This window comes from Oncorhynchus tshawytscha, linkage group LG12, assembly GCF_018296145.1.
Source record: "Oncorhynchus tshawytscha isolate Ot180627B linkage group LG12, Otsh_v2.0, whole genome shotgun sequence".
Lineage (NCBI taxonomy): Eukaryota > Metazoa > Chordata > Actinopteri > Salmoniformes > Salmonidae > Oncorhynchus > Oncorhynchus tshawytscha.
Genome location: NC_056440.1, coordinates 54,784,535 through 54,928,713, shown reverse-complemented (window position 1 = coordinate 54,928,713; position 144,179 = coordinate 54,784,535). Strand labels below are relative to the sequence as shown.

The 144,179-nt window shown below is 44.0% G+C and overlaps 4 protein-coding genes across 18 annotated transcripts; 3 read left to right on the top strand and 1 right to left on the bottom strand.

Annotated features, from left to right (window-relative positions):
* The first annotated feature begins 41,261 nt into the window (after window positions 1-41,261).
* On the top strand, window positions 41,262-52,904 carry htatip2 (HIV-1 Tat interactive protein 2). 6 transcript variants are annotated; one of them, XM_024439753.2, is made up of 6 exons: window positions 41,262-41,472; window positions 42,183-42,372; window positions 48,282-48,389; window positions 50,996-51,133; window positions 51,270-51,331; window positions 51,597-52,904. In XM_024439753.2, exons 2-6 carry the CDS (start codon window positions 42,184-42,186, stop codon window positions 51,811-51,813), a joined length of 714 nt encoding a protein of 237 aa, XP_024295521.1. In that variant the 5' UTR covers window positions 41,262-41,472; window position 42,183; the 3' UTR covers window positions 51,814-52,904. The 6 variants fall into 6 exon arrangements, with proteins under 6 accessions (XP_024295521.1, XP_024295518.1, XP_024295517.1 ...); XM_024439750.2 differs by having other exon boundaries at window positions 41,262-41,538; XM_024439749.2 differs by having other exon boundaries at window positions 41,264-41,505.
* Window positions 52,905-62,068: 9,164 nt separating this feature from the next.
* LOC112232291 (transmembrane protein 208) lies at window positions 62,069-64,110 on the top strand. Of its 2 annotated transcripts, none has more exons than XM_024399219.1 (6): window positions 62,069-62,272; window positions 62,543-62,638; window positions 62,724-62,783; window positions 62,945-63,081; window positions 63,285-63,369; window positions 63,469-64,110. In XM_024399219.1, exons 1-6 carry the CDS (start codon window positions 62,246-62,248, stop codon window positions 63,607-63,609), a joined length of 546 nt encoding a protein of 181 aa, XP_024254987.1. In that variant the 5' UTR covers window positions 62,069-62,245; the 3' UTR covers window positions 63,610-64,110. The 2 variants fall into 2 exon arrangements, with proteins under 2 accessions (XP_024254987.1, XP_024254988.1); XM_024399220.2 differs by having other exon boundaries at window positions 62,070-62,251.
* Window positions 64,111-71,513: 7,403 nt separating this feature from the next.
* On the top strand, window positions 71,514-80,660 carry LOC112263472 (katanin p80 WD40 repeat-containing subunit B1). Its single transcript, XM_042330767.1, has 20 exons — window positions 71,514-72,393; window positions 72,501-72,631; window positions 72,770-72,887; window positions 73,024-73,124; window positions 74,500-74,541; window positions 74,850-74,933; window positions 75,569-75,684; window positions 75,867-75,938; window positions 76,079-76,229; window positions 76,685-76,869; window positions 77,236-77,378; window positions 77,470-77,471; window positions 77,527-77,585; window positions 77,912-77,963; window positions 78,058-78,303; window positions 78,830-78,979; window positions 79,210-79,286; window positions 79,412-79,486; window positions 79,558-79,674; window positions 79,951-80,660. Exons 1-20 carry the CDS (start codon window positions 72,354-72,356, stop codon window positions 80,084-80,086), a joined length of 2,097 nt encoding a protein of 698 aa, XP_042186701.1. The 5' UTR covers window positions 71,514-72,353; the 3' UTR covers window positions 80,087-80,660.
* A 1,001-nt stretch (window positions 80,661-81,661) lies between these two features.
* Window positions 81,662-143,484, bottom strand: LOC112263470 (kinesin-like protein KIFC3). Of its 9 annotated transcripts, none has more exons than XM_024439738.2 (22): window positions 143,244-143,484; window positions 105,006-105,126; window positions 103,382-103,533; window positions 100,831-100,866; window positions 98,766-98,931; window positions 98,297-98,466; window positions 97,480-97,623; window positions 97,008-97,289; window positions 96,596-96,769; window positions 96,163-96,249; window positions 94,892-95,039; window positions 94,396-94,638; window positions 94,023-94,198; window positions 92,194-92,298; window positions 91,898-92,028; window positions 87,176-87,299; window positions 86,541-86,670; window positions 86,160-86,389; window positions 85,863-86,009; window positions 84,254-84,380; window positions 83,912-83,958; window positions 81,662-83,382 (listed from the first exon to the last, which is right to left on the bottom strand). In XM_024439738.2, exons 2-22 carry the CDS (start codon window positions 105,085-105,087, stop codon window positions 83,374-83,376), a joined length of 2,910 nt encoding a protein of 969 aa, XP_024295506.1. In that variant the 5' UTR covers window positions 105,088-105,126; window positions 143,244-143,484; the 3' UTR covers window positions 81,662-83,373. The 9 variants fall into 9 exon arrangements, with proteins under 9 accessions (XP_024295506.1, XP_024295499.1, XP_024295504.1 ...); XM_024439731.2 differs by lacking the exon at window positions 143,244-143,484 and adding an exon at window positions 125,182-126,726; XM_024439736.2 differs by lacking the exon at window positions 143,244-143,484 and adding an exon at window positions 121,987-122,143.
* Between the last annotated feature and the right edge of the window lie 695 nt (window positions 143,485-144,179).

Here is a 144,179-nt window from a genome sequence, read left to right as displayed (position 1 = left end):
CATTCTCTTCCAGCAGGACACACTGGAAATGTTTGCTACCATTTGTTACTGACGCTGTGATTTGTCAAGAGAAAAGCCCACACACATCCCCTCCACATCATTGAACTCTCACCTCGAATATCTCAGATATGTTTTTTTGTTCTCCTCCATAATGTTCTGTGATAGGAATTAAGCACTTACGACGTCTTGCCTGTCTCAAAAAATGGTGTCCCTTGTAAAGGTGTGTGTGTGTGTGTGTGTGTGTTTCTTTCCCATGTGAATACACCCTTCATCCAGAGACATGGCGGTATCTGTTGTTATCTCTAATCCCAGAGATATGTTGTGTATCAGAACATTCTTTATGTGTTTTATGGTCTGCTCACTTGCTCGGACCACGTCGTTGAAAACCGTCAAATATAAAAACCTTATAAACCTATATGTCCAACAAAAGAGGAGAGAAGAGAAATGCTCAAGATTGAGAATTAGTTGCCAAATAAGAGGGCTTCATTCAATCCCTGTCAGACTGACCCCTTCATACACACACACAGCACGCAGTGACAAAGACAACCAGTTAATTAGCAAGAAGTAGCTTCTCGAGGGGAGCACTCTGGTGAAAACACTCATGCTTCCCTGGTCAGTTGTCAATTTTTTTCAAACGCAAAGGGAGGATGAGAGGAGGCCCGGATTAGCCCAGACAGACAGAGAAAGAGAGAAAAAGAAAGAGATAAAGAGGGAAACGAGAGCGAGAGCCTGCCTCGATTGATTTAATTAGGACTGTCTCTCCTTTATTTTGCAAAGCCATTGTATCTAATGGAGTCTCTCTATAGGCTGGCAAACAAGCAAAGGTCTTGGAGAGCACGTCAACGCTTCCACGTCTGTCTGCTGGAGAGGACAGAGGAGGAGAGAAGAGGAGAGAAGATGAGAAGGGACGGGGTGAAAAGAGGAGTGAAGAGGGGGATTTAAAGGGAGAATATGATGGAAACTCAATTTGAATTAAGGCACTTCTTCTCAAAGAAAATGAATTTGGCCTTAGTTCAAGACAAGTGTGCGAGATGATTGAAACAGAGGTGAGAGCGAGGGGTGTAAAGAGGGGGCACCGAAGTATTTTTAAGGATCTGTTGTTGAAAGCAGATTTGAAGTTCCTGAAAGCAGTAAAAGCAATGCGTATTAAAGCAAAACTAGGAACAATAGAATTTGGGGTGAAATATTATGTGTTATTTTTTAAAGGGTTTTATGTGTTGGTTTTTTTTATTGAGGAAGAACAGTTGAAATGAGAGGTGAAAAGGTCGGAGAGGTTTTGAGTCAGAAGGGGCATAGATCGGATTGGAAGCCATGATAACGCTGGTAGTCTAGGCCGTGTCCCCAGGTCCATGGTTCTAACTGCTAGACCACACAGGCCACTGGCTCTTCCTTTGCAGGAAAACGATGCTCCGTCGATTAATTTGATCATTTCATTCATATATGGCAGAGAAATGCCAATGCCTAATTAATCTAAATATGCACACAAAAGCTCTAACCATGAGCATGGACCCTTACACTTGGAGCAGAAGGTGCAACAGCTTGTGGCTCAAGCCCTCATACAGACAACCTGGTGGCTTTAAACACTTTTTTTTTGTTTCAACTGGTCCTAGATCTAGTCTAGCTAAGAGCTCTCTAAGGTCCAGGGACTGTCGGGATATAGAGAAAAGACTGCTGTTTAACTGCTCCAAGTTCAGGGAGAAAATGTATCAGAAAACAATGTTCCAACTTTGAGCATTTGTTTAGAGGCCATATATTTTCAGTTAGGGTAATAATATTACAATTATTATTAAACTCGCGAAAAGAACAGAGCTTTAACAGTACAGCTAACGTTGGCATCCTATCTGTATATCTGTGTGTGAGAGAGAGAGAGAGAGAGAGACAAGGCAAGAAGGGCATTCTATGCCATCAAAAGGAACATAGATTTCAACATACCAATTAGGATTTGGATAAAAATACTTGAATCAGTCATAGAGCCCATTGCTCTTTATGGTTGTGAGTTCTGGGGTCCGCTCACCAACCACGACTTCACAAAATGGGACAAACACTAAATTGAGACTGCACGCAGAATTCTGCAAAAATATCCTCCGTGTACAACGTAGAACACCAAATAATGCATGCAGAGCAGAATTAGGCCGATACCCACTAATTATCTAAATCCAGAAAAGAGCCGTTAAATTCTATAACCACCTAAAAGGAAGCGATTCCCAAACCTTCCACAACAAAGCCATCACCTACAGAGAGATGAACCTGGAGAAGAGTCCCCTAAGCAAGCTGGTCCTGGGGCTCTGTTCACAAACACAAACACACCCTACAGAGCCCCAGGACAGCAGCACAATTAGACCCAACCAAATCATGAGAAAACAAAAAGATAATTACTTGACACATTGGAAAGAATCAACAAAAAAAAGAGCAAACTAGAATGCTATTTGGCCCTACACAGAGAGTACACAGCGGCAGAATACCTGACCACTGTGACTGACCCAAAATTAAGGAAAGCTTTGACTATGTACAGATTCAGTGAGCATAGCCTTGCTATTGAGAAAGGCCGCCGTAGGCAGACATGGCTCTCAAGAGAAGACAGGCTATGTGCTCACTGCCCACAAAATTAGGTGGAAACTGAGCTGCACTTCCTATTCTCCTGCCCAATGTATGACCATATTAGAGACATATTTCCCTCAGATTACACAGATCCACAAAGAATTCGAAAACAAATCCAATTTTGAAAAACTCCCATATCTACTGGGTGAAATTCCACAGTGTGCCATCACAGCAGCAAGATTTGTGACCTGTTGCCACGACAAAAGGGCAACCAGTGAAGAACACACACCATTGTAAATACAACCCATATCTATGCTTATTTATTTTATCTTGTGTCCTTTACCATTTGTACATTGCTAAAACACTGTATATATATATAATATGACATTTGTAATGTCTTTATTGTTTTGAAACTTCTGTATGTGTGATGTTTACTGTTAATTTTTATTGTTTATTTCACTTTATATATTCACTTTATATATTATCTACCTCACTTGCTTTGGCAATGTTAACACATGTTTCCCATGCCAATAAAGCCCTTGAATTGAATTGAGAGAGACAGAGAGAGAGAGAGAGAGAGAGAGAGAGAGAGAGAGAGAGCTGATGTCAGTTCAGCACAATATCTGAGCTTCATGACTTCTCTGCTGACACAACAAGGCTAACTAGAGTCTTTATACAGGCAGGTTAATGGTTACCCGTGCTAAACTAAGACCAGCAACTAAGGCTTGGGTTTTGCATGTGAACAGAAGGGAAGGAAGAAAGGAAAGAGGGCAAAGAGCATGTATCAATCACATTCATTCATCTGTTGACTAATTTAATCTCCCTTTCATAAAAGGTTTGTCAATTTCTGTTTTTGTTTGACTGTCACTTCTAGTTGCATATATTTAAGCACAGTTTCTTCATTTACATTACATTTAGCAGATGCTCTTATCCAGAGCAACTTTACAGGAGCAATTAGGCTTTAAGTGCCTTGCTCAAGAGCACATTGACACATTTTTCACCTAGTTGGCTGAGGGATTCAAATCACTGACCTTTCAGTTACTGGATCAACGCTCTCATTAACCACTAGGCTGCACCCTTAATTTCCTCGTTTAGCCATTAGTCTCTGAAAGTCACTTTATGTGAGAGCCAATAAAGACGACGCGATGAACCATTCGTAAATTAAATTAAATTCTTGACACAGTTGCAGTCAGTCTTTGCATGTCTGAGTGTGTTTGTGAGGCTGTTTAGCTCCCTTCCACAAATGGACTGGTATCAAACACGTCAAACAAATCCACGTCATCCACGTTTGACTCCCTTCCATTCAATCCATTTCCAGCCATTACAATGAACCCGTGCTCCTATAGCTCCTCCCACCAGCCTCTTCTGGCGTGTGCATGTTCAAAGCCCCGTAGAAGTCAGAGTGAGGGAGATTGGAGGGAGGTGGTAGGGATAGGGGGTGGGGTGGGTATAGTGTATGGAGTGGGAAGAGTGAGAGTTTTCACCACCAGTGAGTGAGTGTCTATAGCGGGGCAATCAACCATAAGGCTAGAGGGCCTTTATCTCTAAAACAGCCCCCTGTCTTTCTCTGTCTCACACACACACACACACACACACACACACACACACACACACACACACACACACACACACACACACACACACACACACACACACACACACACACACACACACACACACACACACCCCTCCGGTACCTGTGACAGCCTGCTCATGTGTAGCTAAGGGTGCCATTGAGGTGGACAGGGAACAGAATAGCCCAAGTGGGACAAACAATCCTGAGGAGTCTATCATTCTGTTCTGTGTTGTTTTAGGATTTGAATAGAGCCTGAGTGACCCTCCCCATCTACCCCTCCTCTCCTCCTATACACCCCCATCTCCTCCTTCTCTACCCTTTAGCCCTCAAGCCTACCAACCTTTATGTGCCTCGTCATCAGCTTCACTCTCATTGTCTTTCTTATGTTTTCTGCCAACTTTTTTCTCTCTCTCTTCTTTCTTTGCTCTCTATCTTCCTCTCTCTATCACTGTCTTTTTTGACCTATTATCAGGGTCAAATCATAGAACAACAAAGATGGTAGCTTTCATTTGAAGGACACCAACAGCTAGGGCTAGGTCTGCCAGAATATTTGAGCATTGTTGGTCAGTACTGTCACACCCTGATCTGTTTCACCTGTCTTTGTGCTTGTCTCCACCCCTCTCCAGGTGTCGCTAATCTTCCCCAATATCCCCTGTGTATTTATACCTGTGTTGTCTGTTGCCAGTTCATTTTGTTTTGTAAAACCTACCCGTGTTTTCACCCTTGCGCCTGTCTGTTCTAGTTCCTGTTTCCTAGTTTTTGACCACTCTGCCTACCCTGAGTCTGCCTGCCGTTCTGTACCTTTTGAACCCTATTTGGATTACTGAACTCTGCCTACCCTTGACCTGTCATTTTGCCTGCCCCTGTACTAGTAATAAACTTTTGCTACTTCGACACTGCATCTGGGTCTTACCTGAAACGTGATAAGTACTAATGTTTTAGCTCTGCCTTTTCAAATATTGGTCATAAATTGCAAACTTTTGAACGCATCAAAAGTTGAAGACTCTTGTGGTCTTATAAAGGTCTGGGAATGGTCTTGAGTCATTGATGTGTTGCAATCTGGGACTGCTGGGTCCACCAGTGCTCTAACCACAACAGATAATGAATTTGGGCATGTCCACATGTGCAGAAATGTTCAGTTTTACCTTAAACAGTTGTCACTAGATTTCTATTAATTGTAAGTGGTCAGCAGGCTGGAGTTGGACTTTAAGGTTATGGTGACAGTGGTTACAATGGCATACGTGGTTAAGTGCCATATATCTGTCCTTTCTACCATGGCAGTATAGTGACATCGCCACTGATGCACAGGCTCCTACTGCAGGCAGCTCCTATTGCAGGCCAGTGTGGGAAAGGCAGACGGGACCATGACTCATCTGGCCATGTGATCTTTCGACTCACCGTGCCTGATCTCCCCGGCATCTGGTGCCATGTCAGGCTACCGAGTGTGCCACACAGACACTGTGACAAACGAGGGGGGGGGGGAGAAAGAAGTCATTACCCACCCAGGGCTATTCCTCTCTGGCCCATTAGCCAATGGTGACCGAGACCAATTGGGTTTTGTTGCTGTTTGCAGGGTCATCCACTGGTGGTCTGACTGTGGGCCTTTTAAAAAATTTTTTTTTTACAATAGCCGCATGCTCAGTCGTCCTCACAAAAAAAACTTTTATGGGGTAAGAAATATTCTCTCTGCCTCCCTCTATCTCTTATCTCTCTCTCTCACTCTCTCTCTCACTCCATCTCTGTCTCTGATGATTAAAAAAAAGACCCAGTCAGGCAAAAGAGTGAAAGGATAAAAAGAGAGAAAATAGATATTTAAGAAGCAAGGCCTGTAGGGAAGTGCTCATCTCATCATAGGTTATTTGTTACAGGTTAGAATGAGACTAAGATCAGAGCTCAAGGGGCAATTTCGACTACATCGATGAAGCTATCTCATTCTTCATGAAAGAGGAATGTAGACCTACCCCTACCTACCTCTCTCTCTCTGAACTGGCACATGGCTGTCAATCAAACAGACTGTTGGAAACCAAGGGGTCACAGTTGAAGTGGTCACACTTCTTTCTGATGTATCGGAGACCTCTCCATTTGTGCAGATGGACCAACTGGACAAATAGGCCATAGCAAATTCATTATGTGCAGCATCTGAATACACAACATTGAGAAGGCCAATAAGGATCAATATGGTGACGCATCCACTTTTCTAGTGGGTGTGTGTTCTCTGAATGTTTGCGGTGGCCCAACAGAGACAGACGGAGGATATCGTCACAGTGCAGTGACTATCATTGAATATAGCCTTAAATGGTCTAAGTTGAATGCATTCCAATTCCATCATAATTCATCATAAATATCCAGTGTGTGTGTGTGTGTGTGTGTGTGCACGTGTGGGTGTGCGCCTTCCTGCGTGCGTGTATGTGTATGCACGTGTGTCTGTGCAAGTATATGAATGTGCATTGTAAAGAACAAGAAGGCCCCCACACTCTTTAAGCTCCCAATTCACCACTTTGTTGACTACGCTTTGATCCGAAAATAGTTTACAACGTAATATATTGGACTGTTGCCTAGGTTTAACTTGAAACCATTTGTATGCTTATATTCCTTTATGACCATATGTTCCTCTGTGATTAATTAGGATTGATTATGCACAAAAGATAATTGAATTGTTTCCACACCCACCATGCATCATGTGCGTAATGATCATGTGAGTTGAAATGTAATAATAAGAATTGCTCTGGAGGGGATGGCTGCCCTTTTACAGGATCCTAACCAATTGTTCTATTTTGTGTGTTTTTTCGCATTGTTTGTGATTTATTTTGTACATAATGTTGCTGCTACCGTCTCTTATGACCATAAAGAGCTTCTGGATATCAGAACAGTGATTACTCACCTCAAACTGGAAGAAGATTGTATCTTTAATGAGTCTGATGTGAAGGATATACTATTTCTCCCTGGCCAGGCCCAAATCCCTGTCATTCGCATGAAGTAAAGACGGAGATACAGGGGGCGCAGATCCAGGTGCCTTGTGAGAATTTGTAGGCGAGTGGGTATTCCGCCTCTACCGTCCGTTCTATTGGCCAACGTGCAATTACTGGAGAATAAACTGGATGAGGTTTGTTCAAGACTATCTACCAATGGGACATTAAAAACGGTAATATCTTATGTTTCACCGAGTCGTGGCTGAACGACGACATGGATAATATACAGTTGGCTGGGTTTTCCGTGCATCGGCAGGACAGAACAGCTACGTCCATTAAGACGAGGGGTGGTGGTTTGTGACAATTTGTCATTAATAGCTGGTGCGCGATGACTGATATTAAGTAAGTCTCAAGGTTTTGCTCGCCTGAGGTAGAGTACCTCATGATAAGCTGTGGAACACATTATCTAACAAGAAAGTTTTCATTGATATTTTTCGTAGCTGTCTATTTACCACCACAAACGGATGCTGGCACTAAGACCGCACTCAACAAGCTGTATAAGGCCATAACCAAACAAGAAAATGCTCATCCAGAAGCGGCGCGCCTAGTGGCCGGGGACTTTAATGCAGGCAAACTTAAATCCGTTTTACCTCATTTCTACCAGCATGTCACATGTGCAACCAGAGGGAAAAAACACTAGACCACCTTTACTCCACACACAGAGACACATACAAAGCTCTCACTCACCCTCCATTTGTCAAATCTATTGCTAGCACAGACTGGAATATGTTTCGGGATTCATCCAATGGCATTGAGGAGTATACTACCTCAGTCATCAGATTCATCAATAAGTGCATCAACGATGTCGTCCCCACAGTGACCATATGTACATATCCCAACCAGAAGTCATGGATTACAGGCAACATACGCACCGAGCTTCGAGGCAAGCAACACTGAAGCATGCAAGAGAGCACCAGCTGTTCCGAACGACTGTGTGATCACGCTCTCCATAGCCACTCTCCGTAGCAAGACCTTTAAACAGGTCAACATTCACAAGGCCGCAGGGCCAGACGGATTACCAGGACGTGTACTCAGAGCATGCATGGACCAACTGAGAAGTGTCTTCACAGACATTTTCAAACTCTCCCTGACCGAGTCTGTAATACCTACATGTTTCAAGTAGACCACGATAGTCCCTGTGCCCAAGGAAGCGAAGGTAACCTGCCTAAATGTCTACCACCCCATAGCATTGATGTCGGTAGTCATGAAGTGCTTTGAAAGGCTGGTCATGGCTCACATCAACACCATCATCCCGGAAACCCTAGACCGACTCCATTTCGCATACCGGCCCAACAGATCCACAGATGACTTCATCTCAATTTTACTCCACACTGCCCTTTCCCACCTGGACAAAAGCAACACCTATATTAGAAATGCTGTTCATTGACTACAGCTCAGCATTCAACACCATATTGCCCACAAAGCTCATCACTAAGCTAAACACCTCCTTCTGCAATTGGGTCCTGGTCTCCCTGACAGGCCGCCTCCAGGTGGTAAGGGTAGGCAACAACACATCTACCACAGGTGCCCTTAGGGGTGTGTGCTTAGTCCCCTTCTATACTCCCTGTTCACCCATGACTGCATGGCCAAGCACGACTCCAACAACATCATTAAGTTTGCTGACAACACAACAGTGATCAAGACAAAGGAGCTGATTGTGGACTACGGGAAAGGTAGGGCCGAACACGCACCCATTCTCATCGAAGGGGCTGTAGTGGAGCGGGTTGAGAATTTCAAGTTCCTTGGTGTCCACATAACCAACAAACTATCATGGTCCAAACACACCAAGACAGTCATGAAGATGGCACAACAATGCCTTTTCCCCCTCAGGAGACTGAAAAGATTTGGCATGAGTCCCCAAATCTTCAAAAAGTTCTACAGCTGCACCATCGAGAGCATCCTGATCGGTTTCATCACTGCCTGGCAACTGCTCGGCATCCGACCGCAAGGCACTACAGAGGCTAGTGCGTATGGCCCAGCTTCCTGCCGTCCAGGACCTATATACTACTAGGCGTGTCAGAGGAAGGCCCAAAAATTGTCAAAGACTCCAGTCACCCAAGTCATAGACTGTTCTCTTTGCTAACGCACGTCAAGCAGTACCGAAGCACCAAGTCTAGGTCCAAAAGGCTCCTGAACAAGCCATAAGACTGCTGAACAATGAATTAAAGAGTCACCTGGGCTATTTGCATTGACACTGCTGCTACTCATTGTTTATTATCCATGCATCATCACTTTATCTCTACCTACAAGTGCAAATTACCTCGACTGACTAACCTGTACCCCCGCAGATTGACTCGGTACCGGTACCCCCTTTATATAGCCTCGTTATTGTTATTTTATTGTGTTACTTTTATCATTTTGAAGAAGATCCTCTTCGGATCGAAGCCTAGTCAATAAAGCGGTGAATTGGGAGCTTAAAGAGTGTGCAGGCCTTATTGTTCTTTATTAGTATTCTTTTATAGCCCAGCACCTATGACCACAAACTTTTCTATAGACATTGTAAAAATACAGATATTTGACTACATGTTCGTTTGCTCCTACATGTCCCTGTATAGCAGTTGTTTTGGTCCATATCCTACAAAATAAAAGACCAGCTAACCACCTAGCGGGCTGCTAATTCCCAATGTCAAATACAATGGCAGCAATTATATGGTAATCAGTGTTGGTGGCGCATACCTTTTTGTTTCTCTCTGTGTGTGTGTGTCTGGCCGAGCTGCTCCTCAGGGAGAGAGTTAGTCACGGCTTATTATTGACCCATTAGACAGCCGTCACACTGGCATAGAGGCACTGTTCAACACGCATGCACACATACACTCACTCACTGCATTTATTCGGATGAGGGTGGTGATAGCCACGATTATAATCTTAGGAAATATCAATGGAGTGATTTGTGATCATGAGTGGAGAGATATTGTATAGTCTTCTGTGAGCATTGCGATTGTTTATATTTGAATATTCTCCACCTTTCCTGTTGCTGTCTGGTTCCTTGTATTCGGACTATTTTGTTCATATGATTGGGAACAATTTGGAAGTTGAATTATCACATGAACGCAGTGTACGAACATACAAGCAACGCACAAACATATCAAATGTGTCTATCCCAACATGACTCCTCTCCATTGAACCATTGATAAATGTGTTGTTTTGATAGTAACCCCCCCCACCTGCACATCTTTAGTCCTGTCAAGCCCAAACAGCCCGCCACCCCCTCCTTACTCCTGCCCTCTAACCCCTTCACCCTCCCATCCACCTCTCTATCCTAACACACCCGTACTACCACCCTCCCTCCCCTCCCCCTGTCCCACCACAGCAAAGCTCTATCTTTGTTAACCTAATGCGCTTTTACCAGTTGCTTTCTGCCAGGGGGACATCTGCTGCATGCAACCAGTCAATATTGTGGGGGACAGTTCAAAGCGGACCAGTTCATTATCTGTGTCAGCTTAACAACCAGAAGGTAGCAGTCCGAGGGACTGAGAGGGAGTGACAATGTGGACCCACACAATGGACTCCTCATTAACTAGTGATTTATCATGATGGGATGCCCAGTCCAAGCCCACCCCCCCCTCTTACCTCCTCACAGTCTACCCCTGTCAGACTATTTGGGACACTCAAATTAGTGTGATATGTTACGTTTGGTGTGGTTTTATAAGACAGAAGGTTACTTAAGGCAAAAAAAACGAAAACAGTGTGGGTGGGTGGATGAATGGGCAGATAACGTGAACATCTAGCAACCCAAAAGTAGCGTCTTCCAATCTCATCACAAAGAACTTTTGTATTTTAGTTAATAATCAACTTTGCAACTACTTACTACTTTTCAGCTACTTTGCAACTACTTAGCATGTTAGCTAACCTTTCCCCTAACCTTTTAACCTAACTCCTAACCTAACCTTAACCCAAAACCTAGCCCCTTACTCTAGCTTTAGCTACCTGGCTAACATTAGCATTAGCCACCTAGCCACCTAGCTAACGTTAGCGACAACAAATTGGAATTCGTAATATCATAAGTTTAACATATTGCAAGAATTGCAATTCGTAAACTATTGTACGACTTGCAATTCATAACATGTCATAGGAATTGTAATCCGTAACATATCGTATGAAATGGATGATGGACATCCAGAAATGAATAAACATAGCATATCATACTAATTTGGTCTACCACTGAGTCTAGGTTGAGTTTAAAAGTCAGATTTTTTTTTAAAGAAGTGAAAAAGTAGAAACATCAGTATCAGGAGTGTGGCGAGAGTGGGGATAGTGGTGAGAGTGAGTATAGTATGGAGGGTGCCAGGCTAACTGAAACAGGTAAAAGAGAGGCCTACTAGTGGCTTTATATGCATTTACTTTTATATCCCTTTTCATGTGCACACTTTTGTTCTTTGATTGATCTTTTCCCACTTTGTATTCTTGGGGTTAACTTCAGTCTCTTTATGGCTTCAATGAGTTTTCTGTGTCTTGAATGTCTATGACACTTTGGTTCCTGACATTCCTCCTATTCTTATTCAGATCGTGAGTCAAATAGGGTCTCTTTCTCTTTGCCTTCATCTATTTATTTCTCATCCCTTGTTTCTTCTTGCAAATATCCCATCCAACCTGTAAAATTAGCCTCTCAGCGGTCCCACACCTCCCTTTCCATGACGAGCTTTATGAAAGTCAAATATTGCAGTCATGATGATATGACATGTCACAGGAGCCTGTTAGAGATCCATCATGCATGCATATGTAGCGAGATCATAGTCCGTCACCAGACATTCTGCCCTCATAGAGAGGGACTCCACATAATGGCAGCATAATGAGCATTTAATGTATGGCTGCTCTGAAATGGAGGAGAAAGGGAATATTCAGCGTGGCCCATGTGTGGTTTTGTAAAGCCGCTGCGCTAAGGGACACGCCTCTTCTCTCTCTTTCTCTCCACCCCCTCTTCCCCACCCTTTTCTCTGAATCCATTTGCCTAAATCAATCTGAGGAGGAGGCGGTCGTGGATAATGTACCAGCCGAGGTTTGTAAACCGTTTTGTTAACAATTGCATTGTGAAAAGAAAGAAAAAAAGAGGAGGAGAAGAGAGATAAAGAGAGAGAGGGAGAGAGGGGGACAGAAGGCAGAAGGTTTCATGAATGAGGAACAGTTGTGGTGGGTGTGGTGGGCAGAACCATTTGGGACAGGGTCTGGTTAGTGGTGGTGACACCCCTGTCCCATCTCTACCCCTCGCCCCCTATTGCTCCCCTCCCACCCGGCATCCTCCCCCATTCGGACCAGTCCTCACTTTAGTCACACCACCTGCCTCCACCACACACCCACCCATCCTTTGACAAGGCCAGCAGACAGAAATCCCCTCACTCACCTCCCTCCTCCTCGAACCTCCCCAGCCCGATCCAATTATTATTCCGTATTGTAGTGATCAATAATCAATAGTGTTTCAATCAGCTGGTGATCATTATACATTTTCTATAGGTCAACATAGTACTTTTATCGATAATGAAAGGCAGAGGGTGTGTGTAAGAGATGGTTCAAGTCAGGAAGACCTATTCATTTTTTCTCCCTATAGGCAGAGCCCAAATTATACCATGTCATTCGGGGGTCTCTATTTTTGTTCAGGGGACTTCCGATTTAATGGGCCTAATAGTAAAGACATGTATTATTACCTTTTAATGAACACAACCAGTCACGATGTTTTCATCTGACTGTCAAACAAATCACTTCAAAACCTAGACTACCTCAAACGTAGGCTACCTGCGCATGTTCATCCACTCCAAAATAATTCCAGTACCCAAAAAATGCACTGTGCACCCGCCATTTGATGGAGGGCAAGAGATGTTACAAAATGACAAAAAGTGTAATGACATTCCCGATTGTCATTAGGTCTACAATATTGTAGCCTGAATTGATTTATGCGTTTGCTGACAAGTGAAAAATATATAATAATCGGGACACGTGAAAAGGGGCTGAAATACAGGACACAAATACAGCTGTGTCTGTCCGGAGTTCGTTAGTGCGGGGAAACTGTGGGGGCCAAGTTAAAACAATGTTGCATGTTCGCTAGCGAGCTAGACCAAGTCGATGCAATGTTGCAAGTTTGCTAGCGAAAGCTCAAGACAGACAGAGAGAGGGAGACAGGCGGGGAGTAGAGAGATTTATGCGATTGAAAGAACCTGAACAAACTGTCACTGGTTTGAACCTAAGCACGAAACATGGAGATGCCTTTAAATTATGTAGGCAACACCACTCAAATTTACGTAAAATAATTCAAAATAGCCCCTTTAATATTCAGAATGTTGAATACACTTTAGTGGTGTTAGTCGGAATTTGAGACAAAATATCCACAGAATTTTTTTAAATTAACCCCACATTTTATGCATATACTGTAATATATAAAAAATTACTACACAAAATTAGCAACAACTTACATCCCTACATCAAACATGTCTAACAAAACAAAACGCAGGTATAAACAAGAAAATACTCTAATAATTGTACAATACCTACTATATATATATATATATATATATATATATATATATATATATATATATATACTATATCCTTCATGTCAAAAACATGGGTAGTGTTCAAAAAGGTAAATAAGTATTCTGCTAGGTTTTTCCAAAACTCTATCACAGATTTACATCCATAGAACAAGTGAGTCAGATTTTCACCTTCTTTTTTTGCAGAAAACACAGATATCATCAATATCAACAAATTTGAACAACATAGAATTACATGGATATATCTTATGTAGAATCTTAAAGTGCACTTCCTTAAATGTGTTTGGTGTACAATATCTGCAAGGCATCAACCAAGCTTTTTTCCCAGACATAGTAAGGAATAAGCATGTTCCAGAAAATGTTTCCTCTAAATTGGTTGGTAAGTTGGTAAGTCGGTTCCGTGAATGGAAAATGTGTATTTGTTACAACAAGATTTCTCGAGTAAGTCCACGCCTTCCAAACTGAGTTCTGGATAAGCTCTGTGATCATCACCAAAGCTAAGATTAATTTTCATTAGTGTAGTAAGACCACTGGGAATGGCTTTTTATCACAGAAATAAACTCTCATTCGGGGGTATTGGAAACTCATTCAATGTTATACATTTGAAAGAACATTACATCAAGAACAAAGTCAATATTCCTCTCATGCCAGCTAGGTTAGAACAATGACTTATTCCTTAAAGTTATGCCTGAATTATTCCACAAAAGAGCTTTATGTGGGGAAAAATTGTGCAGGAAACATATTTACCAGGACACTAAAGCTTGTTGGTGAAACCTACACTGAAAAAACTGGATAAGGTGGGCTGTCAGATTTATGTGTGATTTACTCAAACATGTTTTGTTTCTCCTCTCAACCCAATTTCATTGCTTGCAAGCAAAATCAGATCTACTAGTTTGAATCATATAGTTGGAGTGTGAACCAATAAATCTAATTAATGATGAGTAATGAGGAACAATTCAAATCCCGCGAGAGAAGAACCTTCCAGAAAGAATCCTGGCGCGTTAGCGGAGAAGACAATACCTAGAATCTTGGTCAGGGTAAGCATGGTGATTGATTTTATTCAACGTTTGTCTGTGTGGTTGTAGTCAGAATTGTAAGCAGCAACATTATTAGTGATTGATCCATATCCTAATTTTGTGCTTTTGAGTCTGAAACACATTGGCATGGCAGCTAAAGGTAAAAGACAATGCTGCTAGCTAGCTTCTATGAACAGTAAAACAGGAGTAGGTCAAGATGAACATTTCTGCAAGGAGGTAAAATTAGTTGGCGAAACACCATGATATTTACCTATTGGTCAAGAACTTTGAATTTACCAAGCCAAGGACTAATTAAGGTTTTCTGAGGAGTGCACACCGCTTGAGCTAGCTAACATGCTAGCTAACTTGCTAGCTAACGAATTCTTTGGTGCTTGTGCACGACATCGTCTGCAATCACTTCGCAGCAGCATTTAGTGCGGCAGTTTTTTTTTCTTGTGAGGTAAAAGTAAAAAATTGTCAGAGACAATGTATTTGCATCAACAACAAAAAAAATCCTGACATATTTAAGGTCCAATTTAACAGTTTAACAGTTTGCCCACGGCTGCCTTCATGTCATAAACATGGTGCAAAGGTGACATAGACTTTTTGAAATGGGATGTGGATGTAACGATTGCCTCTGATTGAGAACCATACCAGGCCAAACACAGAAATCCCAAAAGATAGAAAAAGGAACATAGACAATAAATTATGGACAAAGTTATACATAATTATGACTAACATCATCAATAAAAGAATGTTAATTATCAGGTTTACGGAACACAATCAAATCCATTTGATCAAATCCATTTGATCAAATCAAATCCATCCAGCTACACATTTAATTCAAATAAAATATACTTTACCAAATCATGTTAAATTGATTCTATTCCATTACAATGCATTTACTTGAACAAATTGTGTTTGCTTGACAAAAAGAAAAGAGGTCAACTGAAAAATAATAATTGTGTTTATCTAACATGTTTCATTCGTGTGGAACCAATGTACACATTTGAATTAAGTAAATTCAAAGCACTGTTTTTTTCAGTGTAGCCAATTTAGCGTGCAAATTTTCTATCACGTTTCAGGAGAAGATCCAGATGTTTTATTTTACCTTAATTTAACTAGGCAAGTCAGTTAAGAACAAATTCTCATTTTCAATGACGGCCTAGGAACAGTGGGTTAACTGCCTGTTCAGGGGCAGAACGACAAATTTGTACCTTGTCAGCTCGGGATTGGAACTTGCAACCTTCCGGTTACGAGTCCAACGCTCTAACCACTAGGCTACCCTGCCGCTCGAAGACGACTCTTCATCGCCTGGTCTCCAGTGATCTGCCACGGGTCCGGGAGACGTGCTGCACCATGAGCTGGGTTATTTCTTTGGCAGAAGGTAGCTTGGGGAGAGGAATGAAGTGGGTGACTTTGGAAAACCGGTCCACTACTGTCAGGACGGGGGGAGACCCATGACAAAGTCCAGGGATATGTGAGACCAGAGACAGAGGAACAGGCAGAGGTTGAAGGAGACCAGACGGAATCTTGTTCTACGCACAGATCGTGCATGCGGCGATGAACGCAGAGACGTCAGGAACCATGGTAGGCCACCAAAAGCGTTGTCGCACAAAGGCCAGAGTCCAACTGGAGCCCGGGTGGCAGGCAAGCCTGGAGGAGTGGGCCCACTCCAGGACCGAGGTCCGAAGAGCGGAAGGCATCAGGAACAAACATCCGGTTATTTGGTCCAATCCACCACCGCTCTCACCTTCTCGGGATCCATCTGTACACTCCCTGCAGCGATGATGTATCCCAGGAAGGGGATGTTGGAGCGATGGAATTCGCACTTCTCTGCTTTCACAAAAAGCTGGTTCTCCAGGAGGCGTTGGAGAACCTGTCGGATGTGGAGCGGGAGAAAACGAGGATGTCGTTGAGGTAGACGAAGACGAACCGGTTCAACAAGTCACGGAGAACATCATTCAGATAAGCCTAGAACACAGCAGGAGCATTGGTAAGGCCGAATGGCTTGAGCGGATAATCGTAGTGGCTCGAAGGCCGTGGAGATGAGTGGTAGCAGGTAGAGGAGAGTACAGTTGAGTACAGTTGTCCCTGGGCCGGAGTGGTGCCTGCGAGAAGGTAGATCCTGCAGTCATAGGGTCGGTGCCATGGAAGTGAAATTGCCTGGGCCTTACTGAACACCTTTCAGAGGTCCTGGTACTCAGTGGGAACGGTGGAGAGGTCCGTGGCAACTTCCGAGCCCCCAGGAAGACGTCCCGGGCAGGCTTCACTGACTTCAGGCAATGAACGTGGCAGAACGGGCTCCAGCCCATGATGGCACCAGCAGACCAGTCAATAATGGGACTGTGTCGCTGGAGCCAAGAGAATCCCAATCCCACAGAACCTGAGGAGACTTAATAAGCAGGGATTGGATTGTCTCGGTGTGGTTCCCTGACACACGTACGTTGATGGGGGTGGTATTGTGGTTGTCCCGGCCTATAGAGCACCCATCCAGCGCTCTAACGTCCATGGGAATGGAGAGGGGCTGAGTGGGGATGCCCAGCTCAGACGCCAGGGTTGCGTCCATAAAGCTCTGATCAACCCCAGAGTCGATGAGTACCCAGAGAGCTTTAAACTGGTTCCCCCACAGCAAGATGGCATGAAACGGGGTGCGAGAAAGGGGAGAAGAAAAGTTATCCGTATGAGTACTCCAGGGTACTCGCTCCTACCTCTGACACTGTCTAGTATATAGGTCCTGGATGGCAGGAAGCTTGGCCCCAGGGATGGACTGGGTCTTACGCACTAGCCTCTGTAGCGCCTTACGGTCAGATGCCATACCGGTCAGGATCCTCTCGATGGTGCAGCTGTAGAACTTTTTGATCTGGGGACCCATGCCAAATCTTTTCAGTCTCCTGGGGGGGAAAAGGTGTTGTTGTGCCCTCTTAACGACTGTCGTGGTGTGTTTGGACCATGATAGTTTGTTGGTGATGTGGACACCAAGGAACTTTAACCTCTAGCGTCAAGCAATCCCGTATCCGGGAGCGTAATTATAGCCTCAAGCTCATTACCATAATAGTAGTTAACTATTCATGAAAATTGCAAATGAAATGAAAGAAATATGTTCACTCACAAGCATAGCCTTTTGTTATTAACAACACTGTCATCTCAGATTTTCAAAATATGCTTTTCAACCATAGCTACACAAGCATTTGTGTAAGATTATTGATAGCTAGCATAGCATTAAGCCTAGCATTCAGCAGGCAACATTTTCACAAAAACAAGAAAAGCATTCAAATAAAATCATTTACCTTTGAAGAACTTCAGATGTTTTCAATGAGGAGACTCTCAGTTAGATAGCAAATGTTCAGTTTTTCCAAAAAGATTACTTGTGTAGGAGAAATCGCTCCGTTTTGTTCATCACGTTTGGCTAAGAAAAAAATCAGAAAATGCAGTCTCTACAACGCCGAAACTTTTACCAAATTAACTCCATAATATCGTCAGAAACATGGCAAACGTTGTTTAGAATAAATCCTCAAGGTGTTTTTCACATATCTATTCAATGATAAATCATTCGTGGCAGCTGTGTTTCTCCTCGCAGCAAACGAAAAATACACGCAGCTGGAGATTACGCAATAATTGCAACGGAGGACACCAAACGGCCACCTGGTAGATGTAGTCTCTCAAGGTCAATCTTCCATTGATTTGCCTACAAATACGTCACATGCTGTCGACACCTTGGGGAAATGACAGAAAGTCTAAGCTCATTCGTGACCCATACACAGCCATATAAGGAGACATTGGAACACAGCGCATTCAAAATCTGGGGCACTTCCTGTATGAAATTTCATCTTGGTTTTGCCTGTAGCATTAGTTCTGTGGCACTCACAGACAATATCTTTGCAGTTTTGGAAACGTCAGAGTGTTTTCTTTCCAAAGCTGTCAATTATATGCATAGTCGAGCATCTTTTCGTGACAAAATATCTTGTTTAAAACGGGAACGTTTTTTTTATCCATAAATTAAAAGAGCGCCCCCTATATCCAAGAAGTTAAACTCCTGACCCGCTCCACTACAGCCCCGTCGATGTTAATGGGTGCCTGTTCGGGCCCGCCTTTTCCTGTACTTCACGATCAGCTCCTTTGTCTTGCTCACATTGAGGGAGAGGTTGTTGTCCTGGCACCACACTGCCAGGTCTCTGACCTCCTCCCTATAGGCTGTCTCATCGTTGTCGATGAGTGTGCAAAGCTGTCATCAAGGCAAAGGGTGGCTACTTTGAAGAATCTCAAATATAAAATATATGTTGATTTGTTTGACACTTTCTTGCTTACTACATGATTCCAATATGTGTTAGGTTTGATGTCTTCACTATCATTCCACAATGCAGAAAATAGTAAAAATAAAGAAAAACCCTTGAATGAGTAGGTGTGTCCAAACTTTTGACTCGTAATCTATGTCAGTATAAAGGAGGAAATGTAGCTTACTTGTTGAGTAAAACCCAAGCTGTGATCCATCCTGATGTCTCTGCTTGCTGGTTCAGTAAGGCCCCCAGAGACAACTGCAGGTCTTGAAAGGTGGTCTTGCAGTCACCAACCATCTTCTGGCAGACAGATCGCTCACTCTGAACAAGCAGGTGATGCTACTCTTGCTTCTTCAGCTTGGCTGACTTAACGGCTTCTGGCAGATTGGCAGATCTGAAGACCTGATAGTTGTTCCTCTGGCACTGCCAGCACAGGTCTGTGCTGGGCTTAGTACTTGAGATGTGGGGCAGCAATTTTCTCCACAGATTCCTGAAGGAAGACAGACTGACTACACGTACCTCTTGAAAATACAGAAATAATGTGAGATTAATATAAGTAGTGCCAATCATGATGGAGGTAAAATAAATAATAAAAACGTGTTGCTTATGCTTTACATACCAAGTGTTGTCATCTCAGCCAATCATGGCAAGCAGGAAGGTTCCTGTCTTTTTCTGTGGCTAAACCAACTAGTCTCGTAATTTAACAAAAAAAAAGCATTTTCATAAAAAAATAAAAAGTACAAATTGAAACAAGTCACAAATTATCAATCTTCTTTGATGTTTCTTTAGTAGCCCGCTCTATGATGAACACGGCATGGCATCTTGTTTAGTATTTTATTTTATTTAACCTTTATTTAACCAGGCAAGCCAGTTAAGAACAAATTCTTATTTACAATGACTGCCTACATTGACCAAACCCGGACAACGTTGGGCCAATTGTGCACCGCCCTATGGGACTCCCAATCATGGCCTGGATTCAAACAAGGGTGTCTGTAGTGACACCTCTAGCACTGAGATACAATGCCTTAGACCTCTGCGCCACTTGGGAGCCAGGGTCTGGATTGCAGAGAACAGTTCAGACATTGAAATGTCCTATTTCACTTTTTTCTCCAGTGGATTTTTAATTGGGGTCGGAGGTAAAGAGGTTGCAAGGATCTCGTCCTGGTCTGTCTTTTTCTTCCTCTTGCTTGAGCTAGCGGCATCGTGTGTATCCATGCTGCTCTGGCTCTCGTTGTAGCTAGCTAGCTAGCATGCCTGCTGTCTTCCTGCGAAGCTTGGATATTCAGACTTATGTTGTCTTGCTGTCATGTTCTTCCAATTCAACTTGACAAAAACAAACTTGCCATATGTAGCTAAAACGTTTCTTGCTTCACCTAACCCTCAAAGTTGCTTGGATAAGCGAGAAAACACTCCCTCTCACAGCGATGCCATTTTGGCTCCTCGCATGTAACTAAAGTCTGTGCGTGTTTACATGGTTTGGTGCATGTACCAGGTGATAATCATTTCAACGGCAGTACCGGCGCTCTACAAAGTCAGGTAAACAACACTTTCCTGTGGATATTTAGTCTCAGATTTCGAGTTGCTGAAGGACCAACTGCACAGACAACCGGTAGTGTAAGTTCAAATGTAATTTTATTGGCTTGTTATTGGCTTGTAAAGGAAAACTTCAAAAATGTTACATTGCTATGTTTCAACACCATTTATCAAGTATAAATGTCTGGTTTATTAGGAAAGTTTAAACCATGACAGAGATTCATTTGGAATAAGTGTTTATTTTATTTTCTCCATTCAACCTGTCTTCTCCCCTTCATCCACACCGACTGAAGTGGATCCAACAGGCGACATCAACAAGGGACCATAGCCCCCACTGGGATTGACCCGGTCAGTCCATGTCATGGAAAGAGCAGGTGTTCTCAATGTCGAGTAGAACATTGCATTTTAAACAAATAGGAGAATGGTTAAATTAGAGACTCCTGCAAAGTTTGACTTTTATTGCAATTAGAGGGGGGGGGGGGCTGAACTTCCCACTGACCCCCCTGTAATCCGCACGCTGCCTACAGGGTGCTCCAACAGAGACAGGGAAATCTATAGGAAAACTAATTCTGACCCACATTGAAGACAAAGCAATAGAGAAACAGAGCTTGGCAGGTAGCCTAGCGGTTAAGAGCGTTGAGCCAATAACTGAAAGGTTGTTGGTTTGAATCCCCAAGCTGACTAAGTGAAAAATCTGTCAATGTGTCCTTGAGTGAAGCACTGAACTGCAATTGCTCCTATAAGGTTTAAAGTGTACCCCTTCTCTACCACAACAGAAATTGCAACTCAAACCTTTCTCTGAGTAGTTAACACATTACCACAAATCCCCTGCAATTGAACCCCAGAAACATTATCTGTTCATGTGAAACCCAAAGTCTCTATTGTACAATCTGTTCCCCATATGGGACTACTTTGCCTATCAAAGACACTTTGAGCCTGGTGACGCCTGTGCCAGTCTGACACCATATTCCCCTCTGGGCCCCTCCAGATCTCCACCCCAGCACCCATTACTGCATCCTATCTCCAGACCCAGCTCTCGCTGGACAGCTATCCCCAGAAGGGCCCTCCAGATCAGGGTTGATTTGCAGCATAAGCCCCCTAGTGATTACCCATTAGCCCTGGTCCCCATTGACTCTGGCTTCTAGCAGGGTAGCATGTGTACCCCTCTATACCCCTCCCTATCGCCACAGTGGCCCTCCCATTGCAGATCCCCCCTCCCCTCTCCTCCCTAATTGGCAGTAAGGGGTATCAGAGAGGGCTGGGAAACAGGGAATAGATGGTGACATCTGATCTGATGTCCACTTAAAATCAAAATAATGTTGAGCTGCTACTTTGTTGTATCACAAGGGGTAGTCTGTAGGGGCATGGTGTTTTAATTTGATGATTGACAGGTCATTATAGAAACAGAATCTCAGTTTAAGTGTGAAAGGAGAAGATGTTGTCTACAGGAAGAACACCTGACTGTGACAAAATATGTATTTGTTGCACGGAAAATGAAGCTAGACTTAGGGTTAGGGTTAGGATAGTGGTTGAGGCTAGGGTTGAACCGAAATCTGAACATGAGGCTAGGGTTAGGGTTGTGGTTAAGGCTAGGGTTAGGGTTGAACCAGGATGTGGACATGAAGTTAGGGTTAGGGTAATGGTTAGGGTTGAAGGTTCAACTGAAATGTGGACATGAAGCTAGGGTAAGGTTTAGGGTTAGGGTTGTGGTTGAGGGTTATGGTTGAACTGGGATGTGGACATGAAGCTATAGGGTTATGTTCAGGGATAGGGGTAGTTAAAACAACTGTTACAGTTTTTCTCAATCTCATACAAAACATTTTTGGGAACATTGCACACAAGACACAGTACCATGTGTCCTTTTGCAAAACATGAAATGCATTTTCAAAATGTATTTGTCTTCTCAAAACAGCACATTCCTCAAAACGATATGATACCGTAACAATTGCAAATACACGCAAGTTTACATACCGCTTGTATCAAGGTGACAAAACAGAAAGCTAATCTGTCTTTTAAAAATTCCCTTTGAATCAATGTTTTTTTCTTTGCAGTCATTGAAAGGTGCAGAATTTGGTGCAATGACTATTTTGTTTTGACGCACCCTTCGCCAAAACAATTTCATACACATCAAGTACTGTCAAACATTGTTCCCGATCAAAAGGAAAATGGAAAATAAGCACATTGTGCAGAATTCATTCATTAACACCATCACAATGCTGACAGGTTTGTGGACTTTCATCACCAGGTGGAAAAACAATTCCCAATAGAAATAAGGACAAGTGAATACAGAAAAGGAAGTGCTCATATGAACGGATAGGCCTCAAACGAAACCAAAGGAAAGCTATGTAACGGAGACAATGTTGGAGATGACGACTAACCCAAAGTTACTTGGAAGTAACCCAAATGTATTCTCTGCAATGTTGCGAAAAATCCTAAGAATATCACTCGGAATCCCCCTCCTACAGAATCGTGTTGATCTGCACATTTCTTCAAAGTGACTAGGCTGGATAACTATATCAAACTACATCAAACTGGCCGTCAGGCCACTGAATTCTCCAAATCTCTCCACTGTTGAACCACAGACATAGACAGTGAGTTGCAGGGTGTTCTTAGATGTCTTTGGTCTGTTTGGGTCTGACTGATGGTGGTCCTATGAGAACATCTCTCAATCAAAACTCCAGACCTCACCAGCTCTCTCTTCCTTTTACCAACTAAACCTTCATGCCGTTCCCTCTGTTTACACACCCTGATTAGTTTTGGAATCAATCTCCCAAGAACCCGTGATCTCTGAATCAACGTGCCCCTCTGTCCTACTCTTTATCTCTTCATCCCTCCGTCCACAAAAGAAACAGATTCTCCCAGAATCAGGGAGTGAAATTGGGGATCAGAGCGGGCCGACTCCTGAGCAAACAGACAGCTAATGGACCGGCTATCTTCTCCTCCCCTCACATTACCAGCAAAGCAGGGGAATGTAGCCAGGCCAGTCATAATACTAATGCTTAAGCTGGCTAATCCCTTACACACACAGGCCTCATACTCACTGACTCACACACTGACAGCAGACAGTCACTCCACCACCAAGGCAGTGGAAGAGAGTGTGCGAGAGAGTGAGAGTGATGGAATGGGACTCACAACGCACATGTACACTACCGTTCAAAAGTTTGGGGTCACTTAGAAATGTCCTTGTTTTTGAAAGAAAAGCTAGCCCAGCATCCCGGAGTCGCCTCTTCACTGTTGATGTTGAGACTGGTGTTTTGCGGGTACTATTTAATGAAGCTGCCAGTTGAGGACTTGTGAGGCGTCTGTTTCCCAAACTAGACACTCTAATGTACTTGTCCTCTTTTTCAGTTGTGCACCGGGGCCTCCCACTCCTCCTTCTTTTCTGGTTAGAGCCCGTTTGCGCTGTTCTGTGAAGGGAGTAGCACACAGCGTTGGTCGGGATCTTCAGTTTCTTGGCAATGTCTTGCATGGAATAGCCTTAATTTCTCAGAACAAGAACAGACTGACGAGTTTCAGAAGAAAGTTCTTTGTTTCTGGCCATTTTTAGCCTGTAATCGAACCCACAAATGCTGATGCTCCAGATACTCAACTAGTCTAAAGGAGGCCAGTTTTATTGCTTCTTTAATCAGAACAACAGTTTTCAGCTGTGCTAACATAATTGCAAAAGGGTTGTCTAATGATCAATTAGCCTTTTAAAATAATAAACTTGGATTAGCCTAAACAACTTGCCATTGGAATACAAGAGTGAATGTTGCTGATAATGTAGATATTCCATAAAAAATCTGCTGTTTCTAGCTACAATAGTCATTTACAACATTAACAATGTCTACACTGTATTTCTGATCAATTTAATGTTATTTTAATGGACAAAAAAATGTGCTTTTCTTTCAAAAACAAAGACATTTCTAAGTGACCCCAAACTTTTGAACGGTAGTGTATGTTCACATAAATTAATGTACACATGCATGGAAGCACTCACTCACTCACTCACTCACTCACTCACTCACTCACTCACTCACTCACTCACTCACTCACTCACACACATACACACACACACACACACACACACACACACACACACACACACACACACACACACACACACACACACACACACACACACACACACACACACACACACACACACACACTCACACACACACACACAACACCCCCCTCCACACACACACAAACACATCCCTCTCTCCGCTAGACCCCCCCAGCTGTGAAAACCTGTCTCTTCCAGGTTGGACTCGTAGCTAGCCAATGGAGAATATGCTAATGCTAGTTTGGAGGGAGGAGCACTGTTGGCTTATGGAGGGATTAGGGCTTGTTGGCCAGCCCTGGCCCAGGCTCCCCGCTGTGGTAGCGCACTAATACAGGTGTTAGTAAACTGGCGTTAGCCACCAGCTAATTAGCCCCCATTCAGAGAGCGATTGTCTGGCCGGCTCTGCCATTTGTAGCACTGTTTGCTCGTCAGCAGGGAGGTCTCTCTGTACTGTGGTGGGTCCACCATGATCCAACTAGACCCCCCCCCCTTCTCTCTTTCACTCTCTTCTTTCTGTAGTGTCCTGGACAGCAGGACTCATCCCAGAGACAGAAACATGCTCCGGCGGTCTAAAGAGAACCAGAGGCCAGGAGAGGACTGAGGAGAAGCAGGGATCACACAGATCGTCTGTTTTGACCCCTGATTCACTGCTACGTCTGGGTTTATCTGACTCAATTCTCCTGTGTTTCCCCTTTCAATGAGGACTACCATTTTTGCTTTTATAAGCGTTGTTATTAGAGGGACAAATCTGGCACCAATGATTACAAAGGTGCTTGTAGAATCTTCCATATTTTACGACCATGTAATGTATTCATAACAGGTGGTTTATGTGTTGAGAGGGAGACAGTGCATAAAATTGCGAGGTGACATTGAATATATAGTTGTGAGAAAATTGACTTGTGTATCTTCCAAGTGTAGAAAATGTGGGAAAGCAAATAAAGGTCAGTTGGGTGACCTAACATGCCTAAAGCGATTCTATCAGGGATGTCGGTGGTTCAAAGAAGTCATTAGTCTTCTCCAGCACTGTCACAAAGAGGAGATTTAAAACAGCAAACAGAAACAGATCTTGGAAAACTCAAAGCCAAACACATATATCCACTAAGAGGCTTTGGTGAATTATGCTGTTCTGTCCCCATACAAAACCACAAATTCAAATGTGTCTCCCTCTCGCTCTTTTTCTCCTAAGAAAGTCTTATCATGTCTCGTCCTGTGTTGTTTGTAAGGACTTTTGAGTTCAGCAGCCAATTCTTGTTCGGTGTGCTGTCCTTGAGACAGATTTTTGTCTCGTAGTAAGTAAGCAAAAAGTCTGAACTTTTTGTTGGAAATTACACTTACCACTCTGTAGAGTTTCTAAATAATGAGCAAATGAAGACATTTATTTAATTACAGTTGACACGAAACAACTTTGTATCTCAGCCATCGGCTGTAACTAGCTGCTGGTGGGAACTTAATATGCATGGATAAATAACATTTGTAGAGTACCTTCCAAAGAATGCAGAAAAAAACGATAATTTCAAATGTATTTCAAGGCCTTACAAGAACTATTGCCAGCTGGCAAATTTCTTCACGGACATTTTCAATCTCTCCTTGTCCCAGTCTGTAATCCCAACACGTTTCAAACTGACCACCATTGTCTCTGTTCCCAAGAACTCCAAGGTAACCTGCCTAAATGACAACCGCCCTGTAGCTCTCACATCTATAATTATGAAGTGCTTTGAAAGGCTATTCATGGCACACATCAACTCCATCATCCCGGACACCCTGGACCCACTCCAATTCCCATACCACCCCCAACAGATCCACCGATGATGCAATCTCAACTGCACTTCACACTGCCCTCTCTCACCTGGACAAGGGGGGAAATAACTATGTGAGAATGTCATTCATAGACTTCAACTCAGCATCCAACCCCATGGTGTTGAACGCTGAGCTGTAGTCAATGAAATTGTTCTTTATGCCCTTGGGCTGTGTATAATAATCGCCATGCTCCGAAGTCACATCTCATTCACATAGCTCTATCCGATATTTCAATTCTTATTAGCCAATGCCTGTCACGTGATCGCAACCATCTCAGACATCACAGCTCCAAAGTACAAGTGAAGACAGACACATCGGAATGCAATGGCGCACGTCCTTCTTATCAAATTCCGAGAACTGTGCACATTTACTTTCTCAGCCCACAAGATGAGAAATTAAAAGCAAAAGCACTAGCCTATGTTAATTGTCACGCCTGCTCCCGCTCTCCTTCCCTGGCACTCGAGGGCGCCAGGCTGCCCTGCATTACGCACTCCTATCACCATCATTACGCACACCCGCTTCCCTTGTCACGCGCGTCAGCGATCCATTGCACTCACCTGGACTCAATCACCTGTGTTATTTAATCCCCTATATCAGGTCTGTTCCCCTGCGCTTCAGCATTAATTGTCGTATGTTTTTGTATTACCCGGTTCTGACGCTGTTCCTGTCCTGTTCCATGTCTGTGTAAATTAAATATTCACTCTCCGTACCTGCTTCTCATCTCCAGCGTCGGTTCTTACAGAATGCTGAAGCCATCAAACAAAGTATTGGGGAGTGCTGGCGTTTCGGTTAGTGGTGACGTCGGGTCCGGGGCCGCCGCAGATGGAACCGGGGGTGCCTCAGCCGGCTCGTAGGCTTCCACGCCCTAGCTGGCTCGAGAAGTGTCCTTGCCCTGGTTGGCTTGCCCATCCCACGTCAGGCTGGATCATCAGGGTTTTAAGGCTCAGCCGGCTCGCCAGGTGTCTAAGCCTCAGCCGGCTCACCAGGCTCCCACGTCCCAGCGGGATCATCAGGCTGTCATGCCTCGACCGGATCATCAGGCTCCCGCACCTCAGCCAGTTTGTCAGGATCCTACGCCTCTGCCAGTTTGTCAGGCTTCTATGCCCCCAGCTGGCTGGTCCAGGGCCCATGCTTCGCCTCTAGTGGGGGGTACTGTCATGCCGGCCCCCGCTATCCCTCCCTGGTGCTCGAGGGCGCCAGGCTACCCTGCAATACGCACTCCTGCCACCATCATTACGCACACCTGCTTCCCTCATCACGCACATTGTCATGGCTTGCTGAAGGACTGGACCAAGGTGCAGCATGGTAAGCGTACATTTTCTTTTTATTAAAAATGACGCCGACAAAACAAAGAACAAAACCAAACCATGAAGCTTTGGGCTATGTGCCCTGAACAAAGTCAAAGTTAACTTCCCACAAAACAGGTGGGGAAAAGGGTACCTAAGTATGGTTCTCAATCAGAGACAACGATAGACAGCTGCCTCTGATTGAGAACCACACCCGGCCAAACATATAGAAATAGAAAATCAATAGATAGAAATAGAAAATGCCGCAAAACCTGAACCTATAGGGGAGAGTCTGGGTGGGCATTTCTCCGAGGTGGCGGCTCTGGTGAGGGACGTAGACCCCGCCCCACCTCTGGCTTGGCCTACTTAGGTGGCGCCTCTAGAGCGGGGACCCTCGCCGCCGACCCCGGACTGGGGACCCTTGTAGCGGGCCCCGGGCAGGAGGGAGACTCTGGCAGCTCCGGACAGGAGGGAGACTCTGGCAGCTCCGGACAGGAGGGAGACTCTGGCAGCTCCGGACAGGAGGCAGGCACAGGACTCACCGGGCTGGGGAGACATCCAGGAGGCCTCTTCCTTGGCCGAAGCACCGGATACACTGGGCCATGGAGGCGCACTGGTGGTCTCGAGCGCAGAGCTGGCCCCACCCGTTCTGGCTGGATGCCAGCTTCCACCCGGCAAATGCGGGACGCTGGCACCGAGCACACCGGCCTGTGAATGCTCCGCCTCAACACCGTGAGCATCACCCCATAGCACGGGGCCTGACCAGTCCCATGCTCTCTATGGTAAGCACGGGGAGTTGGCTCAGGTCTGCTTCCTGACTCGGCCACACTCCCCGTGTGCCCCCCAAAAAATTATTTTTGAGGCTTCCTCTCGGGCTTCCTTGCCAGCCGTGTTCCCACATACCGCTGGTTCCTTTCTCCGGCTGCCTCTGCTCTCCTAGCTGCCTCCACCTGTTCCCATGGAAGGCGATCCCTTCCTGCCAGGATCTCCTCCCATGTGTAGACTCCCTTGCCGTCCAGAACTTCCTCCCATGTCCAGGAGTCCACCTTACCATGCTGCTTGGTCCGTTGGTGGTGGGAAGTTTTGTCACGGCTGCCTGAAGGACTGGTCCAAGGTGCATGGTAAGCGTACATTTTCTTTTGATTAAAAATGACGTCGACAAAACATAGAACAAAACCAAACCGTGAAGCTTTGGGCTATGTGCCCTAAACAAAGTCAAAGTTAACTTCCCACAAAACAAATCACACCCTGACCAAACCAAAATAGAGACATAAAACGCCCCCAAAAAAATCTCCCGTCCATTCGGGACACGTGGCGAGGGTCCCCAGTCCGAGGTCGGCGGCGAGGGTCGCCGCTCTTAAGAGGCCACGGAGGCAAATAGAGAGGTGGAGAAGGACTATGGTGGAGTGGGGTCCACGCCCCGCGCCAGAGCCTCCACCGCGGACAGACACCCACCCAGACCCTCCCCTATAGGTTTAGGTTTTGCGACCGGAGTCCGCACCTTTGGAAGGGGGGGGTACTGTCACGTTCTGACCTTAGTTCTGTTATTATATCTTCGTTTTAGTATGGTCAGGACGTGAGTTGGGTGGGTTGTCTATGTTAGTTTTTCTATAATTTGGGATTTCTGTGTTCGGCCTAGTATGGTTCTCAATCAGAGGCAGCTGTCAATCGTTGTCCCTGATTGAGAATCATATTTAGGTAGCCTGGTTTTACTTTTTAGTTGTGGGTGTTTATTTTCCGTGTCAGTGTTTGTGCCACACGGGACTGTTTCGTTTGTGTCGTTTAGTCACGTTTATTGTTTTGTATTTCAGTGTTCATTTTTGATGAAACATTATGGACACTTACCACGCTGCGCATTGGTCCTCCGATCCTTCTCGCTACTCCTGCTCAGAAGAGGAGGACGAGATCCATTACACATATCAGCAACTCATTGCACTCACATGGACTCAATCACCTGTGTTATTTCCTTCCCGACGTATGTCTGTTCCCCGCTTCAGCATTAATCGATGTCTTTGTTTTACCTGGTTCTGACGCTGTTCCTTTCCAGTTCCTTGTCTGTGTAAATTAAATATTCACTCTCCGTACCTGCTTCTCATCTCCAGTGTCGGTTCTTACACCCATAGTACAAAGGTTTAGTTAGCCTACCTATTCAATTGGTCAGCTTGTCATTCTGTGCCAGAAACAAATATTCCAAACAGACTCCGGAACGGTTGTGGGACAGTAGATCCAAAAATCATACAACCACTGTACATCAAACAAACTGTTTGATGTTTATAACATTGAGGTTATAACCAATTATGTTTATGGTTAAAGCGTTTCAAGATGTTTGAATGCCTCCGCTCAGATTGCAAGGTGTGTGATACTGTGATGCGCATCAGACACTGGCCTTTCTCTCCCAGCGAACAGTGCCACCATTATGTGGACAGAATCAAGCCTTTAGATGTTAATATTAATTCATCTCCATTATACTTGCCAAACATGACTGGCGTTAAGCCTATATATATATATAGTTGAAGTCGAAAGTTTACATATACTTAGGTTGGAGTCATTAACTTGTTTTTCAACCACTCCACAAATTTCTTGTTAACAAACTATAGTTTTGGCAAGTCAGTTAGGACATCTACTTTGTGCATGACACAAGTACCTTTTCCAACAATTGTTTACAGACAGATTATTTAACTTATAATTCACTGTATCACAATTCCAGTGGGTCAGAAGTTTACATACACAAAGTTGACTGTGCCTTTAAACAGCTTGGAAAATTCCAGAAAATTATGTAATGGATTTACAAACTTCTGATATGCTAATTGACCTCATTTGAGTCAATTGGAGGTGTACCTGTGGATGTATTTCAAGGCCTACCTTCAAACTCAGTGCCTCTTTGCTTGACATCATGGGAAAATGAAAATTAATCAGCCAAGACCTCAGAAAAAAATTGTAGACCTCCACAAGTCTTGTTCATCCTTGGGAGCAATTTCCAAACACCTGAAGGTACCACGTTCATCTGTACAAACAGTAGTACGCAAGTATAAACATCATGGGACCACGCAGCCGTCATACCGCTCAGGAAGGAGACGCCTTCTGTCTCCTAGAGATGAACGTACTTTGGTACGAAAAGTGCAAATCAATCCCAGAACAGCAGCAGAGGAAACTGCTGGAGGAACAGGAACAAAAGTATCTATATCCACAGTAAAACGAGTCCTATATCGACATGACCTGAAAGGCCGCTCAGCAAGGAAGAAGCCACTGCTCCAAAACCGCCATAAAAAAAGCCAGTCCTACGGTTTGCAACTGCACATGAGGACAAAGATCGTACTTTTTGAAGAATTGTCCTCTGGTCTGATGAAACAAACATAGCACTGTTTGGCCATAATGACCATAATGACCAAAAAGGGGGAGGCTTGCAAGCCGAAGAACACCATCCCAACCGTGAAGCACGGGGGTGGCAGCATCATGTTGTGGGGGTGCTTTGCTGAGGGACTGGTGCACTTCACAAAATAGATGGCATCATGAGGGAGGAAAATGATGTGGACATATTGAAGTAATATCTCAAGACATCAGTCAGGAATTTAAAGCTTGGTCGCAAATGGATCTTTCAAATGGACAATGACCTCAAGCATACTTCCAAAGTTGTGGCAAAATGGCTTAAAGACAACAAAGTCAATGTATTGGAGTGGCCATCACAAAGCCCTGACCTCAATCCAATGCTACCAAATACTGATTGAGTGTATGTAAACTTCTGACCCACTGGAAATGTGATGAAAGAAATAAAAGCTGAAATAAATCATTCTCTATTATTCAGACATTTCACATTCTTAAAATAAAGTGGTGATCCTAACTAATTTGTACTAGGATTAAATGTCAGGAATTGTGAAAAACTGAGTTTAGATGTATTTGGCTGAGGTGTATGTAAACTTCCGACTTCAACTATATGTAATTAAAAGTCTCGTTAAAGTTTGGCTACATTTTCTGGTGCCTCCCTAATGTCAGCTTTGGTGTGGACATGTGAGGCTGTAGCCAATACGCATATATCACCTACACTTTGACAGGCAAGTTATTTATCTACATTCTTATCAGAATAGCTAGTGTTTTTCGGTTTTCTAATACATTTAGTTGGCTTTATTGTTTAATGGCCATGGTGCCCTAGAAGATGGCCTTTGTCCCCTGGTAGATTGGGCATCTCTTGAAGGCCAAATGGCCTTGGCCCTAAAATCTAGAAAGAGAGACTGACCAGGTGAATCCAGGTAACAGCTATGATCCTTTATTGATGTCACTTGATAAATCCACTTCAATCAGTGTAGATGAAGGGGAGGAGACAGGTTAAATAAGGATGTTTACGCCTTGAAAGACTGTGTATATGTGTGCCATTCAGAGGGTGAATGGGCAAGACAAAATATTTAAGTACCTTTGAACGGGGTATGGTTGTAGGTGCCAAGTGCACTGGTTTGTGTCAGGAACTGCAACACTGCTGGGTTTTTCAAGCTCAACAGTTTCCTGTGTGTATCAAGAATGACCATCCACCCAAAGGACATCCAGCCAATTTGACACAACTGTGGGAAGCATGGGAGTCAACATGGCCCAGCATCCCTGTGGAATGCTTTTTACACCTTGTAGAGTCCATGCCCACCATGAATTTAGGCTGTTCTGAGGGCAAAAGGGGGGGGGGGTTATACACACTCACTCACACACACAAAAAAAACCACACACATTCACATACACACACATACTGACACAACACAATCACACACTTTTATACTCATCATATGCTGCTGCTACTCTGTTATTTATTTTACTCTTATTATTATCTATCCTGATGCATGTCACTTTACTCTGCCTTCATGGACTGTACATATCTACCTCAAATACCTCATGCCATGCACATTGATCTGGTACTGGTACTCCTTATATATAATCTCATTCTTGTGTATTACATTTTTTACTATTTATCTTTTTATTATAATTGTTTAACTCTGCATTGTTAGGAAGAACTCGTAAGCAGGCATTTCAGGGTGAAGTGTACACCCGTTGTATTCAGCGCATGTGACAAATATAATTTGATTTGATTGAACCACATGCTCTTACCAACTGAGCCACACAGGTCCAGCACAACACCAGACAGCAATACACTATATCCAATCTCCATTTAATAGGCAATCCAGTGGGCCAATATGCATCCACTTACACTATGGGCTGGGAAGCTTGTCTTTGACATTCGTCCTACACAGAATAGGAGGGGATTTAACATCAGCAGGTCTGAATGACAAGAAACCCCTCGATCTCATCCTCCTATAGTGATACACTGTATAGCAGCAGGCAGGCCAGATGTGCCAGTGTTTCCCCTACTATTATCTCTACCTGCTGGGAGCTGGTATGAGACCTATTCTTCTCCAGACCCTTCCTGGATCCCCCTGTTGAAACCTGCTCTAATCTGTTTGCTCATTTAATGACCCTATTGTTTCCTAGGCCAGGAAAAGCAGCTCTCGGTGCTGCTTAGTCTAAGGCTCTATGGGCAGGAAAGCTGCATTGATGCTCTGCTTAGCTCTGGGAACAATATGCAGTCACTGTGCCTGATGTCTGAGTCTGTAAGAAAGGAGGAAAGTTCGGGAGTCTTTCTATTGAGATGCTGTTTTCGACCAATCAGAAGTGTTGCAGCTGGTTGCTTTGTGTGTTTGAAGTGATCTAGCTATGATGATTCATCATTTCATTGAATGGTTCAAAATAGAATGCTTCTCGCCGATATTCAGCTTCTGAGTGACATCAAAGATGATGTGTAAACTGAAAAACAGAGAAACATGGATTTAGGAAAACTATTAGGTTATTGACAGTTAAATCATGTGTTGTTCTGTGATCTTCAGCTTGCATGCATTCATGTGGCTACTTGGCCCGTTTCCTTTTGAGGAAAACATTCATTAAAAGGTGATGAAATTGAGATGAATTAGAATTGAAATTTATGACAATGAATGGATATCCCACCAGAAGGTCACTGATATAGAAAAGCACAGGGCATCATATGGACTATTGTTACCACCAGCTTAATCAGGAGCGACAGCAACAAATAAAGGCAACAACCAAGTCTAATGATGTACGTCTCACGACACACACACACACACACTGACTGCCACATGGACCAGTGAACCATTAGACCGTCAAACCCCTCTTCTCGACTTGACAGGCTCACTCTAATTGAGCTAATCCCTCTCCCATGGGGCATGGACACACACACACACACACACACACACACACACACACACACACACACACACAGAGAGAGAGAACACACATATCCTGAGAATAAGCCTCCAGTCTCATCTCTGGCCCATGTGGGCAGCAGAGCTACTGATTGGGAGACAATGGGCAGCAGATTGTGCTGTCAGGGTCCATTAATTGGCATCATTAGCATCACACTCTGGAGTCACGGGAGCTGTGTTCTTCCTAAACCCTAAGCTGAGTGTATGTGTGTGTGAGTGTGTGTCAGTGGGGCAGGACGGGGACAAAAAGTACAGTGGTTAACATCAAACCTTGTCTTATTGCATCATCCTACTACTCAGGGCTATAAATTCAAGAACCAATCAATTACTTGACCCCTGAGACATGTTACAGGCATAACTGTTGATTGACAGTCACAAACATTTTATTTGATTTAAATTCAAAATATCAACCTATGCATTAGCCATATGACTTACCCAATGGAAATAATCCACAAAGTCTTCTTAGGTAACCTAGTCGATGGTCAAAGTCACTGACCACTGGCATTGACCATCATGGGCACTTCCAGTTCCAATATCCAACCGCGGGTCTCTGAAAAGAAAATGGATCCCCGCTGCTGCCATACATCCACTGTGGCGTAAGCCGCTGCTTCCTCCATTCGACTTCCTGTCTGATCAATGCAGGGGACAATGTCTCAACAGGTGTGATAGTCATGGGCCCAGAGCCAGCCCTCCACACCCACCGCTAGCTCCAATTAGCACCCACTGCTAAAGAACAAAGAGAAGATATTTCACTTTCATTTCATTTCAGCAGAGTGCCAGTTAAAGGTCTCTTCTGCCAACCCCTCTCTTTCTCTTTCTGTCACGTTCTGTACTCTTTCTACTGGCATCTCTCAAAGATAATTTCTCACTTTGTGTTTTGTATGGTGTTGGTCAGTATGGAGTCGATGTCTTGTGTTTTAAATGGTAAGGGTGTTGAAATCATGGGTTGTTGATTAATTCATAGCATGTGACTCACTTGCTTTTTGTGTTTTAGTGGGGTTGAGTTCATGAAAACCCCTGGAGGTCTGAGGAAAGGAACATATTTCTCACAGAGGAAGTGACCACACTCAATTGCCATGTTTTCAGTACTTTCACATACCATATCTAAATATACAGTGTCTAACACATTCACATTTTGCAACACTTTGTAACATTATAACAGCATAGCTTAAAATGAGTAACTGTTTTCATACCATAACATATCGGGGTGATTGTTGCATTTCTGAGTGAATTCAAACTGTGCCTCTATATTGGTGGGTTAAATATGCAGCTGGTTTTACATGATGTCCAGTTCATACATTAAATTCCATTGCCATGGTCATTCAAGAGGGTGAGAATTATTTCATTATAATGTGATGGTATCACAAACAAATGTGGTTGATTTGAAAATAGCTAACATACAATCACCATGAAAGTGAAACAGAATGGAAGTCATCTCAATACAATTACATTTGAATCTGACCACATCGAAATTAAATGTATAGCAGCTACAGTAGAATGTTTGGTTGTCAGGCGACAACTCAGTTCTGTTGGCAACAATCCACAAGACAACAAGTGCGACTACAATCTGCTATCAAAGAGCGATTGAGTTCTCAAGAACGAGCTTCTGGCACCAAATCAAGTCAAATGTATTTATAAAGCCCTTTTACATCAGCTGATGTCACAAAGTGCTATACAGAAAACCAGCCTAAAACCTCAAACAGCAAGCAATGAAGATGCAGAAGCATGGTTTCTAGGAAAAACTCCCTAGAACGGAAGAAACCTAGAGTGGAACCAGGCTCTGAGGGGTGGCCAGTCCTCTTTTGGCTGTGCCGGGTAGAGAATCTAACAGGACATGGCCATTAAGGCCCGATTGTTCTTCAAGATGTTCAATGGTTCAAAGATGACCAGCAGGGTCAAATAATAATCACAGTGGTTTTAGAGGGTGCAACAGGTCAGTACCTCGGGAGTAAATGTCAGTTGGCTTTTCATAGCGAGCATTCAGAGGTCAAGACAGCAGGTGCGAGCGAGCGAGCGAGCGAGAGAGAGAGAGAGAGAGAGAGAGAGAGAGAGAGAGAGATGAAAACAGTAGGTCCTAGGACAAGTTAGCAAGTCTGGTGAACAGGTCAGGTTTCCATAGTCGCAGGCAGAACAGTTGAAACTGGAGCAGCAGCAAGACCAGGTGGACTGGGGACAGCCAGGAGTCATCAGGCCAGGTAGTCCTGAGACATGGTCCTAGGGCTTAGGTCCTACGGGAGGGGAGGCTGAAAGGGAGAGAAAGAGAATTATAGGGAGCATACTTAAATTCACACAGGATTCCAGATAAGACTGGAGAATTACACCAGACCCTAGCCCCCCGGGACATAGACTATTGCAGCATGGATGGCTGAGAGGGGGGGGGACGGACGGACGGACGGACGGACGTCACACACACACACACACACACACACTGTGGCCCCATCCGATGATACACCCCGGACCGGGCCAACTAGGCAGGATATAACCCCACCACTTTGCCAAAGCACAGCCTCCGCCCCCGCACCACTAGAGGGATAGCAACAGACCACCAACTTACTACCCTGAGACCAGGCTGAGTATAGCCCACGAAGATCTCCTCCACTGCACGAGACCGAGAAAAAACGGACAGGTAGATCCCGTAAGAGACTCAACCCACTTAAGTGACGCACCCCCCTAGCCAGTGACTCAGCCCCCGTAATAGGGTGAGAGGTGAGGAATCCCAGTGGAGAGAGGGAAGCCAGCCAGGCAAGGACACTGGAGCGGTTCGTCGCTCCAGTGCCTTGCTGTTCAACTTTGCACCCCTGGGCCAGACTACACTCAATCATAGGACCCACTGGTTGAGTCTTGAGTAAAGACTTAAAGGTTGAGACCGAGTCTGCTTCTCTCACATGAATAGGCAGACCATTCCATAAAAATGGAGCCCTATAGAAGAAAGCCCTGCCTCCTGCTGTTCGCTTAGAAATTCCAAGGACAATAAGGAGGCCTGCGTCTTGTGATCATAGCGTACGTGTAGGGATGTACAGCAGGACCAAATCGGAGAGATAGGTAGGAGCAAGCCCATGTAATGCTTTGTAGCAGTAAAAAAAAAATGATGCTAGTATAGAGAGGCTAGCACTGGAGTAATATAATCACATTATTTTGGTTCTAGTCAAGATTCTAGCAGCCATGTTTAGCACTAACTGAAGTTTATTTAGAGAATTGCAGTAGTCTAATCTAGACGTGACAAAAGCATGGATTAGCTTATCTGCATACTTTTTGGACAAAAAGTGTCTGTTTTCTGCGATGTTACAAAGATCGAATAATGCTGTCCTTGAAATATTCTTTATGTTCATCAAAAGAGAGATCAGTGGGCCTCCCGAGTGGCGCAGCGGTATAAGGCACTGAATTGCAGTGCTTGGGGCATCACTACAGACCCGGGTTCGATCTCAGGCTGTGTCGCAGCCGACCGGGAGACCCATAAGGCGGCGCACAATTGGCCCAGCATCATCTGGGTTAGGGGAGGGTTTGGCCGGCCAGGATGTCCTTGTCCCATCGTGCTCTTGTGACTCCTTGTGGCGGACCGGGCGCATGCACTTTGACTTCGGTCGCCAGCTGTACGGTGTTTCCTCTGACACATTTGTGTGGCTGGCTTCCGTGTTAAGCGAGCAGTTTATCAAGAAGCAGTGCGGCTTGGCAGGGTCGTGTTTTCGGAGGACGCGTGGCTCTCGACCTTCACCTCTCCCGAGTCCGTACGGGAGTTGCAGCGATGGTACAAGACTGTAACTACCGATTGGATACCATAAAAAAGAGATCAGGGTCCAGAGTAATGCCAAGGTCCTTCACAGTTTTATGTGAGACCACTGTACAACCATCAGACTAATTGTCAGATGCAACAGCAGATCTCTTTGTTTCTTGGGACCTAGGACCAGCATCTTTGTTTTGTCCGCGTTTAAAAGTAAAACAATTGCTGCCATCCACTTTCTTATGCCTAAAACCAGGCTTCCAGCCTAGGCAATTTTGGGGCTTCAACATGTTTCATCGAGATGTACAGCTGTGTGTCATCCGCAACCTAGCAGTGAAAGTTGACATTGTGTTTCTGAATGACATCCCTAAGCGGTAGAATATATAGTGAAAACAATAGATGGTGCTAAAGCAGAACCTTGAGGAATACAGAAACTTACAATTGATTTGTCAGAGGACAAACCATGAACAGAGACATATTGATATCTATCCGACAGATCAGATCTAAACCAGGCCAGAACTTGTCTGTGTAGACCAATTAAGGTTTCCAATCTCTCCAAAAGAATGTGGTGATCGATGGTGTCAAAAGCAGCAATAAGGTCTAAGAGCACGAGGAAAGATGCAGAACATTGGTCTGATGCCATTAAAAGGTCATTTACCAACTTCACGGGTGCAGTCTCAGTGCTATGATGGGGGTCCAAAATCAGACTGAAGCGCTTTGTATACATTATTTGTCAATACTGTTAATTACTGCCACTTTTAGTGAGTTTAGAACACATCAAGAGGATAGGGAGTAATTTATTATGTTCAACATAGGAGGGCCAAGCAGAGGAAGTAGCTCTTTCAGTAGTTTCGTTAGAATAGGGTCCAGTATAAAGCTTGAAGGTTTGGAGGCCATTACTATTTTCATGAATAATTCATACAGGATTTTAAAAAACGTGAGTGTCTCCATTGATCCTAGGTCCTGGAGGTTCTGTGCAGATTCAGGACAACCGAGCTTAGGAGAAATATGCAGATTCAAAGAAGAGTCTGTAATTGGCTTTCTAATGATCATGATCTTTTCGTCGAAGAAGTTCATGAATTCATCACTGCTGAAGTGAAAGCCATCCTCTCTTGGGGAATGCTGCATTTCAGTTAGTTTTGCGACAGTATACAATTTTTTGGAATGTTCATATTTTCCTATATTAGGTTGGAAAAATAGGATGATCGAGCAGCAGGGAGGGCTCTTCGATATTGCACGGTACTGTCTTTCCAAGCTAGTTGGAAGACTTCCAGTTTGGAAGCTTGTTTCAGCGCTCTGGTATTTTCTGTATACCAGAGAGCTCATTCCTTGTGACAAATGTTTTTTTGGTTTTAGGGGCTGTGACTGTGTCTAGGGTATTACGCAAGGTTAAACTTAGATCCTCAGCTAGGTGGTTAAATTATTTTTGTACTTCGACATCCTTGGTTTGGTAAAGGGAGTCTGGAAAGGAATCTTTGGGTTATCCAAGAATTTATAGCACGGATTTTGATGATCCTTGGTTGGGATCTGAGCAGATTAGTTGTTGCGATTGCAAACATAATAACATGGTGGTCTGATAGTCCAGGATTATGAGGAAAAACACAATATTTATTCCATGGGACAAAACTAGATTAGGGGTATGACTGTGGCAATGAGTAGGTCCGGAGACATGTTGGACAAAACCCACTGAGTCGATGATGGCTCCGAAAGCCTTTTGGAGTGGGTCTGTGGACTTTTCCATGTGAAAAATGAAGTCACCAAAATGTTGAATATTATCTGCTATGACTACAAGTTCCAATAGGAATACGGGAGAACTCAGTGAGGAATGCTGTTTATGGCCTAGGGCCTAGGAGGCCTGTAAACAGTAGCTATAAAAAAAGTGATTGAGTAAGCTGCATAGATTTCATGACTAGAAGGTCAAAAGATGAATACGCAGTCATTTTATTAAAAAATAAATAAAACAATTGTGTGGGGGGGATTAACCTGTCTGTACCATGGATGACAGAGGAACATCAGTATCTTCCTGGGTACACTCCTCACACAGTAAGTACCTCTACCTACCATACGATCTACACTGGTTTTCTTTTTAAATTAATACATTTTATTTCAAATGTACTCATCATTACTTTATTTACAGTTTACTCCCACCCCAGCCTGTGCAGCCAGACAGCCCGAGTTTCTGGAGCTCAAGAAGTACTGAAGGTACGAGCTCAGAAACAAAGCCATGATCGTCTGCCACGGCCAGCACCTGCCTGAGCTGGAGCAACTCTGCCTGACCGACTGGCACATGGAGGTGGAGCGCAGGGTTCACTTTTACGCTGTGGGAGTGAGAGAGACCCTGGGCAGACTGATCAGAGAGGTCAGAAAGTGAGCAGGAGCAGAGGAGAAAGGCTTGGGCGTGGGAGGACTGCACCTGATGAGTTGAAAATATTTATTTATTTATTTTTGTAGTAGTAGTATAAGTATGATAAGATAATGTGAGATAAGATAGGCATAAGATAAGATATTTTTGTTATTGATAAATAAATGATAATTTAACCCTAACAATTGTGTATTTTTTTGTTGTAATATTACTCCATGGGAAATAGATGAAAATGGAAAAGAGCCAGAAGGGATGGCTGCCGTTTTATGGTCTCCTAACCAATTGTGTTTTTTTTACACTTCAGTTTACTGAGTAAATATTTTCGGAACTCTTATTTTCTTAAAACTGCATTGTTGGTTAAGGGCTTGTAAAGTAAGCATTTCACGGTAAGGTGTACGTACACCTTTTGTATTCGGCGCATGTGACAAATAACATTTGATTTGATATTGATCAAACAAACTTGATTACAGGTTGAAAGGACCATTCTGTTTGTGTTTGTGTGTGCGTGTGTACGTGTACGTGTGTGTGTGGCAATGGTTTATGTGACTATATTAGCTCTTTCCTTTTTAATCCTTTAATCAGTGCAGGCCACTCTAATTTGTCATTGAAGTCTATATAGTGTGAAAGCTATGTTACCAAAAACTATTATACAAATGACGAGGGACAAATTCAACCCCAAACTGCAATTGACAAAACTGCAAATTAAACTAAAATAGTCAACATATTGAGCTTTATGACAAAACTATGAGCGTGTGAGCCTGTGTGTTTGTGGCTCCATAGAGGGGTGAAATTAAAATTACTTGGTTGGTCTGCCATCAAACTTACCAACAGTGGCTTGATGTCATCAATGACACATGTTCTCTTGTGACCAGGAGGAGTCTGAACAGTTGGTCTGAACCACTGGCTGGAAATTAACTATAAAAGGATGGTAACAAATGAACAGACATAAGACAACGCATGTACATAGATACAGAAGCTACAGCTTCCTATGTTTTTATTTCATTACTGAATGTGAACAGGTGATTGGGAATACATGGTTTATACAGTGATAAAACCGTGTTTGATGTAATTTGATATCCCTTGTAAATGTATTTTGACAATTAAAGACACTGACCACAACATGACAAAGACTGACAGCAATATAGTGTTACCAAATGCTCTTTGGTACCTCCTGACAAGTAGCCACTGTGACCGTGTGCATCAATGCCTGGAACTTTACTGCCCTCTGCCAAGCCTATCGATAAGTGGAAAGTAATCATGACGATGACAATGATGATAATGAAACCGTCAAAGCTAGGCTTCTTATTTAATTACATGCATCAGATGTATTTGTGTCCCAATAAAACAAGAACTATTCAAAACATTGTTCAGAATGTATTATCATATTCACGGAATATGTTTGACAGTGTGTTAGGCAGGGGTTGTCGATTCTACTGCGAATTCCTATCACCAACGACGGTAGGAACCGGATGCGTGTTTCCATGGGCACATTCATTTGTTTCGCTATCTCGCTGATCTGTTACGAAACCACTGGAAAGCAGCTGGGGTACAGCGATTGGCTTTTCACTGTCATTTGCAGCCGTTTTACACCATCTAGAAAACTGCGAACGGACGATATAAACCAAGTGAGCGTCAGAAGCTAACGTACTCGAACTAACGTGAGTTGACTGTGTCACTCAGTCTGCAATCAGGTTTGGGAATTATTAGCATGTACCGTAACTAGCTACTGAGACTAGCTAGTAGCCTACTGGTCTGTTTTTACAGCTAGTTGTAATGCTGAGTGATTGGTTTCGAGGGAGGCTTGCAAGAAAAGGTTCATTGCCTTATTTATCTGGCTAGTTAGTTAGCAGTCAAGAGGCCGTTGTAAAGGCGTGACACGCACCTGGTGGGTATAATGTGTGGAACGTTCCAACAGGAATATGAACCAACAACTTCGTAAATGACACGGTTGCCAACAAACAACGCATGCAAAGTTGTATAGCGAGACCGAGTGGGCTATTTCATTACATTTTCACTCGCCACGTTTATTCTGAAAAATGTCTCTGGGAGCCTATGGACAAACGTTAAGAATAATAAGCTACGTGGTGAGTTGACGCCTATTCGGCAGCTAGTTCGTTAGGTGACTTGGTCATGCTACTTTGTATGCGTTGTTCGTTGGCAACCTTGTACTTTACGACGTTTTTGGAACGTTGGGACGTTCCACAAATTATACCCACCCCACACACCTGTGTTGCAATAAAAAAAAATGCGGTATCATGCTGCTTTTGTGTACAACAACGATCAAACCATTAGGTCTCTCCTCAGTGGTGAAGCATTGTCTTGTTTTGTCCTTCAGGATGGCACACGACCTGAAACCACTGGCAGAGGACTTCAGACAGAAGAATAAAAGTTGTTTTATCCTTGGTGTCTCTGGAGAGACAGGCAAAGAGTTACTCAAAGAGATTGTGGAGAGGAAGCTCTTCTCGAGGATCACTGTCATCGGAAGGCGGCAGCTCACATTTGAAGGCGAAGCGTATGAGAACCTGGTAGGTGTGCGACTTGTCTTTATTGTCAGTGTATTGTTGTCTTTTCAAGCAGGGTCTGTATGGTTCTAAGATTAATTTAGCAAAGCTGGTCCTGACCACCCTGGGGCCCTAAGCAAAATTCTGCTAAGGGGCCCTCCTACCTGACCCGTGAGCCATGTAAACCATTTGCCATTGCCACAGTCACACCTGACACCCCAGTGCTCCCACTACAATCCTCCCTCCTTTAAAACAGTTTGCTCCATCTGACGGTCTAAGAATAAGTATACCTATACAGAACAGAATGAGGTATAAACAAACAAACAATATTTATTGAATAGAATATTTTATATAGAATCTTAAGACAAGTGAATATTAACATGAATAAGAAATTGTATAAAATAATCAAATATAACAATGAGCTTTGCCTCTGCTGCCTGGTAATTAGTCCAGTCCTCACAATATTAGCTTTGCCTAAACAATGTAAACATAAGCCTATAGTCTATGGCTCAAAGTCAAATAAAACCTATACAGCTGTGTGATTAACTTTGGTTTCCTCAACAGCCTGGGCATTTTCAGCATCAGGATGGGCACCAGTCTATCTGGACTGTCTGGAAGAAATTGAGAGAGTATGTCACATTGTTAGTTAAGCAGCCATTGACACAAATGCACTTCTGCTTTACAATCTTAAATGTTACTAAGTGTGTAAAACATTTGAATGTTTGAATTAAAATCGTACCATCAAAATATCTCTTCTGCACTTTCTTGAGGCAAAATCATCATAGGACATGTGTTCCCCCACGTCATGATTTATGCTCATGATGGCCAGACCACTCAAACGTTCCTGTGACATGGAAGACCTCCGGTAGCTTTTGATGAGGGTTCATTTCGAAAAGCTCCTCTCTGCCGATGTTACTGGTAGGGTGACTGCAATTCTTAGGTCTATCCAAAAGGTTAGGATAGAGTTCCTCCAGGTTTTTCCTCCGAGAAAGGAAAGCAGCTCAAAAGGCAGTCATCTTATCTGATGGCAGATCAGTGAAATTCTGAATCTCATGTGCCAGATCCATTCCACTGATGTCACAGTCATCTCTGAAGGGTCAACTTCCATGCAGTGAGCCTTTAAAGAGTCACTGGACATCTGAGAGGCAGTGCTGAAGTTCAGCAGCGCTCCATATTTGGTTTTCACCTGGTTGAGTGTTTCAAATCTCTCATCCATGGATGTCACAGCAGAGTCGACCACAATGTTGAAGTAGTTGACTGCCAAGGTTTTTCAGTGCATCAAGTCACTGGTTCATCAGGAGCCTCGTAGCTGAAATGCCTCTTGCTGTTTCTCAGTCTCTTCTCTTTCAGAACAGCCTCCACATTCATTTCTTCACAAATGCTTTTTGCTGTTGTCTGAGCCTCAGAGAATCCAGTTTCCCGGTATGTAGTGAGGGAGGACTTTGCATTTGAGATCAAATTTGCTGCGATATCCAACTGCATTGAGGCGGATTGAAGGAGCTTGTTCACCTGGTTTGTCATTGTCAGCATCTCCCACCATATGACACAGCAAATCAAGAAGCGGTAGGACGCAACTTCCTTTGGAAGTGCTTGTGCCTCCACTTTGGCCACAGGATCGTTGATTGTCTGTCTCGCTTCCAGTAATGCCTCCTGAACCTCGAAGCCTGTTACCTGTTGCATGAACGCTTTGGAGCCTACTCTCATCTTGTCACTCCATGACTTCACGGCTATGTCCACGTGTTTCTTCAAAACACTCCCATCTTTGTTTGCCCTCTGAAAAGGCGTAGAGGTTTTGCACATGCCAACAAAAAAAAACGGCATATTTTTGGACATTTGGCAGCATCTGCAATGACAAGGTTCAGAGTATGTGCTCCACATGGGACCAACATGGCTCTAGGATTTTTCTTTTTTTTGTAGTCTGGCTTGTAGTCCTTGGTGCTTGCCCTTCATGTTGGCCCCATTATCATAAGCTTGCCCTCTGCAATTTTCAAATGGAATCTTCAGCTCGTTCAGCTTATCTAAGATGACAGTGGACAGATTTCAAGCCTGTTGTAACCTCAACATTCACAAAGCCAAGGAAGTGCTCCTTGATCTCTGGCTTTCCCTTTAAAGCCACGCGTCTCAGAATAATGGACATTTGATCCCGGTGACTAATGTCAGCTGTACAGTCCAAGATAATGGAGAAGTACTTTGAGTCTCTTACTTGAGTCACTATTGCTTCCAGAATCTTGTCACTCAGTCTGTATCAGTTCATTCTGTGTGTGCTTCCCAAGGTAATAAGCATGTCTCTCCACATTTAATTTTGCTGAGATTTTCCATAACCGGGTAAAATATTGGCAGTAATTCAACCTCTTTTAGGAAGTTTCCATTATCTGTTTGTAGGAATTTGTCTGATGAACCCCTGAATGCTAGGTTTATTTCAGCCAGAGACTGGGTGATACTTACTAAACGTGTAAAGACATCCCGCCATCTCTTTCTTTCTGCCTCCAACATTGTCATTTGTATCTGGTCAAGAGTCCGACTTAGGAGCAGATCAAGTTGTCTCCACTTAATCATATTGTCTGTGTGTTCAGGACTACCCTCATGGTGTTGATATTTGACCAGTGATTCACGCCTTCCTTTATTATTTTGTAGTCTTTTTTTTTTTTGTAGAAAAGAGCTTACAGCAAAAACGATACACAGTGTTGTTTTAGATTATGAAAGCCAGCTCCTGGTAATCTTTTCCCCATTTGACAGCTGTCTCTGTAATAATCCTGAATGGAAACCTCTTCTAGATTTGTCTTTAGGGTAAGATCAATCCAGTCCTGGTTTGAATGGACCTCTGCGCACTCAGTCCTCATAAAGTCTCTTAAGACTGGGGGCCGGTCTGCTGGGTCATTTGGTGGAGCAGAAACTGTTCTATTAGGGTCTGAGCTGCTTGTGTATTGATGCTGGTTGTACATCTCTGGTTGTGCTAGTACTGGTTAAGGCTGCCTTTACTTCACCTGGGTCTGTGTTAGTACTTGCTGAAGATGGCTGTACTGGGTCTGTGTTAGGAAGATGGCTGTACTGGGTCTGTGTTAGTACTTGCTGAAGATGGCTGTACTGGGTCTGTGTTAGGAAGATGGCTGTACTGGGTCTGTGTTAGTACTAGCTGAAGATGGCTGTACTGGGTCTGTGTTAGTACTTGCTGAAGATGGCTGTACTGGGTCTGTGTTAGTACTTGCTGAAGCCGGCTGTACTGGGTCTGTGTTAGTGCTGGCTGTGGATCAACTGAGTCTGTGCTTGAACTGGCTGATGATCCAGCCTCTGCTCTACTGACAAACTTAAGCATAGCACCTGCAATTTATAGATAACAATACTATTTATTTTATCTGCTGCATCAGGCCCATTCAAACTGGTTCCCACAGATTTCCTTTTATACATTTTCAAATATAAAATACTATTTATACTATGGCTTGGCTGAATGCTTGATGGTTATTATTTACTGAGAGATGTGCATCCATATTGCCCAGTATGCCCAGCTAATCAACATTTTTAAATTCAATATATAAATCAATGTCAATCCATTGCTTTCCATCTTGCATTAGTCCAGAGTTGTAACTAAACCTTGAATGGGAGCCTAGATAATCATTTGTCTTGTTTTAAAATTGTGTGCCTATGAGGAGTGCCATCAGACAATATATGGGTGTGGACTGGTCCCCACAGAGGTTGCTGCTGGAAAGCGCGAGTTTAATTTCGTGCACGCACATATGAACGCATTTTCACGCGCAACGCGGTTATCTTTTCCGAACTGCAGTTTATAAACACCGTTGACAGCGTCTTATCAAACGTAATAAGTAGTTGTATTTCACTCTCACTTTTGTCAGGCACAAAGTCACAGAACACAGCCTTGGAAGTAGCTGGCTAGCAAGGAAGACACAGACCGACCAAGAGATGCACTGCCCAGCTAGGTTAGCAAGACAGACTAGAGAGAGATGCACTGCAAGCTACAACACATCAACTTAACGTTACAGTTATTTGCTGACATCAAACTTGGAGAGGAGACAACACGAGTTTCTGATTGCTGTTCCCGCAATTCACTCATGGTGTTTTTCTTCTTCTCCTTTTGTAACCAGAAGGATAGTTCTGCTTCATCCTCTCATCGAAGTTGTAAACATTGACACCGGCTTTGACACGAGGGGGTGGCGGGGTCCCTTGCGTAATTTGCGGGGCCCTACGCAACATGCGTAGTGAGCATATAGGGCCGCCCGGCTCTGTTTTCAAGGCTGATGTAGCCCAATATTGGACTAAAAGAGCCTAACGTTACTCCTTAGTCCAAGGACCGTACATGTTCTTTTTAAAGTGTGAATTGGCTCTGCAAGCCAAAATAACCCAATACTCCATCTAAATGTGAGTCGATACTCAATTGTGGTTCAGTTCTAGAAATATAAATCCCTCTACTTTCATATCACATCAACATAATTTCCTAAATGCAAAATACACACTTACTCTACACGGTTTTAACCGGTTTTAAGTTCCAGCCTACAGTATTTGTCAGTGACAACACGTTTGTGTCGTTGGTCTTCCGTTTACACACGGTTCAGAGACGCAGATGTCTAATTAGCACTGTTTTCCATAAACAAGCTCTATAACGTGGAAATATGACCATATGGGAACCCTAACCCTATAAAAGGCATGTATCAATTGAACCTTTATTTATTTAGTATAATTTCTCACCGATATGAAATATAAGGTCCTTGTGCTTCCAAAACTGTACCACGAGCGATGCGTGTTAATGTTCAGACTGAGCGTTGCGGCTTTTAACAAAACTACACCCTAAAAGAGATGCATTCATCCAATGACTCATATCTAATGTAATGGTACCGAGTCATGGTCAAGGGCTAAGGCTGATGTAGAACAGAGATTATAAAAAAAAGTAAATATTCTTCAAATAAAATGCTACACATTTTGACAGTAATTTAAGCCCAATTTAAGTTATCATGAACAAATATTCATGCTTTACGCAAATCTAAGAGTGTAACAATGTATGAAATTAGAATACTACTTTATGCAAATTAAATACTTGACACACACACAGCCTAATGCAGGCACACACTTCTCAGCATCCTCGTACAATCACATAGCACCCCCACCAACACACACAGCCTAACATAGATGCAGACTTCTCAGCATCCTCGTACAATCACACAGCACCCCCACCAACACACACAGCCTAACATAGATAGCACACTTCTCACTAAGTCTGAACTGTAACACAGAAGGCTACTAGTCTAAGGTAGGCCTGAACCTGAGTTGGGTTACATTGTAATGTTATGAGTTACTCTGGTGATGGGAGGATAAACTGCAGTAAATAATTAGCCTAGGCACAGAAGAGACAAGGTGCTAGTCCCTGACAACCCATACATCAAAACGTGGCTACGAAGCTCTACTTTGTGCTGCAGCCTGCTATATTTTTTTAGTGTCTCTGAAAACATCTGTCGAAAGACGCAAAGGAAACTTTTTCCCTTATATTTCAGTCAAAAGACATCGCATGAACGTGACACACCCTCAGGACTTACCCATACTTCTAGGCAATACAGTGTCACATCGATCTTTCTCTGGTAGGTTGAGGAATACCCATCGCAAAGAGCAAATATGAACACACCGATTTCGCAGATTTGACAAAAAGGGCTGTCCCACAGATTTCAACATTCTTTGCACGGCACTTGCTTTTCGGATTTTTCGACATGGGTAACAACTGTCACATTTGTTTTCAAATGATTCATTATTTTTGTAGAATTCTCGTATAGCGTCCATTGTTTGTCGCGTCACCTAACACCCTACCATGAGCTTTGAATAAAGTTAAACATTCAATACCATTTAAATGTGTGTGCAGACTACAACAAAGCACACAAGAAGCCTACATCTATTATTCCATTATAAAGATTGGCCTGTTCTCTGTCCTCTTTCAGGTGCAGGAGGTGGTGGACTTTGAGAAACTGAATGACTATGCTGCAGCATTCCAAGGGCATGATGTTGGCTACTGCTGCCTGGGAACGACCAAAGCCAAAGCAGGGGCTGTGAGTTCATGGCCAATGATAGAGAGACCCCTGTAAACATGTACCACCAGGGTCAAAAGAGAGAGGATTTCGACACCCACCATCTCAGATTTTTCTGAAATAATTTTTGTTTTTTGAAACATAAGATTAGCATTCGGGCAACATTATTTTATTTAAAAAATAATTTGGTCTCAGCTAATTGATTGCATCCAAATGAGCCATTTTTAATTTCTAGGATTCATATATTTTAACAATGATTTATCCAATGATCAAAAGCCACCTACAGACACCCCACGCCAAGTATATACACTGCTCAAAAAAATAAAGGGAACACTAAAATAACACATCCTAGATCTGAATGAATGAAATATTCTTATTGAATACTTTTTTTCTTTACATAGTTGAATGTGCTGACAACAAAATCACACAAAAATGATCAATGGAAATCAAATTTATCAACCCATGGAGGTCTGGATTTGGAGTCACACAAAATTTAAAGTGGAAAACCACACTACAGGCTGATCCAACTTTGATGTAATGTCCTTAAAACAAGTCAAAATGAGGCTCAGTAGTGTGTGTGTCTGGCCTCCACGTGCCTGTATGACCTCCCTACAACGCCTGGGCATGCTCCTGATGAGGTGGCGGATGGTCTCCTGAGGGATCTCCTCCCAGACCTGGACTAAAGCATCCGCCAACTCCTGGACAGTCTGTGGTGCATGGAGCGAGACATGATGTCCCAGATGTGCTCAATTGGATTCAGGTCTGGGGAACGGGCGGGTCAATCCATAGCATCAATGCCTTCCTCTTGCAGGAACTGCTGACACTCCAGCCACATGAGGTCTTGCATTAGGAGGAACCCAGGGCCAACCGCACCAGCATATGGTCTCACAAGGGGTCTGAGGATCTCATCTCGGTACCTAATGGCAGTCAGGCTACCTCTGGCGAGCACATGGAGAGCTGTGCGGCCCCCCAAAGAAATGCCACCCCACACCATGACTGACCCACCGCCAAACCGGTCATGCTGGAGGATGTTGCCGGCAGCAGAACGTTCTCCACGGCATCTCCAGACTCTGTCACGTTTGTCACGTGCTCAGTGTGAACCTGCTTTCATCTGTGAAGAGCACAGGGCACCAGTGGCGAATTTTCCAATCTTGGTGTTCTCTGGCAAATGCCAAACGTCCTGCACGGGGTTGGGCTGCAAGCACAACCCCCACCTGTGGACGTCGGGCCCTCATACCACCCCCATGGAGTCTGTTTCTGACCGTTTGAGCAGACACATGCACATTTGTGGCCTGCTGGAGGTAATTTTGCAGGGCTCTGGCAGTGCTCCTCCTTGCACAAAGGCGGAGGTAGCGGTCCTGCTGCCGGGTTGTTTCCCTCCTACGGCCTCCTCCAAGTCTCCTGATGTACTGGCCTGTCTCCTGGTAGCGCCTCCATGCTCTGGACACTACGCTGACAGACACAGCAAAGTGAAAGCACCGCCAGCATTCAAAAATGACCAAAACATCAGCTAGGAAGCATAGGAACTTAGAAGTGGTCTGTGGTCACCCCCTGCAGAACCACTCCTTTATTGGGGGTGTCTTGCTAATTGCCTATAATTTCCACCTGTTGTCTATTCCATTTGCACAACAGCATGTGAAATGTATTGTCAATCAGTGTTGCTTCCTAAGTGGACAATTTGATTTCACAGAAGTGTGATTGACTTGGAGTTACATTGTGTTGTTTAAGTGTTCCCTTTATTTTTTTGAGCAGTGTAGTATCAGTTTTCTGTGTCTGACAAGTAGTATGTTAGTTTCTTCATACTATGTCATGTATTCCCAGTGAATTTGGTGTTTCCCCCAGTTCAGATAAATTAATTAAAGTTATGTTTAGTCCCTGTCCTACATCCTGATATTATCAGGTTCTGACCACAAGATGGTGCTGTTCTTGCTATTATGCGACAAAGTTAAGTAATTTGGGTAAACTATCCCTTTAATATTGAGGGGGGTTGTATTATTTATTTATTTTATCCCCTAATAGCAGAAATGGCACCATCCAGTGGTCAGAACCTGGTAATATCTGGATGTAGGATGGGACATAAACCCAACAATTTCAAAGACTAAATTATCTGAACAGAAAAAAAAATCACTACCAAATTCACTGAGAATACATGACATAGAATGAAGAAACAGCTCAATACTACTTCTCTGACGTAGAGAACTGATACTATATAGTTGTTGTTGGGTTGGGATTGGCGTGGGGTGTTAGGGTTCCGTTGATGTCTTTTGACTATTATTTTAGATTCCTCATGTCTTACTCATTGTTAGAAACAAGTTTGTTCCAAATCGGATGTTAGATGCTATATTTATTGAATATTATATGAATCCTATAAATTAAAAAGGGCCAATTGGGTGCAGTCAATCATCTTAATTTCTCAGCGATCAAAATATATTTCAACAAAATAATGATGCAGAAATACTTATCTTATGTTTCTAACTACAGAAACGATTCCAGAACAATCGGAGATGGTGGGTGTCATGGCTTGCTGAAAGGACATTGAACGACCCACCATACACAACCTGCTTGGATCATGTGGTCAAATGCAGATTAATGTACACATAGTTTCACTTATCTTTCTGTCATTGTAGGATGGATTCATCCGTGTTGACCATGACTACGTCCTGAAGTCAGCGGAGCTCGCCAAGGCAGGGGGCTGCTCACACTTCAACCTAGAGTCTTCTAAAGGGGCTGACAAAACCAGTGGTTTTCTCTATCTCAAAGTGAAGGTAATACACAAAATGTTCACCTGAGTAAAGACACCTAATTTATAGCCTTTCATAAGGCCTCTTTCAGCCTCTCTCGTAAAGCTACTTGATGAAGTGCTGCATATTGTTTGGTTAATGCAGATGTTTGCTTCTCCAGGGACAAGTGGAGGCAGACATTGAGCTGTTGGGCTTCGAGAGGTACTCCATCTATCGCCCTGCGTAAGTCTCATTTGCATTAGTCACGTGTAAAAAAATGTTCCTTTGCAGAAATGACTCACTTGTTCATTACCTTATCAGTCATGGCAAAAGAAATGGTGACCATAGGTGAATGTCTCGCACCAATGTCATGATTAACAATATACACATTTCTCCAGTGATCACATGATGTAAACACAGTGTGTTCACTCTGAGATATTTTGATGCTGTAAGTTATTTCACTTGTAACAACTCAACTGAATTATTTTTCTCTTGTTTTTCCTCCCAGGGTGCTGATGGTCGACAGGCAGGAGAGCCGGCCTGCTGAATGGTTTGCCAGGAAGGTCCTGGGCCCTTTTTCCTCCATGTTTCCCACAGCGATGTCCATCCCCATCCAATCAGTGACCAGGGCCATGGTGGCCAACACACTGATCCCTGCAGGGGAGAAAGTGGAGATCCTGGAGAATAAAGCCATCTATGACTTGGGGAAGGCCCCAGAGAAATGAGGGACAGGGAAGAGGGAAGGTGTGTCTCAATAGCTTCATTTCCTCATCCCCTTTCCTCCATAAACCACTGATGTGGTTATACCGCCACTGGTCTGCCTGGGCATGACATGTGCGAGCAATGTCAAGGGAACCCCTATCCAGGCCTTTCACCCATCAGTGCTAATGAAGGAAAGGTCTTGAGGAAATGTGAGTATTGGGAGCACAGCCAGAGACTGACGGTGAAGTGTGTTGTGCTACTGCCATTTCATGTGATGGTGCTTCTACTTCATGACAATATATTTTCTGCTAACAACTTCCTTTTGAAAGCATGGAGGAGGGTTGACGACAAGTATAAAGTTGAATTTCTAGAGCAATGCAGATGCTCTCAGAGCGCATGGTTAAGCGTTCAAAGCTCCGTTGGCTTCAACTTGAGGTTCCTTTCAACCATGATAGTCAACACGGTAGCTAGCTCGAGCTCTGTTTCTCTGGGAATGGGTCCAAAGGGGAATGTTTCCTTATGAAAAGTGCAATTTTTAAAGCTCTTCATGGGTAATGCAAATAAGATATGATTGGGAAATGGTGATGTAATTATGAATACTGAAATATGCCTTGTTGTCGTTGTATCCCGAGTGCAGACTATTTTTGTGGTCAACAAAGGAGTTCGCTGAAGAGGAAACAGACTGGCACAGAGGCTAGAATCGGTTTAATATACTAGGTGGAGAGGGAAATGTATTGGACTGGTTCTTCTGGGTCCAAAACGGTAACTCCTCAAAACGGTTTAGTTAGTAGAAGCTCTTCCATCCAGCCTACAGCGTTCATGCTATTTTATGTAAGACCACGTTCTTAACCACTTTGGAAAAATGACGCACTTACTTGAAGCAAGAGTTTATTTTCCACAAGACAACCATTGGAGGGGGATTTTAAGGCAATATGTCTGACATGTCTTTGATCACTTTTGTTTTCTGAGCAATGCTAAGCATGTAATTGAATAAGGGGTTATGTTGTTCATACTCATATTGACTTGGATTTTTATACAGGCGTTATGTAAATGCTATGTATTTAAGTGGTCTATGCTTCTGTGTTACATTAAACAATGATGTAGTGGGCAGTAATACTTTGTATATACAGTATATAGCTCACATTCGACTTAAGACTGTAATTAGCCCATTAACTTACTCCATAAGATAAATAGCAATATGCAAGGACACTATAGCTGAGTTACAGTAATAGGCAATGAACAAATGTCTGAGAATGGAATTCTAAATACAAGTGTATTTAATTACTTTGTAAACTGAATGATAACATAGAAGGCATACGCTTAAGTTACAAAGCAGTACAAGGCATTACTCTTAAGCATGGTCAGAGAGAAAGAAATGGCAGGTATCTCACCAGCGCAGGTCAGAAACGTAAGAGACAATGAATCTATGACCCTTTTATAAGCATCTGAGCTGTTAGAATTCAGAATCTGAGTTGTTGACCAATAGTATTACTGTAATTCAGCCCTATGTGATGTAATCACAACAGAACTGCTTCTCAGAGGTGAGACACTGGGGGTTGGCAAGATCAAAGAGACTGTTTAAATCAAATTTTATGCATCACATGCGCCAAATACAACAGGTATTTGGTATTTCACCTTACAGTGAAATGCTTACTTACAAGCCCTTAACCAACAATGCAGTTTAAAATAAATTACAATGAAATAAAACAATTAAAGAGCAGCAGTAAAATAACAATAGCGAGGCTAAATACAGGGGGTACCAGTACAGAGTCTGTGGTGGCACCAGTTAGTCAAGGTAATATGTACATGTAGAGTTATTAAAGTGACAATGCATAGATAAGAGTGTAGCAGCAGTGTAAAAAGGAGGGGGAATGCAAATAGTCTGGGTAGCCATTTGATTACATGTTCAGGAGTCTTATTGCTTGAGGGTAGAAGTTGCTTAGAAGCCTCTTGGACCTAGACTTGGTGCTATGGTACCGCTTACCATGTGGTAGCAGAGAAAACAGTGTGGCTGGAGTCTTTGACAATTTTTGGGGGGCCTTCCTCTGACAGAGGTCCTGGATGGCAGGAAGCTTGGCCCCAGCGATGTACTGGGCTGTACGCACTACCCTCTGTAGTGTCTTGCGGTCTGAGGCCGAGCAGTTGCCATACGAGGAAGTGATGCAACCAGTCAGGATGCTCTTGATGGTGCAGCTGTAGAACCTTTTGTGGATCTGAGGACCCATGCCAAATCTTTTCAGTCTCCTGAAGGGGAATAGTCGTGCCCTCTTCACGACTCTTGGTGTGTTTGGACCTTGTTAGTTTGTTGATGTGGATACCAAGGAACTTGAACCTGCAGCCCTGTCAATGAGAATGAGGGCATGATTGGTCCTCCTTTTCCTGTAGTCCACAATCATTTCCTTTGTCTTGATCACTTTGAGGGAGAGGTGGTTGGCTGTGTGGTTCCAGGCCAAATTTCTGATCTCCCCATAGGCTATCTCGTCATTGTCGGAGATCAGGCAATGTTGTGTCATCAGTAGTCTTAATGATGGTGTTGGAGTCGTGCCTGGCCGTGCAGTCATTAGTGAACAGAGAGTACATGAGGGGACTAAGCACACCCCTGAGGGGCCCCCATGTTGAGGATCCGTGTGGCAGATGTGTTGTTACCTACCCTTACCACCTGGGGGTGGCCCGTCAGGAAGTCCAGGATCCAGTTGCGGAGGGAGGTGTTTAGTCCCAGCGTCCTTAGCTTAGTGCCCTCAAAGATCATCACTATGGTGTTGAATGCTGAGCTGTAGTCAATGAATAGCATTCTCACTAACACCAGAGTAAATTATTGTATTCAGTTGATAACGCACTTCGGTGGCTGCCCTACAAAATCGTCTTGAACACATTGATTCTGCATCAGAACTGTTCAAAACTGGACAGCCAGCACTGTAGCAGTTCATGGTCCTAGCAGCATCACTTCAGCAGTGTCCTTTTGGTGGGTAGCATTGTCTTCTTTAGACATGCAAATGTCCGTAGTTAGCACCTTTCCTGCAAGCTAGAAAGGAGTGCTCCATTCTTTTGTAAAATAATAAACATGTTTTTCCGATTGTTCAATAGCAACTTCTGTGGTTTTATCAGTAATGAATATAAAAGATACAGTATTTAAAAAAAATAAAACCTACTCCTCCCCTGAGAAAATAAATTTGCCTTGGAAATAGCAATTTTGTAATTGTAAAACTCTGGAATTTTAAACTGAAAATATAAATAACATTTTAGGTGTTTATGGCTAGCAATTTGAAAATTCAATGTAATTAGCATCTCAGTTTACAGCAACCAATATTAGCATACCAATAGTGAAAGTTCAAAGGCCATGTTGTGACATGACTACATTTGGCCTTAACCAGATGCACTACACAGGGAAACAAACTATTCTTTGTGTTAACAGGAGCCATTACACTTTGTTTAGCACTATGGATATGTCAAAGAAAGCCCATTTACAAAAGTAACCTACAGCCATCACGAATGGATATACAAATTGAGTTGCAAAGGAAGAAATGACTATCACATCATTGTCAAATAATCAACATCCTAAATTTTAGGAGAAAGCTCAAAATCTGCCTTATTGTAACGACGATGCTGGGAGACGGGAAGCCAGTACAGGTAGTGAGTTAAATAAACGTAACAGAACAAAGCAAGGCAAGTGTAGCGTACGTCATGGAACATTATTACTGCCTGGGGAATAGACTTAAGGGAGTGCCAGATATAAGGGATATAGGCAGATATAATGAGAAGAGAAATGGAGTCCAGGTGAGCCATGAGGAGCAGGTGTGTGTAAGGATGTTGCCAGGACCGGTCGTTAGTAAACCTGAGACGCTGGAGGGGAGACATGACAGGAACCACCGGCCTGAGAAGGGAGACATAAAAGGTCAGATGCGGTAGTCTCTGGGGAGCTCTAACCTATAAGTCACCTCATTGACCCTCCGGAGAATCTAAAACTGTCCCACAAACCGGGGGCTCAGCTTCTTGCAGGGCAGGCGAAGTGGTAGGTTCCTGGTAAAGAGCCAAACATGATCACCAAGATGGAACACGGGAGTCGGTCTTCTTCTGATGGTGGACGGCGCACTGGAGTCTCACGTGAGCGTCGCTCCACACTTCTGCACGCCTAAACCACTCATCTGCCGCTGAAGCTTCGGTCTGGCCTGGGGTCCACGGAGCCAGGGCCGGCAAATAGGGAGTCAGCCCGGTGGAGGAGTGATGTAACGAATCCTGGGCATACTCCGCCCATGGAAGGAATTGGGCCCCCTCCCCCTGCCAGTCCTGTCAGTGTCTCCTGAACCTCCCCAGCGCCTGGTTCATCTTCTCCACCTGCCTGTTTGACTGAGGCCTATACCCAGAAGTGAGGCTGACTGTGACCCTGAGCTTCTCCGAAAAGGCTAGATGTGAATTGGGGGCCACGGTTGGAGATGATGTCCTCCGGAAGGCCATAATGCCGGAAGACCTGCTGAAACAGTGCCTCATTAACCTGGAGAGTGGTAGGGAGGCTAGAGGGATTAAACAAAATTCTGTCCCCAACCACCAGAATGGTGGTGAAACCGTCAGAGGGGAGATCGGTAACAAAGGTCAATGGACAGATGAGACCAGGGACGCTGAGGCACAGGAAGGGGGAGGAGTTTCCATGCTGGAGCGTGCCGGGAGACTGGGCACACAGAACAGGAGTTGATGTAGAGTGTAGAGTGTAACGTCCTGCGGCAAGGTGGGACACCAATATTTTTCGGAGAGCGATTGTATAGTACGGGTGATCCCAGGATGTCCAGTGACACAGCTGTGTGTGCCCAGGTCAATAGTTTCTCCCTTATCCCAGTGGCAACGTAGATGCGCTCAGGTAGTGGGAGTAGGTTTCCTTCTCCAGAGCCTGGCGAAAGTCCACATCTACGTCCCAGAGCACAGGAACTATGACAAGAGGAACACAGGTCCTCTGGCATTCGGGTGACCAGTCTGATTCTCATCCTCAACCATGAGGGTGGGGTTATGGCGTTGGAGCCATGGGAGGCCAAGGATGATCTTGTGAGCTGGTGCACTAGTAATGAGGGGGATGTTTTCCTGATGAATGGACTCCACGGTGAGTGGTGTGTGATGAGAGCGGGTATGAGGGGGATGTTCAGAGAGGCGGCAAGGGTCTAGTCAAGTTTCCCATGGCACCGGAATCCACTGTCGCTGTAGAAACAGTACGTGAGGGACAGCCAGCTTGTGTGAGCGACACTGAAAAGGGTTTAGCAGAAACTGATGAAGATGGGAAACTCACACCTGCCCCAGGATGTGGAAAATCACGTGACCATCCCCTCATGGATTCCGGGTTGGGATGTACCAGGCACTGCTGAAGCTGGTGCCCCCCATTGACCACAATCGAGATGGAGCCTCAGCTGTCTCTGCGTCACTCCGCTTGGAGGCGTGTGACCCCTACCTCCAAAGGTTCAGGCTCTGCTACAGAGTGTTCACTGAGGGAGAGAAGCGATGTGGGTACCAACGCACCCGAAGTAGGTTATCCAACCGGATGGCCATCGATGAGCCAAGGAGAGGTTGTCGTCAGGACATGCCAGTTCCGTTTGGACCTCCTCGCGCAGTCCTCTTATGAATGGCGTATGGAGTGCTCCCTCATTCCATCGACTGGATGCTGTGACAGTCCAGAAGGTGAGCGCATACTCGGCAGCGGTCTGGTCATTCTGCCCTAGTTGGAGTAGGCACTCACCCCTCTCTCTGTCCTCCAGTGGATGATAAAAAAACAGCTCTGAACAGAGCCATGAACCCCTCTTACGAAGCCAGCACCTCCTCGCCCAGACGGCCGTAACCCACTCCAACGCCCGCCCAGTCAGCAGAGAAATAACCGTGGCAACCTTTTGACTTCTCTGTGGTTGAGGCTCCCATCTGATCCGCAGAATAGAGGGAGCACTGGAGAAGGAAGCCACGGCATTTAAATGGGGTTACATCGTATTTATCCAGAAGGGACAAACGGGCATCGCTGACCTGGGCAGACAGCTGAATAGACTGATGTGCTGGCTCGCTGGGTCGACTGGTGGCAGAGTATCCTCCGCCAGTGGAAGGCAACACCTTGCAGGCATGTTCAAGATGTTGACGACTGCAAAGAACCTCATCCATAGCCATCCCCAGTTGCGTCAGCTGGTCGTGGTGCTTACGAAGTAGGTTTCCCTGTTCGTCGACCGTCTGGGAGAGGTCCTCATTTCCTGCTGCTTCCATTTGAGGCTGTGTTCTGTAACAATGACACTGGGAGACGGGAAGCAAGTGCAGGTAGTGAGTTTAATAATAACCGTAACAGAGCGCATTACAGGACACAAGTGTAGCGTACGGACATGGAACAACATTAATACCGCCTGGGGAATAGACCTAAGACAGTGCCAGATGTATCGTACAAATTCTAATTCATAACATATCATATGACATTGTTGATGGACATCTACAAATTAATACATATGCTACGTTTCGTAGGGTATCATACTAAATGGAGTGTCTCGGATTTACAAAAAGAATAATACGAAATGCTCTGAGACCAGGTTGTTGCTTTGTTCAGTGCTAGTTACCTGTGCAAATTGTCGATGCTCAACAGGGTAAGAATGCTCCAAGTTTACTACAGGCTTTCAACAGGTATGCAGCTAGTTGACCAGTCCAACAGAAATACACAGGTATGCGTCTCCCTGCCCAAAGATGGCACCAATTAATATTGACTTGAGCAATGAGACCAGAGGGTATGCCCAGGTTAGCCTCCTCAAGCCTGGGGTAGACAGATCCTCTCCGAGGGGTTTAATCATAGGATGAGTGACTCCAGTGGTTTCAATTCAAGGGAAACTGCCACTAGACATCTGGTTGCTATGGATTCACCCAGGATGAAGGAACATTTTGTAACTACAAGCCAAGCTTTCAGGCAGAGAAACACTATCATTTGGAAGTGGTGGTTCAGCCCTTAGAGCAGGGATCATCTACTAGATTAATCCGCGGGCTGTTTTTTCTTGAGCGGATGGTCCGGCGGGCCAGAACATAATTAAGAAATAAGGCCTTAGGGTGTGTGGTACAGTGCATTGGGAAAGTATTCAGACCCCTTCCCGTTTTCCCCATTTATTAAAATATCACATTTCCGTAAGTATTTAGACTCAGTACTTTGTTGAAGCACCTTTGGCAGCGATTACAGCCTCGAGTTTTCTTGGGTATGACGCTACAAGTGTGGCACACCTGTATTTGGGGACTTTCTGACATTCTTCTCTGCAGATCTTCTCAAGCTCTGTCAGGTTGTATGGGGAGTGTTTCTGCACAGCTTTTTTCAGGTCTCTCCAGAGATGTTAGATCGGGTTCAAGTCCGGGGTCTGGCTGGGCCACTCAAGGACATTCCGAGACTTATCCCGAAGCCACTCCTGTATTGTCTTGGCTGTGTGCTTAGGGTCGTTGTCCTGTTGGAAGGTGACGCTTGGCATTCAGCCCAAAGAGTTTAATAATGGTTTCATCAGACCAAAGAATCTTGTTTCTCATGGTCTGAGAGTCTTTTAGGTGCCTTTTGGCAAACTCCAAGGGGGCTGTCATGTGCTTCTTACTGAGGAGTGGCTTCCGTCTGGCCACTCTACCATAAAGGCCTGATTGGTGCAATTTCTGGAAGGTTTTCCAATCCCCACAGAGGAACTCTGGATCTCTGTCAGAGTGACCATCAGGTTCTTGGTCACCTCCCTGACTAGGACCTTGTCCCCGGATTGCTCAGTTTGGCCGGTCGGCCAGCTCTAGGAAGAGTCTTGGGGGTTTAAAATTTCTTCCATTTAAGAATGATGGAGGCCACTATGTTCTTTTGGACCTTTAATGCTACAGAAAGGTTTTGGTACCCGTCCCCAAATTTGTGCCTTGACACAATCCTGTCTCGGAGCTCTACAGACAATTCTTTCGACTTCATGGCTTGGTTTTTGCTCTGACATGCACTGTCAACTGTGGGACCTTATATAGACCGGTGTGTGCCTTTCCAAGTCATGTCCAATCAATTAAATTGACCACAGGTGGTCAATGGAAACATGATGCACCTGAGCTCAATTTTGAGTCTCATAGCAAAGGGTCTGAATACTTATGTAAATAAGGTATTTATGATTTTATTTGAATGAATTTGCAAAAATTTCAAAACTGTTTTTCGGTTTGTCATTATGGGGTATTGTGTGTAGAGGACAAACATGTATTTAATCAATTTTAGATTAAGCCTGTAATGTTACAAAATGTTTAAAAAGTGAAGAGGTCTGAATACTTTCCAAATGCACTGTAAATGGCCAAGATACAATGGCTAAGGGCTGTTCTTATGCACGATGCAACGGTGGAGTGCCTGGATACAGCCCTTAGACAGGGTATATTGGCCATATACCACAACCCCAGAGGTGCTTTATTGCTATTATAAACTGGTTATCAATGTAATTAGAGCAGTAAAAATACATGTTTTGTCATACCTGTGGTATACCACGGCTGTCAGCCAATCAGCATTCAGGGCTCGAACCACCCAGTTTATAATTCCAAATAATTTGTAGACTGCAAATTGACTGCAAATAAGCCCAAACAGATATGTTTGACAAACAGAATAATTTCAAACCTTGCTTATATTTTATATTATCACGTGTCTATCTATTAGGCTTAGGAATACTTAGGAACAGATTTCTTAAATTAAAATCACTTGGAGCTCATTTCCCGGTGTTTTTACACTTTTATGTCCAACAATAAAAAAACGTTTCAACCAATGTGTCCAGAAGCATTAATCCCTCAACCAATGTGTCCAGAAGCATTAATCCCTCAACCAATGTGTCCAGAAGCATTAATCCCCCAACAACCACATATCCACCCAGTGGTAACACTTCTCAGAGTACAACTGCCTGCACCAGCATTACATTTTAATCACTTATCCTGAGCGACTTACAGTTAGTGCATTAATTTTAAGATAGCTAGGTGGGATCACCACACATCACAAGCATAGTAAGCACACGTACCTTCAATGAAGTAGCTATCAGCAAAGTCAGAGCTAAGGGGGGGTGGGGGGGTAATGTATCTCAGATTGATTTAGCCTCTGCTGTCCTAGCTTCAGGGGAAAGCTAGTTCCACCATTGGGGTGCCAGGACAGAGAAGAGCTTGGACTGGGCTGAGTGTTAGCTGCCCTCTCTCCAGCCTCTCCCCAGACAGAGGTTACCCCAGCTGCGGGTACCTGTACCATGGGCACCAATGAACCCTGACAAAGGTCACACTGGAAGTCATGATGAGGGTGCTGCTATACCACACCCAGAGCAATCAGACCTGACCCTGGTAACTCCTGCTGGGACTGACCTGGAAGGGAATCCTGAAGAAAATTATGAAAACAGTGATGAATAAATAGTATGTTGTGATGACCGTGAGCCCATTGAAGCCAGACGTGACCCATCATCTAAGGATTTGTCCACAGCAGATACTACTGAAGACCCTGGCAAGAGGTACACTAATGGTTTACTCGCACTGCATTTATGGTTTTAATGTGTTTGCAGGCAATCAAAACTGATCCTCTATCAGTCCAAGTTATGCAGGTAATGGTGGTGATAAAATACCAGTGGTGAAATTAAGGTGGTAAATTCCTAATGTTAGTGAAGGTTATACTTTATTGCTCATTATGCATTGTTTTCCATGTTTCAACTGCTCCTGATATGGCTGGCTTCATCCCTGCATCCTGCAATGGTCTGACTTGGTTAAATCCTGAGCCCTTGGGAAATCTTTGGTTTCAGGGATTAAAAATGCAAAAAAAGTAAGTGATGTGGTCAACATTTATACACACAAAATTCTATTTATTTCACTACAGTGGTCAGGGCTTCATCAAAATGTGATCATTCAAAGATTGTCTTATGAGTTGTTGACCTCAAGTGGTGAATGTATGGAAATACACTTTCGAATCAGTCAGACATAACCCAACAGGACAGGGTGCAGTAGTACTGAACTCTGCAGGCCAGGTGCCCAGTGAAGCTGTTCTTCCACTGCACACTGCTAGTATGGAGTGGAGCTGATCTCATGATCACCATCTACCTGGCACCATGTTTGATGCAGGTATATATGGTTGATTTGCTTATGTTTTATTTTGCATCTATATAGTTATTAGGCATGGCTGTCAAAATGGTTCTGGTTGAGTTGGCCTATTGTTATATTTGTAAATTACAAAAATTGTACAATAACTACAACCAGTTGAATGCATTCACGTTCACGACGCCAGGTGGCAACAAAGTCATTTTGAATAGAAAGTAATTTGAATTAGTGACGTCTTACCTGCGCCGGAAGTGTCATTCTTCAACGCTGACGCGTTACCTTTATCGTGAGCTCGTCACAGTTGAACGTCAAGCTTGTGCTATAACTGTCCATCTAAATTGCTCGAATACTGTACAAGTCGATGTCAAAAAAGTACCTACTACGCGTACGTGAAAGGAGCAGCAGCAGCAGCACAGGGTTGAGGAACTAATGGCGGTAGGAGAATCTCTGATCTGCGTATGTTTCAGGTTGGGCAGAGAGCATAGGATAACGAGTCTACTATGCTTTATAACACCATAGCAACTAAATCACCCTCGGTTATAAGTACCTATTGACTAATTAAATAGAATGATAAACTGTGTATCAAAGCCAATTAATTAGCTTGAGCCAACGCTCGTTAACAAACCCTACACAACCTGTCTCCATATTGATGCTAGTAAGCTATCTTACTTCCGAGGTCCATGCAATGTTGACCACACTAACAGCCTGCCTTTCTAATGCACACAGCCCAAAGGTAAGGTCGGCACTAAAGGCAAGAAGCAAATCTACGAGGAGAATGGGGCGACACTCAAGTTCTACACCAGAGTAATTTTGGGAGCCAACGTAAGACACCATCTTCCTTGTCAATGTTACCTTTTTGAATGGAAATTGTGACTAGTATAGCACCTGACACTTGTTTCTCTCCCAGGCGATATACACTGCGTTAAACCTCTTGGTCTTCTATAGCTCTTCAACGTTTTGGACATGGGTGAGCGAGTTCATTCTGTGTATGTTATTGACATTGATGGCTCCTCTACTGTTGGGCAGTAAAACTGGGACGGTTGCGGATTACTAAATGTATTCTCTCCTCCTCCCCCACTGTCTCATTCCCCCTGTCTCTCTTCCTTCCTCCATCTCCCACCCCTGTAGTTTGCCCTGGTGTTTGCACTAGCAGTGTATGTGGGCAGTTACCGCTCCATGACTGCCATGGCCAAAGCAGTGTTTGGTGAGGATGGGAGTTTGCTGGACGGAGGAATAGATCTGAACATGGAGCAGGGGATGGCAGAGTGAGTGCTCACACTGCAGGAGTGTCTGTTTCCGTGAACATGAGTGTGCAAACATACAGTGCGTGTGTGACAGAGAATTGCTGAGTATTACAGCCTGTTCAACATGCATGTAACATTGGTACCCTTATCTCCATTCAAGGGTACATCTCTCAAAGAGGTGATGGCAATTGAGGTGCATTATGATGGATTCTTTGTCCTTATAGGCATCTGAAGGATGTTATCCTGCTAACTGCCATATTACAAGTGCTCAGCACCATCTCCTCCTGGTTCTGGTATCTTTGGCTGCTGGTGAGCGTTTACCCCATACTTGCTGTACTCTCTCTTTGGTTGTTTATTTTCCCTTTCTTATGGACCTCGTTGATCTCTTAATCAATCTGTGTGCGTCAGGCCCCGGCCCGTGCAATGTTCCTGCTGTGGGTGAACTTCCTAGGCCCCTGGTTTTCGGCCGAGACCCCTGGTGCCGCCCCAGAGGAGGTGAATGAGAAGAAGCAGAGACGACAGGAGCGCAGACAGATGAAGAGGTTCTAGCTTGGCCGACTGCCGCGGTATTTCTATACACAGAATGAGTCTAAATACAGACAGCCAGGAACTCTACGGTTAAGTTATTCAGGAGGAACTTTTGACGTGTGCCCAAAGACATCCAGGTATGGATAAAGAACTGAACCGGACCCTGTGGGTTATCTGGTTTCCCTTTTTCGCCCCATCCCTCATCCTTCCCTTTCTTCCTCTCCCCTCTAGCCCTATCCCTTTTTCTTTACATCTGGAGAGGAAATCGTCCTTGTTGGGCTGATGACATCATCATCACCACCAATACGTGCTGTCATATACCTTGACCTGTCATTTGTTTACATTCAATTGTTCATAATCTAGGTCTATGTATCGCATCAATTTCATCTGAACTAGTGAAAAGGATGTGGTGATCTTACCCTATGGCAGACATTTTTATTTTAGACACTGCTCATCAGCTCACACACTCATGCCCAATTCCAAATAGACAACTAGCAACAACCACCTAGGTGTTAATCTAGACCAAGGGGGAACTATTACTTTGCTTTTGCAGCTATTTATTTCAGATCTACATGACGTGCGTAGGGTTCGGTGCTAGGTGTTGATTTGGAATTGGGAAGGTTGAAATGAAATCCGGTTGTGCATTGTCCGCAGTGCACCGCTTAAAGTCACTGTTCTCGCGGAGACTCTATTCACTGTTACTGCTGTATATGTCGGCTCATTCGGAAAGGACTTTTACACTGAACAAAAATATCAACGCAACATGTAAAGTGTTGGTTTCATGAGCTGAAATAAAAGAGCCCAGATATTTTCCATATGCACAAAAAGCTTATTTCTCTCAAATGTTGTGAACAAATTTGTTGACATCCCCTGTTAGTGAACATTTCTCCTTTGCCAATATAATCCATCCAGCTGACAGGTGTGCCATAGCAGAAGCTGGTTAAACAGCAGGATCATTACCCGGTGCACCTTGGGCTGAGGACAATGAAATAGGCGACTCTAAAATGTGTAGTTTTGTCAAACCGATATCTCATGTTTTGAGGGAGTATGCAATTGGCATGCTGACTGCAGAAAGGTCCACCAGAGCTGCTGCTAGAGAATGGAATGTTAATTTCTACCAGAAGACGCCTCCAACGTCATTTTAGAGAATTTGGCAGTCTGTCCAACCGGACTCACAACCGCAGTGAACGTGTATGGCTTCGTGTTTGATGATGTCAACATTGTGAACAGAGTGCTCCGGAGTGGCGGTGGGGTTATGGTATGGGGCAAGCATAAGCTACGGACAACGTACACAATTGGATTATATCGATGGCAAATGGAACGCTTAGAGATACCGTGACGAGATCTTGAGGCCCATTGTCATGCCATTCATCCACTGCCATCACCTCATGTTTCAGCACTTTACACAATTTCTGGAAGCTGAAAATTGCCCAGTTCTTCCATGGCCTGCATACTCAGATGTCACCCATTCAGCATGTTTGGGATGCTCTGGATCGATATGTACGATGCCGTGTTCCAGTTTCGGCCAATATACAGCAACTTCGCACAGCCATTGCATTCCACAGGCCACAATAAACAGCCTGATCAACTTTATGCGAAGGAGATGTCGCGCTGCGCTGTGGTCACACCAGATACTGACTGTTTTTCTGATCCACTCCCCTGCCTTTCATTTTAATTGAAAAAAAAAAAAAAAGTTATCTGTGACCAACCGATGCATGTATGTATTATTCCCAGTCATGTGAAATCCAAAGATTAGGGCCTAATGAATTTATTTCAGTTGACGGATTTCCTTATATGAATTGTAACTCAGTAAAATCGTTACATGTTGCATTTATATTTTTGTTCAGTTATTAATGGCGCATTGTCTAAACCTGCGATTGGATTGTATCTCGGCCCTGATCATCGTTGTCGCTCCCATCCTTCACAATGCTGAACAAATGATTTGATTACAACCAATAATAGTTGTGTATATGCATTAACATTTTCAAGTGCATTTCTTCACAGCATATATAAGCAAGAGGAAATATACAGTGCCTTTAGGAAGTATTCAGACCCCTTGGACTTTTTCCATGTTTTTGTTGATACCGCCTGAATTAAAACATTTATTAAATTGAGATTTTGTCACAGGTGATATCGCATAATGTCAAAGTGGGACAAATGAATTAAAAATTAAAAGCTGAAATGTCTTGAGTTAATTATTCAACCCCCCTTTGTTATGGCAAGCCTAAATAATTTTATGAGTAAAGATATGTTCAATAACAAGTCACATAAGTTGCATAGACTCATTCATTCTCATTCTGTAGGCAATAATAGTGTTTAACATGATTTTAGAATGAGTACCTTGCATCTCTGTACCCCACACATACAATAATCTGTAAGGTCCCTCAGTCGAGCAGTGAATTTCAAACACAGATTCAACCACAAAGACCAGGGAGGTTTTCCAATGCCTCGTAAAGAAGGGCGGCTATTGGAAAATGGCCAAATGTTTACAACATTGTAGTTATTCCAGAATACTAACCAAATTGACAGTGAAAAGAACAAAGCCTGAACAGCATAAACATATTCCAAAACATGTTTGCAAAAAGGCACTAAAGTAATAATGCAAAAAATGTGGCAGAGCAATTAACTTTTTGTCCTAAATAAATGTAATGTGTTAAGCTTGGAAATGGAATGTTGCTAAGCACAGGCAGAATCCTAGAGGCAAAACTGGTTTCCACTGCTTTCCACCAAACACTGGGAGGTGATTTCACCTTTCAGCAGGATAATAATCTAAAACACAAGGCCAAATATACACTGGAGTTGCTTACCAAGAAGACTGTGAATGTCCCTGAGTGGCCAAGTTAGTTTTGACTTAAATCTATGGCAGTACCTGAAAATGGTTGTTGAATGTATAGCGACTAACTCAATTTGACAGAGCTTGAGTAATTTTTGAAGAATAATCTGCAAATGTTGCTCAATCCAGGTGTGTAAAAGTTCTTAGACATACCCAGAAATACTCACAGCTGTAATCGCTGCCAAAGGTGCTTCTACAAAGTATTGACCCAGGGGTATGAATACTTATGTAAATGAGATTTCTGTATTTCATGTTCAAAACATTTATAGAAATGTGTAAAAACATGTTTTCACTTTGTCAGTATGGGGTATTGTGTGTAGATGGATGAGGGGGAACAAATCTATTTAATCCATCTTGAATTCCTTCTAACACAACAAAATGTGGAATAAGTCAAGGGGTATGAATGCATTATAAAGACGCTTTAGTAGTATACCTTTTTGTGATGTGTAGCCATCTTGGTGTGAAATCAGTATTTTGTTCTGTTTCTTTCTCCATATCTCCCAACATAATGACCCAGGCTGTGTCATCACTCCCTTTTGCAGATGTGATAGAACTGTCGTCTCAGATCCGCAAAAGGGGAGTGATGGAGGGTAGATCGTAGAAAACAGCTTCCTGTATCTAATGCATCCCCAGTGAGTGAGTTATTGCCTGAGCCATTGACAAGCATAGACAAGGTGCTAGGAATGGGGCTATGACCTATGACTGCTGTTCTGGCTTTACCAAAATCATATTTGAATAATACACAAATGAAATGGAAGTATATATTGATGCACTGGTAGTTGGCAGCAACTTGTGTAATCAATATGCCTATACATTGTAAGCATGTCAATGCAGGGGTAACGTGGTGGTTGAAATCTTCAGAATTGTCTGCCTTTTTTTACGATCAGCCAACAACTATGTAAGCCTAGATATTGTTGCTACAAAGTCTTAATGTACATATGATTAAATTGATTTCAGTATAAAAACAAACTGTCTGAGGACTCATTTAGTCTTTTTTCATAACGATTTAACATTTACTAGCTTTTGATCTGTTATTTCAATGTAGAGAGCAAACATCTGTGCCCAAAAGTCTACAGTATTGTTTGTGTTTTCAATAAATGTATATTAAATGAACCTTTTCACGATTTTAAAATCAGAAAAACGTTCAAGTAACGTTCAAGTAAAAATAATTTGGGGGGACTTTTATTTTGAAAATTATCCGTATGGTCATGTGACCTTAAAGGCTGTTGCTACATCCATTTTAAAATTAAAGTAATGATATGTACACTTCATATAACTTAGAAATGCTTCATGAGCTTGGTTCAACTGCCGTGCTACATTCAAACCCAAAATATAAGCTTGTTTTATGCCCATGTTTGTAAACACTATAGAGCCTCAAAACATGGTTAAAACTATAACGTTGATATGGATGGTCAGTCCTTGCATGCATAGCTCGTGTCTGTGAATTTGCCTGTATATTTCTCCAGCCCATCCTTCAGCTTTTTACCAAAACGGGTGGGTTGCCCTCTTATTGTTTCAATGGCAGATTGCCGCTTTAATGGAGCTTGCTTCACAATGTATCCAATTCAAAAAGAGATTGTAAACATTTTTGCACAATCCCTGTATTTCTATGGACCTCCTCTGTTCATAGTCTGAACATGAACTTCAGGGAAACACTTAGCGCCACTTCAATACCGAAGTTGCATTTCCGTAGCAGGTTAGGAGACTGAACAGGGTTAAGGTTTGTGAAAATGTTCTCCGAACCTGCAACGAAAATGTATTGGTCATGGGCTGCAGGTTTTTGGGCTACTTCTAAATTGCATCACGGCCGTCATGACATTTTTCTTTAAAAATATATATTTCACTGTGACTTGCCGCTGACTATCAGGTAGTGAAGTAGCCTGTTGCTGAGTCAACTGTGAGTGAGTGCATGAGTGGTGGGGAGGGCCGGAGGGGGTAGTTGAATGTTGAGACTGAGTGCTCCAGCTGAGTCACATGAGTGAGAGGAGACAGTCATGACAACTTTGACCAGTTGTAGGTAGGCTATTTAGATTGTTATTATGGAAATGTATTTCCAACCCTCTTTCCATAAAACATTAACGTGCTAGAACTGATGCGCATCAAGAAATAAGGTGACAATGCACAGGAAAACAACTAGGTGCTCTAGAGTGTGAATCTTCAGTTCTTGGGTCTGGAGTGCTGTGTGTGTGTGGAAATGTTCAATGGAAGTTATGAAACTCCCTCGTGTGCTTCTGATATGGCCACAATGAAACTGATATTGAATGTGGAGAGCGATACATCCAGGGGCGCAACTTTCGCTGGGGGAATAGGACACAAAACGCAGGAATGGTGGGCTTTAGGGCCAAGCGGACGACAACGAGCGGTCGGGTTGGCTGTTTGAAGTGTAGATAATGTGTCCTCCCCACTTCTAAAACTAAAGTTGTGCCACTAGATATGTTGGCCATTAAGTAGCCTATCATTTTCTATGTAGGCTACTATATCCTACCATTTGATGCAATAAATATGTTGAAATGATATCACTGGAGTCATTGCAAATACATTTTTGCCACTTGTGTAGCCTACCTGGGGCTGGCAAATGGATTTAATAAATTGCCTATAACTTGCAGTTTGTTGTTGTAGCCATTAATAATTGCATAATAACAAGGCTATGTTTAGTTTGTGAAATTGGACGTTATCCATTGTGAATATTGTCACAGTTCTATCGCAATTGCTTCAGATGTTAGAATGCATTATATAGAAGGTAACAGTCAGTCATATTAGGCCACAGGTTAAATTTTTATTTATTTTTTAAATGTAAAACCCATTGTTGTTGACAAGCATAGGCCTATTCAGGTAATATCCATAATTAATATATGATTTAAATTAAATTATTAGTGATTTAAATTACAACCCCATCCTCAGGAGACTATTCCAGCAGGCTAATGGGCAACAGAAGCAGTTCTTACCTTGAAATCGCCTCGCTATTCATGTTAAATAAATTAGTCTGTCAATTTGAATTTAGCAAGCTGCTAAATCGTTCATTTTACATCATGCCTAGGCTACCTGCATATACAGTGGCAAGAAAATGTTTGTGAACCCTTTGGAATTACCTGAATTTCTGCATAAATTGTGGTCATACAATTTGATCTGAACTTCATCTAAGTCATAACAATAGACAAACACAGTCTGCTTAAACTAATAACACACAAACAATTATGTTTTCATGTCTTTATTGAAAACACTGTGAACCCTTGGATTTAATAACTGGTTGACCCTCCTTTGGCAGCAATAACCTCAACCAAACGTTTTCTGTAGTTGCGGATCAGACCTGCATTTGGGTTGAGGTCAGGACTGGGCCACTCCAGAAGGTGTATTTTCTTCTGTTGAAGCCATTCTGTTGTTGATTTACTTCTGTATTTTGGGTCATTGTCCTGTTGTATCACCCAACTTCTGGGTGATGTCCTGTTGAGCTTCAATTGGAGGACAGATAGCCTTACATTCTCCTGCAAAATGTTTTGATAAACTTGGGCAATCTGTCAATGATTGCAAGCTGTCCAGGCCCTGAGGCAGCGAGGCAGCTCCAAACAATGATGCTCCCTCCACCATACTTTACAGTTGGGATGAGGTGTTGATGTTGGTGTACTGTGCCTTTTTTTCTCCACACATAGTACCTTCCAAACAACTCAAATTAATTTAATCTGTCCGCAGAATATTTTGCCAGTAGCGCTGTGGAACATCCAGGTGCTCTTTTGCAAACTTCAGACATGCAGCAATGGGGTTTTTTGGACAGCGGTGGCTTCTTATGTGGTGTCCTCACACGAACTCTATTCTTGTTAAGTGTTTTACATATCGTAGACTAGTCAACAGAGATGTTAGCATGTTCCAAAGATTTCTGTAAGTCTTTAGCTGACACTCTAGGATTCTTCTTAACCCCATTGAGCATTCTGCGCTGAACAGTGCTGAACTTTCTCAATTTTTGACAATTTGTCTTACCATGGACTGATGTATCTCTACAAGCCTTGATGTTCCTTTGTAACCCTTTTCAGCTTTATGCAAGTCAACCATTCTTAATCTTAGCTCTTCTGAGATCTCTTTTGGTTCGCATCAAGTAATGCTTCTTGTGAATAGCAAACTCACATTTTGTGAGTGTTTTTGATAGGACAGGACAGCTCCAACATCTCCAATTTCGTCTCATTGATTGGACTCCAGGTTTTAGCTGACTCCTGACTCCAATTAGCTTGTGGAGAAGTTATTAACCTCGGGGTTCACATACTTTTTCCAACCTACACTGTGAATGTTTAAATTATGTATTCAATATAGACAAGAAAAATACAATCATTTGTGTGTTATTAGTTTAAGCAGACTGTGTTTGTCTATTGTTGTGACTTAGATAAAGATCATATAAAATGTTATGACCAATTTATACAGAAATGTGGATAATTCCAAAGGGTTCACATACTTTTTCTTGCCACCAAACCATGGCAAAGTTTAATTACATCCATAAACCCCGATTTTAGTAGGCCCAGCCTTTATGCCTATTGAAATGACAAGTTAATCTTGCAAATTGGCCATTTCTAATAGCCTAACATTCTTTTGAAGGTTAGCCAAGTGATTCTTGTACAGAGATTGAGATCCTTTGACCAACTTTCTTCCCTCAAACTCTCCTGTCGGATTTATCTATAGTTATGCACATAAGGGTTTTATTTACAATTAAAAACTAGTTATTTATTCTTATCTTTATTTAACTAGGAAAGTCAGTTAAGAACAAATTCTTACTTACAATCACGGCCTACCATGGACAAACCCTAACGGCGCTGGGCCAATTGCCGTATGGGACTCGCAAAACACCGCCTGTTGTGATACAGCGAATTATCTTTTCTCTTGCGACATATTCAAATTCATTTATTAGTCACGATAGCTGCCAATAATTATAATTTTTGATGGAAAAACTTTTTTTCTTCTAATTTCGTCGTTACGTTACGTCGATATTCATAAGTTCCTCTACAACGTTATGGGAAAATTGTTTTTTTTTTGCTGCTGAAAAAAAATGGGCAAGTTTTCAGGCTTTGTGTATGGGTTTTGAGTAGTCATGTGTCCCCTGAACTTCAGACATCCGGAAGTAAATAAGTGATCTCATCGCAAGCCCGGTTGCTAAGCTGCAAGTCTAGACTGGGGTCGCAAGCAGCCACACAAACATGAAATCAACAAGGACTGAAGGAGCCAGACAGAAAGCAGATTAGTAGTTGGCATCAACTAGCTAGCTACTGATTTCGGTCTTAACCATTCTCTTTTCACCAATCATAGCTAGAGATATTCTGGTGGCAATTAGCTTAAAATGCAGGTATGTTCTGTATTATATTTTGCCCTGCCCAGGACGAGCAATCTAAGTAGCTAGCTAATTGAGCTGTTAACGTTAGCACGTTATGCTAATTTAGCTAGCTAATAAAGTTCAACCAAACTGTTTAACCATCGAAATGGCGTTTACTAGCTGCCTTAGCTAGCTAACAAGTATTTGCGTGACTGTGACATGTGCCTAAATTGCAGCCCGAAATAAAGCGTTACTTTGTGTCGTTTAAGCAAGTTAACAGTACATAGCCAGCTAACGTTGGCTAGCTAAGTTAACAGCCTGCTAGCGAACCAGTTTGCTAACGCCAATAGCGTAGATTCCACTATCTATCGTGTAATAATTAGCTGGTTACAGTTTATATTTTGTTTGCATCCTCCCTCAGCTTCAAGAGAAGCCAACAAGGGACATGAAGCAGAGAAGTTGACATTTTATATGTCTCTTCTGCCACCATCAACAATTTGTGATACAAAATATTTTCCCTTTGCCTCTTGTTCTTTCATTGGAGAGAAGCTAAAGGTCTCATCATACAGTCTACACACCTGATGCAGTTAGCTCTGTGTGAATAATAACAACACTCCTTTAAGTGTTGGACGCCTAAGAATCACCATGGCTGTGGCCAACACCACCAAAACATCATGGAGATTACGTGAGTAGTCTCCATTTCACTCACCCTGTCCAGACCACAATCTTATTGGTTTCATGGACCCAGAGGTTAATCCTGGTGAGTTCTGGATGTTTTTTTTTTTGTTCCAGAGGAGATTGTAGCCCACTCCAGTAATGTGGCGTGTCTGGCCCTGGGGAAGAACTCCGGCCGTCTGCTAGCCACTGGGGGAGAGGACTGCCGAGTCAACATCTGGGCAGTCAGCAAACCCAACTGCATCATGGTACAGACTAGTCAGACCTTTAGGGAAGAAGTGTGTATGCACAGTTTGATCTCTGCTTATTTCTGCTGCCTGTAACACCTCTCTCCCACCTCGTCCCCTCTCCCTTTCTCTTTCCCTCTTTCCCTGTCTCTTTCTCAGAGTTTGACAGGCCATAATAACCCAGTAGAGTGTGTGAAGTTTAATAACTCTGAGGAGCAGGTGGTGGCTGGCTCACAGTCCGGATCACTGCGTGTATGGGACCTGGAGGCTGCAAAGAGTGAGACTGAATTTCTCCTATATTGTGTGGGGAGGTTAGGCGTGTGGGATGTGGAGATGTGTTTCTACTAGAGTCAACTAGACCTAGGCTACCAGTTCTGAGAATGCCATAACAATGTTTTGCTATTTTATCCCAGTCCTAAGAACTCTAATGGGACACAAGGCCAATATCTGTAGCTTGGACTTCCACCCGTTTGGGGAATACCTGGCATCTGGTTCCATGGACACCAACATCAAGGTGTGTATGTGTGCTGCATGATTGAGTGTTGTTAAGAACTCTACTATGTACAGTACCAGTCAAACGTTTGGACACACCTACTCATTCCAGGGTTTGTCTTTATTTTTTACTATTTTCTACATTGCAGAATAATAGTGAAGACATCAACACTATGAAATAACACATATGGAACCATGTAGTAAACAAAAAAAGTGGTAAACACATCAAAATATATTTGAGATAAAAAAAATATTTAAAAAATCCTTGATGACAGCTTTGCACACTTTTGGCATTCTCTCAACCAGCGTTCATGAGGTAGTCACCTGGAATGCATTTCAATTAACAGGTGTGCCTTGTTTAAAGTTAATTTGTGGAATTTCTTTCCTTCTTAATACATTGGAGCCAATCAGTTGTGTTGTGACAAGGTACAGAAGATAACCCTATTTTGTAAAAGTCCATATTTTGGCAAGAACAGCTCAAATAAGCAAAGGGAGACAACAGTTGTTCAGAGGAGACTGCGTGAATCAGGCCTTCATGGTTGAATTGCTTCAATGAAACCACTACAAAGGACACCAGTAAAAAGAAGAGACTTGCAAGAAACACGAGCAATGGAAATTAGACCGGTGGAAATATGTCCTTTAGTCTGATGAGTTCAAATTTGAGATTTTTGGTTCCAACTGCCATGTCTTTGTGAGACGAAGAGTAGGTGAACGGACGATCTCCGCATATGTAGTTCCCACTGTGAAGCATGGAGGAGGAGGTGTGATGGTGCTTTGGTGGTGACACTGTCTGTGATTTATTTACAATTCAAGGCACACTTAACCACCATGACTACCACATCATTCTGCAGCGATATGCCATCCTATCTGGTTTGTGCTTAGTGGGACTATCATTTGTTTTTCAACAGGACAATGACCCAAAACACACCTCCAGGCTGTGTAAGGGCTATTTGACCAAGAAGGAGAGTGATGGTGCTGCATCAGATGACTTGGCCTCCACAATCACATGACCTCAACCCAATTGAGATGGTTTGGGATGAGTTGGACTGCAGAGTGAAGGAAAAGCAGCCAACAAGTGCTCAGCATATGCAGGAACTCCTTCAAGACTGTTCGAAAAGCTTTCCAGGTGAAGCTGGTTAAAGCTGTCATCAAGGCAAAGGGTGGCTACTTTGAATAACCTAAAATATATTTAGATTTGTTTAACAATTTTTTTGGTTACTACATGATTCCATATGTGTTATTTCATAGTTTTGATGTCTTCACTATTATTCTACAATGTAGAAAATGATCATAATAAAGAAAAACCCTTGAATGCGTAGGTGTGTCCAAACTTTTGACTGGTACTGTATGTGGATTGGTATGTGTGATTGTGCTTAAACAGAGTTTTTCTCTTTCAGCTGTGGGATGTACGGAGAAAGGGCTGTGTGTTCAGGTACAAGGTAAGACTTGCGCCCGTGTGTAATTTATACCCAACTGAAGAGCACCAAGGTTAATCATCGGATAAAGCCCCCCCACCCACTGTCTGTGAGCGGCCTGCTGGCTGATTATGTTGGGAATGGGTCTGCTAATCAGCAGTAATTGCTGTGTGTCTTATGTCTAGCACCAAGACTAAGCCAGGGATTACAGTGAGACGGTAAACACGATTTTATCTGGCCTGGGGAGGAGGGGCTGGGGACTGACCGTCTGGACAGAAGTAGGGGGCCCGTGGTTATCTATCAATTTAATTTGGCATAATGTGCTTGTGCAGGGTCACACTCAGGCAGTGAAGTGCCTGGCCTTCAGTCCAGATGGGAAATGGTTGGCCTCTGCTAGTGATGACAGCACCATCAAGGTATGAACCCACCTACACATTGTCAGAAGCTTGCTTTCACATGTTTTTCATCTCACATGACTGTGGTCCGTTTGTAAACCAGGGCTTTCCAACCCAGTTCCTGGAGAGCTGCCGTCCTGTAGGTTTTCGTTCCAATCCTAATCTAGCCCAACTGATTCTAATAATTAGCTGGTTGATAAGCTGAGTCAGGTTAGTTACAACTGTGTCTTGAGCGAAAGCCTACAGGAGGGTAGCTCTCCAGGAACAGGTTTGCAGAGCCCTATTGTATACTCTCAACCTTATGTTCAGAGGGGTTTTCTACAAAGCAGGATTAATGAGTTAGCCAGCTAACTTGGCTAAGTATTCTGACACAACTTTTTTGGAAAATAAGCTTGAAATGGGCATGGCCTAATTGACTCAACAACCAAAAACACATATCTAAATTGAGATGTTCTGGTTCATTAAGAAAGTTCTAGTTATTTCTGGTTGTTTATCAAAGTCAGCTGGCTAACTCATTGATCCCACTTTGTAGTATACCCCTCTGCATAGAAGTTCTCCGTCTATAGGCACAGATCTGGGATCAGCTTACGTGATTCATAATATTCCTAGCTGTGCCAGTCAGGAACTCATATTGCCCTTTGACCTGTGTGTCCTAGCTGTGGGACCTGACTGCAGGGAAGATGATCACAGAGTTCACAGCACACACAGGAGCCATCAACATCATCCAGTTCCACCCCAACGAGTATCTGCTAGCGTCAGGCAGCTCTGACAGGTGTTGTATCCACACACTCTGGGGTGAAAAATAGTAAATAAATACGTATGAGGCAACTGAACATTTGTGTTCCCGATGGCTTCAACTCCATGACTAAAGTGGAATGCCTTTATAAGGATGGCTGTGTTTTCCACTGGCTTCATCACAGCTCTTATCTGTGTGTGTATGTCTGCCCCCTACAGGACCATCAAACTGTGGGATCTGGAAAAGTTCAAGATGATTGGCTCTTCAGGGGGAGAGATGGGACCCGTCAGGTGAGGGCTTCCTTCGAACGCTAACAAGTCTGGTTGGTCGGGACACCACGATATTAGAAGTTCAGATGCAACTAACACTCTATACCGTGTATCTAAACTATCCCTGCATCCTCCCCCATTTCTCTCTCTCTTCTCTCCAGGTGTCTGGCCTTTAACCTGGATGGCTGCTGTCTGTACAGTGGAGCTGTGGACTCTCTCCGTGTGTATGGCTGGGAGCCCGACCGCTGCTTTGATGTGGTGCCAGTGGGCTGGGGCAAGGTGGCAGACCTGGCTATCTGCAACCACCAGCTGGTGTGTGAGCATGACATTACTTTATTTTAACATGTTTTACATTTGCGTCGTTTAGCAGACACTTATCCAGAACGGCTTACAGTTAGCGGCGTTCGTCTTAAGATGGCCAGGTGAGACAACCACGTTTCAGTCATTGTGAAGTACGTTTTTCCTCAAAATAGTCATCAGCAAAGTCAGTGCTAGTAGGAAAAGTGCATGTTTTTGTTGTTGTTGATTTGGGGGTTACTCTTTTTAATGTTACTATTACTATGTAACTACTGTGTTACTGCAACCTTGTGTGAGAGCCATCGGGATCTTATTAAATGACTATTAGGGATTCTTTGTGGTTCTGTGGCGTCAGCATGACAATTTTACATTCATTACTGCCACTGGACCTGTTGCTATTAATATTACCAATAGCCAAGTCCCTGTGTTTTTCTGTTTCTCCTCCCCCCTCTCATCTCTCTCTCTCCAAGATTGGAGTGTCGTACAATTTGGCTAATGTTTCGTCCTACGTGGTGGATCTGACGCGGGTGAAGAAGTCTGGCTCTGTGATCCAAGGCGTAATCCAGGACGACCAGCCGCTCACAGAGCCCTCCCCGAAAGGATCCACGCTGCGACGCAACTACGAGCGACCCCTGACCACCTGCAGCACACAGAGGTACTGCCCACTTCCAAACGCCGCTATTCCTACTTCCTATGGAGAGAATCCTAACCCTAATGTGAGCTGGGAGAGCGCTTAACTCAGATTTAGTATTTGGCCTTATATGCTACAGAATCTGTTTCAACAAAATCCCCTATGAGTTGATTCAAATCGTAGCGGTTCAAATCATGCGGTCCACTGTAGCAGAGTTGGTTGAGGATGCCGCTTGCAATGCCAGGCGGTTTCCATTCCCGGGACCACCCATATATGACATGTATCCGCGCTGATAAATGGCATATGTTATATAGCGAATACGGCATCAAAACCGCGTCCGTTAGAATCCGTTGCATCGCTAAGCAGGCTATTTGGGCTGTGTTCTTCCAGGGTAAAGCAGAGTTCTGAGTCAGAGCGGCGCAGTCCCGAGGGGGAGATGAGGAGCCCCAGCAGCGAGGACGAGAAGGAGTCCTCCGCCGAGATCCGTAACCCTGAGGACTACAAAGAGATCTTCCAGCCAAAGAGCGCCATCTGTAGGCTGATATTACACCTTATATATTTTTTGCCTTCTATTCAGTGTTCACACTAACAGCGGAATGCATGCATTACTACATCAACATCTAGCAGTGTCTTAATCATTCTTGAACTTCATACTAAATGTCTCCTCGTCCCCCCTTCCAGCTCGCACCCCCAAAGAATGAGCCCTTCCCTGCCCCCTTAGAAGATGGTGAGTCCCTTCTGTCAAGCCGTTAGTGTGAACAGTATTACATTGGTGTTTGTGATAAAGCTATCACATTGATCTGTTGTGTGTGTGTGTGTATAAGATGTGTTTCATATTACAAGTTATTTTTGTTGTATTTTATTATTTATTTATTATATAGAAGAACAGAATGGGAGACATGTAATGGAGATGGATAAAGAAAGGAAGGGCACAGACAGTTGGTCGAGCTGGGGCTCGAACCCCCGTTGTCAAGGGGCATGTTGGGTCCGCTTCACCGGACTCCGGACTCCGGGCACTCGTATTCAAGTTCTCTCTCTCTTTTCTCTCAGAGAGTTTTGTGGTGAGGGCTAACCAAGGGCTGGTGGAGGTCATGACTCCTATGACTGACAGACAGCAGGTTTGTACCTACTAGCTGCACTGTTGTATGTGTGACTGATTTGTGTTTTTGTAATGCTTGAGTGGGAATGTCTCGGTGTGTGTCGTCACTGCAGCCCGGCCTGTTGAAGAACCTTCCAGTGGGATCGTCCACTCCGATCCTGAGGGTGGAGCCTACCGTGGTCGCCACGGCGCCCTGTCCCATCCCAGTGGTAACCACACGGGCGCCGACTAACCACCCCCCTGCACCCCACCCAGCCCCCCCGCCGGTCGTTGCTATGGCAAAGGCCAAACCCCAGCCCAGCGTTATCCTCTCCTCCAGGAATGAACCAATAGGACTCAAAGTGGGAGATTTCCTTCCTGTGAGTGTGTGTATATACATGCATAACACACACAATCTTGTTTGTTTCATTTCCCATGGAGAAATTTCACTCAAAAGACATCACAATTTGTATGGTTAAATTCAAGTGTATTAATAATTAAACTGTACTGCCGGCGCCTGTAGATCAGTACTGGTATCCTATTATTAGCCTCTGACATCATTTTGTCTTTAACTTTGGACTTTCTTCTCTACCACAAGCCCCATAAGATAAACTGGGTATAGAATGAAATGGAACACAGTCATTTAATGCATATCAACATGTAAAATCAGCTCAACATTGAACCTACAGTAGCAGTACAGTTTTAAATTCACTCAAATGATCGTCACCTAGTTAAATTGTGCTACGCATCAAAAATGACAAAAACAAGATGGTCAGCTTTTTAAATAGGTTTTAACACATGCGCACAGAAATGCAATTGGCACCTAACTTTATGTAGGTTTAGGTATGATTTGAACAGGTGTGTGTATTTACCAGGTTATATACGTTTTAACTGTCTCTGTCCTAGCCTGCTCGTAACAACCGGCCCAGTGTGCTGGGTGATGACGAGGCTCTGGCCCAGATCAGAAAGGGTCATGACACCATGTGTGTGATGCTCACCAGCCGACACAAGAACCTGGACACCATCAGAGCCGTGTGGGGCAGCGGGGACGTCAAGGTATGGCACTTAGCAGACAACGCTAACACACCGATAACATTGTCTGAATCTTGAGCATGGGGTAGTGAGCAATGTTCATGCAGTGTTAACATCACTTGACTTTCAATGTTAAACACGGACAATCCGTTTTGATTGGTTAGCTGTTTGTGGCGTCAAAGTATGGAGAGATGTTACTGGCTGCCTCCAAGGTGTTTTGTTGTTGTTGTGATTGGTTGCTGCTCTGTCTTCAGACCTCCTTGGACTCTGCGGTCTCGATGAAGGATCTCTCGATCGTCGTGGACATCCTCAACATCGTTAACCTCAAACCGTGAGTGGATGTTGAAACGCGTGCAGATCTTATTTGGCTGGGGAGGCCACACGTATACTCTCACTGAGAGTACCATGAATGCCCCTTCTTAACAGTGACATTAAGTCATTTGACCTGTCCCCCAGGTCGCTATGGAAACTGGACCTGTGTACCTCTATCCTGCCCCAGATTGAAGAGCTGCTGCAAAGCAAGTATGAGAGGTGAGACAGCAGAGACGAGTGATAAGTGTGTGTGTGTGTGTGTATTAACCCATCTCTCCCCGTGTGGTCAGTTACATGCAGACGGGTTGCACGTCTCTGAAGCTGATCCTGAAGCGTTTCTGGCCTCTCATCTCAGACACGCTGACAGCGCCCCCCTCTGTTGGAGTGGATATAACACGGGAGGAACGGTGAGTTTCAGCTCCATTTAAGTCCTAAACATGCTTGTGCTTTTAACCATACTTACTGTACGTTAAAGCAATGATCACTAATCCTGGTCCTGGAGAGGTACACCATGTAACCCATCACTAAAGAACCATTTTTTTTCAAAGGGTTCTAGCTCCGTATTCATCCAATATTGCTTGAAGGAAAAACTGATACATTTTGGATAGAGGTCAGACTCTGCCACAGTGAGGCAGGCCATTTCCATTGCATACTGTGAATGAATGGTTTGTGTTTGAGCCCAGCCACCAGAAGTGCAAGGCATGCTACAAGCTGCTGAAGAACCTCAGCGACTTGGTGAAGAACAAGGCCGACCAGGTGGGTCGCCACGGCAGCGCCTTCAAAGAGCTGCAGCTGCTCATGGCGCCACTGGACTACTGACAGTCGACTATGCAACTGGAGACACGCACAGATTCCTCAACGGCTGACCACTGTGCTGTGAGGACTCAAGTCTGACTGACGGCTGCATTCTGTCATCCACCTGAGTGGTAAATCAGGGGACAATCCCAGATTCACACTGCGTGTGGATGGACTGAAGCAGTGGACTCAGAGACCGGGCGGGATAGAAGCCCATCTTTAGAACTCACTGTGTAGCTGTGTTCTCAGGGCGCGGGACTCTGCTCTCCTATTTAAACACTGGGCACTTATCATTCCTAATCTGTATGTGAGAGAAATGATGTCCTCTGTAACCTTAACTTGCCCACCACAGATGAGCACACAAAACACCTATGACACAGACCTGACTAGGGCCAGGTTTCAATCCGATCGTGGGTTATAGGCGTTGCGGCTTTAAAAAAAGCAATGTTCACACGGAGATCGCCTTTAAAAGCCGCAATACCTGTGTGCACGGTGTTGATTTCTACTTAAATATTCTGTACCTGAGATGTTAACGCTAAAAGAACATGTTTTTCAAATAAAGTCTAGTTTTAGGCATGTTTCTGGAATTGATAAGGAACGACTCTTGTTAAGATGTGTGTAATTCCACTCCCAACAGAGAGCAGCACTGTTCTAGCTAGTTGGGAAGGTACTGTTTGAAAGGCGCAAGCCCATCCACCACTCCAGTGTGAAGGCCTCAATGTAAATGGATACTCTGGAAGGCAGTCGGGACCATTCTAGCCAATGAGAGGGCAGATACATTTGAACAGGCACCACGGTTAAAATGGGCTAATTCATGGGAGATGTTAAAAATAACATTGAGAGAGATTGTAGAAATAGGCAGGGTTTATTTATTTAAAGTGTTTCGCCGGGATGTCACGTGTCCTACTAATCGATCAAATAAGACACATTTTTTTTGTTAACCAAATTGTACTCCATGCAGGAGAAGAAACCGCCACCTTCAAGAACTGTCAAGAGTAATAGTAGAATGCACAAGGTGCAATTTTAAAATTAGGTAGTGCATTATCAGTTCCTCTGTTCATGTTAGCCATTGCATACATTCACCCAGAGCAACTTACAGCTCGGGGATTTGAACCAGCGACCTTAAGCTATGTGGCAGGTAGCCCAGCGGTTAAAGCACTCTTTAACTTATCAGAAATGTCCAGCTCAACTAGCCCATGTCAGCTAAAGTTGAATTTTTTTTCGTCACATATCACACTAGACATGGCAAAATGTATAGAATTGCAAGACAATTAGCTTTAAAACTGCAACATTTTCTTTGCACCCCATGACAAAATGTGTAGAATTGCAGGAAATAAGCTTTAAACCTCAAAACCAACGAGGTGTGAACAGTGCTTGTCCCCAAATAGACGAGGTGACTGCGCTTGCGGGGGGCCTAGTGAAAAAGTTTGGGAACTCCTGCTCTATACAACTCAATGGCTGCAACCATCCTGAACCAGTTGGTCAAAGAGCATTGTCCCGGGTAGATGTAATACAACCTACCATTTAATAAACGGTGACGAAAGATATAACCACTAGAAGGCAGGATATTTCAACAAACATCTGTTAGGGACAGCCAAGTTTAATTTCGTATTGAGTGTTTATTAAAAAAGGGTGTACAAAATCAAGACTGCCGCAGAAGGTTTCCACAACAACAAAGACAAAAGCAAGTAGAGATATCCATCAACAACCAACACGATGCAGCGTGTCCTCAATGTTCCTCGGACATCCTGGTATTGGAGGGAACATTGGTTTAACATTGAAGACACACGGTCAATTAGCTGATATGTATTGATCAGCTGATCAAATGTACAAAGCATTCCTATTTACACAATGCATTTTCAAATACAGTTCACAAGCTTGATCACTCCCTCAGGGGCAGCAGTGTCTGTTCCGTGAGGCGATCTGTTGTCATTGGTTGCTTGTGGTCAGCCATAGGGAGTAGGATTTAAGCTGTCTTGGATGCAGATCTAGGGTCAGTTTTGTGTTGTGTCCCTATTGGATAACTTTAGAATTTGGGTAGAAGAAACTAATCCTAGATCTGTGCCTCTGGGCAACTTCAACAGGCAGCATCCAATAACAGGAATGGCATTTCCTGTCTGGCAGGGAGTTTGAATCGTCTAGCTTTATTCACTCGGTACAAGAAACACGACAACATGAACGTTTCCATGCAGTGGCTGCTCTGTATTGCCCTGGAGAAATCTAATCTAAAACACAAACGGCTACACAGGAAGTTAAACGCTCTCTGCACTCACGTCTCTTATTGCTTGCGTCCTACAGGGCAAAAGAAGCCCAGCTCCATATCTGTAGAGTACCCTGATTGGATGAGGGGGAGAAAGTGTGGAAGGAGACCAGGAGACCTTGTAACCCCCCCCCCAAAAAAAACCCACAATGGAGTCTAAAGGGATAAAAAAAAAAAATCTCAAACACAGATATATACTGTATATGCATATTATCATAATCCGTAACTGGAGCATTGTTCTAAAACACATCAAGAAGGTATCAGCCTTGTTTAAAGTGCATTTTTACCCAGAAATACTGTGATTGAAAGGGCTATACTGTTAGTGGATCATGGGACGAAGGGATTGGTTAGCACTAAGGGTGTGGGTGTGGCATTATTGTGAGGGGCCGACAATACATTGGCCAATGGGAGAATAGATCACAGGCCCAGTTGAAGGGTCAAAGGTGAAGGTGTGGTGGAGTTGTTCTGGGCTGTGAGGAGTATAGTTTTTTTTTAATGAGAGTTGTTTTTAGGACAGGGGCCTGTGTTACTCTCAGGTGCTCCTCCACTTTGGCCCCTAGTCAGGTGTGGAAGACAGACAGGTGTGTCTTGCAGTCTGGGGTGTTGTGTTCCTTGAGGGGTATAAACGAGGACACGTAGTTAAGATATGGGGGGCTGTACAACAGTCCTGGCTAAAATTAACACCTATCCATTCCTGTCAGCTATCAGTGGTAATGAAGAAAAGGAGACTTGGAGGCCATTTTAGAGCATCGGGACAGAGTCTTGGTATGGGCCTTCCACGAGGGTCAAAGTTCGTATCCCCCTCTTCATCCCTCTGCTGTTCAAACAGCTCAATAAATGAAATGTCACCATCCTCTCAATCTGATAATTTGTCTAGTCCAGTTTCTCTCACCCATTGGCTGAGTGAGATCAGCAGAAGGAGATAGAAACTCTCTGCTTTGGGAACAACCTATTGGTGGGTCACGGTGCTGGTTAACACCCTCCTGTTCAGAAGGCCCAATGGCTGACTGGGTCAGGGTCCGGATCCATTGGAGCCTTCAGACAGACAGTTTCAATCGTCCTGTAGGGAAGAGTAATAGGTTTAGGAAACTGAATAGTGGGGAGTGGTGTCCCTGTGTTAATAACGTCTCACTACAACCCAGCCAGAGAGCAGCACAGATGGGGGAGAGGAAGAGGTGATATATCCACAGATTCCACACACCCACAACAAATCCATATACACAAAACACCCTCACATCATACAATATACAGATCACACAGATAAGAACTGCATTCAGACCGTCAGTCAGACAAAATCACAGACTGCCAGACAGCCACAGACATGTATGGACACCTTCACCCACACACACATGAATCTGCAGATGGACAAACAAAGCTTGGAGTCTCTCACACACACACACACACAGAGAGACAAGGGTCAAGACCCACACAAAAAGTTTACAGTCGCACACACTACTTCCTGGGGTTAGAGGCGGGGCGTGTTAGATAGGTGGGCATTGACCAGGTGACACGGGTGGGCACAGGGCACCATGCCATGCTGAGCATTTACTTTCCATGCCAAGCGACCAATCAGCATAAACCCCACCTACCTGCCCACCGTCCCCCACCAATGGGCTGGCTCTGCCTAACAGCCTGTCTGCAAACCAACCAATCAGACCAGAGGATCAGGACACAGGAGTGAATGGATTCACCCTGACCATTCAGACCTCACTTGAGTTCACTTTCTTTATTTTTTATATTGTGTATATATTTTTCATCATCCCAATAATGGTGGCATAAGGTGGTGTGTGTGTGTGTGTATGGGGGGTGTGCACATTATCGTTGTTGCATATTGATGGATGCCAGGGTTCTTGGTGACAGAGAGGCATGTGTACCTGTTGAGACATGGGACTAAGGGGTGTGTGTGTGTGTGTGTGTGTATATACATTTACCTGCAGAGAGCTGGGACTGAGACCTCCGTCGTGTGGTGGGGGTTTTGGAGGAGGCGGAGAGGGTGGAGCCGGCACTGCTGGCCCGGGAGATAGGGAGGGGCGCGGGAGTCACCGGGGGAGAGTCCAGCTGCAGAAAGGTCAAAGTTCAATGACAGAAATATCAATATCAAAGTTCCAAGTTCCTTATTCAACCCCATTCCGCTAAGGATCCTGTCTAACTAGATTACGATTGTTTCTCCATTTCGCGCTCATCTACTGCAGTCGGGGGTTAAAGCAAAATCCCATGACTGAAACTTAAATCGATCTCAGATCGATTGTCTGGGGCCAAGTTAATCTCTCATCTCATGTAAGAAAGTCATGACCATCATGCTTTTAGGGAAAGAGGATAACTTACATGCGAATTTGACTGGTTCCAGTCCGCCTGCTTAGTGGGTTCGGGGTGTTCCCCGAGATAATTTGTATGTAGAAGTTCTGGTGACTTTTTAAAAAGGACATTCTACTCCAAAATGAATGAAAATAAAATGCTGACACCTGACATTACCATGTTCTGACCACTAGATGGTGCCAGAACAATCTGAGATGGTGGGTGTCATGGCTTGCTGAAATGAAACGGAACGACCCTGCTGCAAAGCTCGCAAGTTCCACTTTCTATCCAGGTGTAAACACTTCTCAAACCCAGACTGGATGCATCTATTATGCATTTGAGTGCAGGCTCTGTCTGGCATTACCTCGGCAGTTTTCATCTGATGAAAGCAGTGCTGCGCCTGTTGAAATGATCTCCTAAGTGAACAAAGTGCATAGCTATTCATAACTAAGTGGTCACCAGGAATGGTCCATAATAAAGACCATTTTCATCACCTTTCCTGAACGTGTAAAATCTATGCACCATTTAGTGGTCAGAACGGGGTAATATGAAGATGTAGAATGGGACATAACTTCAATCACTAATTTATCTGAACGGGTTTATCCACCAACTTCACTGAGAATATATTACATAGGATGAATAAACAATATGCCGAGCCGCAGCTCAATACTATTTGTCAAACAGAGAATTGATACTGTATACTCGTTGTTGGGTTTGGGCGTTGGGGGGGGTCTAAATCGGATGTTAGGTACTATATTTATTGAATATTATATGAATCCTAAAAATGTATATGGCCAATTTGGGTGAGATCAATTACCTTAATTTTTCAGTTATCAAATTATATTTCAACAAAAATAACGTTGCCAAAATGCTACTCTTATCCGTTTCTAACAGAAACTATTTCAGAATAATCTGAGACGGTGGCTGTCACGTCGTGCTAAAATGAAATGACACGACCCAGAGGCTTTTGGAGAGAACCTTTTCAAACATCCTAAGTCAACTACATCTTCTTTACTAGAAAGTGATTTTCATAAAACAACTGCTTTGTGTTCAGCTCCGCCTAACCTCATCCCGACTTGGATCATTAAGGGCAGAGGGACAGAATGAAACCTGATGCCCCAGATTAGGCTCAGTGACCTGGGGAAGGATTGATGTAAGGCCTGGGCTGACCTAGCACACGTGTGAGATTTCATTTGTGAGTGCGTCCCTCACTCTCTCCAGGGTGTGTGTGTGTGTGCAGGTTACCTCCACGCTGTCGTGGGTGGGCGAGGAGGTGGTGGAGGAGTTCTCCCACTGTCTCCTGGTGGCGTTGCCCAGCTCGATGGTCCGAACCCGCTGGGCAAACTTCAGAGAGCACACCGACTCACTCATGTTACAGACCAGGGGAGACACCTAGAGCAAATACCTTCTGATATTAGCCTGAAGGGTAGCATTGATGGTTTTATTATAGGCTAATATACACATTTCATTTGTAACCCCTTACACCCCCACCCCTCTCTCCCCAATCCCTCTCTCTCCCTCCTGTACCCCTCCCCCTCTCACCTGCACCATCATCAGGGTCTTGCTGTCCCCGCTCAGTGAGTCAGACAGCAGGTAGGTGAGCCGGGAGTTCCTGAAGGGCACGTGGGAGTGTCGGCTCCGCAGCGCATTGATGACGTCACCCAGGGCCGACAGGGACTTATTGATGCACTGGGCCTCTCGCAGGCGGCTGCCCTCTGCCCCGGACTTAGCAATCCGCTCTGAGCCAGCCAGGTCAACCAGGTTCAGTTTACCTAGTAGAGGGTGTACAGAGATAAAATCCTGAATGACTGTCTGTCTGTCTGTCTGTCTGTCTGTCTGTGTGTGTGTGTGTGTGTGTGTGTGCGTGCGATGTCCGGTACAGGAATTGTGTGTGTGTGTGTGTGTGTGTGTGTGTGTGTACACCTTGAGTGCGGTGCCCGGTGGAGAAGTTGACGCCTGCTACGGTGATGATGAGGAGGGCGTGAGAGCGGGAGCTGTGTTCGTTCAGATTGGTGCAGGCTGTGGCCCTGTTCATGTGACCCAGCTCAAACACCTACACAGAGAGCACAGGTCAGGGGTCATAGGAAGTGAATAACTACTCTGTCAACTGCACATTCACGCATATGGCAGAACACACACACAGGAGCAGATTTGAATCATTAACACAAACTAATCTGTAGACTAGAGGCAAACCCAGGCTCGGGCACATTCTACTGGTTCAGGGAACACAAGAGCTCTGACAGATATTTCAGGATGAGAACTCAGCCTCAGGCCTAAAGAACCGTGGGAGCCATCTTATTAACTGACGCATGATTGTAAACAACGCCCAAAAAACAGCTTTCTCTACACTTGAATTTATTTGGAAAACACTACTAAGGAAAAGTATTGCTTTGCGGTTTAGGCCAGGAATACCATTTGGCACTTTGTGACTGGTAAGTAACACCATATGAACAAAATGTGATTCATTGATTGCAGATCAGAGCACACTAACTACCCCACTAACCCAATGTCCTGTGGCAGGCATAGTATAAGTGGCAGTGGTAGAATGGTGGTCTCACCCTGTTGATGTCCTCAGGGCTCTGGACAGTGAACTCCGTGAGGCCCGGCACATAGAGCTGACCGCTACCATCTGGATTCATCTTAATGTCCAGCTTCTCCCCCTGGTTGTCCCCCAAAAGGTTCCTACAGGAAACGGCAACGCACAGTCGCAAAGATTGTCCCACTCAAATAAAAAAATCTTAATATGATATGCATACGGCACTACTTTGGGTGTATGGTGCCATAATATGATATTTGTCCTATGATATCCCCCAACATTTGGCAGATAGAAAGATAGACGGGTGACTAGATAGCTCAAATTAACAAAGTGGGGCCAAAAATCGCTTCTTTCATGCGTTATGACATTCCACCCCTCCAATTATCTTTCTGCGGTGAGTCCTGCCATCCCGCTTTGGCAGAAAGGACACACAGATGTTCAGAGATTATGCAACAGAGGGAGGGAGGGAGGAGAAGAGCTCGTGGAAAACAGATGAACCAAGGACATGAAATATAATCCACTTTTATTTTACTGCTGGCCCATGCGCTCGAATTGCTTACACACACGCACACAGGAACTGTGTCAAACGACAGCTTAGGTCTAAATGACAATGAAATAACGCGTCGGCCGTGATCTTAAAAAGCCTTCTCATAAAGGTAAGTACTGTAACTACGTGACCCCTTGCTTCCAGTGATGACAATTGAACAATTTTGTTGCTAGATTTAGCAACTTTTCAGACTACCCTGGCAACTTTTTCTTTTTCCAAAAAGCACTTAGCAACAAATTGAGCTATTTTTAAAAATGTATTTGGAACTTTTAGCAACTTTGAAAAGTGACTCAAACGCTAAGATGCACGCATTTTCCCTCTAAAATGACAGAGAAAGTAGTTGTTGTTTTTTTGCCTGTCAGCTCGTGCACAGGCAGCTGCAGGCCAGCAGCAATTTCAGCAAATTGCAAATCATTGTTGGCTGACTGCAGCAGCAGGACTATGCGGTCGACAAGACAAACCCAACGAATGTAGTTGGTCACGAATGTTTGACCTTGAACAGAACTTACAACATCAATCAACATGTCTCAATCAAAACTGTACAGCCAGACGTACAGAAAAGAATGGGAGTCTGTACCTGAATTTAAAGGGTGGCTGAAGCCAGTAATTGGGGATGATTGTCGGGCATAATGTGCATACTGCAAATATGCTTTGCAAAAAGGTATGACATTTGCAACAGCAAAGCATATAAATTAATCAAAACCGTACAACCCTGCAACACAGTCTACATTACCACAGTTGGTTAAGAAAGTGGATAACTGCAAAAGTGCAGAAGCTACTATGGCCATTGGCCATTGCAGAGCATTGTTCGCTGCTAGCATGCCACCATTTAGGTATGGCTTGCAAAGCTGCCTTTTCAGATTCTGTGGCAGCAACAAACTTCCAAATACACCGCACCAAGTGCACAGAAATGATTAGGCGAGTACTGGCTCCATATTTTCTCAAAAGGGTAACATCAGATGTGGGGAATGAGAAGTTCAGTCTCCTTTTGAGTCCACTGATGTCAGTGTCTCTAAATACCTGGGTGTGGCGATTCGGTATTTCAGTGCTAAAAAAGGAACCGTTGTGTCCACATTGCTCGGGCTGGTTGAATTGGAGGGGGGGGCGATGCCAGATCAATAGCAAAGGCGGTTGTTGAGTTTCTTGAGAAGTGTAACCTTAAAAAAAAGAGAATCTTCAGGGTATTGTCCGTGATGACTGGGGTGCACAACGGGGGTGCACAAGATTTTAAAGGAAGAATGTGCATTGCCCAATTTGGTACTCACCCGCTGTGTGTGCCAGTCTTTACAATTGGCTGTCAGTGCAGCAAAGAAACCATCCCTAGGAGTGTTGAGTACTTAAAAATCAGGGAAACCTACAATTGGTTTTCCATTTCCCCCAAAACGGGGAAACAAATCGTACAAAGCAGTGTATGCCACCATTAATTGTGGCCAGAAAACCCAGCAGATCACCGATTGAGCCTGCGGTAACTCGTATATTGAGCCAGTGCGAAGAACTGAAACTCCACTTTGAGCTGACCAATGTCAGTGAGAGTTGCAAAATGGCGGATGTGCTCCACGCCATGTACATGGACAAGACCAACTATGTGTACCTGACATTCTTGAAATCAATCCTGTCCGACTTACAAGTCGCAGTGAAGTCAGTTGAGGGAGAGCAAACAGATCCTGTCAAGCTTTTGGACAATCTGGTACACCTCTTAACATCAATTTGCAGCTGAGTAGTCAACCCTATGGCAAAGATGGATGTCCTGAAGGATGCCATTGATAGACATCTCAGTCCATCACCAAATCAAATCAAATTTTATTTGTCACATACACATGGTTAGCAGATGTTAATGCGAGTGTAGCGAAATGCTTGTGCTTCTAGTTCCGACAATGCAGTAATAACCAACGAGTAATCTAACCTAACAATTCCAAAACTACTACCTTATACACACAAGTGTAAAGGGATAAAGAATATGTACATAAAGATATATGAATGAGTGATGGTAAAGATGGGCATAGGCAAGATGCAGTAGATGGTATCGAGTACAGTATATACATATGAGATGAGTAATGTAGGGTATGTAAACATTATATTAAGTAGCATTGTTTTAAGTGGCTAGTGGTATATTTTTACATCAATTTCCATCATTAAAGTGGCTGGATTTGAGTCAGTGTGTTGGCAGCAGCCACTCAATGTTAGTGGTGGCTGTTTAACGGTCTGATGGCCTTGAGATAGAAGCTGTTTTTCAGTCTCTCGGTCCCTGCTTTGATGCACCTGTACTGACCTCGCCTTCTGGATGATAGCAGGGTGAACAGGCAGTGGCTCGGGTGGTTGTTGTCCTTGATGATCTTTATGGCCTTCCTGTGACATCGGGTGGTGTAGGTGTCCTGGAGGGCAGGTAGTTTGACCCCGGTGATGCGTTGGGCAGACCTCACTACCCTCTGGAGAGCCTTACGGTTGTGGGCGGAGCAGTTGCCGTACCAGGCGGTGATACAGCACGACAGGATCCTCTTGATTGTGCATCTGTAGAAGTTTGTGAGTACTTTTGGTGACAATCCAAATTTCTTCAGCCTCCTGAGGTTGAAGAGGCGCTGCTGCTCCTTCTTCACAATGCTGTCTGTGTGGGTGGACCAATTCAGTTTTTCCGTGATGTGTATGCCAAGGAACTTAAAAGTTACTACCCTCTCCACTACGCTCCCGTCGATGTGGATAGGGGGTGCTCCCTCTGCTGTTTCCTGAAGTCCACAATCATCTCCTTTGTTTTGTTGACGTTGAGTTTGAGGTCATTTTCCTGACACCACACTCCGAGGGCCCTCACCTCCTCCCTGTAGGCCGTCTCGTCGTTGTTGGTAATCAAGCCTACCACTGTAGTGTCATCCGCAAACTTGATAATTGAGTTGGAGGCGTGCATGGCCACGTAGTCGTGGGTGAACAGGGAGTACAGGAGAGGGCTCAGAACGCACCCTTGTGGGGCCCCAGTGTTGAGGATCAGTGGGGTGGAGATGTTACCTACCCTCACCACCTGGGGGCAGTCCATCAGGAAGTCCAGTACCCAGTTGCACAGGGCGGGGTCAAGACGAAAAGGTCATTCGGAGACCGTGCATCATCAACTACATTGTTGCTTTCAGCAAGGAGCTGCAAGCAAAGCTCCCAGACAACGTAGACGCCTTGCAAAACATGGCCTTGTTCAGTGTTAAGGAAACGCTAAAGCACAATAAAGGCACCACTGAAATTATTAGAGTAGCTGAGCTACTGGGGTACCAGCCACAAACAAATGATAGAATTGTTTCCCAATGGAGAAACATCCATCTGTTTAGGTGGGACTCAACTGAAAACACAGTCGAGTTTTGGAGTGAAGTGAATATCTACACGGACTCTTCCCGGGTCAAATCCTTATGAAGAACTGTGCAAAGCTGCACACGCTGCCCTCTCATTGCAACATTCAAATGCAGAGGTTGAACAGCTGTTCAGCCAAATGAGAGTGGTCAAGTCAAAGTTAAGAAATAGAATGTCATTGCACGCTCTCAACTCCATACTCCCGGTGCGGTCTGAAGCTGGCTGGAGATACCTGTTATACCTGCATAAACTACCAAGTGAAGTTCTGCAACAGTTTGGCACCACAGCAGCGTACAGCTTTAAGGCCACTCCCATCCTCTTCTGCTGGTTCCAGCTGCGTCTTAATGCATTTGGACAGTGAAGATGAAGAGGATTTCCTTGCCAATCTATGATTCATCATATTTACAGTACGTAAGCAAGGAGTGGACTTTCTGGAACTGGCGGAGACACAGAGCTGATGGTGGCAGTGTGCACTGCAGTGTGAGCGAGAACAGTGGCAATATATCTGGAGGAAACCATTGAGCAGCTACGGCACAACAACCTGGAGAGAGCTGGATAAACAAGCTCTAAATTTGTTTATTAGCAAATCTAAATCTAAACGAATCATATTTTTCGCCGACATGGCCAGTCAATTTGAGTAACGTTATTGTGTATTATTCGTAATGACGCAGTGTTACGTTATTACATAATGACATCACAACGCCATTTAGCAACAAATCGACCTGCAACTTCCCTTGAAAATTCACTGGCAACACTGCTTGCTTCAACTCTGTCATTACGTGACCTGAGGCAAGGCCGCACCTGCGCTCAAATCCAAACCCACTCACCCTGTCCGACCTTATACCGATTTGTGTGTGTGTGTGTGTGTCCTCTCACCGTAGGGTTTCGTTGTAGATCTCCACCATGCTAACAGTGATCTTGAAGTCCCAGTCGGGCGCTTTCTCAGTCACCTCAGAGAACAGCAGTCTGAGAGCCCTCTGGTTAATACCTGGGTCCTTGGCCACACCCTAAAGAAAAAAAGGACAGACAAAACATTTGCTATTAACAACCACTACAACACATCTCTTAATTTCTCTTTCATCCTTAATTTATCTCCTGTAGCCATGAGAGAGACGGAGTGAGAGCGAAAGTAAGTGTATGTGTGTGTGTGTGTGTGTATTAGCAGCAAATACCTCCATGGTGTAGGTCTTTCCTGAGCCTGTCTGTCCGTAGGCGAAGATGCATACGTTAAAGCCATCAATACAGGATGTCACCAGGGACTGGACCTCCTGGAACACCTGGTTAGCCAATCAGAGAGGGACAGTTAGGATGACAGCTGCTGTGATTGGTGACAGTAAACCATTAGAATATAGAGAGATCGCAACATCCTTGTGGTGTATCTCGATAATCTAAAGGGGATTCCTCTCATGTTATTACCTTCATATTTGCACACTGCCCTTTCCCACCTGGACAAAAGGAAAACCTATGTGAGAACGCTGTTCATTGACTACAGCTCAGCGTTCAACACCATAGTGCCCACGAAGGGCATCATTAAGCTAAGGACCCTGGGGCTAAACACCTCCATCTGCAACTGGATCTGTAGTCAACATAAGCCACGCTGATCCTCAACACTGGGGCCCCTCAGGGGTGTGTACTTAGTCCCCTCCTGTACTACCTGCTCACCCACGACTGCGTGGCCAAACAACTCCAAAACCATCATTAAGTTTGCTGACGACGCAACAGGGGTAGGCCTGATCACTGACAATGATGAGACAGCCTATAGGGAGGAGATCAGAGACCTAGCAGTGTGGTGCCAGGACAACAACCTCTCCCTCAATGTGAGCAAGACAAAGGAGCTGATCTTGGACTACAGGAAAAGGACCCATTGATATCGACGGGGATGTAGGGGAGCGGGTTGAGAGTTTCAAGCTCCTTTGTGTCCACGTCACCAACGAACTATCATGGTACAAACACACCAAGACAGTCGTGAAGAGGGCACGACAACACCTTTTCCCCCTCAGGAGACTGAAAAGATTTGGCATGGGTCACCAGATCCTCAAAAAGTTCTACAGCTGCACCGTCGAGAGCATCCTGACCGGTTGCATCGCCGCCTGGCATGGCAATTGCTCTGCATCTGACCGTAACGTGCTACAGAGGGTAGCGCGTACCGCCCAGAACATCACTGGGGCCAAGCTTCTTGCCATCCAGGACCTATATATAGGCGGTGTCAGAGGAAAGCCCCAAAAATTGTCTGAGACTCCAGTCATTGACTGTTTTCTATGCTACCGCACGGCTAGTGGTACTGGAGCGCCAAGTCTCGGCCCAGGAGACTCCTTAACTTCACTAGGGTTGGGGGCATCATTCCAAATTTTGGATGAAAAGCATGCCCAAATTAAACTGCCTGTTACTCAGGCCCAGAAGCTAGGATATGCATATAGTTAGTAGATTTGGATAGAAAACACAGTTTCTAAAACTGTTAAAATAATGTCTGTGTATAACAGAACTGATATGGCAGGCGAAATTATGGGATTTCTGTTTTGAATTTGGCGCCCTGCAATTTCACTTGCTGTTGTCGAGGTGGAACGCTAACGTCCCACTGGTACCAGAGAGGTTAACAGCTTCTACCCCAAAGCCCGTTGACTGCTGAACAATTAATCAAATGGACACCGGACTATTTACATTGAGCCCCCCCCGCTCCATTTGTTTTGTACACTGCTTCTACTTGCCGTACTAACTAACCTGTACCCCCGCACATTGACTCGGTACCCCCTGTATATAGCCTCGTTATTGTTATTTTATTGTGTTACTTTTTATTATTTTTTACTTCAGTTTATTTGGTCAATATTTTCTTACGCTTCTTCACGGTAAGATCTACACTTGTATTCGGCGCATGTGACGGTTATAGTTTGAGTTGAAACACATGTTGCTTTTACCTGTTGTGCATTTTCTGATCGGCAAAGATGAAGGCAAGGAAGACACTGAGACTATTGAGATGTACTCCAAGTCATGACGTTCTACTGACCCCTTCCTGCGTGGCCTGAGGGTGGAACACCTTGTCCAGTTCAAATGTCATCAGTTTGCCCTTGTTGGAGAGGTAGAGAAGGGCATCGTCATCTGGGTCAAAGCTGACCATGTTTTCGGCAGAATCATGCTCCCCCCGGCACACCGGCCGCACCCGACAGAACACCCTGATGTTACCTGGGAAGTGAAGGCAAGAGGAGACAAATTACAATACTGTTTTGGGACAACAAATGCAAAGATCCACTGCTTTTGAACAGAATTGAATCTGTTATGTACACAGATGCACCTGTGGAATGTACACACTATACACTAGCTAGTACGAACAGACACACACATACACACACCTCTCAGAATGCACGGTCAAGGGGTCGTACCTTTGAGGCGCACCAACTCGTTGTGGCATTTCTTCCTCAGGTTCATCTCTCTCTTGTACTTCCTCAGCAGCTCTTGGTTGGCACTGCTCACCTCACCTATCACCTGGCAGATCTCCTGCTTGGCCTCGGTCATGGCCTTGTCCAGCATGAAGGGGAAGTCCTGAACCTGCCTCTTCAGACAGTTGTAGTCACAGGTGAGAGTACGCAGGGCTGGCTGAAGCGTCAAAAGGTTCATACGCACACCTGGGGACAGGGAGGGACACACATTTTGTTACAACAGTGAATAAAACAAGAGCACACAAACACTCCTGGGTCATATTCATTAGGAAGGACAACAAAATCAAATAAAACCTGAAGTTGTCCAGTAAGGAACACATGTACTTTTTTTGATGGAGAATGTTTCGCTACGGTGTGCCCTAATGAATACCGTCCGGAACTGCAATGTGCATACTCACAAATACAAAAAAACATGCATAGTCCTAAATGTACGGCTTACCTGCCAGGTTCTCATGCACGGCCTTCATCTCACTTTCAGCCCTGATGAAGGCCTCTTCGATCACCCTGTTCTTCTCTTCCTCCAGGTTCTGCATTTCAGCCTCCAACTGGCCCTGGGCCCGCTCCATCTCCCCCTCGTACACCAGGATCTACAGGTGACAGAGAGAGGTTAGAGTAGATCTTGGGACAGTACCAACACACCACACTGGTCTGGGTGGGGACTGGAGCGTGTTTGGTGGTCTACCTGTAGCTAAAAGCTAGCATAAAAGCTAACAGCACGGGAACTCAGATCTAATAGCTACCAGGGCATTTGAACTAAGGGCTTCAAATGCCCCTTAACATCTTTGCTAAAATCTGAAGCCTATAACTAATAACTAATTAAAAGTTAGCTCCCAGCAAAACCATGGGTTTGCTTCTTCTCAGCTACAGGACACATTAATCAAATCAAATTGTATTTGTCACATGCGCCGAGTACAACAGGTGCAGACCTTTCAGGGAAATGCTTAAAAGCCCTTAACCAACAATGCTTTAAGAAGTTAAGAAAAAAGTGTTAAGTAAAAAAAATTGAAAATAATAGTAACAAATAATTAAACAGCAGCAGCAAAATAATAATAGCGAGGCTATATACAAGGGGTACCGGTACAGAGTCAATGTGCGGAGGCATCGGTTAGTCGAGGTAATATGTACATGTATGTAGAGTTAAAGTGGCTATGCATAGATAATAAACAGAGAGTAGCAGCAGCGTAAAAGAGGGGTCTGGATAGCCCTTTGACCAGCTGTTCAGGAGTCTTATGGCTTGGAGTCTTAAGTCTTAAGCCTTTTGGACCTAGACTTGGATCTCTGGTACCGCTTGATGTGCAGTAACAGAGGGAACAGTCTGACAATTTTTAGGGCCTTCCTCTGACACCGCCTGGTATAGAGGTCCTGGATGGCGGGAAGCTTGGCCCCAGTGATGTACTGGGCCGTACGCACTACCCTCTGCAGTGCCTTGCGGTCGGAGGCCGAGCAGTTGCCGTACCAGGCAGTGATGCAACTATCATTACAGCTAAAAGCTCATCAAAAACAACCATACACTGCACCCCAATACAGGAGTGGAGGACCCTTGAACAGATTTAGGGTAAAGTTTATGTGTGTCACTCCAGCACAGGTTTTTGGTGGGGGTTGAAACAACACAGATGGGCAGAGTTTGGGGAGCAGGGTGCCTGAGACACAGGAAGTGATGTAGTGACAAAACAGGAAGCACTATGGAGGGGCCTATCAAGGGGGGCCAACCTTAGATAACCTGCAAATGATCTCGCCATTGCCCCTTCCGACGGCCTTGGAGAGCAGGCCGCAGATACGGCTGCGGTCCGCACGCAGCTGAAACCAAACGTAAGCGAAGAGAGAGGGGTTAACACGGCCCATGCCACTACAGGGGAGGGGATGGGACAAGGGTCGAACCAGTCACCTCTACTGGGAGGGAATGGCGTTTTTATGAAGGACCGTACCATCACAATCTACAAGGGGGTGAGTTGGATTGTATCAATGCTTGTACCAGGGGGAGGAACGAGGAGAACTTGAGAAATATCAAAGACCAACTGGTGAAGGAGCTAATGGGATTAGGAAGGGGCACAGAGGGTTATGCGTGTGTGAGAGTAGTATGTGCGTGTTGTTAGAAGGTTGTGTATGTGCGTCTGTGTACATGTGCATCTCCTTATGTGTGTACCTGAGCTCGGAGCTGGGTGCTGGTCCTCTGGGACTCATGCAGCTGTGTCTCCAGCTCTCGGAGCAGCTGTCTCTGCAGTGATAGCTGCTCCTGCAGGGCGGCGCTCTTGGCCTGGGCCTCGGTTACCGCCTGCTGAGACCCTGACGACTCCACCTCCACTATCTCAGTCACATACTGGACGGAGAGAATAGAGAGAGCGAGATAGATGAGGTAGGAGGAGAGAGAAAGAAAGGTGGGGAGCAGAAGAAAGAGATTGATATCGTAAGATCACCAGGGAACACAATTCAGCAGCAAATGCTCTCATATATAGCTTACCCATCCTATCATTTCAGATCTGTGAGGGACCATTAAGTAACATAGGAGCTAGCGAGGGGTTGTGTTTGAAATGGGACCATTTTTGGCGATTCCTCACCTTGACCTGATGGGTCCGGGCAGCCTGTCTGGCTAGCTCCTCCTCACAGTCTCTGAGCCGGACGCTCAGCTGCTGCTCCACCTCCCCCTGCTGACACTTGGACTCCTCCAGTTGCCTCTGCATCTCCCCCGCATGGAGCTTGGACTCCTCCAGCTGTCGGCTGAGCGTCTCCACTCGGCTGGCCTTCTCCAAGACCTGCTGCTCCAACTCAGCCAGCCTCCTCTGCCTCGGTCTGGTCTGGCTCTCCCAGAGAGACACCTCCTCACGCAGGGCCTCCACATCCTATATAACATGCAGATATAATACACCACACACACTTATAACACCGCCTCTACTCGCTCTCTGGCCTGGTACTTCCAACGAGATACCTTGCCACACAGGGTGTCAGTACCCTACACACAAACAGTGCTATAGGCAGAGCTATAATGGGTTTTCACAACCTCTGCCCTCACTTGATTTTGCCCACCCGTACCTGGCTGTGGGGGCAGTCAGTGGCTGTGCAGGCCGGTGGAGGAGCCTCCTGGAGCAGTGAGGTCTTGCATGCCTTCAGCTCCTGCTTCAGCCGCTCGTTCTCGACCACCAGCAGCTCCAGGTGCTTCTCCAGGTCGGTCGCCCCCTACAGGACAGGAGGAACAAGCACATTTCTTTTATTTGACTAGGCAAGTCAGTTATGAACAAATTCTTATTTTCAATGACGGCCTAGGAACAGTGGATTAACTGCCTGTTCAAGGGCAGAACGACAGATTTGTAGCTCAGGGATTTGAACTTGCAACCTTTTGGTTACAAGTCCACCGCTCTAACAATTAGGCTACCCTGCCGCCCCACATGTCAGTATCACACTCACAAAGGCACCACACGGAGGGATATCATTATACACAGGAAGGAATTAACGCTCATTCACACACACAGGGCAATGCACAAGCACTTTTTCTCTGACTATTGTTCAATATCTGCCCCCCGGACAAACATCAGGAGACAGTGAAACAAAAGAACACATACACATCTACATACCATTGTACCTGCCCCCTCGCCCTGACCTCCCCCTCTCACACACACTCACATGCAACACCTTAGAATGCCTGTGAAGCAGAAGTGTGTCACGGTGCAATCTTACACCTGGAAGAAAAATATATGTCAATTATCTTGAGCTCGTCTTTCCTAGGCTTTCCCAAGAATGTAGGCCAGCTGGGCTCTGCCCTCATTATCTTTTTCCATCCCTCCTCCCTCACCAGTCTCTCTCCTCCTGAGTTTCCTCCATTCCCCTCTCTCTCTCTCTCTCTTCTACTCACCACCCCCGAGCGCAGTCTCTCCACCTCCTGGGTCTGGTCTGGCAGCTTCTCCTCCAGCTCCCCCACCTGTGTGCGCAGCGCTGCGATGAGCTGCTCTCCTTCCTGAATGAGACAGTTGCTGTGCTGCTGCTGCTCCTGTGGCTCAGCCAGCCTCTGCACTACCCGAACACCTGCAACACACACACACAGTGATTACACATTACATACACGCACCCACAGAATTTAAAAACGAGACACACACACGCCATCCAGCCCCACAGCAGTGGATAATGCGCATTGATAGTCGGTCACAGTCGTGACACACAGCCCTCTTCTTGCTGACAGGCTGGTTTGTGTCAGTACTGGGAACACCGTCCTGACAGACACACCACGAAGAGACCATTCGGGGTCATTCATTTCACAGTAATTATTGGATGTATCAGTCAGTCTGTATCAGTCAGTCCCCCCCAGCTACCCGTTCCTCTCTCACCGCTGGGCAGTGCTGTGTGCAGCTCCTCCGGTAGCGTGTGTACGAGGCTCGTCTTCTCCTGAAGACTCTGTTGGTGACTCTGCTGAGGCCTCTGCAGCTGCAGACACCGGGAGGCTTCCTGGCGTCGCAGACGCGCCTGGAACTCGCACACTTTCTCCTGCAGTGTCTAGACACACGCACGCATGCGGCAAAGGTCACAGGTTAGAAGCCAGACAGGTCGTTAACGGGACAATCCCAAGGGAACGAGGAGGCGTAAAGGTGGATTGGTCAGTTTATAACAACATCCATGTTCACAGGTTTGATCAAAACCGACCTATCCAGTCAGTCTATAGGTAAATCGATTTGAATGCAAGCACTTTGACAGCATCCCCTTTGATTGACACGTTTTTAGATAATTGACTTGAAAGGAAATAAAATGATTTTTAAAAATTTTTTTATACAAATTATCTTCAGGAAATTATGAAAGTTTGACAACCTCATTTGCAAGATTTTAAATTACATAAACCTCAACCGATTATCTTTTTCAGTGATGAAGACATGGATGTCTCATGGTATGGTGGGGTATGCAAAATGGGTCAACTTTGAGCACCCCTTTATCTCTTGAATGTTTTGGCATTCAGGTCCAAAAAGTCACTGAGCACTTCTACAACGGCCAAATATGTGTGGAAGGTTTCGTTCAAGTCAAAAGGGGTGCTGTCAAAAAGCGATTGAATTCATATGGATATACCCCTATATGATGGTTTTCAAACATCTCCTCTGGGACCCCCAGACATTTCACAATTTTGTTATAGCCCCGAACTAGCTCATTTGCACTCACCTGACAGTTTATTAAGTACACCACCCAGTTTACGAAAAAAGATCGCTCCTACAGACAGTGAGTCAGGCAGATGTGACTTGCTATATAAAGCAGGCAGACAGGCAGCGAGGCATTAAGTTACTGTTCGATTGAACGTTAGAACGGGCGAAACGAGTGACCAAAGCGACTTGGAGCGTGGTATGATCGTCGGTCCCAGGCGCGGCAGATCCAGTATCTCAGAAACCGCCCGCCGAAAAACATCCAGTCAGCGGCAGTTCTGTGGGCGAAAACAGCTTGTTGATTTTAGGGGTCAGAGGAGAATGGCAAGAATCGGGCAAGCTAACAGGCGGGCCTCAAACAGACAAATAACTGTGCAGTACAACAGTGGTGTGCAGAACAGGCATCTCGGGAAACACACAACTTGTCACGGATGGGCTATTGCAGCAGACGACCACACCAGGTTCCACTCCTGTCAGCTAAAAACAAGAAATAGCTCCAGTGGGCAAGCCATCACCAACACTGGACAATTGAGGAGTGGAAAAACAGCTCCTTGTCCAAGGATCCCAGTTCCTGTTGTGTCCTGCTGATGGCAGAGTTAGGATTTGGCATAAGCAGCATGAGTCCATTGACCCCACCCTGCCTGGTGTCGGCGGTGTACTGGTGTGGGGAATGCTTTCCTGACACACGTTAGGTCTCTTGATACCAATTGTGCAACGATTGAACCACACAGCGTATCTGAACATTGTTGCTGACCAAACCCAATAGAGCATCTTCGGGATGAGATGGAATGGGCTGTACCGCTGTCCAATCTGCAGGAGCTGTGTGACGCAATCCCTGTAGAACATTTCTGACACCTTGTAGAATCAATGCCCTGAAGAATTCAGGCTGTTCTGGAAGCAAAGGTGGGTCCAACCCGTTACGAGATGGGTGTACCTAATAAACTGGCCGGCGAGTGAAAATCACCTAAATAAGGGTTTGATGATAAGTTGTGTACTAGTTCTGGAATGGATCAAATACATTGAACTTCATGTGGTCCCTGAGAAAAGGTTTGAAAACCACTGGTCTTCACAACTAGACTCAGATGCAGAGATGAAACTGCTACTCTACCAACTGAAACCACCTACAGCCATACAAATCAGACTAAAGAAACTAAAATACTAATTACAGAGACAGAGAGACAGAGAGAGAGAGAGTGAGAGAGAGAGAGAGAGAGAGAGAGAGGAGACAGATACAGCTGGAGACTGCAGAGAGACCGAATGAGGACATTACATAGGCAGATGTCCAGGAACAGGACCAGGTCACCTTCTGTGAAGGAAAGCGGGATGTGGGGAGGAGAAAGGAATGAGAGAATGTACAGCAATGAAAGGTGTAGTGGGCTGGAGGAAGACAATGACAAATGGCCGGTTGAGATAAAGGAGAAACAGCACAACAATGAATGAAAGAGGAATATGGAGGAAATGCAACGATTTGTTGAAGAGAGACTGCCTTTTGTGTACGCGTGTAAGTTCGCACGTGTCTACCTAAAAGCCACGCGTCAAAAAGGCACGGACCGCATTGTCATCTTTAATCTATTAGACCTGTCGCTATGAGGCGCCAATGTCATCTTATGAAGTGCTGATGTGAGCTTTATGAAAGCACTGGGTGCTGTCAACGCAAGTCTAAATCCAAGTCATAGGGGCAGATTAGGATGCTTATCACGAGGCACTGGGCAGAACAGTGTAGAATACCCACACCTTAGGGGTATACTACAACGCAGATCAATGACTTAGCCAGCTAACTTGCCTAAACATTCTGAAATAACTTTTCTTTTGTAGAAAGATGGGTCAATCAGACATGCCTAACAACCAAAAACACATCTTAGTTTTTCTTTCCTAATGAACCAGAAAATCAGTACTTATTTATGTTTATCCAAGATAGCTGGCTAAGTCATTGATCCTGCTTTTGTAGTATAACCCTCTGTGCTGTGCTCAGTGGGGCACAACAATGTGGAACGTTCCAATGGAAATGTACGAACAACATGCCTCTTAGTCATGTGATAAAATTAGGTCTGCTCTATTTGTGACATTTCTACATACAACATTCAGTCCGTTACACCCTCCTGAACGAAGATCTGTGTTGTTGTAACAGTGTGTGCTCTACCCTGTGTTATTCCAAATGCTGACAAAGCAACACAATCCTGAACACATGAAATAAAACCACAGGAGGGATACTATGCAGACACACAAGATTTTCTGTTCTGCAGAGTACACAGAGTGTACAGGATAATGACAGCTATGCTGTGTGTGTGTGTGTGTATGTACAATTGTAGTCGGAAGTTTACATACACTTAGGTTGGAGTCGTTAAAACACGTTTTTCAACCACTCCACAAATGTCTCGTTAACCAACTAGTTTTGGCAAGTCGGTTAGCACATCTACTTTCTCCATGACAAGTACATTTTCCAGAAATTGTTTACAGACAGATGATTTCACTTATAATATCACAATTCCTTTGGGTCAGAAGTTTACATACACTGAGTTGACTGTGCCTTTTCAACAGCTTGGAAAATTCCAGAAAATGATGTCATGGCTTTAGAAGATTCTGATAGGCTAATTGACATCATTTGAATCAATTGGAGGTGTACCCTTGGATGTTTTTCAATGCCTACCTTCAAACTCAGTGCCTCTTCACTTTACATCATGGGAAAATCAAAAGAAATCAGCCAAGACCTCCACCAAATTGTAGACCTCCACAAGTCTGGTTCATCCTTGGGTGCAATTTCCAAATGGCTGAAGGTACCATGTTCATCTGTACAAACAATAGTATGCTAGTATAAACACCATGGGACCACGGAGCCGTCATACCGGTCAGGAAGGAGACGCGTTCTGTCTCCTAGAGATGAACGTACTTTGGTGCGAAACGTGCAAATCAATCCTAGACAAACAGCAAAGGCCCTTGTGAAGATGCTGGAGGAAACAGGTACAAAAGTATCTATATCCACAGTAAAACGAGTCCTATATCGACATAACCTGAAAGGCCTCTCAGCAAGGAATAAGCCACCGCTCCAAAAACGCCATAAAAAAAGTCAAGACTACGGTTTTCAACTGCACATGGGGACAAAGATTGTACTTTTTGGAGAAATGTCCTCTGGTCTGATGAAACAAAAATAGAACCGTTTTGCCATAATGACCATCGTTATGTTTGGAGGAAAAAGGGGGAGGCTTGCAAGCCGAAGAACACCATCCCCACCGTGAAGCACGGGGGTGGCAGCATCATGTTGTGGGGGTGCTTTGCTGCAGGAGGGACTGGTGCACCTCCAATTAACTCAAATGATGTCAATTAGCCTATCAGAAGCTTCTAAAGGCATGATATAATTTTCAGGAATTTTCCAAGCTGTTTAAAGGCACAGTCAACTTAGTGTATGTAAATTTCTGACCCACTGGAATTGTGATAAAGTGAATTATAAGTGAAATAATCTGTCTGTAAACAATTGTCATGCACAACGTAGATGTCTTCACCGATTTGTCAAAACTATAGTTTTTTTAACAAGAAATTTGTGGAGTGGTTGAAAAATGAGTTAGACTCCAACCTAAGAGTATGTAAACGTCTGACTTCGACTGTATGTATGTATTGGTGTGTGTGTTAGAAGCTCATTAAAACCGGATCGATAAATCCACTGTGTCCCACTCCCCAAGGCTCTTACTGACCTGAAACCCCCCACCAGTTTAGCCAGTGAAACCAGGACAAACAAGTGCCATGTTGGGAAAACACCCACCAATATCAACGATACGCTAGCCACATTGACCTAGTCAGTTGTGTGTGTGTATGCACGATCATCTCACCTGTATGAGTAGCTGTTGGTTGTGATTGTGCTGGCTGGTTTCTAATTGGTCAGTAGTGGTCAGAGCGGTACGTTGTGGGAAAGCGGCTGTGGGTAGAGACAGGAAGGAGCAGTCCTCCTCACCATCACTCATCAAGAAGTCCACTGAGCTCGCTACGGACACACGGGAGGGACAAACACATTTAGGGAAACACAAACATACACTCACAGTTACACACACACACACCTCTCTCCCCTATTTTCACTCCCCAACCTTCCAAGGTTCGCACAGACAGTACCATAGAAACGAGCACAGCTAGATAAGCAGTGTGATAACCCAGGCCTAAGTAGGTGATATATACACAACTCCATACAGGCCTGTTTACCTGTGTGTACTCGTGTCTTCGTGTATTTGTTTGGGGACCCAGGGTCTTATCAACCTGAGGACAATCAGTGCACTGTGCTACTGCACTAGGTCCTTTCTACACAATCAACCCTACAATATTAACCTGTATTAACACACACATGCTCAAACAAACATGTATTTTTTAATACACACGTAAGAGTAATTTAACTGAACGAAGCACCTTATGCATACAATGGATCACAGACTAAGGAAAACACGCACCAAGACAAACACACTTATTCAGGGAAGTAGTGCTTAAAGTATCCCCCACACAGTCTACAAATACATTGTGTACAGAGTGTATGTGTAGACACTGCGCAAATCCGTTTAATACAGAGACACACGGGTCGACTGGCAGCTCTGTAAGGCTGGGAGAACAAAAAAAAAAAACAGCAAGCCTTCGGTAACTGATGACCCGGCAGATGAAGTCCCACACAGCGGAGTCACACACGTACAGACAAATGTACAATACATACACACAAACTCGCACACCATTAGGACGCACACTGTGAAGTACTATACGACCGACGCGTAAACACAACCATCCTCTCCTCCTCTACCTTCCGCTCTCCGATAGCATTACACTGTCCCTTTCTTTCTCACACAGTCACCTCGCCTCTCTTTTCTGCACTAGCACAAATCACAGTTGTGCTGCTCCGTCGTCACCTTGAGCAGTCCTGCAAGAGCACTGGCACGGAGAAGCGCACACCCACAGACAGATGGACACACACACACACCGTACACACACACAATAGGTCCAGTGTTTGCACTCCTGGCCCCTGGACTGTGGCTGGGGGGGGGGTATCAGCTTTAAGCTCTGTACCCGATAGAGACGCACTCCTTCAGCTGAGAGACGCACTCCTTCAGCTGAGAGAGGTAGAGAAAGAGAGAAGCCTGGCACACACTCACTCCTCGCCGCTTTCAGACAGCTGGCATACGCTCTTCCTTTCCCCTCTCCAGTCAGACATAGGAATGCCTTCTCTTCCTCTCCTCTTTTCCAGTATTTCCTGTCTCTCCCAGTTTCACTGAGAGGCACAGCTCATGGGAATGTGTCACACTCCTCTACTCTTAGTAAGAGTCCTGTCAGACAGGCAGCACACACACCTCTCCCATTCCCTCCCACGCTCCCCTCCCACCCTCCCTGTCATCCCAAAAATGTGGTCACAATGGTTTAGTCCCACCCCTGTCACAGAGGGACTGCCTTGCTGCCCAATGGGGTGGGCCTACAGAATCCACTCACCATCCAATGAGACGTCTTTCTTCCAGAGCTCCTGCAGACAGGGGGCGTGGCCAAGGTCCCAGGTCTTTTTTGTTCCGAACATGACCACAGGGCTGAGCAAAGCACTGGGTCTCTGGACCGGCTAGAGAGACAGAGATAGCAAGATAGAGAGAAACAAAGAGAGAAATACATACTGTACATTTAAATGTTTTGTAATTTAGCGACTTACATACTGAGCCACCGTGTGAATCGAACCCACAACACTGGAGTTGCAAGCGTCATGCTCTATCAACTGAGCTACATCATATTATATACACAGAGAGAGAGAAGAGACATGAGCTTGCGGTTAACATTCCCCGTGTTCAAATTTCATTGCTATTATTGATTTAAAAAGGTTCTTGCTTTGGCAATATAAGGTAAAGACTTGTCATGCCAATAAAGCTCATTGAAAGTAACTGAAAGAGAGAAATGTCACTGAAAGAGAGAAAAAGACTTGACAGCACGGTATGAGAGCGATAGGAGAGGAGAAAGCGCGCTCGTGTGTGAGCATGAATCTGTTTACACAGTGGGTGGTGGGAACAGCCTTCAGAGTTCATGATGAAACACAGGAGAAATTAGAAAGAGATGGACAACATTCCTGCATGACTGACCGTCACATTCACAGCCGATACTGGGTTGTATTCATTTTTCGGACACCATTTACTCCAAACGGAAAACGTTTTGCAACTATTGGCAAATTTCAGGTAGGTCCCACCCTGTTTTCATTCGGTTTGCTTCCGATAGGTTCAGCTTGGTTCCTAGTGGTAACCAGTTCCCTGTTTAATACAGCCACACTGGATACACGAATACTGATCTGGGCCCGGTTTCCCGATAGCGACGGAACTTAAGCTTACGAGTGTTATAACGATGCATCATTCCTATAATGGCCAAATAACTCCTATGCATTTACCAAAACACCACGTAGGGAGAACTTTCAAAGTGTGTCGATACTGATAGGATTGGGGAAAAAAAAAATGCATCACTGTTCTCGGATGAGCTTTCTCCATTCCAACGCTACCTTAACATTGGGAATTATTCCACAATACTGACAACAGATCAGCTCCTAGAGAGATATGATCACCCACAGAAAGTATTCACACCCCTGGACTTTTTCCACATTTTGTGGAAATCGATTAAATTGAGATTGTTGTGTCACTGGCCTAGACACAATACCTCATAAATGTCTAATGGGAATAATGTTTTTAGGAATTTTAGTGTGTACAATAATTTGTAATAACTACCTAATCTCTGTACCCCACACATACAATGTGTAAAAAAGGATTATTAGGGAAATCGTTCTTCTTGGAAACCATGTAAATGTTTTAATCTAACTATTATATAAATCTGACTATTCACAATAAATCAAGTTATTGTGTGCATGTAGCCACACTCATTGAATATCTCTTTGAGCATGGTAAAGTTATTAATTACACTTCCGATGGTGTATCAATTCACCCAGTCACTACAAAAATACAGGCGTCCTTCCCAATTCTGTTGCCGGAGAGGAAGGTAACCACTCAGGGATTTCACCATGAGGCCAATGGTGACTTTACAACAGTTACAGCATTTAATGGCTGTGATAGGAGAAAACTGAGGATGGGTCAACAACATTCAGAGGTGGAAAAAGTACCCAAATTGTCATACTTGAGTAAAAGTAAAGATCCCTTAATAGAAAATGACTACTAAAAAACTAAAAGTCACTCAGTAAAATACTAACTTGAGTAAAATTATTTGGTTTTAAATACACTTAAGTATCAAAAGTATGAGTCATTTCAAACTCCTTATATTAAGCAAACCAGACCGCACCAATTGTTAAACATTTGTATTTATTTACGGATAGCCAGGGACAGTGGCTCGATGATTTTATTCATGTGCATGTATGGCTTTTAAGTTGTGTGTGTGCTTGTTTTTTTTAAATGGTCGAATTAATAAACTAAAGGACACTAAACCAAGGGACACACAACACTCAGACATCATTTACAAACAAAGCATTGGTGTTTAGTGAGTCCACCAGATCAGAGGCAGTAGGGATGACCACAACAGATTGGCTCAAACGCATTATGAAGGAAAGAAATTCCACAAATTAACTTTTAACAAGGCACACCTGTCAGTTGAATACCTAATGAAGCTGGTTGAGAGAATGCCAAGAGTGTGCAAAGCTGTCAAAGGCAATGAATGGGTGGCTACTTTCAAGAATCTAAAATATATTTTGATTTCTTTAACAGTTTTTTGGTTACTACATGATTCCATGTGTTATTTCATACTTTTAACATCTTCACTATTATTCTACAATGTAGAAAACAGTAAAAATAAAGAAAAACCCTTGAATGAGTAGGTGTCCAAACTTTTAACTGGTACTGTATGTAAATTAGGTTTTTGCATTTCATTTTCAATAAATCAGCAAAAATGTCTAAAAAAACACGTTTTCATTTTGTCATTATGGGGTACTGTGTGTGGATGATGGGTGAGAACACAAAATGCGGAATAAGTCAAGAGGTATGAATACTTTCTGAAGGCATTGTATTTGGCTGCAAATACTGAGGGGACTTATTCTAGCCTAATGCACATCATTGATCACACATTACATATCATGAAATACACTGAGTGTACAAAACATTAGGAGCAGGTGTGCTCCTTCAATGACATCGACTGACCAGCTGAATCGAGGTGAAAGCTATGATTCCTTATGCCACTTGTTAAATCCACTTCAAAATCAGTGTAGATGAAGGGGAGGATACGGGTTAAAGAAGAATTTTGACATGGATTATGTATGTGTGCCATACGGAGGGTAAACGGGCAAGACAAAAAGTTGTAGATGCATTTAAATGGAGTATGGTAGTAGGTGCAAGGCACACCGGTTTGAGTGTGTCAAGAACTGCTAACGCTGCTAAGTATTTCACGCTCAACAGTTTCCGGTGTGTATCAAGAAATATCCACCACCCAAAGGACATCCAGCCAACTTGACAACTGTGGGAAGCATTGGCGTCACATGAGCCAGCATCCCAAAGTGACACGGAAGGGCAAAAATGCATCCAATAACGCACTTAGCTTTTCTGAGGCAGTCGGTAAATCAACTTTAAAAACAATGGTTTTGGGAAATAGCTCGGAGATTTAACAATGCTCCTTTGAAGGTTGTAACGAACTTAGCCTTAAGACGCTTTTGGGAAACTGGGCCCTGGTTGGCTAAGTTCATCGTTAGGACCTTCCCAAAACCATCATTATTAACGTTGCACTCGACGCCTGCCTAAATCAGGCCACTTGTAGAACAGCTAACATGCTGACAAAACCGGAACCTAGCGTGCATCTGCATGTGCCATTGAACGCACCTTGATTTTGTTCACCCACATCAGAAGCGATCCGGGTCACGCAAGTTGAAATATCAAAACAAACTCAACCAATAATATTCATTTGGGGACAGGTCAAGAAGCATTAAACATTTATGTCAATTTAGCTAGCTAGCTTACTGTTGCTAACTAATTTGTCCTGGGATATAAACATTGGGTTGTTATTTTACCTGAAATGCACAAGGTCCACTACTCCGACAATTAATCCACAGATAAAACGGTAAACAGAATTCATTTCTCATCATCTCTCCTCCTTCCTTCAGGCTTCTTTTTACTTCACATGACAGTTAGCAACCAACTTTACAGTGCATTACTACAACCGACAGGAGTGCGGACCTCAGTTAATCTTTCAATCACCCACGCGATTATATGCTCCTAAAAACCAATGAGGAGATGGGAGAAGCCAGACTTCCAGCGCATTGAGGGTCACAAATAGAACTAATTTCTATTTTAGCGCCTGGCCATGCAAACATGCGCGAGTAGTTAGCGACCGCTCCAACGACGCAATTAGCGACCGTTCTCTCTGTGTGGTGTTACATCTTCGGCAGTTGTAGGAAAGATGAATCGTTAAAAAAAAACCTAAGTTCCATCGATATCGAGAAACCGGGCCCTGGACAGTTGGAGGTTAGGTAGCACATTCAAGTATGTACTGCATGTGGCAATGACATTGGGACATTGGCTTTAACGAAATGCCTGTCTTTATTTGTATTTAACCTTTGTCAGGCCATTCTGGTGGCTCCATCACCACCCCAGTCCCAAATGGACCAGAACATCTTCCTATTCCGTCACCCCACTGCCTTCCAGACTCTCCCTTGTCCTGATCCCTGGTCTGAGCTGGGGCACGAGGGTCAATCCAATCAGATTATACAGGACTGACCTCAACCTGGTCAATACTGACCAATAAGATTATACCGACAGTGATGACCAGTTTACAGCTCACAGCCCCACACAGACTGGTCCGACCTTAAAGCAATCAGCGAAAGAGTGAGACTCAAGACAGGCGCTACATTACCCCACACCCAGAATAGCCTACACTGAGCAGTTAAACACGTTACCCAATACTAAACTGTCTCTTCAACTCTATACTCCTTGTTGTACTACACCACCACACAAACACAGTAATAAAACACTATTCAACTACAGTATACATAACACTCCCACCACACACACACACACACACAAGCCACATCAATGCATTACTCGACACTATTCAACTCCATTCAAGCTACACATTAGAGGGGTATACAATACATGTGAATGCACCCAGTGTGCAAATATAGCAATGCCTGCACAAAGAACCTTGCAGAAACGTCAAACTCACACCTGCATGTGTTTGGTGAGTCCCATGATTGGGTGAATCTGTGACCACTGAAGAGTCATTGTCATGGATCATGTGGTCAGTCTGGTTCAGCCCGTGTGTGCGCGCGTGTGTGTGGTTGTATTGACCGTAACCCAGAGTTGACTGTTCTGTCGGAGAGGTGGTGGGTCAGCAGGTCCAGTCCAGGACCGCTGTATTAGCTAGTCTAATCTCGCACAGTGGGAAGTTCCCCAAAGTACTGTACACACCGTTCCTTGTGTTCTATTGTACATAAAGTTTTCACCAAGTGTGTGTGTGTTCATCAATGTACTGTTTACCACAGCAGAATATCCAGAACAGAGGTTTACCGTACAAAAGGCCCTCAGAGTTCTTTTACAGAGTGTTAAAATAGCCACAGTACTATACTAAGTTCTGTCCTTGGTCCAAACAGGGTCTATCTGGAATCCAGAGCCCATGGATGGATCTCAAGTCTAATGGGTCTTCTTTTCCTCATCTTATTTCCTTCATGTAGACTGATGTGATGAAACTGGACAGCTAAAATAAAATGCCTAATCCACAGAGTTGCTGTCACCAGTCATGTGTCTTCAGGTCAGACTACAGAGATGCACCAAATGAACTGGACCATACTCTGGGCCTCTATCTACCCTCCCATAGTATGTGTATATCAGAATTTACCTTCAGTCTATACAAAACCTGAGAACCAACCCTGTGTCCCTGAATGAAACCATACCCTTTGTGCGATTCCGAAGGGAATGTGGTCCTGTTTGTAGTAGTGTTCTTTGTCTCGATCTCGGTCGAGCCAGTGTTTGTTGATCAGAGATCCCATCCAGCCAATCATCCTGCCTGCCCCTTAGCCCCTGGCCCTTGTGGCAGTCACCCTTCTAAAGACAGACACACAATACCATGTGACCACTCTTACACGCCTATGTGTTCCAAATAACTACAAATTAAATACAACGTAAACACACATGCAGACCCTTCCACAGGCCTGGCGGCCATCATAACATCCTCTCTCTACCATCTGACAGCACACACACACACGCACGGTATCCACAGAAAGACATCGGTATCCGTAGCGACAGGCAGTAGCTGTTTACCAGCGGTATGGACAGGGTTAGGCCCCACCCACGAAGACACAGGAAATGGAGAATGGACGTTGCTATTAGCCACTGATCTAAGATCAGGTTATTTAACACCCCAACCTAACCTAAACCATTAGGCTGATTAAATAATACCTTACCCTGGACCAGTGGTAAGAGGCAACCTCTACCTCCTACACTCATTTACCCATAATCCTTTAAACCCCACAACAGATGGCCTCCTTTATAACACATCTTCCTCTGAGGAGAAGGATCAAGTTGTCCCTAACCACAGATCTAGGATCATATCTATCACCATGGATCAATCTTCAAATCCTAGCTTTTAGCATTAGGGGGGAAATCCAAAACTGACCTTGGAGCAAGAACACCATCATTGGGAAGACTGGGGTGGTCACTTTAGTGATTTTGTCCTCACTTGCCTCCCCTTGTCCACCCCTTCTCCCCCTATGACTGCAGGATGGGTGATGGGTGGCCTTTCGATCTTTGCTTCCTTCCCTCACCTAATTTCCACTCTCTGTATTCACAGCACAGACTATAACATCCGACACTTTGCTTAGACGGTAGTGCCGGCAAAATGAAAAGCAATCTCATTACTACAAAGCTCCAGTGAGCTCAGACACCCCCTGTGGCTTTTCCTAGGTTGTAGAAAATGAGTCTGTAGAGGCAAGGTAATGTGATATCATTGTGTAGATCTGTGGCTATAGGCAACTTTTACACTGAGCTTGTGATACAGTAGAGAGTTGTGGGTGCCTTTTTGGTTCATGCGGCTCTCTGCCAGCCCCATAGGGGTTGGAAATAAAAAGAGTAAAGTCATTCAGCTAATCTAGATATTTACTGCTTCCAAGGTATTGTCCTCACAGAAACATACATGCATGCCTGACGCTTGTCAGGTTTCTAGGTTACCACAGTGACCACGCTCCCCATGGTTCGTTGAGCACAAGGCATGGTGTGTAGGATATGGTTACACACTCCTGTCGGCACTCTGCCTTCTATAGTATCAGCTGTCTACTCCATGCGCCAGGAATACTGCAAAAACAACATGGCAGACAGCAGTGCAGTTGTTGATATCAATGCTGAGGAACTGGGGGAGGACAGGAGGGGCTGGCTAGCTGTGATTTACTGTGAGGAGCTACTGTTGCAGGTCCCCCCCTACTCTATGCTACTTTAGCTAGCGTTTAGCCTCACTGCTAAAGCAGAGCATTCTAATATTTGATGACAGCAGAGGAAGGGCTTAGCATAAAGCAGAGAGGATATGATGAGAACCCACCCCCCGCCTCTCTCTCCCTCGTATTGTTTGTATATCCCTCAAGTATTTTTGGCCCTCTTATCGCTCTCCTTCCATTTGAGTGTATCCTCCGAGGATCCCTCCCTACTCTCTTCCTCTCCACAGTATGTGAATCTCACTAGCCCAGCTAGAGTTAAGACTCGCAGCTCTACCAGCTAACCTGCAATCCACTACTGCCTATACAAAACAAACAGTTCAAATTGATAAACTATCAAGCAATAAAAGCTCTATACAATCCTCTAACTAGCACAAAGAAAAAAATACAAATTAGTAGTCAGACCCTTTGCTATGTGACTCGGAATTGAGCTCAGGTGCATCTGGTTTCCATTGATCATCCTTGAGATGTTTCTACAACTTGATTAGAGTCCACCTGGGGTATAATTCAATTGATTGGACACGATTTTGAAAAGCACAAGCCTGTCTATATAAAGGTCCCACAGTTGACAGTGCATGTCAGAGCAAAGACCAAGCCATGAGGTCAAAGGAATTGGCCGCAGAGCTCCGAGACATGATTGTGTCGAGGCACAGATCTGGGGAAGGGTACCAAAAACATTCTGCGGCATTGAAGGTCCCCAAGAACACAGTGGCCTCCAAGTTTGGAACCACCAAGACTCTTCCCAGAGACGGTCCCCCGGCCAAACTGAGTAATTGGGGAATTCGAATGCCCTGTAAGTCCTGCACGGTGTTGGGCTGTAAGCACAACCCCCACCTGTGGATGTCGGGCCCTCATACCACCCTCATGGAGTCTGTTTCTGACCGTTTGAGCAGACACATGCACATTTGTGGCCTGCTGGAGGTCATTTTGCAGGGCTCTGGCAGTGCTCCTCCTGCTCCTCCTTGCACAAAGGCGGAGGTAGCGGTCCTGCTGCTGGGTTTTTGCCCTCCTACGGCCTCCTCCTTGTCTCCTGATGTACTGGCCTGTCTCCTGGTACCGCCTCCATGCTCTGGACACTACGCTGACAGACACAGCAAACCTTCTTGTGTTGCTTCCTAAGTGGACAGTTTGATTTCACAGAAGTGTGATTGACTTGGTCTGAGTTACATTGTGTTGTTTAAGTGTTGCACAACCTTTAGTGTTTTTTGAGTTTGCAGTGTATAAGTGTTCCCTTTATTTTTTTGACACACACACTACCGTTCAAAAGTTTGGGGTCACTTAGAAAGGTCTTTGTTTTCCATGAAAACAAATTAGTTGCAAAATGAATAGGAAATATAGTCAAGATTGCAGCAATTACAGCCTTGCAGACGTTTGGCATTCTAGTTGTCAATTTGTTGACATTTTTCACCCCATGCTTCCTGAAGCACCTCCCACAAGTTGGATTGGCTTGATGGGCACTTCTTACGTACCATACGGTGAAGCTGCTCCCACAATATCTGAATAGGGTTGAGATCCTTTGACTGCTGGCCACTCCATTATAGACAGAATACCAGCTGACTGCTTCTTCCCTAAATAGTTATTGCATAGTTTGGAGCTGTGCTTTGGGTCATTGTCCTGTTGTAGGAGGAACTTTGGCTCCAATTAAGCACCTTCCACATGGTATGGCATTGCAAAATGGGGTGATATCCTTCCTTCTTCAAGATCCCTTTTACCCTGTACAAATCTCCCACTTTACCACCACCAAAGCACCCCCAGACCATCACATTGCCTCCACCATGCTTGACAGACGGCATCAAGCACTCCTCCAGCATCTTTTCATTTTTTCTGCATCTCACGAACTTAAATACATCTGTCCATAACACTTTCTTCCAATCTTTCTATGTCCAGTGTCTGTTCTTTTGCCCATCTTAATCTTTTCTTTGAATTGGCCAGTCTGAGATATGGCTTTTTCTTCGCAACTCTGCCTAGAAGGCCAGCATCCCGGAGTCACCTCTTCACTGTTGACGTTGAGACTGGTGTTTGCGGGTACTATTTAATGGACCTGCCAGTTGAGGACTTGTGAGGAGTCTGTTTCTCAAACTAGACACTCTAAAGTACTTGTCCTCTTGCTCAGTTGTGCAACAGGGCCTCCCACTCCTAATTCAATTCTGGTTAGAGCTGTTCTGTGAAGGGAGTAGTACAAAGCGTTGTACGAGATCTTCAGTTCCTTGGCAAATCTCTCTCATGGAATAGCCTTCATTTCTCAGAACAAGAATAGGCTGACGATTTTCAGAAGAAAGGTCTTTGTTTCTGGCCATTTTGAGCCTGTAATCGAACCCACAAATGCTGATGCTCCAGATACTCAAATAGTCTAAAGAAGGCCAGTGTTATTGCTTCTTTAAATCAGCACAACAGCTTTCAGCTGTGCTAACAGAATTACAAAATGATTTTCTAATGATCAATTAGCCTTTTAAAATGATAAACTTGGATTAGTTAACACAACGTGCCATTGGAACACAGGAGTGATGGTTGCTGATAAATGTAGATATTCCATATAAATATCAGCCATTTCCAACTACAATAGTCATTTACAACATTAACAATGTCTACACTGTATTTCTGATCAATTATGTTATTTTAATGTACCAACAATTTGCTTCGCTTTCAAAAACAGACATTTCTAAGTGACCCCAAACTTTTGAACGGTAGTGCGTGCGAGTGGATATATATAACTCAGCTAAAAAAGAAAACATGCCTTTTTCAGGACCCTGTCTTTCAAAGATCATTCGTAAAAATCCAAATAACTTCAGATCTTCATTGTAAAGGGTTTAAACACTGTTCCCATGCTTGTTCAATGAACCATAAACAATTAATGAGCTTGCACCTGTGGAACGGTCCTTAAGACACTAACAGCTTACAGACGGTAAGCAATTAAGGTCACAGTTATGAAAACTTAGAACACTAAAGAGGCCTTTTTACTGACTTTGAAAAACACCAAAAGAAAGATGCCCATTGTCCCTGCTCATCTGCGTGAACGTGCCTTAGGCATGCTGCAAGGAGAAATGAGGACTGTAGATGTGGCCAGGGCAATACATTGCAATGTCCGTACTGTGAGACGCTTAAGACTGGGAGACAGGACGGACAGCTGATCATCCTCGCAGTGGCAGACTATGTGTAACAACACCTGCACAGGATCAGTACATCCGAACATCACACCTGCGAGACAGGTTCAGGATGGCAACAACAACTGCCCGAGTTACACCAGGAACGCACAATCCCTCCATCAGTGCTCAGACTGTCCACAAAATGCTGAGAGGCTGGACCGAGGGCTTGCAAGTCTGTTGTAAGGCAGGTCCTCACCAGACATTACCGGTAACAACGTCACCTATGGGCACAAACCCACCATCGCTGGACCAGACAGGACTGGCAAAAGTGTGCTTCACTGACGAGTCGCGATTTTGTCTCACCAGGGGTGATGGTCGGATTCGCGTTTATCGTCTAAGGAATGATCGTTACACCGAGGCCTGTACTCTGGAGCGGGATCGATTTGGAGATGGAGGGTCCGTCATGGTCTGGGGTGGCGTGTCACAGCATCATCGGACTGAGCTTGTTGTCATTGCAGGCAATCTCAATGACCCTCCAGCATCGTAATGGCCCATTAATTAGGGCCGATTTCAAGTTTTCGTAACAATCGGAAATCGGTATTTTTGGGCACCGATTATTATTATTTTTTTACAGCTTTAATCTTTATTTAACTAGGCAAGTCAGTTAAGAACATTCTTATTTTCAATGACTGCCTAGGAACGGTGGGTTAACTGCCTCGTTCAGGGGCAGAACGACAGATTTTCACCTTGTCAGCTCGGGGGATTCAATCTTGCAACCTTACAGTTAACTAGTCCAACGCTATAACGACCTGCCTCTCCTCTCTCTCGTTGCACTCCACAAGGAGACTGCCTGTTATGCGAATGCAGTAAGCCAAGGTAAGCTAGCATTAAACTTATCTTATAAAAACAATCAAATCATACTCACTAGTTAACTACACATGGTTGATGATATTGTCCTGCGTTGCATATAATCTGACTGAGCATACAAGTATCTAAGTATCTGACTGAGCGGTGGCAGGCAGAAGCAGGCGCTTAAACATTCATTCAAACAGCACTTTCTTTACGTTTTGCCAGCAGCTCTTCGTTGTGCGTCAAGCATTGCGCTGTTTATGACTTCAAGCCTATCAACTCCCGAGATGAGGCTGGTGTAACTGAAGTGAAATGGCTAGCTAGTTAGCGCGCACTAATAGCATTTCAAATGTCACTCGCTCTGAGCCTGGGAGTGGTTGTTTCTCTTGCTCTGTGTGGATAACGCTGCTTCGAGGGTGGCTGTTGTCGATGTGTTCCTGGTTCGAGCCCAGGGAGGAGCGAGGAGAGGGACGGAAGCTATACTGTTACACTGGCAATACTAAAGTGCCTATAAGAACATCCAATAGTCAAAGGTTAATGAAATACAAATGGTATAGAGGGAAATAGTCCTATAATAATGACAACCTAAAACGTCTTACATGGCTTTCTTACATGGCACATATTGCACTTTTACTTTCTTCTCCAACACTTTGTTTTTGCATTATTTAAACCAAATTGAACATGTTTCATTATTTATTTGAGGCTAAATTGATTTTATTGATGTATTATATTAAGTTAAAATAAGTGTTCATTCAGTATTGTTGTAATTGTCCTAAAAAAAAATATATTTTTTTAATCTAAAAAAAAATCAAATAAAAAAAATAAATATTTAAAAAAATAAATTAAATTTTTACAAAAAAATCGGCGTTGAAAAATTAAAGTCGACCTCTATGACAATGCCACCAGCCATACTTGTCTGTTATGTTCAATACAAATATTTACACGGTTGAGCACGTCTGGGACCTGTTTGCTGAAAATAAACACAGTTGACAGTGAGCCACTCTGGTGCAGTCCACAAGGAGGAGATGCATCTTCAAATTAGTGTTACTTTTGATTTTTTCAGCATTATTCCATTTTGTTAGTCACATGTCATTTGTTCAGTTTATGTCTCAGTTGTTGAATCTTGTTATGACAGTTAAGTTTGTGAAAATAAAACAGTTGACAGTGCACACATCCATGCAGCTATTTGTGTGGCTAAAAAGCACACATCCATGCAATGTGTGGCTAAAAAGCGTTCTCTGGAGTGATGAATCACGCTCACCATCTGGCAGTCCGAAAGACAAATCTGGGTTTGGCGGATGCCAGCAGAACACTACCTGCCCCAATGCATAGTGCCAACTGTAAAGTTTGGTGGATGAGGAATAATGGTATGGGGCTAGGCCCCTTAGTTCCAGTGAAGGGAGACCTTAACGCAACAGCATGCAATGACATTCTAGATGATTCTGTGCTTCCAATTTTGTAGCAACAGTTTGGGGAAGGCTCTTCCCTGTTTCGGCATGACAATGACCCCGTGCAAAAAGCAGGGTCCAAACAGAATTGGTTTGTCGAGATCGGTGTGGAAGAACTTGACTGGCCTGCACAGAGCCCAGTACTCAACCCCATCGGACACTTTTGGGATGAATTAAACGATGACTGTGAGCCAGGCCTAATTGCCCAACATCACTAACGCTCGTGGCTGAACGGAAGCAAGTTCCCTCAGCAATATTCCAACATCTAGCGGAAAGCTTTCCCAGAAGAGTGTGGTCTGTTATAGCAGCAAAGGGTGGACCAATTCTACATTAATGTCTATGATTTTGGAATGACGAGCATGTGTCCACATACTTTTGGTCATGTAGAGATAGATAGATAGATCTCTATATATACACACACACAGTTGAAGTCGGAAGTTAACATACACCTTAGCCGAATATATTTAAACTCAGTTTTTCACAATTCTCTGTCTTAGGTCAGTTAGGATCACCACTTTATTTTAAGAATGCGAAATGTCAGAATAATAGTAGAATTATTTATTTCAGCTTTTATTTCTTTCATCACATTCCCAGTGGGTCAGAAGTTAACATACTAATTGAGTGTATTTGGTAGCATTGTCTTTAAAATTGTTTAACTTGGGTCTTTCAGGTCAGCCTTTATTTTAACAAGCGAAATGTCACACAATAAGTTGGGTGATTTATTTTGGCCCATTCTTCCTGACAGAGCTGGTGTAACATAGTCAGGTATTTGTAGGCATTGTCTTTAAAATTGTTTAACTTTTTTCAGGTCTGCCAACACAAATGTTCTATAGGATTGAGGTCAGGGCTTTGTGATGGTCACTCCAATACCTTGACTTTGTTGCCCTTGAGCCATTTTGCCACAACTTTGGAAGTATGCTTAGGGTCATTGTCCATTTGGAAGACCCATTTACGACCAAGCTTTAACTTCCTGACTGATGTCTTGAGATGTTGATGTCATGATGCCATCTATTTTGTGAAGTGCACCAGTCCCTCCTGCAGCAAAGCACCCCCACAACATGATGCTGCCACCCCCGTGCTTCACAGTGGGGATGGTGTTCTTCAGCTTGCAAGCCTCCCCCTTTTTCCTCCAAACATAACGATGGTCATTATGACCAAACAGTTCTATTTCTGTTTCATCAGACCAGAGGACATTTATCCAAAAAGTACAATCTTTCTCCCCATGTGCAGTTGCAAACCGTAGTCTGGCTTTTTTATGGCGGTTTTGGAGCAGTGGCTTCTTCCTTGCTGAGCGGCCTTTCAGGTTATGTCGATATAGGACTCGTTTTACTGTGGATATAGATACTTTTGTACCGGTTTCCTCCAACATCTTCACAAGGTCCTTTGCTGCTGTTCTGGGGTAATTTGCACTTTTCGCACCATTCATCTCTAGGAGACAGAACGTGTCTCCTTCCTGAGCGGTATGACAGCTGCATGTTCCCACGGTGTTTATACTTGCATACTATTGTTTGTACAGATGAACATGGTACCTTAAGGCGTTTGGAAATTGCTCCCAAGGATGAACCAGACTTGTGGAGGTCTTGGCTGATTTATTTAGATTTTCCCATGATGTCAAGTATAGAGACACTGAGTTTGAAGGTAGGCCTTGAAATACATCCACAGGTACACTTCCAATTGACTCAAATTATGTCAATTAGCATTTCAGAAGCTTCTAAAGCCATAACATACTTTTCTGGAATTTTACAAGGCAGTCAACTTAGTGTATGTAAACTTCTGACCCACTGGAATTGTGATACGGTGAATTATGAGTGAAATAATCTGTCTGTAAACAGTTGGGAAAATTACTTGTGTCATACACAAATGTAGATGTCCTAACCGACTTGTCAAAACTATAGTTTTGTTGAAAAATGTCTCCAACCTAAGTGTATGTAAACTTCCGACTTCAACTGTATGTATGAACAGATGCTGTGTGGGTGAATGGATGATCTTCGCATGTGTATTTCCCACTGTAAAAGCATGGAGGAGGTGGTGTGATGGTGCTATGCTGGTGACACGGTATGTGATTTATTTAGAATTCATGGCACACTTAACCAGCATGCATGTGTGTGTTGAATCAGTGTTTCCCTCAGGGCTACATAGACAGAAGCTATTTGTGTCCTTCTGCTACGACAACAGGGAGATGACCTTAGAATGAAAAAACACCAGGCACACTAAACTTTAAATAGACTACAGTCAAAAATATTGCAAATGAACAAAGACCGTTTATGGCTATGAAAATAGGAATAGAAAAACAGTCCAACAAGCCCCCTTTCTCAGTCTCGTTGTGGGGTGAGGGCTTTCAGTCTAACACAGCTACAGATCCACTAAAGCCCTGTTTATTGGAACATTCCTGACGAAGGGGTTAAGGATTTGAGTTTTAATAATAACAAAACACATTTCACTATGTTTTCACTGCCCTGTAAGGGGGCTTTGACAGACCCAATTATGAGGACTGTTTTAGTGCTCCTAGAGAGAGAGACAAGGGCTTTGTATCACTAACAAAGAGCTCTTTAAAATTTACCAGCCTATAACATACATTATTTAAACACAAGGCTATAGGGAGTCTGACAGCACAAGCTTCCTGTGGTCAGGCAGTATGTCACTGTCTAGCTCCTACTGTACAGTCAGATGGCCTGAAGCCCCCCCTTGAAGTAGAGCTTAGCGATATGGCCTGAAAATCATCGATTGAATTTTTATATATATATAAAATTAAATCGAGATGAGATATATATTAGTGAATAAATAAGACTTCCACAACCATAAGTAATAAACTATTTTGATAAAATAATTACATTAACCTGCTTTTTTGCAATAATCACTGATCTGGCTTTCAAGTCTATGAAAATGACATTTTTGTTAAAAATTTAACCTGAACCATGCACAATGCACTAATAATGAGCAGGTTTACTTTTATTGTCATGAGTATTGTCTTGGAGGCAGAACTGAGTGATTTTCCCTTAGATAGGCAAGCTGCAAAGTCAAAATTGGCTATTTTGTAAAAATTCATATAAACAAAAAATTTGCTTTCGGTCTTAAAGGGATACTTTGGGATTTTGGCAATGTAGCACTTTATCTACTTCCTCAGAGTCAGATGAACTCTGAGGAAGTGGATACCACTTGTATATCTCTGCATCCAGTATGAAGGAAGTTGGAGGTAATTGCAAGCCAATGCTAATTAGAGTTAGCACAATGGCTGGAAGTCTACGGTAACTACTTGCATGCTAGCAGTTACCCATAGACTTCCAGACGTTGCGCTAACGCTAGTTAACAATTACGCTAACACTAGTTAGCAACTTCCTTCAAACTGCATGGAGAAGTATTGTATAAAAAGGGTATCCACTGGTTCATCTGACTCTGGGGAAGTAGATAAAGGGCTTCATTGACGATATCCAAAAGTGTCCCTTTAGTTTAAGGTTAAGCATTAGGGTTAGCAATGTGGTTAGGGTTAAGATAGGTTCAGATTTTATGACTTTGTGGCTGTGCCAGCTAGTGACCACTCTGCAGAGCTGCCTCCAAAACAAGATTCATTACAAAAAAACACTAACCTGCTAATAATGACCGACTTCATAGTAGGCATTATAGAAAATTAAAGGAAAACCCCAGTCCAAAACTAGATTTTGGTATTTGTTTCATTAGACCATTGTTTCAGCAATCAAGTTGTTAAGAAACTGCATCGTACTGGCTGTATTTCGAGAGTCAGTCTTGGAAGCTGGATTGCTGACATGCAAAACATTTTGGGACTACATCAACAATGGACTAAGGAAGCAAATACCAATAGATCGTTTTTGGGTGGAATTTCCTTTAACATACTGTAGGTCTCAAACAATCTCTCAAGCACAAGCCCACATGCTAGTGAGTAGCCAGCTAATCTATTTGCTTGATAACAAGTTAGAACAGTTGAGCTGTTATGAATACACCCTCCTTTCCATCTCCAACTGTTTGAAGAACATAGCCCGTTCACTTTGTTCAGATGTTAAAATCAAGTGGCCTACCTGGATAAGATGATGCTTGTTTCTCAGAATGAGAACTAGTCACCAATTCCTTATATAAATGAGTACTTGTATTGCACATTTATAAAAACACAGACTAGACAGCTAGCACATAAGTCTGTAGCTAAAATGCTGCTAGCGGACAAGGAGATAGACGTAGCCTGAGACAGAAAGGATAGACATAGCCTGCCAGACAGAGCTAGCGCAGGACTCTAACAGAAGGAATCTGCTTTCACCATGCGTCAAGTGTCAGAACCGGTATGCTCAACATCACACAGCTCTGGGAGGTTGAAAAAAAAAAAAAAAACAATGCATCAGAATAAGGTTGAGATCAATTCATCAGCACGACACCATATGGACTGGGATTACTAGATATGGGTAAACCCTTAACAAAGACAGATGGAAAAAGATACCATACAGGGACCCTCGGTCAACAACAGGGAAATGCAACACTCGAGGAAAAACAACACTGACAGCCCTTTCTCTTTTTCTCCTGCAGTTATTCTATCCCTTTTTATTTCTCTCCGTCTAACCCTAGTGGCTACCTCTCACTCAACATGTCCCCCTCTTTTCTCTCTCTCTCTCCATTTCTCACCCACCCATCTATCCATTCCTTTTCTTTACGGTACTCACCTCCCACCCTGCGGTCTCTGTGTTCTGATCATCCCTGCATCGCTGTAGAGACCATCTTTACGCGGCGGAAAAACACTCGCATATCAACACACACCCCCGGCGAGAACTCAGTCACCAGCCAGCCCCCCTTCTCTCCCCCGTCTCTAACACCACACCCTCGCTCCGTTCCTTAGTAACAGCAGAATCGGAGCCAGCATCATTCACTCCTGTAGCCACCCTCATTCTTTCCCCCTCCCTTTCTCCATCTTCCAGTGCCCTCCCTCTCTGTCGCTCCCCCTCGCTCTCCTGCGGATAAATAAATATTTCAGCCACAAATGAAGCGTGGCTCCTCTCAGCTCTCTTCCCTCTGCCTGCAATATTTAACAGAGAACTGTGTTTGTGTGCACGTATGCGTCTCCTCACATTCTTTATTACTTAAAAGGAAAAATGGCTCTTGTAACAAGGGCACACACACACACACACTCTTGTTATTGTCCGTAAGCCATACACTTGATCCTAAGCCATACACTTGATCCTAAGCCACACAGTGTAACTAAAAGTACACACTGAAATATGCACACACAAAGAACATATGGTCTCCTATGGCTGCCACTGCTCAAAGGTATATTGATCAAAACAAGTAGTACTGTAAATTACACCGTGTGTGAGAGCTGCTTCACTGACAATTCACTAACACTCAAGCCAGAGCCCCTCACTCCTCACTGCTGGGTAATGGAGTTTTCTAGACCAGGTCTGTGTGACTACTCATACTGAGGGAAACTGAGGTAAAGGCTGGTGTGTGTGTGTATATAGAAAAACTAGCAGACACACACAGAAGGTGTTCAGGGGATTGGCGCTGTACCGCAGGGAATTAAAGATGAAACACACTATACCTTGGCTCAGGTAACCCGTTTCAGGAGCACAACGGTAAAACATGAACACACCATTTGCAAGGCATTATTCTAGCGTTATCAGAATACTCAAGTTCCTGGTGTAGTTTGTCCTTTACTTATTAATCATGTTGTAGATGTTGAATGTAGAGAACATCAGATGCCTGCACAGTGACCATGCTCCCTCTGTGATAATGTTACTTAAATCAAACTTCCTTAGCGTTCCCTCAAAGTCTTAGTTGTGTAACCAAAGCGTTGTTTGGGGATTTACAGGGACAAATGTCAAAATGAGGGTGATTCAGAGAGAGGGCCCTCCATATGACCAGGAGAGTGGGGTTGAGAGAGACTGGGTGACTGGGTGGGGTGAAGGTAGGGCTGGGCGGTATACTGTACAATATACCGGTATTGATGCAGAGCAGTTAGTTAAAATGTGTTAAATGTGATATGTGATATGCCGAGTGTAACGTCACTTTCATAGTCACTTTCATAGTTTACTTCGCTGCTTGAGTCATCACTCTCCTCTCTGCTTTCCACACAGTCCTATCCCCACCCCGTCACTCAAGGAACACATTTGTTGTTCCTTGACAACGAGGCACTTGTGTTCAGTCTGCATGGTCAATGCAGCACATGCAACAATGTTGATGACAACAACACTGCTTTCACTTAGCTTCTTAATATAAATCCACTGGCGTTCTATAATTACACTACTAGTTTGTGTTTCTTACATCTGCAAACAGCTAGTTTGTCTATTCTTAGGACGTTGTGCCAAAATCTTGTTAGCCGCTAATGCTAATCGTTTGTTACCTGGCTGGCTAGCTCGCTAATAAATATACAGCCTAAAAATACAGGTATACAGGTATAGTTCTAAATCAGCATGTTTGTGCAGCAGTATCTTCCAAATCAAAAAGGAATAGGTGAAGCATGAATATGTTAGCTACATGAGGTAGCTAAGAGAAAACATTCAAAGTAGCCAAAAATTATAGGGTCCCCTAGGAAACAATTATCAACACTTTGGTTCCTACCCTGTCACAACTAGTCCGTGGCATTTTTTCTTTGTCATGTCAAACACGGCATTCATTCTATTTCCATGATTACACCAAGTGTTTTGCTCTAAAGCGCAAGTCAAATCAGATTGTTTGCCCATATAGTGCAGCCCTACGTGGCAGTGTGGAAATGATCTCAAATGAGTGCAGGAAATGCAGAAATTGATGAAAATGCAGAATTTTGTTTTGGGTTGAAGTTGAATCACACACTACTCATAAAGCAAATGTATAAACGTATATTACGCAAAAACAAAATACTGTCATTACAGTCCAAATTCTTAAAAAATAAATAAATACCACGATATGATATTTTGACCATATCGCCCAGCCCTAGGTGAAGGTTATGATGTGTCATTGGACCAACAGCCAGAATTATAGCATTGTGAGGGATTAAAGTCCACTTTACCCGAAACACACAGAGCAGAGAGTGTGTTGCTGTCCTCAGATTAACAACATGGTTACATAAACAATGATCTGAATCCATTTCCCCCGGAACGCAGGGACATTACGGCCCACTTTAGCATCAGCACGCAAACTGCCGTAACTCATTTCTCACACCACCAATAGGTATATCGTCAGCAGGTTAGGAGGGGATTTGACTGGGCTTTTACCTCCAATGCTAATGTGGGATAATGAAAGCTAGCTACATCACATCTGTGCTATGGAACAGGTAGGTCAGAGAGAAGGGAAAGAAGGATACACTGGGAGGGTGAAATTAAGAAAGTCAGGAGGGTGACAATTTTTTCAGAATAAGGGAGAGAAAGAGGGAAAAGTGAGATGGAGGGCAGGAAAATGGGCTACGGTCATCACATTCCTCACTAATGTGAACCTCAAGGTAATCGTTGGTGAACTGCCAAGGCCCATAATCACCCATAAACTACTACCCACATTCTTTCATTAGCCCAGAAAGGTTAAGACTGCTGGAGCAGCGCTTAGATTCTCTCTTCAACTCAGTCACACAAGCACATAATTACATAAAAACTAAACCAACATGGTGCTGCTTCTCATTATAAAGGACTTCAACATAATCTGGAATCAAATTTTAAACCTCAGGACTTCTGTACCACAATATTTATGATTGGTACTTGATTAATTAGATTGGTGCCTTGTCTGGGTCTGTGAGACTGGCATGGCATTACAAAACATACCTGTGCCTACGTGCTGGTTTGCACATCTAGGCACACCCCTCCCCCTCCCTCTTGTTCTCCTTAGCATGCCCTCACCCCAATCGTCTCTACTCCTTTCTCAAAACACCCTCCATCCCAGTCTTCCCCTCCTCTCACCTGCAATTGTTTTCTGCTGTCCGGCACATTCTCCAGGCTGCCTCTTCGGCATCCTAGCCTGCCCTGGCTGCAGCGCAGCTCCCGGTCACCTCTACGTTTGTTTGCGCAGTTGCAACCTGCAGACTTACGGTCTACAGCTCTCTGCCTCTTCCCCTGAGAGAGGGCTACAGTCACCCCTCTCTCCCTGGGCCCCACACCCCCTCCAAGACCTCCAGGCTCGGGGTCCCTTACCCTGCCTCCCTCCCCCAGCGGAGGGGCCTTGTCCCCAGGCAACGTGGCCCCATCTCCAGCCTCTTTGTCGCCGGGGTCCAGGGTCTTGTGTCGGCTCTTAAAGAGGCTGTGGATACTCAGTACCACCAGGGTGCAAAGCACATACATGATCCCCCCCCCCCCTGTGGAGACTGGCAGGTTGGTTCGCTCCGTTCTCCCACAAACAAGGTCTCACTTGTTTGAATGGGACAGGAACTGTTGAAGAGCCACAGGTTGTTATGATAGCTTATAAGCTGTTATGAAGGAGGGGGTTCCATTCTTGTTGAGGTCTAGTTGTGAATGGCAGTCAGAGCTCCAGGCGTATCTTCTGTGGTCCGAGTCCTTGCAGTTGTCAGGAGTTGGGGAGCTGAAGACTGAGTGCGAGAGATGGCAACAAGCGTATCCACAGCGAGAACACTTCCAAAGTTCTGTCCTGTACTATAATTTCTGTCCTGTACTATAATCTCTGTCCTGCAGCTAAGTTCAAAAGTTCTCCTCTGTGTGTGTTGATCCCCTGGACAATGGCAGTGCCCTAAAGCTCATCAACTGTCCGATAATCCCCAAGTCTGTTCTCCGGTCAACAGACGTAGACGGACGAGAGGTGAGTGAGTGTGATCCTCAGATACACACGGTCACACACACACGCCTGCTTTTATATCTCACCTGTGCCAACTCTGTCCCATGTGCCTCTCCTGGCCCCTCCCACTCCGAGACAAGACTTCCACAGAACCACACACATCTTTGAAACACACCGCCTTTACAGTTCCTCAGAACAACGATAAGGTTTTGGACCCTGTCCTATTGTAAAGGTGATTGCTGTCCCGCTGCCAAGCCGGTGGAGCTCAGGTAACACAAAACCCACAGGAGCAGACGGCTGGCTCAGTCTCTCCAGGTAACTACAGACACACACCTTGACCATCAACCATACACAGAACTAGTCGATATTAAATCTACACAAAAGCAGGATCACAAGCAGATAACTCACTGAACACACACACACCCCCAAAACCCTTGCAAACGTCAAACAGTGTAGGAATGTCTCTGTTGATTCATCCTCCTCTGCCCTGCTAATTTACTGGTTTTTACGGCGCAGTCCAGGATGGTGTAATTGATCGACAGGTCCAAAGTAAATTCCTCTCCCATTTCCCTCTTCCTGCTGTCCGGTCCTCCCTGAAAAGTCTCTGGACAGAGAGAGGGTGCGACATCTACACCTCTTCCCTTGTTCGGTCGCTCTCCATCTCTCCCTCTCCACTCATGCACCGAGTTTACTGCCCTATCATGTGCTGTTCTGCAACTCTCCAGAAAGAGAAAGTATCTTCATCCACTCTCGCTCTCACCCTCCCTTCCCTGTGTTCTGTCCATCTGTCGCTACAGGATAAGCGCTGGAATGGGACAGAGCCGGCCATGCGCTGGTGATGTAACTCATAATACACTATTGATATGGATGTATGTACAAAGCAATACCAACTGAGTGGAAAGAGTTTAATTAAAAAATAAATAAAAAATGTATTCCCATCTGCATCCGTTTGGAGTTCCACCATATCAATTCAAACTGATCTCTGGGCTCAGAGGCGACCTTGTTAGTTGGTGTCCTGTATGCCTGACCGTCTTCCTGGTACGTGACAGCCCTGCACAGCAATGCCATGGCAACCGTGCAGCTATGGAACCAAGCCACAATGGGAACTGACAGTGTCGATCACGGCGGTTGAATCGTGATGCGCCGTCCAAGGCAGTCAGCGAGGTCACTGCGGTCACTTTGTACCCAGCAGTCCTGGACAGTCACAGTTCTGGTTTCCTGTTCTGTGACATACTGTAAACATGGAGTGGTTCTCTAGGATAACATGGTCCTATGGGGGACAAAGGAGAAGTCTTCCGCTTGAGTGATCACTTTCAGGATCCTAATGAAGGGGATGGGACAGGGCACACACACACACACACACACACTTGGGGAGGGGACCCCAGAAAGGAGGCTGGCTAGGATGAGCTAGTACACACAATGAATAAGGCACTATGACTGAATGAATCCAAAAACGGTTTAGCAATGACCCAATCCAGTTTTGTGACCCACCAAGTCAACGTGGTCTCAGGGTAATCATTATTCTGTTCGTAAATCTGTGACACTCCATGCAGTATGATATATTATGTTAGGTAACATTATGAATGGAATAGCTGATAATAAATATCATACGAATTATAGGACATATGGTATCCTAAATCTTACCCGGTTGTACAATAGCATATGAATTGGATTATGTCATTTATAATACAATCTTGGAGGATGTATAGTTTTCCCCGTTTACTGAAGACGTGGATGCCTTAATCGATTAAGGCATTCACCCGCACCTCTCTGATTCAGAGGGGTTGGGTTCAAATGCGGAAGACACATTTCGGTTGGACAACTGACTAGGTATCCCCCTTTCCCTATTATACATCCATCTCTGAGACTAGGTTGCGCCATAACAAAGGAGGGTTATGGGGAGGATTTACGTTGGTGGAACTAACAACTAAGGTTGTTAGTTGATGTAAAAGTTTAGGGGAACTAAAACGACAAATGTCAGGGAAATTTACATAGCAGGTTAGCGGATTTGGCTTAAGTTTAGAATTAAGGGTTAGCTAAAACGCTACAGCTTTCCCCGACGCAAACTCGCAACTATTGGATCGCTAGACAGATTACAACGCCCCATTCTCCTCGACCAAATTGGTCTGTTGGAACACATTCCTTTTGGATAACACAATCTACCCACACCCTTTTGGCCCAAATTATCAGCCCTCTCGTGGGACTCAAGATTGCACTTTCAGGGACGCATGACGATACATGGCATGGGGCAGGCCAGCTGAGCAAACCACATGAAGTCACCTGAATAACAAAAAAAGATTGCATAAGAATCTCACACCATTTTAGACCGTTACCATCGGGCAGTATAGAATAGACCCGTCTCCTCCACACACAATAAACCCATACACCAAAGAGCAAGGCAAGGCCACCGAGAGAGTGAGAGACTAGTAAACAAGGTCTGAGGTTCAATAGCAGGTTAAGTGGCTGATAAGTTTGAATCAAACCATAAAGCTGATAAGGCATGGGTGGGAGTGATCAGATTTGTTTCCAGTGCATTAAAATAACTATAATCTCAGCCTACATTACAGAGACAAGTCACAACAATTACAGCGGGACACGTAGTGTGGAGTTATACAGAGTCAACCAGGAAGTCAAACATTTACCCTTGGCCTAGAAGTGAGTGAGAACGTGTGTGTGAAAGAGAGTATGTGCTAAAGTATGAGAATGTGCAAACGTGTGTGTGTGTGTGTTTGTGTATGTCTGCGTACGAGAGATCTCAGGTGTGTGAGTTGGTCTCATTTTAAGTAGCTCAGACCCCCTGGCTTAAAGAACCCCCCGCAGAGGAAGTTTACGCCCCTATTTCAACGTAATTTCTTGTCGGAGAAGAAATGCACATTAGCTTCCACTACACTGTATTCAAAAGATTAGCCAGCTGATTCTGGAGCTGCATATGTCATAAGCATTGAAATCACTGGCCAATCTCCAAAGTTATAGCATCTTCCATTATTGCAGCCACGAATCCGCCATAAAAAAATTGTTTGAAAGAATGAGATGAAGTTCCGGTAATATGGATAACTATTGAAAGATGGCTGATGAGTACAGAGCTGAAAACAAACAAAATATGTCAACTGTCCCAATGCTTTCGGAGCGCACTGTATATACACATTTTGTTTGTACAGACTAGCTAAAACAAAGGTGAACATGATCAATATTATACCATGGTTTATGATCATTTTCTGATCAAAATAGCTGCAGTGCAAAAGCATACGTTTGGACCTCCAGGCGGACACAAGGCTGTTTGGCTCATCTCAGCTGTGAAGAGGAACAACTCTGGAGCCATTTGTGATTAATAAAACAATGCCATGTTGGTGGGTGGTAACGTTCAAATAAAACCCAGCCCTGAAATAAAAAGTTGGCTGAAAATTATTTGTATGTCATATCATAGGAAAAGAAACCACATTCACACAGATTTGTCACTTCAAATCAAAAATGTATCATACTTTGACTAAAATTATGACTTTTTGACATCGTCTTTCAGCTTGAAAAAAAAAGTGGATTTTTACTGGTGTGGTCGTTTAAGCAGCTTACGGGAGAAATGTGCCACACTTTACTTTAGGGCTTTAGGTAAAGGATTTAACTCAGCCACCCAACACACAAATGTGGTATTAGAGGCCATCTGAATTAGGGATGGGCATATTCGAAAATTCGAATGGACGTTAGTATTTGATTACTTGTGAGTATTCATTTTTGAGCAAAAAAAAAAATATAAATCTACTTTATTAATTAACAATGAAAAGGCCTTTTCTAAATACAATAACATTTCCATGTGACATTGTTACTTACAATGAGAAGGAATTAGAGAGCGAGAGAAAAAGACTGGCAGAGTGTTCAGTCAGCAGCCTGTACGCTACGGGGGGAAAGCGCATGCAGAGATCATCCGTATATAGAATTTTTTAAAAGCCACACTTAACCAGCATGGCTACCACAGCGTTCTGCAGTGATACGCCATCCCATTGGGTTTGCACTTAGTGGGACTATCATTTGTTTTTCAACAGGACAGTGACCTAACACACATCCAGGCTGTGTAAGGGCTATTTGACCAAGGAGAGTGATGGAGTGCTGCATCAGATGACCTGGCCTCCACAATCACCCAATCTCAACCCATTTGAGATGGTTTGGGATGAGTTGGACTGCAGGGTCAAGGAAAAGCAGCCAACAAGTGTTCAGCATGTGGGAACTCCTTCAAGACTGTTGGAAAAGCATTCCAGGTGAAGCTGGTTGAGTGTACAAAACTGTCATCAAGGCAAAGGGTGGCTAGTTTGAAGAATCTAAATATATTGTGGATTTATTTAACACTTTTTGGTTACTACATGATTCCATATGTGTTATTTCATAGTTGAGGTCTTCACTAGTATTCTACAATGTAGAAAAGAGTAAAAATAAAGAAAGACCCTGGAATGAGGTGTGTCCAAACTTTTGACTGGTAATGTATATCTGCTGTTTGCTTAGCTATTTCACTAAACATCATCGCTTTCAAAGACGTGTCCAAATCAGTAACACCAAACAACAGATACAGCATACCCTGTTTCCAGTTTATGGTTGTTGACGACAGGCACGCGAATACGACAACAGGTTGTAAGCAAGTTCATTTTGCGATGTTTGACAGATATTGTTTGAAAATATATTAATTTGGGGAAAAAATGCCGTCGATGGCCGCTACAGGTTCTAAATGGTTCAAAAGTGAGCCAACATGTTTAGTACTTATTTCAATGACTGATCATAAATTGTTTCATGCTCTCTCGTCGTTCTGCAGCAGACAGAAAGTATTCAGACCCCTTGACTTTTTCCACATTGTTACTTATAGCCTTAAATCTAAAATATATTAAAAATAAACAATGTTTGTCAATCTACACACAATACCCCATAATGACAAAGTGAAAACAGGTTTGAAAATGTATGTAAAATTTAAAAAACGGAAATAACTTATGTAAATAAGTATTCAAACCCTTCGCTATGAGACTCGAATTTGAGCTCAGGTGCATCCTGTTTCCATTGATCATTCTTGAGATGTTTCTACAACTTGATTGGAGTCCACCTGTGGTAAATTAAATTGACTGGACATGATTTGGAAAGGCACATACCTGCCTATGTAAGATCACAGTTGACAGTGCATGTCAGAGCAAAAACCCAGCCGTGAGGTTGCAGAAATTGTCGTAGAGCTCCGAGACAGGATTGTATCGAGGCACAGATCTGGGGTCCCAAAACATTTCTGCAGCATTGAAGGTCCAGGAACACAGTGGCCTCCGTCATTCTAAAATGGAAAAAGTTTGGAACCACCAAGACTCTTCCTAGAGCTGGTCGTCCGCTTGGAGATTGCCAAAAGGCACCTAAAGACTCTCAGACCATGAGAAACAAGATTCTCTGGTCTGATGAAACCAAGATTGAACTCTTTGGCCTGAATGCCAAGCGTCATGTCTGGAGAAACCTGGCACCATCCCTACGGTAAAAGATGGGTGGCAGCATCATGCTGTGGGGACGTTTTTCAGCAGGAGGGACTGGGAGACTAGTCAAGATTGAGGGAAAGATGAACGGAGCAAAGTACAGACAGATCCTTGATGAAAACATCCAGAGTGTTCAAGATCTCAGACTGGGGCAAAGGTTCACCTTCCAACAGGACAACGGCCCTAAGGACACAGCCAATACAACGCAGGAGTGGCTTCGGGACAAGTCTCTGAATGTCCTTAAGTGGCTCAGCCAGAGTCCGGACTTGAACCCGATCTAACATCTCTGGAGAGACCTGAAAATGGCTGTGCAGCGACACTCCCCATCCAACTTGACAGAGCTTGAGAGAATCTGCAGAGAAGACTGCGAGAAACTCCCCAAATACAGGTGTGCCAAGTTTGTAGCATCATACCCAAGAAGACTAGAGGCTGTAATCGCTGCCAAAGTTGCTTCAACAAAGTACTGAATAAAAAGTACTTATGTAAATGTGGTTTCATAAATTCTAATATTTCTAAAAAACAGTTTTTGCTTTGTCATTGTGGGATAGTGTGTGTTGATTGATGAAAAATATATATATTTATTCCATTGTAGAATAAGTCTAACGTAAACAGTGTGGAAAAAGTCCAAAATCACACTATCGAGTCGCAATACATATAGAATTGTAATACTTGGGTGACAATTTGAGAAGTATCGTATCATGAGTAGTGATGGGGGTGTATATAGTTTAATATCGCAATATTATTTTGGTCGATATAAAAGCAATACTTTGACTCCAAGCATTGATTTGTAAAAAAAAAAAAAAAAAATGCTAGGTTGGCTGTTCTTGTGAGTCATGGCTAGAAGGGATATAGCTTTTGTCAAATGAATGTCAAAAGTTCAATTTATGGGCATTCTGGCTAACCCTATTCTGCGTGATGCCCTACCTCCAAAATCATGTTTTTGTCACCCCTCCCTTGGAGATCTGAAGAATTTTGTATTGTCAGAAGTTTGCTCTATACACAAAATGAACATAAAACCCTGCCTTGATGACAGCTTTGCACACTCTTGGCATTTGCTCAACCAGCTTCACCTGGAATACTTTTCCAACAGTCTTGAAGGAGTTCCCACATTTGTTGAGCACTTGTTGGCTGCTTTTCCTTCACTCTGCAGTCCAACTGAACCCAAACCATCTTAATTGGGTTGCAGTCAGCTGATTGTGGAGGCCAGGTCACCCAATGCAACAATCCATAACTCTCCTTCTTTGTCAAATAGCCCTTACACAGCCTGGAGGTGTGTTTTGGGTCATAGTCCCACTAAGCCCAAACCAGATGGGATGGCGTATCGCTGCAGAATGCTGTGGTAGCCATGCTGGTTAAGTGTGCCTTGAATTCAAAATAAATCACACACAGTGTCACCACCAAAGCACCCCTACCTCCATGCTTCACGGTGGGAACCACACATGAGGAGATATGTTCATCTACTCTGCATCTCACAAAGACACAGTGGTTGGAACCAAATATAATTTTGACTCATCAAAACAAAAAAGGACAGATTTCCACTGGTCTAATGTCCATTGCTTGTGTTTCTTGGCCCAAGCAAGTCTCTTCTTATTATTGGTGTCCTTTAGTAGTGGTTTCTTTGCAGCAATTTGACCATGAAGGACTGATTCATGTGGTCTCCTCTGAAGAGTTGATGTTGAAATGTGTATGTTCATTGAACTCCATGAAGAATTTATTTGGGCTGCAATTTCTAAGGCTGGTAACTAATGAACGTATCCTCTGCAGCAGAGGTAACTATGGGTCTTCCTTTCCTGTGGCGGTCCTCATGAGAGCCAGTTTCATCAAAGCGCTTGATGCTTTTTGCGACTGCACTGAGAAACTTTGAAAGTTCTTGAAATTATTCAGATTACTGACCTTCATGACTTAAAGTAATGGACTGTCGTTTCTCTTTGCTTATTTGAGCTGTTCTTGATATAATATGGCCTTGGGACTTTTATCAAATAGAGCTATCTGTATACCACCCCTACCATGTCACAACACAACTGATTGGCTCAAAACGCATTAAGGGAAAAAAAATCCACAAATTAACTTTTAACAAGGCACACCTGTTAATTGAAATGCATTCCAGCTGAGTACCTCATGAAGCTGGTTGAGAGAATGCAAAGAGTGTGCAAAGCTGTCATCAAGGCAAAGGGTGGCTAGTTTGAAGAATCTCAAATATATTTGTTTAACACTTTTTTGGGTTACTACACGAGTCCATGTGTTATTGCATAGTTTTGACGTCTTCACTATTAATTATACTACAGTGTGTCCAAACTTTTGACTGGTACTGTATATATATTTTTTTACTCAAACCACCCGCGAGCTGGATTGGATCCGCAAGGCAGTATGTTTGACACCCGATATGGTGAAATGTGCTAACCCACTGTGCTCACACTTAAAAATAGCCTAGTCATCTTCTTAATGCGTCTTTTAGCCATTAATATGCAAATGAAGCTAGGCAGTAATCCGCTGTGGGCAACATAGCATGACCATTTCCTAATATAACATCTACCCCTTTTTCATACACAGTTTAATTGGGCCAGATTAGCTACAGCTGAACTGAGGCTCTGCTGTCGTTTCCACATCTTCTCTTGTTCAGAATTTAATCTGATTTAAAAGTTGTGTTGAAATGAACATGAGACTAACAGTCCACTGTGTAACATTTACATTAGTTACAGAAAGAGCATGATCTTTGTGTGGGTGCAAGACAGTAGGATGAAGTTGTTCGTTTCCCTAGATGAGGGGTGTCAAACTAATTTTGACAGGGGCCGCAGTCTTGTCTTCGATGAGGTCCGGATGGCCGCATTGAAAATTGGTTGCATTTCCTCACCATCAAAATGTGTGTGTACATTTTTTTTTTTACATTTCCGATGCTCCCTGACTGTCTAGCTTTAATATCTGAATAATAGCAAGCTAGACGGTAAAATATATATTTTTACTCCAACCACCCAGGGGCTGGATTGGACCCCCCTCGTGGTCAGTTTTGTGATTCACCCCGCAACGAATTTAGTTAAGATAAGCTGATCCAAGATCTGTGCCAAAGGGTAACTTCTACCCTGAGCATGCTATGTAGGCTAACCAACATCAGTGCCAAGAGACTGGTCCATCTGTGTGACAGACAGCAGCAAACAGCACCACCTACTGGTTATCTGGTAATGTTCACATTCTACAATAATCTGCTTCCAATCAGAGCCGTTATATAATGCCTGAATGCATGGAGAAGTCACAAGTCCCTGACCTCATCATCTCCACTACTGCAGCCAAACAAGTCAAACTGTCCAGGACTTATTTAACAAACAGCTTACAATAAATAGAGCACCAAACCAGAGACTGAGTGTGTGATCCAAACAAACACTATCCCCATGCAAGCTCATATACATTTGTGCAAACACAGACATGGCATGTTTAGGAACAGATTTCCCCATAGTGTCTTTGGCAAATATTTACAGAATACATTGACTAATGTGTAAGCTAGTAGCTGCGCACACACACACACACACACACACACACACACACACACACACATACACACGGTTGGAGCTACATAATCACTCTGCATAACATGTAATTTTCCACCAGTAGTCTCTTATTCTCTTTCCAGCCTGTGATTCACCCAGCCCATCCCCCGGAAACCACACTGTGTGTGTGTGTGTGTGTGTATGTTTCTGCTCTGTCTCTACACCCCACACTGGTGTCTAGTCCAACGATACCTTGCTTGGGGGACCATGATCAAGAGGGGGGGAGAATTGTCTCCATCTCCATGAGAGTCCAACATATGAACTGTCTAAGCAATTACCACAATAACAGTCCGAACAGGTACAGAGCCCTAGCAGACAGCCCCGATCTTCATCTTCCTTCACATCAACATGAAATTGAGTTAAAGTGGTCTAATTCTTCTCAGCTACACAGGTCCAACAGAGGGGTAGGGTCAGTTCATTCTGCTCGTGACTCCTGCCTCTGGAATGCCATGCCAGTGATGAAGTGAGGAGAGGTACTGTAGGGAACAAGCAGAACAAATTGGAATGTCCCTGTACTGTCTATGTGGGTGTGTGCTCTAGCAGTATGTATTTAACAAACACAGTCCCCCTCTGGTGTAGTAACAAATGGGAGTGCTTTTAAAAACAGTGGTCCTGTTAAAATAAGTCACCCCCACATTGACTGGGACATAAAATGTTCCAAGAATAAGAGAGGGATGTTACCCACACTTACAGTTATTCCTGAAGCAGGACTTCATTACAAATGAACAGGCTCTCCATTACCCAGCATGTTAAAAATCTGCTCCAAAGTCAAATCATGATCACTATCCCATGACACAGGTCTGTAATTTAAATGTTTAAAAAAAATCTAACTTGGTAGGAAAGTAGGATAACTCATAAATCAACTTCTACTTTTAGATCATACATCTGTTCATTGGCACGGTTTGTAAAGCCAACTAGACACACCCTGAGAATAACCACCTCTCGTAACTGCCTCCATGTGTTCCCCCTCTCTCCAAGGGCTTCTGTTCAGGATGCTCGTGTACAAAAATGGGAACCAAACCATGCAATTGAAACTGACACACTGGCTTTCAAAATGTACCCAAGCCAAGGTGAAATCATGTTTTTTCCTCTCTATCCCTCAACTTTTTCCACATTTTGTTACATTACAGCCTTATTCTAAGATGGATTAAATAAATATAAGTCCTCAGCAATCTAAACACAATACCCCATAATGACAACAGGCTTAGAAATCTTTGCTAATTTATAATAAAAACAGAAATACCTTATTTACATAAGTTCAGACCCTTTGCTATGAGACTCGAAATTGAACTCAGGTGCATCCTATTTCCATTGATCATCCTCGAGATGTTTCTACAACTTGATTGGAGTCCACCTGTGTTAAATTCAATTGATTGGACATGATTTGGAAAGGCACACACCTGTCTATATAAGGTCCCACAGTTGACAGTGCGTGTCAGAGCAAAAACCAAGCCCTGAGGTCGAAGGAATTGTCTGCAGAGCTCGGAGACAGGATTGTGTCAAGGCAGAGATCTGGGGAAGGATACCAAAAAATGTCTGCAGCATTGAAGGTTCACAAGAACACAGTGGCCTCCATCATTCTTAAATGGAAGAAGTTTGGAACCAGCAACACTCTTCCTAGAGCTGGCCGCCCGGCCAAACTGAGTTGTCGGGGGAGAAGGGCCTTGGTCAGGGAGGTGTACAAGAACCCGATGGTCAATCTCACAGAGCTCCAGAGTTCCTCTGTGGAGATGGGAGATCCTTCCAGAAGGACAACCATCTCTGCAGTATTCCACCAATCAGGCCTTTATGGTAGAGGGGCCAGGCGGAAGCCACTCCTCAGTAAAAGGCACGACAGCCTGCTTGGAGTTTGCCAAAAGGCACCTAAAGTACTCTCAGACCATGAGAAACTAGATTCTCTGGTTTGATGAAATCAAGATTGAACTCTTTGGCCTGAATGCAAAGCGTCACACCTGGAGGAAACCTGGCACCATCCCTACGGTGAAGCATGGTCGTGGCAGCATCATACTGTGGGTGTGTTTTTCAGCAGCAGGGACTGTGAGACTAGTCAGGATCGAGGCAAAGATGAACAGAGCAAAGTACAGAGAGATCTTGATGAAAACCTGCTCCAGAGCACTCAGGACCTCAGACTGGGTTGAAGGTTCACCTTCCAACAGGACAACACAGGAGTGGCTTTGGGATAAGTCTATGAATGTCCTTGAACCCGATCGAACATCTCTGAAACTCCCCAAATACAGGTGTGCCAAGTTTGTTGTGTCATATCCAAGACTCAATGCTGCCAAAGGTGCTTCAACAAAGTAAAAGGTCTGAATACTTATGTAAATATATTCCGTTTTTTATTTTTTATAAATTAGCACAAAAAAATTAAACCTGTTTTTCTCTTTCATTATGGGGTATTGTGTCTAGATTGAGGGAAAACATTTTAATCAATTAAATAAATAGAATACGGCTGTAACGTAGCAAAATGTGGAAAAAGTAAAGGGGTGTGAATACTTTCTGAAAGCAGTGTGTGTGCACGCATGTATGTATATACACTGCTCAAAGAAATAAAGGGAACACTTAAAACAACACAATGTAACTCCAAGTCAATCACACTTCTGTGAAATCAAACTGTCCACTTAGGAAGCAACACCGATTGACAATAAATTTCACATGCTGTTGTGCAAATGGAATAGACAACAGGTGGAAATTATAGGCAATTAGCAAGACAGCCCCAATAAAGGAGTGGTTCTGCACATGGTGACCACAGACCACTTCTCAGTTCCTATGCTTCCTGGCTGATGTTTTGGTCACTTTTGAAGGCTGGCGGTGCTTTCACTCTAGTGGTAGCATGAGATGGAGTCTACAACCCACACAAGTGGCTCAGGTAGTGCAGCTCATCCAGGATGGCACATCAATGCGAGCTGTGGCAAGAAGGTTTGCTGTGTCTGTCAGTGTAGTGTCCAGAGCATGGAGGCGCTACCAGGAGACAGGCCAGTACATCAGGAGACGTGGAGGAGGCCATAGGAGGTCAACAACCCAGCAGCAGGACCGCTACCTCCACCTTTGTGCAAGGAGGAGCACTGCCATAGCCCTGCAAAATGACCTCCAGCAGGCCACAAATGTGCATGTGTCTGCTCAAATGGTCAGAAACAGACTCCATGAGGGTGGTATGAGGGCCCGACGTCCACAGGTGGGGGTTGTGCTTACAGCCCAACACCGTGCAGGACGTTTGGCATTTGCCAGAGAATACCAAGATTGGCAAATTCGCCACTGGCGCCCTGTGCTCTTCACAGATGAAAGCAGGTTCACACTGAGCACGTGACAGTCTGGAGATGCCGTGGAGAACATTCTGCTGCCTGCAACATCCTCCAGCATGACCGGTTTGGCGGTGGGTCAGTCATGGTGTGGGGTGGCATTTCTTTGGATTTCCTCCATGTGCTCGCCAGAGGTAGCCTGACTGCCATTAGGTACCGAGATGAGATCCGCAGACCCCTTGTGAGAACATATGCTGGTGCGGTTGGCCCTGGGTTCCTTCTAATGCAAGACAATGCTAGACCTCATGTGGCTGGAGTGTGTCAGCAGTTCCTGCAAGAGGAAGGCATTGATGCTATGGACTGGCCCACCCGTTCCCCAGACCTGAATCCAATTGAGCACATCTGGGACATCATGTCTCGCTCTCTCCACCAACGCCACGTTGCACCACAGACTGTCCAGGAGTTGGCGGATGCTTTAGTCCAGGTCTGGGAGGAGATCCCTCAGGAGACCATCCGCCACCTCATCAGGAGCATGCCCAGACGTTGTAGGAAGGTCATACAGGCACGTGGAGGCCACACACACTACGGAGCCTCATTTTGACTTGTTTTAAGTTTTAAGGACATTACATCAAAGTTGGATCAGCCTGTAGTGTGGTTTTCCACTTTAATTTTGAGTGACTCCAAATCCAGACCTCCATGGGTTGATAAATTTGATTTCAATTGATAGTTGAATGTGCTGACAACAAAATCACACAAATTATGTAAAGAAAAAAGTAGTTAATAAGAATATTTCATTCATTCAGATCTAGGATGTGTTATTTTAGTTTTTTTTTAGCAGTGTATTTCAGTGGCAACCAGAGCCCCACATTTGTTGTGAAAATAAATTATATTATATTATATAATTTTTAGGGGGCTTGCCTGTTTTGCATGTTGTTTGGGCATTAATACGTGTCACATATCAGCTTGCAAACAATGTAAAAAAAAAAAATATATATATATATATATATATATCAGTTAAATAAAGCCACATACACATGGTCTCTAACATGCAGGTGTTTCAGCCTAGCTCAGTGCATTCTGTGGTGGTGGGGCGAGCCAGAACAAAAATAGGAGCATTAAGCCATGATTGGCTAAATGTTATGTCCCTCATGGGGACACTATGTCATCTGGAAGTTGATGTCCTTAGTAAGGGTAGACATCCAAAACGTCAAGCCTTTGGGTCCCGCCATAGAGTTATATTACAAGCGTCCTTCCAAGAAGGCTCAATGTCATTGGCCACAGATAAAATGACATCAAATCAAGTTATATGTACAGTAGCTTTGATTGGACTGACCATGTCAACATCTTACTTTCAAAGTCTTAGCTAGCAGTCATCATCATGAATCAAGTCGACAATCTACTGGCAAATCATTTTTAATCCTTGTCATCGGAAGAGAAACTATTGATAAAGCGTATCGGTGCTCATCGGCCATAGGATAAAAAGATTACACAAGTTGGAAATCGCATATTCAACAATAAGTATTTTGGGAGGAATCAGTGACTAAGCAACCAGTAGCCTGCTATGCCCCCCCGAGTTCCCACCATAATCCAGAGAATAGCAGACTTTGATGAAAGTTTGATGACAAAACCGCTGTGCCATCTTCATGTATAAGTGAGCACATCACAAGCCAAGGTGAGTCCAAAAATGTCTTGTATATTACATCATTTATGCAACAGCAGCATACAAGCATATACTGTAGCTAAGAAAGTAATACTAAGTGTATGTTGTGTAGTAAGCTGTTAGTAGCCCATGTGCCTCACCCTAATAATTACGTCTATTTGCTCCTCATAATGTCACCCAACGTTACTGACATGTAGCCTATAACCTGTTTTTGAGAAAAGTCATCTAATATTGTAAGAGGTTTCATTTTCTGCTTATATGCCCCCTTTATTTATCCTACAGTTGACTTGGTGGACAGGGAAAATTCTTTAAGAGCAGCCCATGTTCTGAATTCTGTCTACATTTCAAAAGTGCTCTACACATAGTTATATTGACTACGTCCATCGTCGCTCGCTCATTAACGTCTTAATTGAAATTACAGAATGCCTCTTATCCGCTCATCATTCCCTTATGCCATAGTTTGTACATCTCAATTGTCAGTAGAACCACATTTGTTTAACCTCTTGAAGCTAGGGGGCACTATTTTTATGTTTGGAAAAATAACGTTCCCAAAGTAAAACAGCCTATTTCTCATGACCAGATGCTAAAATATGCATATAATTGACAGATTAGGATAGAAAACACTAAAGTTTCCAAAACTGTAAAAATACTGTCTGTGGGTACAACAGAACTGATATTGCAGGCGAAAGCCTGAGGATAATCCAATCAGGAAGAGCCTCTTATTTTGAAACATCTGTGTTCCTATGCATGCCTGTCCTCCATTTAAAGGGATATCAACCAGATTCCTTTTTCTGTGGCTTCCCTTTGGTGTCAACAGTCTTTAGACATAGTTTCAGGCTTTTATTTTGAAAAAAAGAGCGTGAAGGATCACACTGCGTAAGTGGAGAGGTGGGGGCTCTCAGAGTGAGATGGTGCGCAATTGAGTGAAGGGGCCATTGTTCCTCCCGCTGTTATGGAAAAAGCTACACACTCGGTTGATATATTATCAAATAAATATTTTAAAAACTACCTGAGGAATGATTATAAAAAACCTTTGACATGTTTCTGTGGACATTATGAAGACTATTTGGAATTTCTGTCTGAGTTGTTGTGACCGCTCTTTCCTGTGGATTTCTGAACATTACCAACGTTTCTTTGTCGCGTTTTTTGGGTATAAAAATAATCTTTATGGAACATTTGCTGTGTAACTGGGAGTCTCGTGAGTGAAAACATCCGAAGATCAAAAGGTAAATGGTTAATTTGATTGCTTTTCTGATTTTCGTGACCAAGCTTCCTGATGCTAAGTGTACATAATGCTATGCTAGGCTATCGATAAACTTACACAAACATTTGGATTGCTTTCGCTGTAAAGCATAACTTCAAAATCTGAGACAACAGGGTGATTAACAAAAGGCTAAGCTGTGTTTCAAAATATTGCACTTGTGATTTCATGAATATGAATATTTTCTAGTAATATTATTTGACTGTTGCGCTATGCTATTCAGCGGTTGCAGATGGAAAATTATCCCGCTACAGGGATTGGTAGCGTCACGAAGTTAAGCAAGTCAGCCATGTTGTTTTTAAAAGGCAGTAAACAAGACTGAATTAATTGTTTCGCTGCCAGACAAGGCTCTGCTGATATCCAGGTGTAGCGGTGGTAAGGATTCAATCCATTGTGCTGGAAAGATTGCTCTGCTGTTGAGACAGCTTTATGAAGGCCCTAACAGTTTGTGGGCACAGCTTGTCATCGTTATGGTGCAATTAATGTATTGTTTAGTGTTGTGTGTCCTTGCTGGCACGCATCTAAAACACTTTTGGGGAGTTTGCCCCACCAAGATATACATGCTAAAAATAACAATATAGATATACAAATTCAGCAAAAAAAGTAATGTCCCTTTTTAAAGGATCCTGTCTTTCAAAGATAATTTATAAAAATCCAAATAACTTCACAGATCTTCATTGTAAAAATCCAAATAACTTCACAGATCTTCATTGTAAAGGGTTTAAAAACTGTTTCCCATGCTTGTTCAATGAACCATAAACAATTCATGAACAATTAAGGTCACAGTTATGACAACTTAGGGACACTAAAGAGGCCTTTCTACTGACTGAAAAACACCAAAAGAAAGATGCCCAGGGTCCCTGCTCATCTGCGTGAAAGTGCCTTAGGCATGCTGCAAGGTGGCATGAGCACTGCAGATGTGGCCAGGGAAATAGATTGCAATGTCCGTACTGTGAGACGCCTAAGACAGCGCTACAGGGAGACAGGATGGACAGCTGATCGTCCTCGCAGTGTCAGACCACGTGTAACAACACCTGCACAGGGTCGGTACATCCGAACATCACACCTGCGGGGCAGGTACAGGATGGCAACAACAACTGCCCAAGTTACATCAGGAACGCACACCAGGAACGCACAATCCCTCCAACAGTGCTCAGACTGTCCACAACAGGCTGAGAGAGGCTGGACTGAGGGCTTGTATAGTAAGCCTGTTGTAAGGCAGGAATGTCAGTGTTCTGCCATGTTCAGGGAAGAGCCCGGATCTCAATCCCATTGAGCACGTCTGGGACCTGTTGGATCAGAGGGTGAGGGCCATTCCCCACAGAAATGTCCAGGAACTTGCAGGTGCCTTGGTGGAAGAGTGGGGTACTTAATGCAGCTGGTGGCCACACTAGATACTGACTGTTACTTTTGACTCTCTCCCCTCTCCCCCCCCTTTATTCAGGGACACATTACTTAACTTCTGTTAGTCACATGTCTGTGGAACTTGTTCAGTTTGTGTCTCAGTTGTTGAATCTTATGTTCATACAAATATTTACGTTATGTTTGCTGAAAATAAACAGTTGACAGTGAGGACGTTTTTTTGTTGTTGCTGAATTTACATACATGAGTCGGCGCACACATACACCTTTCACGGTCGCACAGGTCAACATTGAAATAAAAACGCCGGTTACGTTTATTTTTTGACATGCGTGGAAACGGCTGAATGGTGTGAACCACAGCTGTTTTCAGTGAATTGGATGTGCTCTGTTGCCATTTTCTGTAAGCACCGAAAACCAAAACAGAGCAATTTGATAATGTTGCTTCGGGCTGTAATGTCAGTGTTGAGCGCCTTGCCAAGTAGGCTAATATCCATATAGTCAATATCACTAATTGAGCCGTACGACCACGCTTCAAAATCAATATGCAACTCGCGGCTTGACAATATTGTTAATACAAACCAACATTAGTTTTGACAAGGTCAAACTTACTTTGTAAACGCGTGTGCAAATGTCAAACAATGTAATACACATAGGGAAATGGAAAGCAAACGTGCTAAAGGAAAATAGTGCAACTCTTACCACTCGGTCCAACACGCGAAACCTCCCCTTGTTATTCCCGAGTTGACCAAATAACTCACATCAATAGTCGCGGTTGGACTGTGTTGCACAGCGCAAATCATTTAGTAGCCATCCAGAATTCAGAGGTGCAAATATTTCTGTGGATAAGTTTTTTTTTTTTTTGCCGCGGCCGAAAGTCAAGTCTCCTCGCGACTTGGAGTGGATTCACCAGCTGACTGCACTTCAGAGACCAGACATATTGCCGCGTTAAAAAAAACGCGGAATCGGACATCTCCGACTTCATTGCGTTCAAGACAACTATGTACTCGGGAAAAAAATGAGCTCAAACAGGGATTTTTTTTTCCGGGGCTTCCAAGTCGGAAACTTGGGCATCTGTCTGAGCTTCCACTTTCCCAATGTCCGATGTCATGATTTGACCTAGGTTATTTTCGAGTTCCCAGTTGTCTTGAAAGCACCAAAAGAGCGAGACTTTTGACAGATGTTTCTCTCCTTGTGTTGTTGCTTGACCTGCTGACCGATAACACGCTCAACTGTTTGGAGTAAATATCTTAATGTTAAACTAGTTTATCCAATAAAATACTTTGACAAGGGAAATGCAGTTTACAGTATATGCGCAATAACCTAACATAGCAGGCGTAAAATAAACACCTGAAACTCTCCTACATACTGGTCTTGACAGGGGGAAATGGTTCTGCACTGTTTAACCAATCCAGTAAATGTGAAGGCGGAGTATCGCCTTGTTAACGTCCAAAAGCGGAAGTCATGGCACAGGCTCTCTTTCCAAACCGGAGCATCCGGTTGATAGGGACTAGGGTAGAGGCACATTATTGGGGACATGAGCAGAACTCTGGAAGGGGAAAATGGAGTCCCTAGAGATAGCAAGTACAAGATGGGTGTGCGGGATGGAGCGCCAGTATTATCACAAGGAGACGTCTA

Coding starts and splice junctions, on each gene's coding strand:
- htatip2 (XM_024439753.2), top strand. CDS start 42,184: ATGGCACACGACCTGAAACCACTGGCAGAGGACTTCAGACAGAAGAAT. Junction 51,134..51,269: donor TTCTCTATCTCAAAGTGAAG/GTAATACACAAA, acceptor TTGCTTCTCCAG/GGACAAGTGGAGGCAGACAT. Junction 51,332..51,596: donor TACTCCATCTATCGCCCTGC/GTAAGTCTCATT, acceptor TTTTCCTCCCAG/GGTGCTGATGGTCGACAGGC.
- LOC112232291 (XM_024399219.1), top strand. CDS start 62,246: ATGGCGGTAGGAGAATCTCTGATCTGC. Junction 62,639..62,723: donor GAGTAATTTTGGGAGCCAAC/GTAAGACACCAT, acceptor TTTCTCTCCCAG/GCGATATACACTGCGTTAAA. Junction 62,784..62,944: donor CTTCAACGTTTTGGACATGG/GTGAGCGAGTTC, acceptor CCACCCCTGTAG/TTTGCCCTGGTGTTTGCACT.
- LOC112263472 (XM_042330767.1), top strand. CDS start 72,354: ATGGCTGTGGCCAACACCACCAAAACATCATGGAGATTAC. Junction 79,487..79,557: donor CTGCAAAGCAAGTATGAGAG/GTGAGACAGCAG, acceptor CCGTGTGGTCAG/TTACATGCAGACGGGTTGCA. Junction 79,675..79,950: donor GATATAACACGGGAGGAACG/GTGAGTTTCAGC, acceptor GTTTGAGCCCAG/CCACCAGAAGTGCAAGGCAT.
- LOC112263470 (XM_024439731.2), bottom strand. CDS start 125,559: ATGTATGTGCTTTGCACCCTGGTGGTACTGAGTATCCACAGCCTCTTT. Junction 96,770..97,007: donor CCCGGACCCATCAGGTCAAG/GTGAGGAATCGC, acceptor CTCTCCGTCCAG/TATGTGACTGAGATAGTGGA. Junction 95,040..96,162: donor TCATTTGCAGGTTATCTAAG/GTTGGCCCCCCT, acceptor TGTCACCTGTAG/ATCCTGGTGTACGAGGGGGA.